This window comes from Polypterus senegalus, chromosome 10 (genome assembly GCF_016835505.1).
Source record: "Polypterus senegalus isolate Bchr_013 chromosome 10, ASM1683550v1, whole genome shotgun sequence".
Classification (NCBI taxonomy): domain Eukaryota; kingdom Metazoa; phylum Chordata; class Cladistia; order Polypteriformes; family Polypteridae; genus Polypterus; species Polypterus senegalus.
In genome coordinates this window covers 121,734,592-121,843,898 of record NC_053163.1, presented here as the reverse complement: position 1 = coordinate 121,843,898, position 109,307 = coordinate 121,734,592, and the positions used below count along the sequence as shown (strand labels likewise).

Here is a 109,307-nt window from a genome sequence, read left to right as displayed (position 1 = left end):
TGCTAATAGCACATGCAAAGCTAAGCTGGCGGATAGAGTGCAACGGACATGCATAGTCTACAAAATTCTTAACTGTAATCCAATTAAGGGTTTCCATGGCTAGCCACATAACCAGGTTAGTCATGGAGAAATCTAACTCTGTTAACCAGATTATCAGTGACTAGTAACCAAGTTTCCCTAAACAGAAACACAGCTTACACAGCATTTTAAAAAACATATTTCTGTGAGTAACTAAGTTATTAAAGCTCATGCAAATGCACGATAGACACACCACAATAACAAGAAAATACATTTAAAAAAATGCTTTTAAATTCCCATTATTATTTAGACAAACATATTAGCATATTCAGCAGGTAATTCTGAAAAAAGCAGTGTAATTTTTTTTATTTTTATATTTTTAAGCACTAGAACCATGCTCTATTTTTGGTGATGTTATTCAGTATGCTGAGAGATTCCTATGCACATAAGAGCCTTTGTCATAAATTTGTGTAATTAATACTTAAAAAGTTAAATGAGTGGCACACTGAATCATCCCAGTCTAACACCAAGTCAGTTAAGCTTCAGGGCTTTAGCTTTATCCAGTTAGGAAGCCTAAGCGATTGTGAATCAGCTTCACCTACAGTGGGATGCAAAAGTTTGGGCAACCTTGTTAATAGTCATTATTTTCCTGTATAAATCGTTGGTTGTTACGATAAAAAATGTCAGTTAAATATATCATATAGGAGACGCACACAGTGATATTTGAGAAGTGAAATGAAGTTTATTGGATTTACAGAAAGTGTGCAATAATTGTTCAAACAAAATCAGGCAGGTGCATAAATTTGAGCACCATTGTCATTTTATTGATTCCAAAACTTTTAGAACTAATTATTGGAACTCAAATTGGCTTGGTAAGCTTAGTGACCCCTGACCTACATACACAGGTGAATCCTAGAATGAGAAAGAGTATTTAAGGGGGTCAATTGTAAGTTTCCCTCCTCCTTTAATTTTCTCTGAAGAGTAGCAACATGGGGGTCACAAAACAACTCTCAAATGACCTGAAGACAAAGATTGTTCACCATCATGGTTTAGGGGAAGGATACAGAAAGCTGTCCCAGAGATTTAAGCTGTCTGTTTCTACAGTTAGGAACATATTGAGGAAATGGAAGACCACAGGCTCAGTTCAAGTTAAGGCTCGAAGTGGCAGACCAAGAAAGATTTCGGATAGACAGAAGCAACGAATGGTAAGAACAGTCAGAGTCAACCCACAGACCAGCACCAAAGACCTACAACATCATCTTGCAGCAGATGGAGTCACTGTGCATCATTCAACCATTCGGCGCACTTTACACAATGAGATGCTGTATGTGAGAGTGATGCAGAGGAAGCCTTTTCTCCGTCCACAGCACAAACAGAGTCGCTTGAGGTATGCTCAAGCACATTTGGACAAGCCAGCTTCATTTTGGAATAAGGTGCTGTGGACTGATGAAACTAAAATTGAGTTATTTGAGCATAACAAGAGGCGTTAAGCATGAAGGAAAAGGAACACAGCATTCCAAGAAAAACACCTGCTACCTACAGTAAAATATGGTGGTGGTTCCATCATGCTGTGGGTCTGTGTGGTCAGTGCAGGGACTGGGAATCTTGTCAAAGTTGAGGGACGCATGGATTCCACTCAGTATCATCAGATTCTGGAGACCAATGTCCAGGAATCAGTGACAAAGCTGAAGCTGCGCTGGGGCTGGATCTTTCAACAAGACAACAACCCGAAACACTGCTCAAAATCCACTAAGGCATTCATGCAGAGGAACAAGTACAACGTTCTGGAATGGCCATCTCAGTCCCCAGACCTGAATATAATTGAAAATCTGTGGTGTGAGTTAAGGAGAAGCCATCAAACCTGAATTAACTAGAGATGTTTTGTAAAGAGGAATGGTCCAAAATACCTTCAACCACAATCCAGACTCTCATTGGAACCTACAGGAAGCGTTTAGAGGCTGTAATTTCTGCAAAAGGCGGATCTACTAAATATTGATTTTATTTCTTTTTTGTGGTGCCCAAATTTATGCACCTGCCTGATTTTGTTTGAACAATTATTGCACACTTTCTGTAAATCCAATAAACTTCATTTCACTTCTCAAATATCACTGTGTGTGTCTCCTATATGATATATTTAACTGACATTTTTTATCGTAACAACCAACAATTTATACAGGAAAATAATGACTATTAACAAGGTTGCCCAAACTTTTGCATCCCACTGTACTTTGGTGCAAATGAAAGTGACAACAGGCGCACTGGAGAAGCAACAGCAAGACCGCCCCTTAAGAAGGGAATGGTTTTGCAGGTGGTGGCCACAGACAGTTGCTCTCTCCTTATCTTTCCTGACTGATTCTTCTCTAGTTTTCCATTTTGCTAGTGTCCTTGTCACTACTGATAGCATGATGTGATACCTGCAGTTAATTCAGGTTGTACAGGTGGTTTAACTCCTCCAGGATGGCACATTCAAATGTGTCGTGAAAAGAAGGCTTGCTGTGTCTCACAGCACAGTCTCAAGACATTGAAGGAGATACCAGGAGAGTCCGTTACACAAGGAGAGCTGGACAGGGCCATAGAAGAGCATCAACCCAGCAGCATGACTGGTATCTGCTCCTTTGAGTATGGAGGAACACTGCCAGAGCTCTATAAAATTACCTCAAGCTAGCTTCTGGTGTGCATGTTTCTGACCAAACTGCCATGAGGCATATCTTTGGAGGTTCACACAGACTTCCACGTGCTAGGCAGTGGTACCCTGACTGCTGTTAGGTACCAGGATGAACTCCTCAAAGCCATTGTCAGACCTTATGCTGGTGCAGGACAATGCCTAGCCTCACATGGCCAGAGTGTGTGGGCAGTTCCTGGATGATGAAGACATTGATGCCATTGACTGACCCACACATTCCCCAGACCTGAATCCAGTTGAGAACCTCTGGGACATTATGTATCAGTGCATTCGATGACACCAAGTAGCACCACATACTGGGCAGAGATCCTCAGGACACCATCCGCCATCTCATCAGAAGCATGCTCAGACACTGGCGGGAGTGCATACAGAGACATGGGAGCCATACACATTATTGAGTCATATTATGAGTTCTTGTGATGAAATTTACACAAGTTGGATCTGCCTGTGATTTCAATTTGTGACTTTGATTTTTGGTGTGATGTTGAATCCAGCTCTCCATGGATTGGTGATTTTGGTTTCCATTGACTATTTTTACATCATTCTGGTCCCAATGAACACAGTATTACTCAGTTTGAATAATTTCCATTTGAATATTTTGTTTATCGAGATCTGATGTGTGATTTAAGTATTCCCTTAATTTTCTGAACAGTATATATGTACACACACATATGCACAAACAGGTCAGTGTATATTTTACTTGGAAATAGAAACAGAACTAGCCAACAAAATGTTTCATGAATTAATTTGGTGACTTTTGGAGCTTATAGTTCATTTGGTTTAATTACAGTTTGAAATCTTCACAGTCATGTGAAAAAGTAAGTACACCCCATGACATGTTTTTTTCTTTTTTAACATATGTGGACATATCAATATTTTATCTTCATTCAGACAGTATATATAGAGAAAGCTAACTGAATATAATAGACTTCATGTCACATTTACATTTTGTAGTCCACTGAATAATTATAATAAACAAATACTACTTCCATATGAAACATTTGTAAGTACACCCTTACAATTATCACTACCTATAATATGCAAAATTGGAATCAGTTGCACCAGATGACAGGCACATGAAAAAAAACCTCATTAAAGAGGATCTTATCTAAATCACCATGCCTAGATCAAAAGAGCTTTCTAAGATGGCCACAAGTCTGGGATGGGATTTTAAAAGTCCTCCAAACAACTGTATACTCCGCTATTCCACTATCTGAAAGAAATCTACAAGTGGAGAAGATTTCAAACAAGTGCCCACTTGTCCAGGCCAGGCTGTGCCAGCAAGATCAACCCAAAAGCAGAACACAAAATGCTGAAAGAAGTGTCTAAGAATGCTAAAGTTTTATCACAGGACCTAGAAGTAACTATTCCCACTGCTGATGTTGAAGTGCAAGAGTCTGTCATTAGAAAGATGCTGCACAAAGTAGATTTCCATGGGAGGTGCACCAAGGGATACCCTTGCTGTCCAGAAAGAATATTGGAGCAAGACTAAAGTTTGCCTTTGAACACCTAGGGCTAGGCAAAACTGTTTAGATTCCATACTAAGATTTTGCCTATGTTCAAAAGGCATAAACAGAATATTATGAAAAAAAGTTCAGAAAAACCTTATGTACACCACGTGCCACACCAAGTCCCTTTATAAATCTCAAGCCAACCTAACGCAATCAGTGTGTGCATGCACTTTTAGTTGCTCCTTGTCAGTAACCATGTATGGTGTAAAATACATTTCTGAGTATTCACAAACTAATCACCACAGAATGGAGAAGGGTTTTAGAAGACAGAGGATTGAAATAAATAGGAAGAAGACAAAATATGAGGTTTAATGATGATCAGGATTCAGAAGTTTGCTTGCAGGGAGAGTTATTGAAAAGAGTTGATACATTTAGATAGATAGATACTTTATTAATCCCAAGGGGAAATTCAAAAAAGATTTAAATACCTTGGATCAGTGGTAGCACAAGATGGAAGACTAGATGCAGAGATAACCCACAGACTTCAGTGTGAATGGAACAATTGGAAGAAGGTATCATGAATACTGTGTGATCGAAGAATTAAGGGAATGGTTAAAGGTAAGGTATTTAAGACATAGGTAAGACCAGCAATGATCTATGGAGTTGAGAGATGCGCAGTAAAGGGATTGCAAGAGAAGACGTTATATATGGCAAAAATTAAAATGTTGAGATGGATGTGTGGAATTACAAAAAAGGACAACTCCCCAACTATCACACACAACATGACCATTAAGCTGACCCGTCCAATCAGACCTTCAGGTCCACCCATTAATTATGTTTTTAATGATGGGAAAAAGACTTCCTTCATACAAAATAAACATATGTACTTGAAGATTCACAGAACTGAATAGGGAATATTTGGCTGGTAGGCACCCACCCTGCGAGTATGGTAACATGTCATACGCAAACCAGTTAATCTAGATGGTTAGTATGACCAGAGATATACAGTAGTTAACGCTATGTGATGCGTGCGCTTGAGGACGCTGCTACTATGCAAGCAGTGTACTGTCTATACTTGTTTGCATACTTTAAGTAAATCTGGAGGATTCTACTAAGTGGCAGTGAGAGACATCACAGTGAGAAAACAAGGTCTAGTTTCGCTGTGGTGTGAGTTGAGGGAAGAAAAATGTTAAAGATAAAATATTTTTTAATACTGATGCTGTTGCGAAGGTCTATGGGATACCTTTAAATGTATCACGTCATTACAATGGTGAATATGCAACAATTGTATTGATGATGCGAGAAATGGATGAAGAAAAGCACCGTGAATACATTTGCATGTCATCATTTAAGTTTGATTATGTGCTTCACCACATCAAACCATTCATCAAACATCAAAGCACGCAGATTTATCCTGTTGGAGCTGCTTGGCAGTTTACTGTCACATGTTGATAGTGAACAATGATCCTGAAAACATGAACACACATACCGCCCCTATTTTTCCTGGTATTTTAACTTGCGCATGCATCACGTTAATTTCTGACAAAGTGCTCAGAAGACATGTCAGAAGAATGCTGGGAATGCGTGGCAGCCATGATGTGTGTGTATAAACATTCTGAGCATGAAGTACAAACTGGTCCTAACTCAGCATTACCTTCAGCAGCAGTGCGGTGCTTCAATTCCCCGCTGATTACTTTAACAATTTAAAACACAATGCATCAATTTAAAAAAAAAAAAAAAAGACAGATAATAGAAAATGCTGGACATTTCCCAGGCTTCGTAGTTACATGGCTACCTGATATTTCCCAAGAAGATTCTCATATTGGGAACGGAATTCAGTTATCAAGCAGTAGGAGCAAGGTGGACGTGACAAAAGCGCCAAACCGTAGACTCAGACTGAATAACATGGGCCAAGTTCAATCACTGTCGATGACCCGGGCACGGACAATCCTAACCAAGCTGTTGTGAATGAATACCAAGGGAGCTCCAAACGGGGAAAATTTTTTCTTCCACCCATAAATACCTGCACATCCTGACTGCAGTTGGACACAGAGGCCAATGGGATCATTTGGTAGGGTTCCCTGTTCAGCAAAATCTAGGGCTTGCTGATTGATTTTGAAAATAAATAAATTCAGCTTGCATTTTAAAATTCAATCAGTTTTAAGTGTTCTTAAAATTCAGTTTAAATGAAAAGTCTATAACCAGATCATACATTTACAGAATTACACTACTTGTTCATAATTTTACATAAAAGTGTGTACCTTATACAAAATGACCCAAGAATACAATGTTCACATAATAAAAATAAAAACAGTGGTAGGCATCACTGTAGAAATACCCGACATTCTAGATTATTTGGTTCATTATAATATTTCATCCCTTTATGACAGCGGGTTACAAACACATTTGATGACACTGCTGTTGACCAATTTATTGCAGGTGATTTTGCATGGCTAATTCACACCTATTCATTTGTGTAGAGGCTGCAGGCTCAGAGAAATTGTCTCATGAAAGTGATAGTTTTTTGTATTCTTTTCCCTTCCTTTCACTGTCAGTATATTCTTATAAGACAGATAGTCAAAACCAACACTGCTACCTTTCCCTTATAACAAAATAATTTGATTAAAATGACATTTAACAAAAAAAAGAGGTCTTTATCCCATCTTTTACTCTTATTTTTCTTCCACATGGCCTAGTGTAGGTCAGAGAAGTAGCACACGTGTAAGCCGGTACAGACCACAGTAAGTCCACTCTTCCTCCTACTGAATTCCCAGGTGCCCTTTCATCTAGCACATTCTGGGTTGGCCCTTGGGTCATATCAAAGTTGGCCATCCTTGCAATGCAGACATTTTCTTTGCAGTCCTGCGGAGGAGCCCATTTTGAGTACTTGCATCCAATGCTTGTATTTTATGGGTTACTGCATGATTGTGTCCAATAGTAGAAAGGGAGTGCAGGGCAAACATGAAATTCAGAAGTTCCTTGGAGAATATTTTGATTGACAGTTTCTGGTAAAACACAGACAGTTCTGCTCATTTTGCACAAATCTGAAGGTGAAAGAAACTTAAGCTCCTCCACTTTGTGCAGCTGCTCCCAAGTTATTCTCTTCCAGGACATAACCCTTCTCTCAGAGCTGAAGATGTTGATTTACATCACAACTGCTTCACACCATTCCATAGATTTTAGTCAGATCTGACCAAAAGGATATCCACAAAATCAGCAGACAGTGCAGGTTCCTAAATAGAACACTCTTAAGCCTCATTTGCTGCTTGCTATACTAGTCAAGGAAAATAAGAACAACAGGATAGCATGTGCCATGTTATAAACCTGTATTTTTGCACTGCTTTCCACATAATATCCTTAAGGAGCAGAGCATCCTCCAGGTTCACAAAATGAATAGAATACTACTCTAATAACTGTATAAAAGAAGACAGTATTTACAAGTCTGTTACAAGTTACGTGGTAACAAGTCCATCTATTAACTAGTATCTCTCTCCTTTCCATTCCAATAGGGACAGTCACTTTAAAAAGGCTGTGTTGAGTGCCATGTGTTAGCAGTTCTACTGGAAACGAATGATTTACCAGTAATACACACAGACAAATACATTACATATTTCCCTTAAACCAGTTCTAAATATATAGTAATTTAAATAAGAAAGCAAACAAAAACAAATAAAACGAAACCTTTGCTGTAAATAAGACTTTTATTGTGTTTAGCTACTTTTTACCAAGTTATAAGTTTCCCTTAGAGTGGATTGGTTTTACTTAGCAGTCTTATTCAAAAATTTCAAACACACTTCCTCCAAAACTACACATTTTCTCTGCAGTCCAAGTATTGGTGTTTCAATCCGTTAACATCCAGACCCCGCTCCCAAACCATCTGGACTTTACACTTGTCATAAAATGCTTTATCCTAAGAGGTTTTAAATAAAAAATGCAAAGATTGTTCATGCATACTTTAGTGTAAAAAGCATGTCAGAGTATAAATGATTATACTTAAGATACATATTAAAATGCTTTCATATGTATGGAATGTAACATGTCTGTGTGGAATGTGCACATTGCATTTTAGTAAAAGTGTACATTTTAAACAGCCAAACTGTTTGAATGATACTAAATGATATGATAATGTCAAAAAGAGAAGGCACTGAGTAACAGCTTTATAAAAATATTGTATTATGATCTTCCCCCTTTAAATAGACCTTGCTAAACACTCCAATTTTTGTACAACTGTTGTTCAAATAACCTTTGCTTGCAAACCAATATTGCTCAAGATAAGAAAACTGTACAAAGATATTTAAAGGTTTTTTTAATTATTAAAAAGAAGTACTTGGCAATTCTGTCTCATGATATGAATGCATTTCAATGTGTACCTAAGTAGAATAAACCATAGCCACCTGGGAGAATAATGATAATTATTTATACAGCTTCCTTCTCTCCAAGCACCCAATTATAATTCCAGTCTGTTATGAAATGTATAAAGGATAGCTATAGGAATTCCATTATCAAAGCCTTTTAACCAGCAAACGGCTTATTTGTGAGATGTTATTTTGCAAAAGGAGAGGCAGCATTTACACCTTCTTCATTCCTCTTCCCATCAAACACGCAAAGACTGTCATGACCATTTTGGGCTTCACTTCTACTAGATCATCTGGCAGAGCATAAACTCTAGCTCCAATCCTTCGAGCCATTGAGACTGCATATCTGGTGTAGGAGAAAGGAAGAAAGGAAATAAAAAATATTTAGTAAAACAGGCATCATTTAATTTTCTCCATGTTATTTATTCTGTATTTGGCAACCAAGCACAGTGCAAACCAACAATTTTTGGACGTTTTTATAGTTTACCTCATTCATTATATCCGTTTATGGAATAATTCAGCTAGGCACAAAAAAATGGAAAATTATGGCACAAACATTTCAAAAACATGTAGATTGATGGCAACAAAACACAGCAAAGCATACACGTGAAGTTTCTGAAGATGGCAAAATAAAGGCGAAGATATAAAAAAACTAAAAACACAGCCAACCTGGATAAAAAGTTTTGCTTTACCCACTTATGTCCTTGCAAGGATAACAACGACCTTAAAACATCTACACACTACAATTATCACTGCATTCAAAACTGTGCCTTTGAACTTAACAGCATATAACTCCATTTCCATAAAAGCTGGGATGCTGTGTAAGTTGTAAATAAAAGCAGAGAGCGGAGATTTGCAAAGCATTTAAGCCCATATTTAATTGAAAATAAAACAAAAAACATTTATTGTCTTATGAACAATTTTAGAATAACGTTCCTCGTTGTAAACTGCAAACAATTTGGTGATTTCATCATCAATGGTACATAATATCATTAGAAGATTCAAATAATGTGGGAAAATCTCAGTACAACACGGCCAAAAACCAAAATTGGATGGCCAATGGATGTGTGTTATGTATCATTTACGATAATATCTTAACTGTCGTTTTACAGATGTGCAAGCTGAAATTATCGAGTAAATCACTCAGGTTGCAAAAAAAAAAACAAACAATCAAAAACACACTCCGAGAGTCTTCAAATTCACTGTCTCATGTAACCCAACAGGATAGACTACTGTGTGTGCACTCTGAGTTAAGCTAGCATAGCTGCCTAAAACTGAGTGAGCAAACAGCACCAGGGAATAAACAGCACGTAATCTACGTTGTTAGATTTAATTGCAAGATGTGGATCATCCTCAAAATTATGCAATTCATTTGAACGGATTATTTCTATTTCTATAAGAAGAACATGACAATCAGGTGCTTTTTATTTCGCAAGAAGTCTTGGTTGAAGATCCTTGATTCCAAAGCACATTTTTTTTCTTTCTATATTTAAAACACTTGCACAGATCCCCATCTCCTTGTCCCGCTCCATCTGCCCCTATGGCTGCAGAAGTTGGAGTAGGTGATGACATAAGGGAGGGAGCAAAAAAAAAAACAAACAAAAACTGGAATTCAGAGAAGACAGAATTTTGGATTTTTACACTATATTACAGTATGTTAGACATTTGTTCTTGCTTGGAGGCTGCACAATTCATCTTACAGCAGAGCAGTTTATGTTTATCCAGACTATAATGATCATGTAGTTTATTACAATTATGATTAGTATTTTATTCCTTTTGGATTCATATCTTGTTTATATTAAAGGTAAGTGTATTTAAAATGCTCTCATAATAACAGTTTTGTTGGTCTTGGTACATTTTTCATGTAAATCCTGTAGGCCACTTTGAAATAGTTTATTCATACTTGCACTGTTTGACCTCAGTAATACTTTGACTGGTGATTTTGATGATTTTGTGTTAATTTACTTTGGTTGTAAGTAAATAAATAAGGCCCGTTTTCCTTAAGATTTGCTTCCATTAATCTCATTAGTCAGCTACAATTAATATCCTATTATAAAGGCCAAGCTAGATCAATAACACTTTTATAAACACGTTTTTAAAGGATGCAAAATTAAACAATTAAAATAACTAAATTATTGTTATCATTAGAGTCCCAGAAAATATCAAGATATAATTTTTTATATATATGCTATGGTTTATATATGATCCTCTGGCCCTGAGGCAGCAATGTATTAAAAACAAACATGATTCTATAATGGAAATCACTATATGGGCTCAGAACACCAATGTCTATGAATATTCACAAATGTAAGTTAAATCTCTACCATACAAAGAAGAAACCATATAGAAATATGATTTAAAAACACTGTCACCTTCTCTGGGCCTACGCTCATTTAAGATTGACTTAAGCAAAGTGGGAAAACTGCTGTGTGGTGTGACGAATCAAAATTTGAACATCCTATTGGAAAACATGGATGCCACATCCCCCAAGCTAAACAGACTATTCAGCTTATTACCACAGTTAAAAAAAAAAAAAAAAAAATCATCCATAATGGTACAGGGGTGCATTAATGCACTTGGCATTGGTAGCTTGCACATCTAGGAAGACATCCTTAATGCTGAATGATATATACAGGTTTGAGGGCAACATATGCTGCTATCAAAATGACGTCCTTTTCATGGAAGGCCTTGCATACTTCAGAAAGACAGTGCCAAACTGCATTCTGCACATATAACCACCAAATAGACAGGGTGCTAAACTGGCCTGCCTGTAGTCCTGACCTCTCACCAACTGAAAACATTTGGGGCATTATGAAACAAACAAGAAAAGAGACCCCAAACTGTTGAGCAGCTGAAATCCTATATCAGGCAAGAATGGAGCAACATTTCAGTTTCAAAACTACAGCAATTGATCTCCTTGGTTCCCAAATGTTTACAGAGTGTTGTTAAAAGAAGCGGTGATGCAACACTCTGGTAAACATGGCCTTCACCCACCTTTTTTGAAGTGTGTCACTGACATTAAATTCAAATTGAGTCTACATTAAAATAAATAAAAGTTCTCAATTTCAGCTTTTGATATGTTAAGATTTGCAAATCATCACATTCTGTTTGTATTTGCATTTTACACAGCATCCCGACTTATAAATTAACAACCATGAAAAAGTTTTAATGGTAAAATTCAATAAAACACCTGGTAAATATTATGTCAAATTGATTGACAACAGTTTTAAAACCACAGGTACACATTAGTAGTCCTTGCACTCAACATTTAAATAAATTAGATGGAGAACAAAGTGAACACTTTCAAAGGAAAGTGAAATATGCAAATTTCATTAGGTTAAATTCTGGTTTTGTGCATTCCAAATATGGAAAACGCTTAATAAAATTAATTTGCAGCAGCATATAAAACATACTATTGGCTTGCAGAAGATTACTACTGAATGAAAACTCTACGGGAACTCGTTTTCATTTCCAATTGGTGAACAGTTGTGAACTTATTTCAGCTAGGCAATATTTTGGCCCAGGCAAAAACAAAATCACATATACAGGACACAGCTGCTGATTAAAAATGTATGCAACTCAAGCCCTAAATATGTTAATTTAATCTGGTCAATTCAACAGCACTTCAAACTTAATGAAAAAGTGCCAAATGAATCTAAGTCTAGTAATAGTACTTGATTGTGTCCTGTGTTGTTTATAGATAATGGTTTTCATTCACACAAACACACACCAGCAGCAACAAAGCAGCAGTCCAAATCATCCAAATATTATAACCATACCCAGGGTGATGGGTGTTTGGTGGTCATTGAGCATTTTTTATGTTAATCAAACCTGTTCAATAAAGTACAGCTCAAACTGCTTTACTAATTGCTGAATCACAAGTTGCCTCAAAGTGCTTTTAATAAGAAATGTTTCAAATCATTTCTCAACTAATGTCATGAACTCCAAGAAAAAATGGCTTTAAACAGTTAATACAAGTTATATAATCAAAACTGGTTTAATTGCTTAAGTTACCTCAAATTTCTTTCTTTCAAAATGAATTTTTGTTAACATTATTACTCAAAAAAATGAAAATTTTTCACTCATATCTCATTATGTTGAATTTATATCCTAAACTATTTACAGGCTTTACCACACAGTAATAAAAAAAACAAACCATACACAAAAATAAGGCACTTACTTTGCATTTTCAAGTTTGTCCTCCGGTGTAAGATTGCCAGTTTTAACTAATTCATAATTGATACAGCCCGGCTGGATGACATCAATCAAGTCCACCACTGCCAAACTTGTGCTAATGTCTCTGTCCTGTGTTTCAGTCCACCAAAAGAAAACAATTCTCATAATGAAAAAAATTGTCCTTGTAATTCAAAAAAAGATATGCACATATACAGACAAGCAAACACATATATACCTGCCCATGTAAGGCTACCAAATTTAGAATATGAACTTCAAACTAAAAAAGAGTAGTGATTTTTATCTCCACAAAATTAACACTTAAAACTTCTCTTATACCTCCAGTTTCTACCATACATAACTACAGTGCCTTATTCCAATGCTACCAGGAGTTGTAGTTGAATTGAGATGTTATCTTCGTAACATGCAGTTGTACAACTCTGTTCTTACATACACATGTAAGAGAGAGTGGAAATGACTCACTTTCCATGTTTGTTAGTTACTTTCTTGTGTGTGTTTTGTAAACATTGAACTGTAAGGAAAAAGTTACAGATGGAAACAACTAGAAAGGCATTTTGAATGTGAGGTTTTATTTTAAAGCACTTCCAGATGGCCCTGTGGGAAAAAATGCAGATCACTTAACATATTTTAAATGGAGATGCAGTAATTTAAGGAGTCTGGTGTACAGTACTTATTTAAATGTTATCTTAATAGGCCACCTTAATGCTCAACTCATTGATAGGGGACAATTTTATGGTAGAACCACCTAAAGGCATTCCCTAGCTTAAGACAATTCATAACAAACATTTCACTGTCTCTTGGGGATTGACAAAAGTCAGTAATGAAAAAAAAAGCTTATCTCTTAAATGTCATTTTATGAGAGGTTCCAGGGACAAACTTACTATTAATATGAAAAAAATATGTTACACTCGCTGGTGACCTCTATTTAAATCTTATCTTCTCAAGGGAAGGAAGGTGATGTTGTCTTTTAGCTTTCCCCCACATATAAGACAGCCAGCCTGTATACAAAAGCTACATAGCTCTTCTGACTCAAGCAGGTACATTTTAGTTTGAATAAAAATCCACTTCTTGTAACAGAGATCTTGCCAGTTTGATCTATGGTGAAGCTATGACTGTTGTGGAAGAGGTGACATCTGATGTTCAACTAGGATATGGTAAAATGCAAGACTGAGCACTTTCTCATTTATGCTATGTTAAAAACAGGACTCTGTGTGTGATCCTGAATACACAGTGGTCACTGTCCAGCAGTATTACTCCATGTGTTTGCTAGTTCTGTGTGACAATGCTGGCAAGATAAATACACTAATAAAAAAGTTAAACAATATAACCTCAGAACAACTCTACATTTGTATGTGGGAATGTATATATACTTAGATTGATATTTTAAAATGATGATATTCTGTTAAACCTCAATAATTTTATCTACTAAAACAAATTAGCACAACTGTTGTTTTATTTTCATTATCTTCATATGTAAAAGAACAAGGACCAGGGCAAACAGCATGTGAGATTAACAAACAATGACAACATTCTGCAGCATAGAGCACTAGCTGATAAATGAAGCTGTACATTCCTCACAGGCACTTAAAGAAGAGTATTCCACAGAATTAAAAACATTGGACAATCTCCAAATTATCACATCATTATCAAAGAGATAATAGAGATAAGCGTAAACAACCTGCCTAAAAATGCAATTAATTAACTCAAATGGCAGGAAAAAACTGATCATCTAACTTTTCTAAAGAGAAAACTATGGAAATATGGCATATGCAACCTCCAGCAGATGTGACACACAGCAAGAGACGTTTTATGTTGATTTATTTGTGCTTTTCAGAAAACTGATTTTTTTGGAAAAAATATTCAGCCTTGGGCTAAAATGGCTAAAATGGGAAAAACTTAGCCCTCAAAGACTTAAAATAAAATGCAATGAAATACTTTATAATGTCTAATATTTAAAAAAATTTACACAAAAAAAAAAGAACACCAGAGGAAGAGATTAAACACACCACCCTCTCCTCTGTTATGCCGTTAACATGGAAGATTTTTTTCTCATTTGACACCTGATCAATGTGATATTTTCTTTAAATTGCTGTCTGAAGATGCTATATAAAAAAATAAAAATGACCTAAGACAGAGGTAGGAGGACCACCCTCTGCAGGTGCTTCTCAACACGCCAACATTTCTTGACCCAATCTTTAAAGGCAGTTTGTAGCTGGCCACATAGTTAGTGTTAAATGTCAGTTCTGAGTGCGTCTCGTTTCATTGTCCCGTTTGCTGTTTGTATGTGTAGCAGTAAATGCCGTCCCCGTAAAGGAGGACGGATGATGGAAGGAGGAAGGAAGGAGAAAGAAGACCATTTTGTTACAACCACGTTTCAACTTGCTTGCTGTTTTTTCACATCGCGCCTTTTCACCAGTTTGCTTTTCATTTTGCCGGACTGTCTTTCAACCTCCATCTGTTGAGACCCCGGGGTCGATTCACCATCCACCATACGCCAAGGAATCACGGTGAGGTTGCTCCAATCGCCGGGAAAATCAAACACAGCATTTACCACTAATTCAGTCATCCGTATTCAGGACATTTTTTATAATCGGACTCAAGTTCACAACCATTCAGTTTGCCACAGTTATTTTGTTATTCGTGTTGTGTGTTATATGTTACGGGGCAAGGGAGGGTTTTTGTTGTATTTATATTTGGTGGTGTCTTCTTGTTGCTGGGGTGGAGGGATATTTATATCTGTTTTTTGCATGTCTTGTTTCATTTAATACATTTAATCCGTTTAACTTTACATCCTGCTTTTGTGTATTTACATTTGCACCGTCGATTGTGGGTAAAAGTTTAATTGGTTAGAAGTACGGCTTGATAGTTAGATTATTTCTCAGAAAATTATCCAGGCCACAGGTCTTGGAGGTGTAGCTGCCGGCTGGGTAAAGGGGTCGACCGTTACAAGTTTTGCTGTCTTAAAAGAGGAAGTCAAGTAAATGCTAAATAAGTATTCATTTGCTGGGAAGTGGAAGCTCAAGTTCAGCAAACACTCTCTTCAAGCACCAAACAACCATCAAAGAAAAGCAAAAATAATCTGAAAGGACAGTTAACAAACATAGGAGGAAAAAGTAGAGCCAAAGTCAGCAGTCTCACCACACACTGCATCATCAGAAATTGGGCATCTCATCAAATAAGTTCACAGTTTATGAAAAGATGCCTGAAACTAGTGTAGAGGAAGATCCACTGGCAAAAAGGAGAAAAAGGAGAAAAGTTTATCTCATCTTGCTCAATTTGCAAGAAAGTATTTGTGCATTGCTGCTTCTACCTGTGCTAGAATGTATGTCTGGGCTCATTTGCAGCCCAAAAAGGGCACACCTCACAGATGAGCATGTTGACATGCTAGTCTCCCTTGCAAAACATTTGAAAGCATCAAAAAGGTCATTTGCACGGTTTACATCTGTAATGCATAGCATTAAAATGTGCTATTGGATTGTTGTTTTAGTATTTCACAAGAATTGCACTACTGTTAATTTAGTTATTTATTGTTTAAAATTATTTACTGTTCAATAGACCACTGTACATTACTGTTCATTTTATTTAAATATCTATTTAGTGTGGATTTGTATAGGTTTTCTACTTCAGCAAGTGTTACAAGAGGTTGTAAAGGTTTTACTTTGCAATAAAAATATTTGAGTTACATTATACTGCGTTAAGTATTGAAAATGGTATTGAAATCCAATACTTTTGTTGGTATGGTATCGAAGTTTGAAATTTTGGTATTGTGACAATATTAATCCCTAGTCTCAACTTGATTTTAGAACTCTACATGGCATATGTTGTTTTCTTTGTAAAATGAAAATACAGTGGAAAAAATTGTATAGCAGCTCAAACTGCACAGTGAAATTCAGTAAACTACTATGCAGCTATAAGGAATAAATAAAACTAAAAATAAAACTTTATTATTCCTACAGCCCTTCTCATCTATGTTTATTAGTAGCAGACATGTTCACATACATTTATTCCTGCTTTGAGCATACCTTATTGTCACTTAAGATTGTACTTCAGTATTTAATCTGTAACTATTAGCTACTTAATATATTTTGCATGTTCAATCAATATATACAACTGATCTCTACTAATGTGAAAATTTACGGACATACCTTAAAGTTTAGAATTTTTGTTTTCTTGCCAGCTGCAGACAGCGTTTTATTGACCCAGTTGACAATGATTTCATCATTAACTTTCTCTCCTTCACCAAGGTCCTCCAGTACATTTAAAGTATATCTATTAAAAAAAAAAAAAAGTCAAACAATATTTAATCACATAAACCTAAAATGTGCAAATACAAAATAAAAGATAGGTTTAAGCATTCTTATATTTATCTTTTCAAATATCTACTGTATATTCATTATCTTAGGTCTTCTTTATCTAAGAAATTACTTTCTACAAGGATGGTGTAGACGTTAATGTTTTTAAACCACTCTAAAGATTACTTTGGCATAAAATATTTTGATTATATTTTGCAAAAATTACCCTTAATATCTGATCAATATGAAACTGTTCAAAAACTAATTCATTTTAATTTACAAATGATACAATCTTTAAAAAGGCATATTTTTCACGGAAAACACTGACATCCCAAGCCACAGAAAAAAGTAAAATAGGACTCTTCAACCACTATGCTCTAATAAAACCAATAATTGTTTTGATCAGTTTTGGTAGTAGTTACAACAGTACGTATGTTTTTTGAATTCCTATGGGATAATTCAGTCTTGTGCAAAACCTATGCCATGGACACACTAGACTAGCTATAAAGTTGTTGATCCATTAAATGTTGCTTTAAAAGATGACCTTACTATTAATAGGTTTTACTTTGACATTAACATTATTGACAAACACAGTGTCACTCAGTTAATCAAAACAATACTTAACAAATGTGATGTTTTAGGTCAGACATTTCCACACAATACCTTAGTTATGGACTTAGGGTCTGAGGCAATACATTTTTGAATGCCTATCAGACAGCCTTGGTGTCACAATCACTCCTAACCCATTAACAGCCACGTTTGGTAGACTTCTGGATGGGCTTAGAAGGACAACCCGATTGTAATTGCTTATACAGGGTGAGGCAAAAAGGACGGACGTCTTTGAAATGGCTAGAACTCACCACTAGTTGGAGTCACAGATGTGCGGTAGGTGGCATTAGGTTCGCAAAGTCTTAGCATTTATTTATTTTCTTTTTAGTTGAAGCCACGGAGCCGTGGACGATAGAACACCGTGTTTTTGCGTACAACTGTTTTGCCAAGAACAGCCAATCTATTACCGCAGTTCAGCGTGAGTTTCGTTGCCATTTTAATATCCACAGGAATAAAGCCATTTTTCTCATAACACTATCCTACGTTGGGTTAAAGCACTTCATACACGAGGTACACTAATGAACAAAAGACCGCTGGGGGCTACATGAATGACACGTACCCCTGAAAATGTGGAAAGCATACGACTAGCCCTGCTGTGCAGTCCAAGTCGATCTACTCGGAAGCATTCTTCTGAACTTGGCCTCAGTATTCATTCGGTAAGGCGTATTTTGCATTTAGACCTGCATTTCCATCCCTACAAATTGTCAAATGCTATTTCAATATGAACTCAAATCTTTCAATAAATTTCTTTGTAAGAAAAAATTAACAATTTTGCGATTTTGTAAAAAACGTCCGTCCTTTCTGCCTCACCCTGTACAACACTGCTAGCACGTAGGCTTATCTTGCTCAACTGGAAGAATCCCAGTGCACCTATTATACATCAATGGGTAACTGATGTTCTGTACTATCTGAAATTGAAAAAAATAAATTCTCACTCAGAAGATCTGTCTAAAACGTTTTAAAAATATTGCAAGATTAATCAAAACTCAGAATATGCATTTATATCTGGGAAAAGGACATTGGTTTATTTTCCTGTGCCCTTGCTTTGCATATTTAAGAAAACTGAATTACGGTTATATACTCAGAGATTAATATGCAGCAGATTTTATATTTCATAAATGTCTGAATTATTAAGGTGCATATTAGGTATAATAAAACTTGTATAAAGCTGTTTCTAGCAAACCCTGTGACCTCTAGAGCTTTTATGGTATATATGTAAAAAACATTTGAGACAATTCAATGTCCCATAAAAGTTAACTATAAGTCAGTGGTATGAACACGTAGCTGCTTGTAATACCTGGAATTAAAAAAATCTAATTACAGATGATAAAAAGAGATGAAGCTGGGGAGCACTAAAAACAGTATGGGTTGACATTGTTGAAAATACAAGGCTGAGATGTTGATGCATAAAACAAAGAAATAATTACCGTCTCATTAGCTGCCACACTAAGGCCAAGGTCAATGTTGGATTACCATCATTCAGGTCTTGTCCACCAATACCCACAAGGGAAAATTTTGCTGGATGTTTACCCAAGTCAACTGCATAGTTACAATTTTCCAGCTAAACACAAAATTAAAAATACATACTACTTATGGCAGTAATAATAGAAGTATTTACTGTATGTAAAATAAAGATTAAGAGACTTCATTACAAAGGATGCAATTCATTTGTCATATCTGGGAATTCATAATTTATGTACTAAAATTTGTAATGTGATAACAATTAATTCCCTAAGTGAATGTTTGCCCAGATTTCATATTAAAAAGCATAGCCTAGTTCCAACTGAAAGGTTTCAGAATGTGTAGAAAACAGATACCTATTTCTGTGTAAAACAGCAGTTATCTTTTCTGAATTGAAATTTCCAGCCATATACAGTATACAGTATGTTCTAACCTAAAACTGGAAATGTTTATATTTAAAACTAGTGATAAAGACAGAAAATATATAAACTAATTGCACTACATACCTTTTTCATGTTTGCTCCAAGTTTTGGATATGGGGGTTTGTTAACCTTGTTCCAATCAACTGGAACTTTAATTTTTTCATAAAGCTGTAAGATAACCAAGGCATCTTGAAGGTCTCTAAAACAAATGAAAAATTAATTAACAAAATAAGCTGCATTGAACTTGGATCTCAGGCATCCAGATCCACCCATAAAATGTCAAAAAAAATGCTGTGGTGTCCAAGAAATTCCAAGCATTTGTATATTAAAATAAAATATTATTATAAAGTACGTTTACAACAATAACTGGTAATTTATTTAAAATAAATGACACTCTAATAAAAAACACTCACATACCCATACAAGTGATTGACGTGCGGATTTACACCTAAAGAATTCATCCAGTTACGGAAGGTTCTTTCTTCACGTGTCTCACCTGAACAAAAATAAGGAAAGGTAAAGATTGTTACCCATTTTTTGAATGCAGAAAAGCACCGAAAAGAGCAGGCTTTTTTAAAAAAAAAAAAAAAAAAACTAATTATTACTTACCATGCCATACTTAATATATAGTATATTGGAAGTTCTTAATACTTTAACAACATAAAGCACTGCCCTCTTTTAATTTTAGCAGACCCTTCAATCAAAATTAATGACTCTCATAAAATAAAGTACAGTGTATAGACAAATACATGACAAGTGATCCTTTGTGCATTATCATGTATGTCTGCCAATAAACCAAGCTCTGCGTGTAATAAAATAAATACTGTATTACATTACAATGATTCATCTTTATAAAAATTAAAGGCAAAAGGAAACTTTTACCAATCAGGTTCTCAGTGTATTACATTTTAAAAAAAGCACTGATGGTTATCTACCAACCATCTTGTAAATGTTTAATAAAACAAAACATTTCTCAAGCAGAACATTGTGTTACTTTACCTTGACACTTCTGAAAGTGATTTTTTAAAATTCAGATAGTTACATTATGTGAACTAAACAACAATCTTAAAACCAAACATGTCCTTGTCAAAGTCAATATATTTACAATAACAACAAGCAATTATTTTAGTAAACCAATCTTGATGAAAGGGGCAAAAGGTTTTAAACTGTTGATTAAATTATCACCCATGGCTTCAACATTTGAAATGCAATTAAATCTGTTAATGAAACTTTTCATTACTTGATAACTTTTGATTTGCTCTGGCCTTTGTAATTAAATGCTCCTTTAAAGTCAAAAATGCTGACAGCCATCACAGAATAACTTCTCGATTCACTGACATTCTGAGAAGCTCAAAAAGAAGTTTTGAGACTAATAATAAAAATCAAGAGAGAAATAGGAACATCTATTTTGTAAGATGCCCTAATCCTTTCAAAAGTTATTAATTTTTTATGTATTTAACCTTGATTTATTTATATAATAATTAATTATGTGATAAAATATTGATTATTCTCACAACTTCACATCATGTGCCCCATCATGAAAACATGCATTAACAAAACAAGTTCTGTGATTAAACTCCACTATTACTGGGTCGACATTGTGCAATTCTTCAGCCAGCTTTGTTCACACATGCCCTGTAAATTCAACAGATAAGACTTAACTTTTTGCAGAAGCTTCAACTTGGCCAGGGCAGAAACAAATTCACAAAGCAGAAATCAATTTCATTTTTAAAATACTAAAGTTTCGGTCAAATTAGTAGCCTGTACAAATACTTGTAGGCTGATGTGCTATACTACTGAATAGATTCTTCTGTAGATGTTAGATCTGTGTAGTTCAGAACTTTAACCAAAAGTCTAAACACTGCAGATTTATAGAAATATCACATGATCAGCGAAGTTGCAAAGTAATATTACCTTCAAGAAGTTTCCAGTCAATATCTTGATTTTCTGGTTTTGTTAATGCTGGGTATTTGTTAAATAGATTGGCAACAAATGCCAAATTAAGTTTGGGGTTTCCACTGATCACATCAGTTGGAGTAACAAACTGCCTACAGCCCAGTCGATCTGCTTGTTGCAGCATGAACTCTGCTCTCTTCAAATCATCTTTCTCCTGGTAAAATTAAATATATTAAATATAGACATATTACAATTAAGATTTTAGCTTTGCCTTCTAAAAAAAAATATATACTGTATATTCATCATGTATCAATTAATACTGTATTATGCATTGTGATAGGAAAAAACAACATTTTGAAACTTTCATGAAGAAACTAGCTAAGACATTACTTATCTATCATTGCTCTATCCAAAGATGAAACTCTGGCCCATAATGGAATTATTGTGTTAATTAAAATAGCCACATACTGAAAAATAACTATTTAGCAGGAAATATAACCATTCTGAAAAAGTTGGTGGGTAGGGTTTTTGGGCCTTTTCCATTTAAATAGATGTTATAATTGCTGTTTGTTCATTTACAGTATAGTTTATTGAATCTGTTTAAAGTATATTCATATCACTTGCAGTTTTGATGACTACCATTTTATAATTCCAGCTGCTTAGTTTAGTATTTAGAGTCTTTTGAATTTTGAACTTACATTAAAGCCAGACATGTTAATATCAATGCGTGTTTCATTTTCTTTTGTTCCTTTAGGTGAAATCTGATTTAGTAGGTGGAAATAAGCCCTTGAATCCTGAAAAAAAATAAAGGTACAATACTGTTAAAGTTATTTATATACTAAAGCATGTACCATTACCAGTGCTGGTAATCTATCCAACAACCATTATTGCTTATACTGGTACCACAAATGTTAAAAGAGCACAATGTATATTGTAGCTAATGAAATAAGTAATGTTTAAAACAAAATGCTGAATGTTAGATATTGGAATAGCAGCCACGTGCATAAAGAAACAATGTCTGTATTTAAATGCTATAAATCCTTGATACAAAAGTAGAATTCACAAACCAATCAAAGTACAAAAATTAAATTTACACATTCACATAATGGTTAGATAAAATAAAAGCCCTAGGACCATTTTACATATTCAAAAAAGCAATATGAAAATCTTAATGGGTTCATGATTGAATATTAATACAATTGAAAAAGGTATCAACTGAGCAAGATGACTTTGCTAAATATTCAAACAGGGCAGTAGCTGACTGTTCCAGACATAATATACATGTATTGTTTGTCGTTTCATAGCTATCCATATACCTCATGTGTAGTGGTTATTCAAGTACTAGGCTGACCCACCTTTTAAGGTGACCGACTTTTAAGTTAACCACTTCTTAAGGCAATTCAATATGTAGATCAATTTGATATCTTATACAAACTCATTAATTTGGTTATATTGCATTTGAGTGGTATTACTTTAATACTCATAGTTTGTTATTTTTGTGATTTAAACTTTTTTTCTATATTGAGGTCGCCCTTTTGAACCCCCCTGATATTTACTACGAGGTGAGTCATTTGTACTCCATCAATATTAATTATTTCCAGAGACATAATTTTGTCTATTTTTCCAGCGCATCACGCACAAAAGCAAGGGAAAGATGGGAGCACCAGAACTCTGCTCACATCATGTCGCTTGCAGCAAGCTGCAAGTAGTAAGTCTGTGATAAGCGGAATACCACTACGCTTTCCACTCACGGGACAGAAGGACAATCCCGACCGCTTTTATATAGTAAGAAAGAAGAAGATATCGCACAGTCTGGAGTAGAAAATCATCTTTTACCTGGAAAAACAAAACTACAAATCCCGTCGTGCGTTGCAAAATGGATGGGGCGTGTGTGAAACTCCGCGCCTGCGTAGCACTCACGGGACGGAAGGACAATCCCGACCGCTTTTATATAGAAGGATTGGCTACTCCTAAACCTTGACATTACATATTGTTTTTTGCTGTGGTTCCCTCAGTACAGTTAGGTGGGGCCTCAACAATGATTCAAGCCCAAAAGCCACTTACTCCCATGGATCCCACCAAGTTCTGATGATCATATCTATTAGAATCTGCATTCTGATTTTTCATAACATTTGGGCCTGCAGGTGGCAAAATTCTGTACATAAAAAATCGACTGAAATGGCATTTTAGATCATCATGGGTCGTTTTAAATACAACACTGAAAGTGGCAATTGTGAACACAATCATGGAACAGGAAATACTGTCTGTTGTAAAGAGCAAGGGCAAAAACTCCACGTACAGGGTCACCACAAACTGGCCTATGACCTGTTTCTGGGCAAAGAAAAAGAAAGGTCAAAAATCTCCAACATTCAGAGCACACATGCAAGTCCTCTTTCATACACTGCAAGGCAACAACTATTAGCCTCATGTTTACCAAGGGCAACAGCTTGGGGAACAAAGATAGTTGAACACCATTTTGCTCAACTTCAAATTTAATATACTATGTGCTGCACAAATTTTATGGTGGAAATGGAAATTGTGTAATGGAGAAAGAAGTACTCCCCTTGCTTACATTTTTGAGTATCATAAAATTGTTTATATTCAGTATGTTTTTGTTTCTGCTTATTTATAATGGGACATAACTACAAGTTTCTGCTAACATTAAAAAATTATTTACAAACCAAGAAGTCTACAGATCAGTCTCATTATCACAGAAAACTAAACTTCACAGAGAATGTTTTCACACCTCATTTTTTACTTCAGTGGGATGATTGGGATGGTGAAACAGATCATTTCTTAAAAATTAGTGTATTTCAATTTATGTCCAACATGAATGCCCACAGGTCGAATGCAACCTGTGGCCCTTAGTTTGGCCACCCCGGCCATACATTTAAAAGTCTGAAATTACAAAGAACCTGCACTGCTTAAAATTAATGTGGCTAATGCCTTGGTAGGCTGAGTCCCACAAACTGCAGAGACAAAACTTGTTTCATTAGTTACATGATTCAAGATTGATAGTGAATCCCTTGTTATTTATCATTTCTTCAATTATGCTTTCTCAAGAATCAATCACTGCTCCAGCCGGCAATAAAGATTGTTTGTTCACAGTATCTTAAGTGCTGTTTGTTACAGTATTTTTTATATATACAGAACTGTAACTTTGTTAGCTCTGTACAATACCTTGTGATTATATATGCTGTGAAAAGTGTTATGGAGGCAAACGACTGATCGAATGAAGAAAATAACAAAACTATATGCACCTTTATATCAGAGCTGAAGTTGTTAATCTTGTGCGAGCCTGCATTTTCTAAATGAAAGTTTGCCCATCTCAGGAGCAGCTCCTCAGGGGAAAGTTTCATCAAATCTTCAAGGCTCTCACCATCACGAAGCAAGGCAACCAAAGCTAATGAGGGAGAAAAACAGACACGGATTTAGCAAGGTTATAACATGTGCGCACAAACACACACACACACAACATTGTATTTTGTTATTTAGCCATACTTTATCAAATTTGCAATCCATGAAAGCTAAACTGTAGGTATATTAGTCACATAGGATGGTATTAGAGTCTATGGATGGCCTTGCAGTAAAAGCATTTTACCAACATTTTATTGCAATAAATAAACAATCAGAAGATATAGCTTTTAAATATGGATGTACATGCATATCAATAGTATGATTTTTATGGAAATACATTTTTAAACTGCACTATTAAAAAACTAATTAAAGTCTAATTACCTAAATATGTTTTTATAAAAATCCTTACACTGAATTAAACAGGAACTTTTTAAACATCTAAAATGCACATGTATTAACTAATGTGTGCTACAGTACAGTGTTTTAGGAGATCTCACTTTTCTGCATACCTTATAACTACTATATATTTTTTATAATATGGAAAATGCATTTTTCAAAGCCATAACAGTTTCTTTAGCCCAAATATCTTTTTGCCCTACAGCTAAATATTTTTAATCTCTAGGCCAATATAATGCCTTTAACTTATCAAGTGTAAAGCATGTTATTTTAGCATGTTATTTTGTTTCCCAGTATAACTTATCTAAAATATTTGCTGAAATTTAGCATATTGTAAAATTTCTTACAAACAATAGTTAAAACATAATCAAATTATTTTCTGTCATTTTTATTGAATTTGCACATTATGAAGTTTAACTAAACAGTTTCAGCATCAGATAACAAACACATGAATCAGTAGCAAGGACTATCTACTGACCTGAATCAGATGATTTTAATTTAATGTGCTATAAGGTGATTTATATGCTGCTCATATACCATTATTTACAAATGACTAGCACTGGAACGAAAATGGTGGCCCTTTTGGAACTACATTTGAGACCCCAAGTTAGCTGCTTTGCATGGTTCAGCTCTTATTACTGTTTGGCTGTTAATAGAAACGGTTAAGGGTTCTGAATCAATTAAAGGAAAAGGAGCATGTTCAATTAGTAGCAGTAACTGGGAATTAAGAAAGTGGCTGGAACAAAAACCTGCAAGCACTGTGACCCCCTAGGTTCCGAGTTTGATACCCCAATTTAGACATCTATTCATTCCAAGTAGTAAGCAATCCACACTTTTCTCTGCATGAATGTTACAGGTGGTGGACATGACCAAACATGGTTTCACAAAACAAATCTCTCTTCTTGATCTTAATAAAAAGTCAAGGAAAAGGAATTGGATTTAAAACTACAAATCTGGAAACCTTCAACAAAAATACATAAAATTACATAAACCTCTGAAACTGTTTGAAACATACATTACTAGCCACGCTTACATTACACACTTGCCACTCTTTCTCTTTAACTGACCGAGCAACAGTTATCACTTACAGCTTTTATACTATTAAAACTTGTTCTCCAGGATTTAGTTGCATTTATCTTCAACGGCCACATAATCTTACTGTACATTTGAAGCGTTTCGTTTTCTCAATAGGATATCAGGCAACAGTCTAATCGTTAATATCAATGACCAATACCACATACAACGATAAGGATTTTTTCACCTGTGCAACAGCTATAAAATAACATTCTGGCTTGCATCCCATTCAAATTCAGCTTGCAGATGTAACTATTTTTCTACAACATGCAGAAGAATATTGTAATATTTTAATCACAACACTGAAAGGTCTGAATATAAATAAATGTGTACCTTAACATTCACTAGCATTGCTATACCCCTGGTTAGACTGCTTCCTCATTCACATTCACAATTGCAGGTTATGTGCAATGGATGAGTGAATAGCAGGTTTTCAATTCTCTCCCTTTTTCCAGTGGAAATGTGTTTTTCCATAATAATGATTTACTTGATATTGCTTATAAATGACAATCTTTATAGCTGATCCAAGAACAGAATGCAGTTGGGTGAAAAGTACTTTCAATACAAATGCTGATAAAGGACAATTATCTGCATGCAATGATACCGGTTCCTACCATACAAAAACATTTACAGAGACCTTTTAAAAGATATTTTTCTTTTTGTTATTTTACAAATAAATGGGAACATACCTTCGTTTTTGCTAAGTTCAATATCAGCAAAAAGACCAATCTTAATAATCTGCCACAGCAAACCTAAAACCAAATGAGGCTTCCCTTCTCTCAAGTCGAAGGCACCAATGTTGACAACGTGGCAGCCAATAGCAGATGCAGAATTTAATGCCAAGTTGAGATTTTCCTAAATAAAAATGAAAAACATTCACCTAATCAATTTATTTTGATTAGAGCAATTCTCTTAGAAAGGGTCACTAAGTAGTGATATTTAATAAGCAAAGCTAACCAACATCCTTAACATTTTTCTTAATAATATTGAGCACTTAATAGCAGTTGATAACTATTAATCACTTTTTGGTGTCACCAATAAATACACTTCAAACACTGATCAAGATTACCATTTTCAAAAAAGACAGTCAACAATTAAACATCAAAAAAACACAAAGCCTATTGTTTTAATCCTATTAAGCATTTTGTTAGATAATGCACTACTTTTTCAGACAGATTAGAATCATTTTCTCTCTTAATATTTGACCCACCATCAAGCACATGAAGCTGATGTCATATTACATGACTTCTAGATGGAGGGGGTGTCCAACATGACAACTGCAGTCGCTGACCTCTTTGCTGGAGAATAATTTACTCCATGAGAAATTACTTGGCACGCGAAATTGCGAGACAGTGTGACAAGTTTCCATGACAGCTTTACCACTTCCAAAGAATTACAGTTGTGAGAAGGGTTAACAGGTATGGCAAGTTCAGCTGCAATCTTGCCCTTTTTCATTTTTCCATTCCGTCATGGGATGTAAAGTGTGGAAGTAACCCCGAGGAAGATAGGAATAGTTCAATCAATCAGTCTTTATTCAGTCACAGATCAGTACATGGACTCATGCTTTGCAAAGCAGAAGAGCAACATTTCCTGGTTTCAATCAGCTTTTAATATTCATTTTCATCATCCCCCTTTCTTATGAAACATCATCTAAGCATTTCATCAAATCGGCCAACCGTTTCTTTATTGTGTATGTGTCAAGAGGGGCCCCAAAGAAGGAAAGGTCATCTTTCCTGTGTCTAACAGACGTGTTCCTAAAAAAGGTTGAGTATGATATACAGAGAGAAAAAAAGCAAATGTCCAAATTACAAAAATTTTTGCTAAAAGTGGGAAAGGGAAAAAGAGAAAATATTTCAGAATTCTGTATTGGGATAAAAGCTTGTTCAGAAAAAGGATAGCTTAATACAAGGAATCAAAGCCAGTCAACAACAACAAGACAACATAAATCTATGCAAATTTACATATTGCATTTTGGACAGATTTTTATGCTTCATATCTTTATTCATTAAAATGCTGGATTTTAACAGCCCATATGATACTTGACTACAGAGTGCTCTGAAACCAGCGAACTGACTCAAAATTGACTCATTTACAGTAAACATAATCAGTTAATCAAATTCCAGTCATTGCACCCAGTTACTGGTAAACTGTTCAATCAGGTACAGTTTTGCACAGTACCATGAAAAGGTATTTGTCCACTTCCAGATTTCCTCCATCATTGCAAATTTCACAGTAAATATTTTCAGTACTTCAACCAAAATATAATATTATGCAGGCTGACTACTCTATGCATTTTTGGTTTCTATGTTACAAAAGGACAAAATATGAGGTTAAATCAAAAACTAAAGAAAATTTGAAGATTACATGATAGCCACAATGAACAGAAGCTGACGCAATACAAGTTTGCAATAGTTGATGGGTAGTTCAAATATGTACACCACAGCACTCTGCGATTAGTCTAGTTGAAATCAAGGTCAAATGAACATGGACGCTCCACTGAGGGAATGCACCATTGTTGAACAAACTGCCATAGTGAGATTTCTTTGGGGAGACAGAGTGAAACCCTCCCTTGTTTTAAACTTGAATCTTTCTAGTTTAAGCAAGCTGAGATTTTTTCTAAACAGTATCCAGCAAAACTTATAACAGAGGAATGTGTAGAGAAGCAATTTCACTGTCCTATGTACATATCACAATAAACGTTACTGAACATTAGTTGGGTGAAAGGCAGTATGCAAAAAAAACAAAAAAAAAACACTACAGACAAGGCTTATCTGTCATTTCTTTGAATATTACTGCTGGGCAAAATTTCAATTAAACTTTTATTTTCACTTACATATTACTGCCAACGATAAAATAAACTTATCACAGAATAATTTCAAAGTTGTCCAAATTAAGCTGGGAAGGAAATGAAAGCATGAAGGACGTTCATGTGGTTTTGGCTCATGTTCTCTAAAATTATGAACCCCTTAACATGTCATTCAATATGCTTATATCTTACAGTCATATGCATTCATAAAATGTTCAAGTTAACTATGAACACCACAGCTCTAGTATCTCTGGTTTGAACCTTTATACTGTACATCTGGACATTTAACAAAAGTAACCAAACACGGGGCCGGCTCTACGCTGGGGCAAGAGGGGGCAATGCCCCCTTAAACAAACATCCTGCACCCTTAAATCAAACTTTTAGAAGTTGAGAAAGAAAATAATAGATTATTACCCACAAACTGAATATGGACAAGATTTACTACAGTAGATGAAAAATCCACTGGAAAAGGCACAAATGAGATGATAGGTTTCACCTCTTGTTCGCTCTTTCCCTCCGTGCTCTGTTTGAGCGCTTGAGCGCAGGCTCACACAGCAGATCCCCCACTCACCCGCCCCCCACCTAAACATCCACTGTTAGTATGCAAATGACCTGGTGTCAGGTTTCTCAGTAGGCAGAGCAGAATAAAATGAGCTGCGCAACAGCGGGAGGCTTTCAGGAAGCAGCAAATCTCGGTCGTCAAAATCATAGCGACTCGTGAGATAATTAACAACAACTAAAAATACATCTATATTTGTACAGTCAATGGGGGACTAGTCCATTGTTCTTCTCACAGTTTCAGTCTGGTAGAGAAGTGTTTCTTTCTCGATCCCACAAGCACCATTGTGAGCCTATCTGATGCACAGAGCCGACTGGAGGACCTGTATCTGTCTGTCAGACCCCGACACAAAGCCCCGCCCCAGCTTTCAACTCTGCACTCAACAGTTTTCTCGTTTCATATACTGATGTAATCACAGCGATTTTCAGTAAAGCTTATTCACTTTCCACCCCAGCTTCCAGCAGCTCACAAAGGGAAAGTTAATGCTGTGAGATGCATCCTTTTTTCCAAGCATTTAAAAAGTGTGGCGCTGCTCCTGCCTGTACCAATAGCAGTAGCAATGATGCTGCTGCAGGTACATCAGAGACAGCAGCTGGCATGTCCGCTCCTGTGGCATCAACAGGCACTGCTTCTCCTGTACCTATGCCATCAGTTGCTGCCCCAAAGCAACCCGCTCAGCTACCCAGTGACTTAAATGGCAATGCACCATCCCAGCTAATACTGGGTAGTTACCTCAAACGTGTATTTGGTGGTACAACATTAAGATCATTCAATCCTGCCTGGTACCGCACACAACCATGGCTGGAGTACTCTGTTGTGTGGGACGCATGCTTCTGTTTCCCCTGTCGGAAATATGGCAGCACTGTTAATGAGAGGGATGTAGTTTTACCTTAACTGGTTTAAACAACTGGAAAGCAGCACTTGATCGAGACAAGGGGCTACAGAGGCATGTGTCCAGCCACAAACATGTGCATGCTTCAACAATCTGGACTGAGCACAAAAGCAGAGAGGCCACAGGGGGGGCTGTGGATTCAATGTTGGTTGGTAAAACACAACTTGAAAAAACCATTACTATGTCAAGAGTACTGGTAGTGCTCTAAGGTTTCTCTGTGTAAATGAGTTGGGGCTCCGTGGGACTGCAGAAACCTTGAGACATGATGCAGCGGGTAATGATGATGATGATGACATTGCTTCAGGTATTTTTCTAAAACTGATGGAAATATACCTTAGAGAAGGATGAGAAGCTAGCAAGCATTGCTAAGGCTGTCCCAAAAAATGCAAAATACACATCTAAGGATATCCAAAATGAAATTATCCAAACACTGGCTGACATGGTGCTTGGAGAGGTCAGGAAAAAAACATGAAAGTGCTGATTCTGTAGGGTTTTGCCTCAAAAGTGATGGGACCAGGGATAGGTGCAATGTGGAAAATGTGTCTGAAATTCCATGCCAGAGGAGCATCTTATTGGGTTGCTTGACTTGCAACAACTTGATGCAGAGTACATCACCTCTGAGATGCTATTACACCTTTCTGATGCTGGCTACAGTGCTGACAGTATACTTAGCCAGTGTTATGATAGGGCTTCTGTGATGAGTGGGGTTAGAGGTGGGATACAAGCTCTGTTCCAAAAGAGCTTGACAGATATGTCCCATACATCCACTGCTACAACCACCAACTGCACTTAGTGGTTGTGCATGCCATGCAGAGTGAGCCGTGTGCAAAAGATTTTTAGCCTATCTAGTTCACTCTACAACTTTTTTCACCACCACTATGTGCTCAATAAACATGATGCACCTTGTCTAAAAAGGCTGCTTGAGATCAGATGGACAAGTCACTATGAGGTGAGGTGACAAGGTGCACTGTGGACAATCAAGAACAAATCCTTAGTATCCTATCTGAGATGACAGAGGATGATGATGCTGCAGTTGACCTGTGCACGAGGCATCAGGCTTGCTATGCCAAATTAAGAGGCATCACTTCTTTGAGATTGGAAAGTTCCCAGTGCGGTGCTTGGTGTCTTGAAACCACGAAATGCTATTCTACAGTCTCAGTCAGTTGATCTTTGCACTGCTTCTGAGGCTGTTAGTGCAGCACTGGACTCTTTAAAAAAACATCTGTGAGGATGACTGTTGGGGAGTGTCATCTCCTGCTGAGGATGAGTCACATCCAACAAAGAGAAGGAGAACAATGAGCAAACACCTGGGTCAAAGTGTTGTGCTCTCAACTTTGGGCCATACAGACTCTGGTGACCCTACCATTTCCCCTCAGATCCCTGCTCAACATCCTTGACAGGGCCATTTCAGAAATGGAAACTAGATTTTCACACAAGAATATTGACCTGATGAGAGCCATATCTAGTCTTGCACCCAAATCTAGCATTTCTAGATCCCACCCTGTTGCCCTCTGGCTGTGATGGCTGGCACTGTAGCAGATGTTGTAAGTCTGAAAAATGAAGTTCTTGTGGCAAAACAGATTCTACTCATAAATGTTCAAAGGAAACAGACCTGTCCACTGTGTGTACACTCCTGCAGGAGTACAAGGAAGCCTTTCCTGTTTTGCATAAATTGTGTGTAACAGCCCTGGTAATTGGTGTGTCTTTAGCATCGTGTGAGAGTTCCTTCTCCACTTTGTCACGGGTCCTAACCCCCTATCGTCGCACCTTGTTACATAAAATAAAGAGGAATTTGGTGATCTTGGCCCATGAGAAGTCCATAACAAATAACTTAGATATGGATGAATTTGTAAGAGTTTTTACAAAGGGAAGCAGGAGACTGTTGTTGTAGAGTGGATTGAGGAGAAAGGAGAGTGGAGCTGTTTAGTTGCAAATGGAGAGTTCAGTTGCTTGCAAAACAAACAAGCGTAAAACAAGACAAATAAAGTTCAAATGTTCTGCTCTAAATCTGTTTTGTTCTACAAATTAGTTTGAGAATTGTAGGAAAAGACATGGTGAATTGTTTTTTTTTTTTTTTTAAATTACTATGCCAACTCTTTTTAGTTTTGTAAATATTGGCTATATTGAGTGGTCTTATTTTATTTTACTTTATTTTACAAATTTATTTGAGAATTAGGCCATCCAATTAAGATAAATTTTATGTTGGTGGTTGTAAAGATCTGGATGGATATTTTATTTTATTCTTGATTTTATTAGATTTTTTTTATTCTGTTTTTCAGTTTTATTTTTCAAGACTTGGCGAGTTGATTTTTTTTTATAACTTGGTCTACCCTTTTTAGTTTTGTTAATATTGGAAATAGTGAGACATTATTTTTGTTAGGTTTGAATATATTTGATATAGGCCATTCAATTAAGGTAAATGTCATGTTTTTAGTTGTTATAATCTGATGAGGAATATTTTATTTTATTTTTTGTTGTTTTATTTTTCAGTTTTCCTCCTGCAGGATTGCCACCTTATCGTGGTCAGGGGGTTTGCGTGCCTCAGTGACCCTAAGAGCTACACCAGCAGAAGCTTAGCCTTCAGTTGGGACACCCAAGTTGGACAGGTCTTAGGGTAGAGGCCTGACAAAGTGCAATCCAATTACATGACAAAAACAGTTATCCAGAGCACCACCACCCTTTTCCCGCCTCCGTCGCCACCATGTGCCCCCTTCACATTTCTGTCTGCCCCCTTAAATATACCTCTCTAGAACCAGACCAGACCAGACATGTAGATAGTAAATGTAATGAAATGTTATTACCTGTACGGTAAATGGTGTCAGTTTCTTCTTGTTTATTGCTCTCTCATCAATGGTATCAGGTACAGAAAGATTAATCATTTTACTATAAAAGACAGAGATTTAAGCAAAATTTCAAATAAATCAGAAAGATCTGCTATAAAACAGGCTTTAAAAATAATTTCAGCTGGTTTAATAATTGTATTTAAATTTAAAAATACAACTGTACTTTAAAACTGCTTGTGACTCAGGTTTGTCAAAGTTTCCCTGAGCCACTATAGTAAACTTGAGCCCATATTTGCTTGCAATCAAGAGGAAGACTGTCCTTCATTCAGGATATGAAATTTAGAGGAAGCAATGCAGTTACTGGTTAACTTGCCTATCGTATCCAGTCCACAACAGCTTTGCAAGTGGTACATTGCACAAACTGTGGGTTATTTTTTGTTATTCAGAAGTCATCTAATAAATTGCCTTTAAACATAGTGCTGTCTACAACCTGCTAATCTGGGTTCACTGGTTTTTAATTTAAAAGGCTTCAGGCTTTTGTCATAAAAATAAAATTCTCATTGTAAGAAAACATCATTGTCCTGAAGAAACAAAATGCATCAGTGCCATTCTTTAAGTTTAAAATTTTTACAGAAAGCACTATAAGCTCTGAAACAAGGATGTATTAATGTTTTATACTGAGACTATGCAGGTATTCATTTCTACCAACAAATACTGCTTTGCTTTACATTTCTAAAACCTGCCTTTTATTTTAATAATAAAACAATTATTAACATAGACGAGTCAATCACAGGCCCAACTTGCTTATTCTAAACTAATATCAATAAATTATTGCAATGTTTTAAAAAGGTTTTAGACCTATTATCTAAAAGAGAATTTGTTTTTTTCAAATTTGAGGTAATACAAAATGTCTCTTATTCACAGAGTTATGGAAGGTGGGATGCATCCATCACTTTGAATTAGTGCGTAAGTGAAGTATGCATGGGTCTTTCTATGCGAGTGTGTGTGTCTTTTAAGCTTAAGGTGCATGAGAGTAGGCCAACCAACAATGAATCTAGTTTACCTTACTCACCCCATGATAAAATTACTCTTTCATTCTGCTGATAAGAAAGCATATTCTAATTTGTGAATAAATAGGTACAAAACTAAAATTACCAGATCACAAACATGAGCAGAGAACAATAATCACATATGTAAAAACACCTGAATCACATCTCTTTTCGTATAATTGTGTACAATGATGATATGGACAGGCTTAAACTTTTTTCTGCAAAAGCAGGTTTAATCAGGTAAACAGTGTTAAGCAGCTAAAGGGCAACCTTTTTGCAAATGTGTTCTTTGGATTAACTTTTGCACTTTTTTTAAAGCGATTTTGAAATCTTTAAAATGTCCAGTCTACATGTCACATTATGATATATATTTTAAAAATGTACTTTAAATTTTATTGACAGCTTTAAATTATTCTATTTTTCTTTCTTACCATAGTACAATGCCATCACCAACAGCCTTAAACAATGAATCTGTATTTGGATTCATTGGAATGACGTGTTTACAGTCTGGGTCATTTTCCAAGGCTTTATTTACCCAGTTGACAAATGCATATCTCTCTTCCTCTGTGTATGAAAGTATAAAAAGGACAAGTTAATACATTTACTTTTTGCACAGATTTTTAAAGATCAAAAAATAGAATGCTGCATCTTATATTAAAGTGGTACTGTATACCTTCTTAATATAAATTGCTTGTGAGCAATCAGGCTGCATTTTTGCTTTCTTGAGCTAATTCAATTACAGAGAAAACACACTTTCAAACAGATACTGAAAGATACTTTAAAAGATGCAGGATTAGATGCAGCTGCACATACAGCTTTGAACAAGTTTCATATCTCATGGTAATGAAACCTTTAGAGCTGGTTAATTGCCAATACAAACAGTTCACTCCATGTGTGGTTTTTCTCTCTTACAGATGGTCTATGGCCCCACTCTGCAGCTCAACACTGCTGAATAAGACACCTTTGATTCCCCCCAGGAACTCGCAACTAAATTCAAATGAGTGAAAACGTTTCTTACATTTGCTGTGTGTCTTTAAATGACTCCTAAATTGTTCCTGTAAGTTCAAGAATAAACTATGTTTAAAATAACTTTTCTGAGTGTTATGTATGTTACCTAGAACCCAATATGTACACAAAAACTCCTACATACTGTAAGTGTCAAGGAACGAGGACAAGCATCCTGGCCAGGATGGATGAGGATTCCTTGCCCGGCCAGGATAGACAGCGGGAGTGGAGATATCCCATTCAGAATGCCTTGCGATCTTCATCTTGGAGTGAAGAAAAATGGATGGCCTAAGCAAGAGTGATTCTGGGAGCAGTTCATTTTACTGCACAACATGTGACAGTGTCCCTTCTAGGCTAATCCCAGTCAGCACAACCCCAGAATGCATTAGAATTTGAATACGGAAGTGGTTACCTGACGGGGTCCTTGGGGGGCCACCAGAAGGTGCTGCCAGGGTGGACCCGGAAGTAATCCCAACAACCACTGATGTGACACCAGAAGTATTCCCAGACCAGATTTAAAAGAAGCCCTGCTGCCTCACCTTGGGAAGTCAGATTCAGGAGGTAGAATAGAAAGATCATGTAATTTATGTATAGCTGTTATTTTGACTGCATTCATTATTGAAAGGTATTGGAGAAGATAAAAAATTTTAAGACTTGAGTCGTGTTGGGTGATAGTGTGTCTGGGGCTCAGTTGTGCCAACTACTGATTGTAATACATACATATCTATACACACACATAAATGTTGCTAAACAGCAAAAGGTAAAGATTTTGCAAAAACACTCGACAGCACCTGAGAATGAATGCTGGGTTCCCTCGCTGGATAACTCTGAAGTTCCCCCAATGGCTAAAATCCCTTCTTTTCGGTTGATGGCTTTACGGAATGTTTTAGCAATATCACTGCTCTTAAGCTCATGGAAAATCTAAAAGAAGAGAAAGACTTAAAATTAACTCCTTATTAGATATTTAAGGTTCTACAGATTGAAAACTGAGTAAAAAAGAAAATAGCCAATTTTGCCACTAATCTCTTGACCAAACTTTTAATATTATAGAGCTGTACCAACACTCTGAGGGCTGCCTCAAGAATTTAGCATACATTTGCAAAGAAGACATTAGAAGTTTAGAGTAGCCTACAATTTCAAAAAATGTTGAGTCTCATTCAGTTTCCTTTATTTTGTGTTCATTGTTTTTACAATGGAAACCGTATACAATTGATTTACATTTTAAATTGTTTGTCCGTTTGCCGAGTTTTCACAATTTTATATTATCAAGTGTCATTCATAAGGGATACACATGAAAATCAGAATTTACACTCAATTAAAGGACATACAAAACTTTAAAATAGTGTGAAATGTCAATACTTTACAATCGAAAATACAGGCAGACTGTTGGAAGTTATGTCAGTTAGATTAAAAAAATACTCAATGAAAAGTTAAAATCTATAGTATGTTGATGTCTTGAGTAAGAATGGTTTAGTTACAATAAGATCTGATAGACAGATGCCTTGCCAATAACTTGTAGATAATGCAGGCACAATATTGTTTTTTGATGCATGTAAATAAATTTTCTCACTGTATACATACTGTATTGGCTTACTCCTTTACTCTTCTTTAAAAGTTAGGTGACATTTTACTTTCAGTACTTTCTGCATTTTACTACTTTTACTTTACAGTTATGACAATCTTTTACTTACTGGAATGCCTTGAACTAGTAAGAGAAGTGAGTTGTTGGGGCTGAGGTTCACTAAGGCCACTAATGTAACAGAGTGTTCTCTGCGACTTTGGTGGATCTTCAATAACTTGTATTTAAGACTTATTTTGCCATCAGAAAAAGCTATTAAATGATTTTAAAAAAACAGCCAAATACAACCTCTCTTAAGGTAAATTTGAAATGGAAAGATAACCAGTAATGGAGGTAGCACAGAATGCTTCCCTTTAAGACTGTTTCCAAACATTCACTGGTGTTTTAAATAGGATATATTTTTTTTCAAATGTGAAAGGTTTCTACAGTGTGCTGTATTAAATATACCTCAAATAAAATTGACTTTCCCAACATATTTCCATTAAGAATGAGCGTACCAGATATTTTAATAAAATTGCTCCACCTGGTGAAAAGCTGTTTTATTTGGCCAGACAGGACAATGAAGGCAGGTGTTTTTCCCATTTTATGTAAACTCTACCAAAAAAAGAGTGACATTTGATACACAAATGGAGGCAAGAATATGTAGTTAAACTAGCAACATCAACTTAAAATATGTAGCTGTAGTACTTTGGCCAACCACAAGGTGCCAGCAAATCCATGTACAATTAAGAGCTTTGTAAGGGCATTTTAATGGGTTGTTTGAATTTTTTCTTTACCTAATGATTACAGAAGCAATAATTTGTTAATTCAAATTTACAGTCACAGGGAAACAGAGTTTATTCCAGCACTATCCAACATAAGGCAAGCACTAATCTTTATTTAAGGTCTTGTTACAGTGGCTTACTTTCTCTTTTTTTAATCTTTTCAAAATTCATTTAGAATTAATTACATTAAACCATTAATAATGTTATTAATCAGTAAAGTTAGGATTTGGCCTCTGGCTTTCTATCAAATGTTTTTGAATGAATTTTTAAACTAAACTGAAGAGATGCATGCTGCTGTCAATTCAGACCCAGACCCATTCACCAGCCTGCCTCAACTGCCTCTCAGACAGCTATAAACTTGAGAAATGCAACATGGTGAGAGTAAAAGATCCGATGGCTGCCTATATTTATAACACAGAATATAAAAGACTTTAAAAAAAATGTTGGATGTATTAAATATTCCTGTATTTGCTTGGTAGTACTGCGATCACTGCCGCCTTAGCATCCCTGTTGCACCCTGTCAGAAGAGCTGCTTGTCTGTAAATGAAATTGGGCCAAAGGGCAAATGTCCAGAGAAAGGACAGAAATTGCAAGCTCATCTGGAGACGGAATAGCCAAATGTCCAGAGAGAGGACTAAACTAGTTATGGCTAGCTCGGGTACTGTGATATTTGAGTTCTGTGAAGTACTGGCTTACACCTCTTATTTCAGAAGTTAATTTAATGCTGGACTGGTTTGATCACACTGAGTAGAAAAAGCAGGAGGAGGACTGGAGATTTTTTATAAATGTGTAATGATTAAAAATTGAGCACAGTATAATTAAAACTAACTGTGTGTTGTTATCTATTAGAACTATTTGGCTTTTAGGGTTGTTACAAAAGTAATTTTGTTGTGTTACAGAATGACAATAAAGTGCTTGAATTTCAACAGGGAAAGCAAGTTGCATCATCCTGGCTGACTTAGCAACCGAAATGATTCACTCTGTACAAGCGTCTTTTTGATGAATCATTCTTACTGTTGGTGACTTCAAACAAGGAATCAAGGTCTACTAGGCCTGTTCCTTTCACGGGCACTATTCAAATATTAACATTTTTAAAAACAAGCCTGTGGCACAATCTGAGCAGGTCTGACTTCATCCTACTGCCACCTACAAGCCTGAATTGACAGAAGACAGATGTGTGTTGGGTTGTAGTTTATCATATTTATTTATTTATTTGGAGCCTTTGTGAAATTAGATTTCCCCGTTGGAAAATCACTCCTCATACGCACTACATACAGCATGTCAATTTAGATCTGTGAATTACTAAAGCACACACACACACACACACAATTATGCATGAACTATTATTGAAGTAGTGATAACCATTCCTTTAAAAAAAGGAAGTTCATTATAGGAAGAAGGAAACTGGCTATGTTATTTCCTTGACTTGACTTCAAGGAGTCATGCATCCTACTCTCTAAAAGAAAGATGTTAAATAAATTGGACATAGCAACCACAATGGTAAAGAAAAACAAAACAATAAATGAAATGTTTGATAATGTGAATGGACTAAATTAAAAACTTCAGGTATTATACAACAGTAACTATTGTCAATTGAAAATATTGACAGATGATAATGTCTTACTCTAAGGATTTTGAAGTGCATGCACACAAAAATACTGTACACAAAGATGAACAGGTTTCAGTATCTTTCCATCTCAAATCCAAATTGCTCTGATGTACAGTGGAAAAGAAAAATGTTAATTTCACTCTACAGGTAACTATTCAAAGCCCACCAAAGGTACATTTCTATATGTTTTACATGGGTTGATGAAGCTTAAATCCTCACCCTGAAGAATTTTCAGTAACTTTAAATGACTAATAAAATTTAACATTGATCTCACAAGTGCTTACAGAAACAAACTCATCAAAGCTAATTTTGCCATCCTTGTCTTTGTCTCCCTCCGTCATCAGTCTTTGAATTATTTCTCTCACTTTATAACCAGGAAGTGGAAGATTTGCTTCTCTGAATAGTTCATGGAGTTCATAATCAGAAACGAAGCCATTACCATTGAGATCTATGAAAAGAAAAAAAAAAACAAAAAAGAAAACATTTAATCAATTTTAGTATTCCTAACAAGTAACTATTAGTTCAGATACTATTATCTGAACAAGACCTGCAGTGTTATAGATTCACTTATTGGTATGTTGAGGTCAACCCTATTCAGTATTTTTAATGGGAAATTAGATGGTAAAAATCCAATTTCCAATTGCAGATTACACCCCTTTCACAATCTGTTACATGTTGCATTCAGACAGAGCCCATAAGTATTAGGATTCTACTCTGTATACATTATAACCACAGAATTGTGCCTGCTTCCAAATAACTTATTTATGCGTAAAATTGCCACAGGATTATTATATATATCCTTCTGCTTTACAAAGCTAATCTATTTCTGAAACATTCTTTGCAAGGCAAATGGGGACCAGATTCAAATACACTACCCCACTCTGTCCCGTTCTGCAGGCTGTAGCGAGGTGTACTTGGTATGTCTGAAAACATGATCGGTATGATGGTGGTGGTTTTAAAGAACTTGGGGACAACTGTCTGCCTCAGGGAAATATTGAAAGTGTCTGTGTCAGCTCATTTGCACATTCCCCGAGCACGCAGCCAGGTATGTTGTTGTGTTCTGCAGCTTCGCGTGGGTTTACATTCAACAAAGCTCTTCTCACATCCGCACTGGACAAACACTGTACCTACTCTTCAAGTTTAAGGGGGTGTACTTCCTAGTAGGTATGTCATTTAGGGCATCAAACCATGCATATAAATTGTGTAGGACATCTGGAAGGTAGGCATCACCAGTGCAGACAAGTGGTGTGGTCTTGTAATCTGTGATGTCTTTAATTCCCTGCTACATTTTCCATGTGTCTCTTGTGTTCCCAAAGTGGATGTGGATTTTCTTGCCATACTCTCACTTAGCTGATTTGATGCCCAGAGATAGGCAGGTCTCACGGCTACCTCATCACCCGATTTAAAGGCAGCATTACGGTCTATTAGCAGTGAGCATACCTCTAATGTCACCCAAGGTTTCAGATTTGCTTGAGTTCTGATGGTCTCTGAGACAGTCGCATTATCTACAGGTATGCACTTATTAATACAGCCAGTGGCTGATGATGATCCTCTAAGTTGATCTGTTGGCTGTAAGTGGCAGATGCTTTAAATGTGGCACAGCCCGTGTTATCAAAATAGTCCTTCAAGGCTAAAACAGCTCACTCTTGCCTGATCTGTTTGAGTGTTGGTGTGGACAATTTAAGCAGTGTTCTATATACAGGCAGTAGCATTACTGAACTATGATCAGAAAAACTGAGATGTGGTACTAGTTTGGCTTTCTAGGCGTTCCAAGAGTTTGTAAAAACAAGGTACAGTTTGTTCTTTACCCTGGGTGGAAAGTTCACGTGTTGATGAAAGCTGTGGAGAACTATTTTCAAGTGTATGTGATTAAAACCTCCAGCCACAATAATAAAAGCATCAGGACACATGACTTGCAGCTCTGTAACAGTTCTGTAAAATACACTATGCTCATTTTTAGAATTGACTCTTGGATGGATGTAAACGGCCAGAATAAACATAACAGTAAACTCCGGTGGTAGGTAAAAAGGATTGCACTTTACCGTTAGGCATTCCAGCACTAGACAGCAGTGGCTTAACTCTTCTGCAGTGTTTCTGCACCATTCACTGTTCACATAACCACACAGACTGTCTCCAAACACCTTACTGGTTGCTATAGCAGCTCTGTCCACTCAGAAAGCATTCAGTCCATCCAGGTGAATGGCCACATCAGGGATGTTTTCATTTTTACTGAAGTGTGGCTACATAACGCCACAGTCCCTCTTCTCTCGCTGGGTTATCTGTTGAAGTCATAGGTCACCCAGTTTGTTGTTCAGTGAGCAAACACTTGAAAGCAGGATAGAAAGCAGCACTGGCCTGACTGGACTATTTTTTAGATCCTAATGTGGACATCCTAATGTGGAGTTTGTTTACCTTGCTTCTGTTTTCATTCACATTGTCTGCAGCTGAAACAGTCCTTGCTTTTGATAGGCAATCTGTGGTCTTGCGGGCTGATCAACTGCTCCCCTAATGATGTATGCTTAGCAGTGATCGTTGATGTTAAGCAGCGTATAGCGACAGTAGGTTTTCCACAGTTTACACAGTACAATCCACACAAGAAACAAACATTTAGCACATTTTGCACCGAATTCTTCAGTTCCAGAGCAGCTGCTACATCTTCATGCACTGCCATCTTACTGGAATCTACAGGTACAGTGTAAAAAAGTAATCGAGAATGCTCATAAGAGGTTAGGTTATATAGAATGGTTGTGTAGCATACAGATCATGTGAAGTTATACTTAATGCAACAGTGCAACCTCATCTGGATCACTGTCTTTAGCTTTAGTCTCCATATTACAAAAAAAGATATAGCAGCACTAGAAAAAGTTCAGAAAAGAGCAACTAGGTTTTATTCTGGGACTGATAGGAATGAGCTGTCATAAAAGGTTGAAGGAGTTGAACCTTTTCAGTTTAAATAAATGGAAATTAAGAAGTGACAAAACTTAAATGTTTAAAATTATGAAGGGAATTAGTAGAGTGGATCCATACAGTTGCTTTAAATTAAAGTCTTCTCTTTAAAGTGTAGGTTATGTCCATGTACACTGTGAAGGAGCATCAGCCATTATGTGTCTAGGTTATTCTTGACACCAGGCTTTAAGTCTAAGTTATATCTAGAGGTACCTGTGTGTTGTTCATGCCAAAGCTAGGGTGGAGAACAGAGAAGTGGTAGGTTGTGCAGGCATCATTTATAATAAGTGAGTGTGTGGATAAGGTGTGTGTGTGTCTTTCTGTATGTATGAAGTTTAGAGTGGCAGAGTAGACCAATCTAGTATGAACCTGGTGAGTTACACCCATCCCACAATAATGCATTGGATAAAGTCAACTTTTTTTATGCTTTAAATTTTGCATAGGAAAGCTCTTATAAGATTTTTTAGGACTAATACTGACCACCAATATCATGTTACAGAATCAATTAAATTTTTCTTTAAAAAAAAAAAAACACTTTTACTACACTTCAGAAGCAGATGCAGAGAAGCCTTATGTTCTACTTTGTACATTGAAGTGCTAGCTTTGGAATTTTTTTGAACTATAGACTTGTGTTACAAATTTTGTAGGTTTATTGTTCAGGGACCATAAAAGCGCTTAAATAAAAAAATGTCTTAAAATACATACTTTAACTAATAACATATGTAAAGAAAATGTGTCCATAGTACATATTTCATTAAAGAAAATAAAATGCTTCTCCTAGTTGCAACCTGTCATACTGCTTAATTTCTTCTGTAATGTACTTAACTTGAAACAAAGCCTAATTAAAAAAAAGCAGCTCTCATCATTTGTCTAACAAAACAAATACACATATTCTCGCACATTGATTTGATGAATTGCTATTGGCAGTTAAATACTGCTTTAATGTAAAAAAACACTTAATAGGTTTTAATAAATCTTAACCACTATTTGCACTACAGCTTGTTCTACTGTTAAACTATACATTTACTTATACGGGTTATTTTTGTTTGTGTAGTGTACCAGCTAGGCATTTCTAATTTTTGAAGTGTGATTATAAATATTTTCATTTTGCAGTACAGTACTTGTTTCTTATCTAAACATTTACTGTATGACGGATACAAACCATTAATGACATGAGTTCTGGGAAAATAAGTATAGCGTTATTAAAATAGTGGCATTGTTTGTTAGAATGTATATTTTTACGCTTGGGTAAAGTGACCAATGTTTGTCTTATAACATTATGTGAAATGGATGATTGGGACTTTAAAATGAACATGTTTGAAAATCAGCTTTATTAACAATCAGCCAGACCATGGGACCACATCAGCTGTCCCAGTTTTTTGACTGATACAGTATGTTGCATAAGGTAGCCAGCATGACACTATGTATAAGAAAGATTTTAAAAGAAGCAGAGAGAGTGAGAGTAAGCTAGAGAGAGATAGAGAGAACTGCCACCAACAGACCACCCTTCAGCATCCAAGCATCACACCTGGTTTAAGAAAACAAAGACTGCAACAACTAAAGCTTCAGGGTCATGCAACAAGCTTCGTAGGTGGCTGTATTAAATCATTTGGGTTGAATGTTTTCAAACCTAACATTTACACCTAGTTTCCCCTTCAAATAAACATAAGTAATGAGTGAAGGAGTTTGAGTATTGCTTTTAAGTTGTCCTGTTGTTTAATGATATTTACCACTGACCGATTCTTGTTAATGAAATGAACTGTGCCCATTTTAGTTACAAACTGTTTGTCAGGGGTAGCGATTAGACCTTTGCTTCCATTAGATTATGTAATACTTTGAAAGGTAGCTATTGGGATAGAAAAACCCAACAGGATAGCAATTTCTGGCTTTTTCTAGGATATTCTGAATTGGGGAAGCAGTCTGAAGAAGGAACTACACATCAATGAATCCCAGCAGGGATGCCTCATGAGCACTGGAGTTGCTTCTAGCCCCTGGTACGGTATTGAAGTTGGCATAGCTAGTCTCAAAAACAGTTGAGTTATTCTTGTTTTGTACTTGAGCTTATCTGTGCGGAGTCCAAATGTTGAGTAGTTAAATTTTGCAGGACGTATGTGCAAATCAAGGGTTTAGCTATTTTCAGTATTAACTTGTCCAACAATATAAAAATAACCCAAGTGCCTTTTGCAAACACTTTTACACCACAAAACATTTATATAGTATGGCTCATACTGTTGCTGCATGTGCAAAAGAGACACAGTTTATTTCTGTTTATTTTATTTTAATAGAAAACCAGTAATTTTGTTCATATATCTTAATTTCAGCTCTAAGGCTATAAATCTGCACTGGCAATCAAAAGGTTGCTGGGTCAAATCCTGTAAACATCAGAAGTGACTCTGCTCCATTGGGCCCTTGAGCACAGACTATAACCTGCATTTGCTTCATCCTAGGTATGATGTTAATCTGCATCCAGCCCTGCCACAAGGTCCTCCACCCTACAGGGAAAACTTGGGGGTTGGTGGCAGGATTGACGCTCCAGCCACAATAAAAAAACCTCACACTGTTCCAGTCTGTTGCTGAGGTGTAACCTGCTGCAATTGGGCCACCAATCCAGATGATTCATTGTGTGATGGGTGAGGCAACATTAATTCAACGCATGCTCCTAACCCCCCACTCTCTCTCTCAATAACTGAGGTCACCATATATAGTATAGTTACATGCACACATTTATAGTATACGTACATGCATATACATAAAGCACACACAAAGAAATGTGTTTTCCAGATTTGTGAACACTATTTTTACATACCAACTTTCTCAAAAGCTTCTCTAAGTTCTTGGAGCTCGTCTTTGGAAATCTTGCTTGCCATCTCAAGGTTCTTTCTGGCTACACCTTACAAATACTGGATCTGTAAAGAAGAATCATACCATTACAACAAATTAATGTTTCAAGTAAAATTAAACAACATATGCAAAAGCCCTGCCACCCTTACTTTTACACTTTGTATGAGGGACAACAAGAGATAACTGACCAGGAGATCTAAGTTCTCTGGACGGCTGGTGTAAAATGCGCAATTTGGATAAATAAATAGGAACATACTCATGTATTGATTTAAAAACCAGCAGCAAAGTTTTTAAATCAATTTTGAAACTAACAGGCAACCAGTGTAAAGAGGCTAAAATTGGAGATACAGAATCAAACTTTCTTGCCCCAACCAAAAAATGGCAGCACCATTCTGGCCCAACTGCATAATAATACAAGTTACAGTAATCAAGCTGAGAAAAGATGAAAGCATGAGCAACTTTCTCAAAATTGGATAAAAATGGTTTAACCATGGTTAAAAGACAAAGCTGGAAAAAAACAACTCAAACAATTAATCTGTTTCTCAAAAGGGAGGTTACCATTAAAAACAGCCCCAAGATTACAAACGTGAAGTTTGCAAAAATCCATGAAAGAGCCAAGAAGTTCAAAACCAATTTGAGTTTTGGCTGCAGAACCAGCTATCAGCACTTCTGTTTTATTTTGATTTAGTTTCCATTTTATTTTGATTATTTTGGTTACTATACGCTACATCACCAGTAAGTGATGTTAATAATAGATATATTATTTGGAATTGTGTTTTTGAGAGCAAGCTTTTTATTTCTTCACAGTAAATAACTTTGATTATTTAATTTTTGAGACTGTCTGTATCACTAGCATCGTATAAAAGGGATGATTCAAGATTCAATTGCTGATCTTTGAACAGTTACTTAAAAGTATGTCATGTTTTTGCATTTAAAGATTTAACAGGAAAACAGAAATAAATACAGAAATGAAAGAAAATGATCATATTCTAATATGCTTACTGTATATAAATAAATAAATGTCTGCTCTAAGTAAGAAATATACCCAATTCAATATTTCTATTCTCTGTGACAGGTGCAGAAATTGACATCAAATTCCATCAAGAACCGTACAAGCATGTGGAGCTGAAGGCAGTTAAAGCCATGTGCCATCCCAATGGCCAAATATGTGAAATAAAAGTCTCAAAAATTGCTTAAATGTGTAAGAGACAGAAGAGGTTGGAAGCATGCAACTTGATTTTAAATTTAGACATACACTTCTATAGCAGAAAGAATTTGAAATTGTCACTTTATGTATTATATAAGCACCTTTTTGGGACATAAACCACATTAGATAATAAAATTATATCACCACATTATTTCATTAAAATCTTTCATGCAAAGTTGCCATTTATTATCATTATCATCATTTATGCAAAATATAAGGCTTATTTGAGAGAATCACAGAAGACCTTTGAAATGTTATTAATTTTCCTTAGTTTCACTTCATAATTTAAATATTCTGTTGGCTATGACCTACTCTGCTATCACCCATGCAAACTGCAACTAATGACATTAATAAACACCAAACCATCAGTTTCTGCACCTTCCCTTGAAATATTACTCGTTTGTGTTCACAAAGTGAACAAAACATATGACTAGTTGACAATTAAGGAGAAAACACCAAAAACACCCAATTAATACCATCTTCCTTAGGACTAATCCATGCATTTAAAAGAGGCTACAGTGCCTGATCCAGTGAGACACAAGACAGATTTGCCTGCTTTAAATGCATTCAGGCCTGGACTGTCAGAACAAACACGACTAGTAGAATAAAATTCCAATCTAAACAAATACAATTCTTATTCAAGGACAAACACTGGCTTTTGACTGTATAAAAACCTTGTGCTAATTTTGGCTGTGTGTTACTCCATAGTCAATACTTGTTCATTTTGCTTGTGTTTTGCACATTACTTCCATGGATCAGCAAGTTTACAATTTTTAATTGTTAGCTGAGAAAGACTTTTCTACTGCACTTCTGCATTTTTTTTGTTAATGGTTATACTAACAACAGACTTTAAACATGCCTCCATCACCCTAAAAGTATTATTTTGCTCCTAATCCTGGTACATTTCACTCCTTCGATCTCTAATTTGCTGTTGTAAAACCATTATGCATTCATCATAGCAAGCAAAAGCTGGGTTCCTTTCTCATTATGCATAAAGTGAAATAACTTCAATATTTCTGATGTTCCTTTTATTATTATAATGGCTTGTCATTTTAGACAGCATTTTTAGTGTAAGGAAAGCATACTTAACTACCTCAATCAACACATGCCTTTTGGAGGTTGCTAGCTTGACATACAATTCCTAAAACAAAGGCAATGAAAATGAAAAATTAAGGATACAAGTGTTATATTTTGCTGAATCTGTAAATGGGTAGAATAATCCCATTTAGTTTAATCCTGTAATCCTTCTTTGACTAGAAATATATCGAACTGGGCTGTTCTGCACACTCGACTTATCCCACAAAAGGTTTTATTTTTAACCTTTTGTTTTAAAATTTTGCAATCTATATTTTTAACCTACTAGCAGATGTTTTAAGTTGCTGGTTTTACAATGGATTTTTTTTAACCTACTAGCAGATTTTCTTTAAGTTGGTGGTAATTCAACTGTAAGCAAAATAAAAAAAAGTTATGAGCTTCAAAATCATTGCAATACAACATTCAGTACTTTCAATTCCTCCTTTAATTTAATGAAAATAGACTCGCCACACCATGACTTGTTAAAAAAAAAAAAAAATAGATGGACTGTGACTTCAGTGTCTTCAGAACCAGCAGAAAAGTACACAGCAGAGCACAGAGCTGAAGGAGGAGGCAGGGTGCAGAGTAATTGTGAGAGATTTGGTATAGTTTCCATACTGTATATGCATTACAGGCATTTATGGTGTCTCTGTTTCCATCTTTCTCTTTGAAAATGTCACTTTCCATGCACAGAGAAATTTTTCTGAAGGCTATGTAAGTGCATGAAGTGCTGCATGCAATGCACCACGAGCAAAGAAAGTAAAATAATGAAGCATATAAATGTAAGTTAAATACATACTTACATGTAGTAGCACTTAGAATTTGTAATTTACCTTCAAATATATTTGAACATTTAGTTGTTTTTAATACGAGTACTCGGACCCAAAATTTGGTATAATTTAATAGCCTGAATTGAAGCCAAGGACAAGGAGTACTCTCCCCATGCCAATTCAGGGACCAGGTGCATTTTGGAAGGTGGTTTTGGGGTTTGTGGTCCCTCTAATATCACAAGAGGTACAGCAGTTTCATCAAGCCAAGAGAAGTTTAATCCCAGTTCATAAATTATTAAATATAGCACATGTATCTAAGGCAGTTTTACTACAGCATGCTTTCCTAAACAGTTCACTGATCTGTTTAAGATAATCACACTTGTATGAAGGCCACACTAGCAGCATTGTGTTTTGAAGACCCATTGGCATACTGTTGAAAATATTACAGCTGTAATGAAATATATTTTGTGAATTAAATTACTCTAGTAGCTATATTACTGAAGTTGTACTATCTTTGACTCTAACATTCTATGATAAAACAGTTTAGTTTTCCCTAGTTTTAGTCAAATGCTACTTACTAGTTAAGTTTACTTTAAAACTATACTTTCCTTACTCACTAATTGATGCATCAGTGACACATTTAAAAATATTTTTTTGTGAAGAAAGAATACAGTAGGCCAGATTCACTGAAGCCACAAGGAGGATACATGTGCAAAGGGAAAAAGAGAAAAACAACACCTCTACCAATAAAGTTAATAATAAACCAAAACAAACCCTGCTATAATAATGTGTAGTGTCACAGTAAATCATCAGAGACTTCAAGATATATAGGAGGGAGCACAAAAGGTGCTGAACTTCTTCGTGGTAGTGACAGCGGTTGCATAGTCATGAAGGGCGGTATGCGGTCGATCTCATATATATTAGAAAGGTGGTTTGGTCATGTGGAGTGGAAGGCAGAGGAGCACGAAGATGGAGTCCAAAGAATGAGGTGCTGTCAGAGGATATGAAAAGAACGGGTCTAATACCAAAAGATGCCCAGGACCATGGATACTGGACGGCAAATATCTAACACAGGCAAACTTGGAAAAGTACAGTTAAAACTTTGATGAACATCATCATTTTAAAGTTCATTTAGTGCTGTTATGTCAAGTTGAACATTATGGTTAAGTCAGATGCCTGTCCTACTTGAATATTTACAAATAGGTTTTCAACCTCACTACTGCACTGAGACAGCTCCTTGACTGTTGGTAGGCTTGACAGAATCACAAGAACGCAATACAATATGAAAATCACTAACGTTGAAAGCAGGTTGTAGACAACCTCAGAACTTTGGCAAGAAGTATTCAGCATCTCAAGGAACAGAAAGCATGTTTGGCTAGATAGAGGAGAAGCTTCCAGATTAGCCAGAGTTGACTCAGTAACATCATCAACTCCATACTATGCCGCTGGGACCCCAGGCTCTATCAGCTTTACTCCCATTCCAACTGATGAAGGCAAGGACGGAATCTGGGAGTTTTATCAGAACGAGGTAAAGACTCAAGCCAAGGTCACCTCAGTTTTCTCAGGCAAATCTCACCATTCGCAACAACTTTGAGCTTTTCCAATTCCCTGAAGTACCTACAGATTGTTGTGATGTCCTCATTATTGGAGATGAAGGTTTTGAATAAAAATGTGCTAAAGAAACAAACATTGTTATTGTAAAACAAACATTTTTCTTTACCACCAGTAATACATTTACCTTGGCAACCTATTTTTCCTATTCCGATTGCTGAACATCACCCTGTATTATAGGGCCTTATGAATTACACTGGCTTTGCTGGAACATGCCATTCTTGGATGTACTCCTATCTCTCAGACTTTTGAAGAAAGCTCACTGCAGCATTCCTCAAGGTTTAGCGCTTGTTTAGTGCTGGGACGACTTCTGTTGATGTTAATTCTGGATTATCTGATTCATCAGAATGACCCAATATTATGCCCATAATATTCACCTCTATATTGAGCGCCACTCGCTACAAAACTGATTTAGACCAACCCATTGCTTGCTCATCTAGAATCTCCATCTTAAAAAAAGCAACGCTGCAAACCTTCTCACTGTAGCTCATATCCTGTAAACAACTACTTTCACCCTTTGCCACCTGTTTAGACAACAAAAATAACACATCAGTCATTGGCACCATGTTCCTCAAAGAGTGACTTGCACCAAAAAGGTTGCCATATATACCATATGAGAGATCTCATTGCATAAATTTGTAATTTTTTTATTTACCCATTGTAATGGGTTTTCTGTCCAAAAATGTTTGCTCACCTGCAGTGTTGGATAGGAATAAGCCAAAGAAACAACTACTTGCACTCCACAACTAACATGCGCACTGACAAAGTAACATTTAATTTCCACAAAAACGCAGTATCAATCAACATGCAGTTTTTTGCCTTATCTCAATAAAATTTTGAAGAACCAAATTCATCTTAAAACCATGCTCATCACTCTAATCAATCAATAACACAGTTTATGGAGTTGGATGAAATTATGCAAAAGTAAATAGCAAATACCAGGATTTTTTAGTCAACTGGCAAAATGACAATTTAATTCTGAAACAAAATTAAATAAGGGAAAGTAGCAATAAGACTCCTGTACCTTTAGAAGCCTGCTCCTTGCCACCATATCACCTATTACCGCCTTTTGAAAGCAATAATTAGAACACCAAAAAAGATTTTAATCTACTACTTAAAAAATAAATATATTTTAATCTTATCTGGCCTTCTGTCCTATAGAGGACATTTTAAAATGATCACTTTGTCTCACAACTGGTAAGTGATATTAGCTTCAACGGTTATTTCCTTTCTAGGCTTTAATGCTACATTATCACATTTTGTTTAATAACCCAAAAAAGGTTTACTTAATAAAGTATGATAATTCATGCTGTTCTTTTAAAATAAAAAAGGATATATTTATTATTGATTTTATCCAATAACATGAGATCAGCAATAAAAACACATTTCTTGCATGTTTTGGGAGTCTAAGGATGTGTACAATCAACATTTGTCCTTCTAATGTATTCCAGTTAGCAAAAAGTAAAAAATGGGGGAATTAAAAATGACAGAGAGATGAATTATTGGCTTAAAAAATAAATAAAAAAAACTGCGCACAGCACTTTGCACTCATATTCACAATATAATGTGGCAGATAAAAATCAGAGAATGTCTTCTCTCTTGCTAGTCTCATCTTCAATGAAGTCTACAGTATATGCTATGTTTTAAGACTAAATAAAATCTGTAAGCAAAAGTGTTTGACAGCCATTAGCTATCAACAGATACCTGCATGGCTCAGCTCATGGTGCGGTTCTGAAAACCAAATGCAAGGCAGGCCACTCAAAGATAAAAGATGCATTACCAGCAGTGCTTTTTAGGATATTATTCATTCTTAAAAGTATATATGCAATATACTGAATGAGCCAAGTTGAGATGACCAGGAATGTATTATGCATGACATTTTTACCATTGACTATATAAAAGGTAAGCACCATACACTTCCCGACTGTCCAAGTTTTTGAATAAATCAAAACTAAATAAAACACTTGCTTTATTTTTTATTTAAAGATTTATCTCGTTACAAATTCTTTCCTGCTTTTTAAGTTTAACTTGCATCTTATGTTTTGTCTGTGAAATATTCTGGTTGCAGACTTTTGCTAAATTTCTTCATCTTTGATTTTCTCTCATGTCCTGGCCTTTGATTAATGAATTCCTGCACTCCTGTTTACAACCTTAGCTAGTCATATCATGTATATTCTGATTCCATCTTACTTTAAAATTGTTGCTACACTGTGTAGTCAATACACTTAAATTCAATATGAACTATATACATTTTAAACTATTGTGACTGCATATGCTTTAAAAGAATGAAGTATGCCCAAAGCAACACCTCTTGTTCTCAATGACATGTACTTCGTAGGGCTACTAAAACGAATTGGTAAAAAAAAAAATCCATAGCCCTAGTTGAATTTTTGAAGATAATGAATGGACTATCAGCAAAACAACTAAATATAATGGAACCACATATGGCACACACAAATAGTGTGGCAACAACTAAAATGCAGTCTGTCAGTTTTGAGTACATTGCTAGGTGGCTAATGTGGGCAGGTAAAAAAACAGACTTTTTACAGCTACTCAGAAATAACCGGGGAGGCAAGAAAATTTTCATTAAGAATTATTAATCAGTTAATATTAAATATTGTACAAAGGCAAAAGTAACTCTCACAACAGCAACTGTCAAATATTTAACAAAAGTGACTTGTGGGCAAACTTGATGTGAAAAGCGCGGTTACAAGATCAGTTTTAAAAAATACAGTTGCAAAGGAAAGCATTGTGAACAATTTTAGTGTCTATTGGTTCTTATGACAATATGGTTTTACTTTCAAGTATGACTGTATAGATAAAGCATGATTTGCAATTGAAGAAAACAAAATTTCAAGAATACATGCACATTATTTATAGGATAAATTATGTAATCTATGAGAATATATCATTCTTTCTAAATTGTATGCTGAAACCTTCCAGTCAATAAAATGTTACAATCAAAAATATAGTTCAGGTTATATAACAAAAACACAGCACCAGAGTTAATTGCTACACTGATTTGAGCAAATTATATGAGCAACTCTGCTTGTTCTGGGGTTTTTGCTATTCCTATGAGATTTTATTTTTCCTAGCTTCCTTTAATAAAATTTGTTTGCAAAAGCCAGCAAAACCTAAGGTATGTATTTTTATATTTTCTTTTATTGCATTGTAAAGCCTCTTTTACCCAGGAGATTAAGCAATATATAAAGGAGACTTATTTTAGGTGGCAAAGGAAGGCCAATTCAGGATATTAGTCAGAGTTTAAATATTTATGAAAGAGAATAAACAAGCAAGAGGAAAATCAAGAGAAAAACTCAGCAAAAACCAAGAGAAAAAACAGAACCTAGCCATTTGTATTTTTTGAAAAATGATATAGTCACAGACGATGTTCAAATAATAAAGTCCAGATTGAGGTCTGTCACCAGACTTTGCATTATCTAACTGGTGATTAACAGAAGCCCATCTATTACACACGCACACAATGGAAAAATGCAGAAATATGAAGCACGCACAAGCAATCAGGAGTTAAGATGTTTGCTTTTGTATATCAAATAACAACATGCCTTACATTAACTTACCATGTGAAAATTTAAATAGACTGTTACCAGATACAAATAAGCAGGATACAAAAATGCACAATGCAAAAAAACTGTTTACCCATTACCCCTTCACAGACTATGGACTTGAATATTGTTGTTTTCCTTTAAGAGCAGTTTATGGTAAAAGTTGTGCAGGAAAATGTGACAGATGTAAATGAATGTAGAGAGAGATGCTGTGGGCAGACAGAATTTAATAAAACACAGTCTGAGCCTTATAAAGAGATTCTGCCCTTAAACTGGAAAACACTGTCTGAAATAACCTTACAGATTAGCCTTTTTTTTTTAAGAAATAAGAGAAAAACAAGTCATTAAGTCTATTTAACAAAGGCAAAAGACAAGCAGAAATAAGAAAAAGTGTGCAGGATATACTGTGTAGTATACACCTTTTACAACAAAGACATCTTTATCATACCAGGGGACAAAAAATAAGCAGTTTGCTGAATAAGTAGTCTTTCTTTGTTGTAATAATGAATTTAAAATGTATGTGGTGAATTCTGGTTATTAGTGAAACAGTGCAACACTTTTACAGAGTTGCTTTTTAATTATTTCTAGACAAGTGAATTCAAACTTTTGGATTCAAATTTATAGCAATTCAAAAAACTGCTCTGGCATCAAAATGATCCATCATTACGTACACACTTTGGAGATTAACATAACCAATCTGTAAAACAAATTCAGAATATACTACATTTCACGAATGGCTCAAGGAGAAAAAAAAAAATTGAAAGAAATAAAAGGCAAAGTTCCCCTCTACATTTAAACAGATCTCTGCATTTTCAAGTATGCATTTTCTCCCACAAACCATATAGTTCATCCACATTTACTGCTTAAAGGATCTGCACATCTTCTGTTGCTAATAGAATCATTTACAATGGCAGAGTGCATATGTAATATAATCTGCAAATGCACTGTGCAGTCCTGACAGATTGTCTAGGAACAGCAATTGTAATGAAAAAAACAGTATTTTAACATGAATTTGAATTGTCTATAGTGCAAGACACATGGTTACAAAAAGTTCCTAACAGCAGCTACAATTTTCAAATATACTTTTTTATTTCCTTAACCTTTTAATCAATAACCTCATAACTTGCTTTGGAGCTAGTTATAGTCTTATAAATAGAAACAAGAAATATTAGTTTTGATAACATTGTCTTCATATGTAAACAAAAATCAGTAACTACCTGTATACAACTGCCCATCACCCAGTTACTGGATGTCTGAACACTTCCAAAACTATTATACTTCAGCTGGTGGAAGATTTGCAAATCCTCATAAAAATGATACAATTTGTGTAATCCATATTTCACATGCAACATTATAATACTTAGAGAAATTAAAGAAATTAGTAACTCTATGGCTTGAATGACTTGAAATTCAGAGTGGGATTGTGGGTGTCCTACACAAGTTAAGTAATTCCTGCAGATTGTAACTTTTAATATGTGAATTTCCCAGCACATATTTTTTTGGTAAGCAATCTTGTCACAAGAACATTTAATGTTTGTGCCTGATTGGTTACTTATGAGTTAAAATATTATTTTAATTGTAGATGTTTTGTTAAACTCGCATGTGTAAGATGTTAGTTACCTGTTGCAGTTCTTTGCTGGAGCGTGGAGCTGCAGAAAAAGCACAGCAGGACTCAAGAAAGTGGCACGCTATGCTCTTTGTTTAAATTGTGCTTTAGAAGAAACTTGACTCGACTTTCCTAAATTGAATGATAAAAACAGGCTGAAGTATGCTCTTGTGTGGAAAAAAATCAAAACAGAAATTGATTGGATTGTTTAGTGAAATTGTGTTCAGCTTCACTCCTTTTATTTGACGAATCAACTGCTAGGACTAGGAGGGCTAGGAGATATGCCTCAAAATTAATATATTTTTGAGCTAAATGTCGCCATACAATATGCATCGATATTTTTTCCATTTGAATTTTACTCAAAAAGATGTCTTGCAGTTATACTGCTCTTATATTTAATCATTTGGATCTAACTGCACAATAACAACTTTACATGTTTTACTTTAGAAAAGTATAAGCATAAACAAATACACATTATCACAAGAAAGGCATATAAGCAAGGCAAGAAAGCCAATTTTCTGACTGTACTTAAAGTAGTTAAAGCACCTACTCCTACACTACTTAATAGATTTGGCCAAAAAAAAAAAAATAGCATATTGATTTATTTTTTTTAAGCTATGTATTGTAAATAAATAAACCATGGCAAGAACAAGCATTCAAGTAACTTCACAAATTTTGAAGTCTATCAACTGCTTCTGGCTTTAAAGATGCCCTGTAGCAGTTCACAACGTTGCTCCCTGTGCTAAGCGTGCTAATCCAGGCAATAAGAATATCTCTCAGTATACAAAATCAACTTAACCTGCACTGTTTAAAAAATAAATAAATAAAAATCAATAAGAACTGAAAATCAAATGGTCATTGCAACAATGGAACATAAACAAGGGGCCCTCACACGTGCTGTTTACTCAGAACTAACAAATCCAAACCATAACCCATTAGAAAAGTCACAATCTAGTTCTAAAATTTTTAGAGAGCAATAGTTAATTCAAATAAATCTAGTGTGAAATCTGCTGTTGCTTCTTTGCAAGGAATACTTGATGACTGCAGCTACAGTGTTGCCTCCATACACAAAGTGCCCCCCTACATAGCTCCCTACACACTGCCACCTATACTTGTCGTCCCAGGCAGCGCTGCCCAGCTCCACTCTGCTACATGATCCAAGTGTATAAGCAGCGATAACTCCTTCACAGACTGACAAGAAATTTTTGCCATACTGGCGGTTGAAAAACACTGGTAGAGATCCAAAGCCAATCTATCAGAGTACAGGCAGGGTAGGCAAACAATGGAGCAGAAACACTGGAGTTTATCTGGGGAAACCAGGGAACAAAACAACAAGCAGGAGACGATACAGACGTACATGAAAATTAGTGAATTAAATCACTCAAATATGTTGCACAAACACTTCACAAACTGCACAGAAAGTTAGTTATAAAGTTATTACTTCTGCCTGGTTAAGAAGCATGTGGTTTAACCAGTCGCTGCTTGTGAAGGTGCTTCTGACTGCGGTGTGCTGTTTGCTATATGTAAGACTAGCAAAATACCTGCGCTTCACACCGGAGAAATAGTGTGTTAAAGAAGTTATGAAAAAGAAAAGGAAACATTTTTAAAATAACATAACCCGATTGTCAATGTAATTGTTTTGTCACTGTTATGAGTGTGGCTGTCATCAAGGATTTGATTATCATTATTTCTTTCAATCAGGTTCGTATTTGGAGGACGTGTTGTTATGAAGTTACATTCCATGTTTGTCAACCGTTGTAAAGATAACAGGCTTCATTCATCGAAGTGTTCACTATGCAAATCGTTACTCATGAATGTAAGATGTTTAACAGGCATTCCCGGTATTAACTTGTGCTAAATGTACCATGGTGTGATGTAAGGGGAGCTGATTGAAAAAAGGCAAGGAGGCGCGTATTTTGAACGAAAAGGGAGAAGACAGCGAAGGAGCAGAAAAGTGAGAAGGAAAGCTGTTTAAATAAAGAGCTAGGAAGATGAATGGAAAGAAGCAGCCAGCGGTAAAGCAAGGAAGACTTCGTAAAAAGGACAGTTCAGTGCACGAAGAAGGAGTTACAATAAGATTGTTAAGCCTTATGATAATGTTCTCGCATGGAGGATTTAGAGAGACGCAATGGGAGAAGTATAATCTGAACCTCTCTACAGTTTTGTTTATTTTCGGGTTGTAATGTTCATCAAATTTACGTATCATCTGGTCCAGTGGCGGACCGTGCATTTCACACCTAGGCCTTCAGTAGTGTTATATCTGAATCAACCCGCCCCTCAAAAACCAATTTATGGTTATAAAAACCATCTTAATATGCAGAAACACAGTATAAAGAGCCGCTGCATCGCAGATAGATAACTCCTGTAGCCACAATAAATGCCTTTATTGAATAGACAAACCAGGGGTGAACAAGTTCCTTTCTACTGCAGCCACAGCCACGACACACATTTTACTCACCAAAAATTCAGATTTTTTGTAAACAAAATCCATCCTCCTCTCTTTCCTCAAAAACAGTTCAATTACTCTGTCGTATGGATTAGCTGTGCGCTTCAGTTCCATCAAAAAGTCCCTTTCTATCACCATCGAAGCTAATGCTGAAAGTCGAACCTGCCCTGTCGTATTTCTGGCATAAGTTTTAATTCGCTTTAGGACTGAAAATGTCTGCTCGACAGAAGCAGTGTACACGGGAATGGTCACCGTCAAATATACCAATGTGAACAGCTGCCCCATGCTCTCATTCAGATTTTTCTGATGAAGGAAGTCAAGGAGATCAGTGGGAGATTTTCCTGCAAAATCATCAATGGCATACATTATAGTCAGTTCTGTTTTTAGCTGAGACCGATCAAAAACTGCTCCGTGGCTCTTGTGTTAAACTGAAGATGGCTGTATGCGGGAAATTTTTCTTATATTCCTGAAACTTCTGGGGCTGAAGGAGCGTGACAAACATCAGGTTTTCGTGGTCTTGAAATCTGGTCTGTGTCTGGCAAATAATATTGTCTAGAATCCTGCCATGGAGTTGGCCGTAGTGCGCACGAGGATCTTGCGCTCGGAGCGCTTGCGGTGCGTTCAGTGGCCTCGTAGAGTTCCTCTTATCGGCTTCTATCCAATCAATGGGTCTGAATATGGTGACGTTGCCGTAAGCCCGCTAGAGGGCCCTACTGACACCAACTCAAAATCTGATTGGTTGAAGCAACTGGTTAATCGACATTTATTCTGTGTTAGAGTGCCTGCACAACGGATTGTGAAGGCCTCTCTGCCTGGCAACAAATGATGGCTGAAATGCGATTGGTTAAATGCTTTAATACGAAATTACATGCCTGGAAGCAGCACAACCATCAGAAAAGCTATGAAAGGAAGCTGACAGACTATTTGGAATTATTTAATTTGTATTCATTGACAAAATATAATTAACATCAGTTTGTGATTCAGATATTTTTTTAGGCCAGCAGAGAAGACATGGCTTCGCCAGGTCTTTAGCATCGAGGCTTTATACCCTGTGTCTTCTCATTAAAGTTGTATCTTGCAAATATCTTGTGCAATCTTGCGATGTCCACAGCTTTATTTAATTTTAGCTCAGACCCGGCACTTAAAAGTTTCTCTCGCACTTTCGCTGAGGGAGGGTTTCCGCAGTAGCTGCACTTATGAATATGCTAAGCACAGTCCTTCACTCACGAATATTTACCTTATATGGGCAGGCACTCAATTATGTGGGAGGCGTGATCATGCAAGAAGCAACTCCGCCTCACACGGCCACCGAGCTGCAGTCTATTACAGTATATGGATGAAAGTAGGTTCCAGTTATGACCGTTACGCGTAGAATTTCGAAAATAAACCTGCCCAACTTTTGTAAGCAAGCTGTAAGGAATAAGCCTGTCAAATTTCAGCATCATACCTACACGGGAAGTTGGAGAATTAGTGATGAGTGAGTCAGTGAGTGAGTGAGTGAGTGAGTGAGTCAGTCAGTGAGGGCTTTGCCTTTTATTAGTATAGATTTGTTGTTTTTTATGTAACACTACATTTTTAAAGCGGCTTTGTGACAATACTTGTTTAAAGAACTATATAAAATGACATGTTAGCACCAAGTAAAGTCAAAACTAATTTCCTCACACACCACAGATCTACAGCAGTACTTTCAGTCTTGCTTATCTGAAGTTGCCTCACTAACTCTGCCTACTGCTGCCGACTTCATAGGTTTCTGTTGCCACCAGGTTTTTATTTGTCATTAAATTTTGTCATTAAAGGCCAGGTGAATAATGTATGGAAGCATAATACATAATATAAGTTTGTTGGACAACTTACTTACAAAAAAAAAAGCAAATGTCTGTGTCTGAGCCAGCAAAACAGTGAATACCAAGCTGCTGCTTCATTGTAAGAGTCTCAATTTGTTTCCTCAGCTGGAGGATCTTGAGTCTAACAGACATGTTTTCATCAAGCGCCAAGTCGACAACTGCTAGATCTGAAGCTGAAGTGTAGTCATGGTCCTTGAGGATTTTATCATCCTCCTTATCCAGTGTATTATACTCTGTTGGTCACTTTCTCCTCACCCAAACTCCAGGTCTTGAAAGTGAAACGGAGAAATTGTTCCACTCAAATCAAACAATGCAGGAGCTGCTCCCCTCTTCAACAGCTGCCGCTCTGTCTCAGATCCTGGCTTGAGAAAATACTATACTATACTATAAACGGCTACAAACTTGGGTACGGGGACTAACCATAAAGCTCTCTCTCTGGATAGCGATGATCCATTTAGATTGGGTTTCTGCATTGGAGGGAAATGTATGAAAGCTAAGTACTTAGTTGTAAGCGCGACATAAAAGGTACACAACAACATTCAGCTGTACGATGAAACTTAAAATTTCTTTTTTTTGAGCATTCTCGCCACTAAACAAAAAATCACAAAGTAAGTGACTAAGCAAGCTGAAACTTCACTAGAAGTACGTCAGCCTGTTAACATATTGTGATAGCTTTATTTTTAAACAATTTATTTATTTAAAGTAAAAATAGCAGACATAATCAATTACAGTAGAGTCTCGCTTATCCGACATAAACGGGCCGGCCGAACGTCGGATAAGCGAAAATGTTGGATAATGGCAGGTGTTAGGAAAAAAACTATTAAACATCAAACTGTGTTATAATTTTACACATTACGAACCTAATAATCATGTTTTACAACAAAACAGAATAAATTAACTGAAAAAATTAACTTAGTTACAGAATTGTCCGACGTTAAATACAGTAAGTACTGTACTTAAAAAGTTCAGTCCTGTGATGATTTAAAGATATTTTTGATCGTAGCTTTCCTGACAAGTGCCGTTTCTTCACTGTGAAGTCTCACTATCTTTGCAGCATCATTATGCCGATTCCTGTAGCTTCTTCTTGTTGCTCAATGTAATTAATTGCAGTTTCTAGCCTTAACTCCATCACTAATATAGTCAACATCCGTACAAGCGTATAGTGTTTACTACAGCATTGTGACAGCGTGTGTGTTTGTGCTGTGACGTGCAAGTACCCGTCTTGCACCTGAAAGCTCGAAGCGGAGTCTCAGTACTTTTAGCAACACCAGCTTTATTAAGCTTGAAACAGCAACAGCGAGTTTATTTAATGTAGCGGGATCTTTCATTCTCCTATACACAGACACAGCAGTCAGGCTGGGGGGAAGTAATACTGATCGCAGCGCATTTATAATGTCTCTTGTTCTTTGTATCACCCATCAACAGCAGGCGCTTATAGCATGTCCACGATCTTTTCAAATTGGCTTTTACATTGAACTGCTACAGCGCTAGAAGACGAGATTCCTTTGGGACGCTCTTCCACGTGTCGTCCCATTGGGTGGAATCCCACAAGAGTTCAGAAACTCACTCACACCAGCCATGATTCTTTTCAAAAGGTAAAGTGCAAGTTAATTTGCTTTATGTATTTTTACTTTATATTTTGTATTAATCATTTTTATATGAATAGTTTTGGGTTGTGGAACGAATCATCTGAGTTTCCATTATTTCTTATGGGGAAATTCGCATTGATATACTGTATGAGTGCTTTGGACTGCACGCATATTTCCAGAACGAATTATGCTCGCAAACCGAGGTTCCACTGTAATTAGCTGCGGCAGAGTCGGGAGCAACAAAAAATAGACTACGCTCGCAACTTGCAGTTCTTGTTGCCGATTGATGCGTATTTTTTTTTGTTTGTTTTTTTTGCGGTGGGACGTCGGATAATACGGAATGTTGGATAAGCGAAGGTAGGATAAGCGAGACTCTACTGTACTTGAATGACTGGATAAAAAACTTTACATTAGTTTATGAAAATTTAAGTAAGTAAACATCAGAAAGAATAATTTATGACATTAAAAAATTCTTGAAATATTAATATCAAAGTGATCTTAAAACTGTGGGGTTTTGACCCCATACCCCCTACCTTTTGTGTTAAATTTTGGGGTGAATTTTCCTTAAAATTTCATAAACTAATTTCAAGCCACATAATTTGGGTCATCTCCTAAAATGCTAAACAGCTTGACAGACTACTAGTTATCCATAAAATCTGCTTCTCTTTCCCCACAAAAGTTTTCTTTAGCCTACTCTTACCGAAATTAAATGATCTATCTCAAAAGACTGTTCTAAAATTAGTGCTGAAACAGCAAAAATGGCACTTCTGTTAAATCTCACTCTGAATGCACTACACACCCTTGCTACTAAACTAAAATGGGGGAAGGGTGGCAGGAAGCAGCATTCCTGTCTTGATCATTGAGGCCAAAATATTTGACAAGTCTTAATGTTCGCTGCCAACAAATTTTCTCTCTCTGTTTCTAATCCCAGATGAATATGACCCTACACATGCATTTTTTTGCACACATTAACCATACAATTTTAAACCTTCTGTTATTTTCATCAACATTCCTCCGGTTTTCATTCTCTGTGCTAAACCCATACAACTAAAAATAAACTGCATTCATTCCATATGCATAATAAATCTAAACTGTGGACTAAAATATTTCCTGAATCATTTTACTGTTAAAACCAGTACTTTAACAGGAGAGGAAAATGGTCATTTTAACTATGGAAACCTTCCTGTATTAAAAGTGAAAATAACAACATGGAAATCTGACAAACATTAAACGGAAATTTGGTGCATCATGCTCATTTGGTGAAAAGCAATGCTTTCCAGATCTAGACAAAAAAACCTATGTAGTGTCTCTACAATCACCCCCATTTTTATTTTTGAACACTTAAAGGTTCAGTTCAGTATTTTTCAAGTGAAAGTTATTCATAGCATTACTAGGCTGCCACATGAAACTGCATTCAAAAATGAAATATATTGTACTTTTTTAAATAAATAGCCCGCTATTGTGTTTTATAATAGAGCTTCTAGACACCAGGGTCCCATTATAAAGTAAAGCCTAAAAACGTAATGAATACATCCACCTCGAAACGACCATTTTTTTTTTTAAGAAAACATGCCTTCTCAGTTTGAGACATCCTTGTGATAAAGAAAGGAAACTAGAAATAATTTTTGCATCAAAGATTCATGATACTATTATCTCAAGGTAACAATATTTTTCTTGCTTTTTTTTATTTGCTTGTAGAGCAGTGTTGGATTGGTACAAAAACTTTTGACTTTGGTATAAACAGCACCTTTCAGACCGCAGTACCTGTACCAAAATGATTCCAAAGCAAATAATAGATAACTCCAAACCCATCCCTGCATCTTACTTCAGCCTCCCTGGTATGCCATACCACCACACTGCTTTCCCCTTGATAGCCAGGAAGCAATAATGGGCCTAGGGACCAGCACCCCGGTAAAGTACAGTTTGCATCAAAACTTGGGGTGTCCCACATGAAGTTCCGATCGAGTTGGAGCATGTAGTTTCTACAAGTCTGCAAAAGGGATGTTTTACCACAACTACAACAGTAAGGTTAAAAATCGATATTTACTTTTGGTATAGAAAATCCCAAAATGCTAGCACTGTATCATTTTAAAATTTGAGTTTTTCTGCACTTTTCCAGTACCATTATACCGCATAACCCTATTGCAGTGGCTATTGTGAGTAGAGTTACGACAACCCAATGCGTGCCCACAGCCCTTTACATTCTCCGTCCTTATTTTACATAACCTATAGAGCAAGATGTTTGGCGAGTGGCAACAGTGATAAAAAGACATACGAGTTTCATTGTACGTACTTTGTACACATAATACATTTCATATAATTAAAAAGGTACAGTGTACGATAGAGCTGTTAAAGTACCATAAACTTTTTTTTTTTTTAATTAATCACTCTTTCTGAATAAAAGAATTCACCACAATGTTTTTGTGTGCGTAAATTTACAGACACCAATACCAATCTAAAGGGAGAACTTGCAGAATCCATATAGAACTTGGCGCTATGAGGAAGGAATGACAGCTCTGTGCTTACCATTCTGCCAATTCTAAAACATCTGTACTAAACTTACTACACTTCAAGCCAGTTAAACATAGGTGAATTGGTGTTGCTAAATTGTCCCTAGTGTGTGTGTGTGTGTGCGTGTATTTGTGTGATTGCCCTGAGGTGGGCTGGTGCCCTGTCCAGGTGTTTTTCCTGCCTTGTGTCCAATGCTTTCTGTTATAGGCCCCTGTTGCCCCATGACCCTGCCCTGCATATGTGGGTTAGAAACATGGACGAATTCAATTACATACTAAATGACTTCTCAATAAGCACATATGCCCAATATAAGTCTAGTGGCAGTAGGAAGGATCTTTGTAAAATAAAAAGCTTCCATATAGTGAAAGAATATAAGCCACTGTATGACTTTTTTCAGTTATTATTGTCTAGTGATCTACAGAACTGAGACAGCAACATTCATTACCAAGCACCATTACTGATATTATTGACTTTCTGAGGCAAACTGACGCCTCTAGTGCCAAGTACTTCCTTTCTATTCTATAGGCTGCAGCAAGGACAGTGACCCAGGGGCTGAAATGGTGTAGCAGGGGAAGATGAACTTGGTGAAGTGGAGCACACGGCTGATCTCCTTTAAAAACGCCCGATTCTGACAACAATGATTTGCTTTTTAGCTTCTTAAAACAAAATTGATAAGCTGTTTTGCAATATGTGTGTAATGTCAAGATGCAGATCAATACTCTAACATTTTTGGCTTAAAAAAAATGGATGCATTAGGTAGTTTTTAAGGATTTTCTTTATAATGGGACCCCAATATCCATAAGCTCAATTATAAAATGCAAAAGTAGGCTAGTTCATTTTTAAAATATATAACATATGCTACACTTCTGAACACAATTTCATGTGGCAAAATAACGTATGCCATGATTGTGAAGAAATAACTGACTTGAAAAATACGTATCCTATAATCCAGTGTTAATTAAGACGTGTCTTCTAAAACAAATGCACAACCGTTTATTATATACATTGTTTAACTTATGTTATTTGTATGTGATGTTGTGAATATAAACAGCTCCAAAGCTACCAAGTTAAATTCCTGTACATTGACTTACTGGTGAATAAAAGTGAGTCTAATTCGGAGTAAATCTGGAGTGAAATTTCTCTACATAAACTTTAGAAAAACAATATAGCAGAAACCAGACTTTAAAAAAAAAAAAAAAATAGTACTGAATATATTAAGTATAGTTAGAATTTGAAATTAAATTCTGATGTCAAAACAATTACAAAGTGTGATTTCAAGAAATAGATTTGCTTTAGGACTTTCTCTCTCCGTATTGTAAGATAACCAAAATGTATTAATTTTCAATACTGTATTTCCATTTTGATTTTTTTTCCCCTCAGAGTACTGATTTAATAAAAAAGAATCAAAGAACTCTTAACATATGAATGAGTTTTGTGTTTGCAGTATTGCAAACACCCTGGAACAAATACATCCAACAAATACAATAGTATAAAATCAACAACACCCGGCACCTGAAAAATGTTCTTAGCCATTACTAACATGTAAACAGAAAAATACTTCGTTCTCAGTCTGTTTGAAAATAAGTAGTCACTCAAAAGTACTGTACAGTAATTAACTAGTTAAAAAAGGAAACCATGCCCAGCTGCTTTATAGCTCCTTAAACACTGGGTTAAGAGCTCAGCCCCATTTCTGTAAGGAATATGAACATAGAAAAAAATGTGTGACTCATACAGAAATAAAGATACAAATGTACTACAGCCTACTACTAGACTACTGCAGATTGTGTTTGTTGCAGAAATTTTATGTTTTATGTTGTACAGCCAATATTCTATCTATAGCCTCTATGCATCTAAGTACACAAGCATACAGTTTCAGGAAGATGGCAAATGATTTTTGCTTCATCAGCAACCCTTGGCAAAAATCACAGTGATGGCTGTATTGAGTGTTGCTAATTTGTTATTTTTCTACAATGCAATATTTTAAGATAATCTGTCAATAATTTTGTAATAAGACCAATGACCTCTAAAGTTTATGAATTCTTTGAAAATGGCAGAATGCCTGACCTCAAGATGTTTCTTAAAACTCAAGTTGCTGCACCAATTACTAAGGATTTTAAAACAATGATTCCGCACCAACTAGTTGGGGTCTTTCTTCCTTTGTCAAGGACTTCAAATATCTACTAATAGACATGGATTCCACTGTAACAAAACTCCTGTGACCATAAAAATATTGTTGTAACAGAAATTTTGTTATAATAAATATAGGGAAAATACAGATACTATACTCAGAATTTGGCTATGTGTATGATGTTGCGTCTAGACTCTCACCGAGCCTCGCCAAAACAGCCCAAGACCAGAAATTTTGCAACAGACCGTCTTTCTTGGCCACAGCGTGTGGCAGGGTTCCCAAGACTCAGCATAGAAAGTGTTGGCATGGCATTCAGTATCTTTTTCATAATATTATCATCTTCAGTGGCCATTTTTGGCGAAAAAAAAACATTCACTGCATTGAAATTTACATTTCTCTAAAATTAAATTCGTTTAATATGATGTTGTATAAACATTTGTTTGGGCCAACAAAAAGTATTTGTTATTCTAAAAATTTCATTACTTCGCTATTCGCTATAACAGGATTTGACCTGTACTTATTAAAACCTGTGCCAGCTTTTCTTCAGATACTCTAGTTTACCTCTCACATCCCAAAGATTTGCCAATCAGCCTAGCATGCATTCACAAACTACCCATGTATAAACAAGTGTGGTTGTGAGATCTGCAATGAACCAGGAAAATTTCTTATACAAAGTCTTAACTCTCCCTCTGTTTCTCTTTCTCTCTCTCAGCATATGGCACGCTATAAAGTGTACAGTTTACTAAAGAATGTTATTCACTGTCAAAAGACTGCTTCATACTCACGTCACATTTTAAGTGTAGGTCTAGTTTATTCCAGACATGAAATGCAAGAAAGAATGAAAAAAAAAAAAAAAAAACACAAAAACAACAAAAAATAAATAAATAAATGAAACACACTAAACTTTTTTCAGTTGCCCCACAATGTAGGAGATGATGTGTCAATAGCAGCACTAAAATTCCAATCTGTTGTACAAGATATAAGGTTTCTGTATCTAGTGGTAAACAGGAATTGCTTCATGGACTTGCATGAAAAATAATTTTTGAATGTAAAGGTTTGGATGAGTACATTATACATACATATGTTGCTATTTAGTATGTGTTGTATCTGTGTGTGCGAGCATATATATAAAACAGCAGTTTCAGTATGGAAGAAGCTACTGCAAACCCGTCTCTCTCCCGCTTTGAAACAACAGCAAAACTTTGTCTAAAACTCTGACACACATGCTTTACAGTATCTCCAAAGTTAACGGTTGTTCAATCCTACTGTTCTTTGATGTTACCACTGCTTTTGAACTGTTGTTCACAATATTCTGTGAAACATTTAAAGAATTATGCAGAACAGACAGAAACCTGCTTCTCTTGGGTGTCCCGTTAGCTTTCTAGCGGCATTAATGCAGTCCCCCTGCAGCTGTGCCCATGTTGGATTCATCAAGGTTCTATAATAGGGTTCCTACCCCACATCCCCTTGCCCACATTTAACTCTACATGCTACCTCGCCGCCACTTGATACACCTGATAAAGCTCATGCCTTACACTTATTTGTCTTCAGACTAATTACCTGAATATCTCTCCTAGATGCACATCTACCATGGAAATACTGACTGCCTGGAAGGATAACTTTAGTGTCTGGACACTTGCAAATTTCCTTAAATTCAACAAATACACAAAACTAAACTATTTCTTACAGAATCACATGGGGCCTCATGTATAAACAGTGTGTACGCCCACTGTACTGGAGTGTGGAATCATAGCTCTACAGCAGCTAATTGGAAAGCTCTACCACAGATTGTGTCAAGAGCGGACCGAATTATCGGGGTACAGCTTTTAGTACACGCAGCCTCAGCCATGTGTACAGTCTATTTGAACTTTCCCGTACAAACCTCGCGGTTCAGAAACAGTTTCATCCCAAGAGATATAAACGCACTCAATCAGTCCATCAAGTACTCCCAGTAGAACTGTTTGCACTTATAAGTACATTTACCTCACTGTCAATTTCAGATACAGTTGTAATACTGCACAACCTGAGCCACTTATGCTTTCATATTGTATATTTTCATTGTTTTTATTGTATTATTATTACTATTATTGTTGTTTTTGTTATTTTACCATTCTATAGGAAAATAAGTTTATGGAGGATTTGCATATTGAATCTCACTGTACCATACAATAACAAAAAGGAATTAAATTCAATTCAATACAATAGAAGAGAGCGCATATTTACAGATGATGACGACTGGCTTCTAAGTCGATTTAGATTTCCAGGCGCTATCTTCTTGGAGCTCTTAATATCATTTTTCAGATGAAATGCAGTAAAGAATATGCATTACATTATACAGACACATTTTTAATTTCATTTATATAATGTATACTGTTACTAAACGTGTGGACATCGTGGACAGCGGGAGCAACAAACTGGCAATTGTGTGCCGATTGGTTACTTGGAGAAAGAAAAGGAAGGAGAGAAATTGTGGGTTAGTACATTTCAAAGAGACAGTACTACTGCAATAAATTATTTCATTGAGGGTCACGTATGGTGCAGCATGAATCTTGCAGGAGGCAGGAGCAATCTCTGGACCGGGCGCCAGCTCATCACTACCCCTGCGCTACTGTGGCTCTATGTTTAATAACATGCTTAAATTCATTTCATCATGAAAATGATTTTAAGAATACATATTAGTATTTAAATTGTTCAGAGAGCTGTAATGTCATGAATGAAATATATTGTGTCCTGTCCACGTTAAGAGAAAGCCCATTTAAGAACAAGTAGTGATTCACACGCACGCACACACACACACACAGAGTATAGAAGAACATACAGAATACAAAGCATTTAACAAAGCATTTGAGAAACTCGTAAATTAAAAGATTTTAAGATTTAAGACTTTAATAACAAAATAAACTGTTATTAAAATAGAACTTTCAAGATTGAAGGTGACATTTCAAGCTTTTTTTCCCCCCCACTGTGTCCCTATTTTTCTTCTTTTCTCTGTACCCTAATAAGCTTCCATATGACACTCAGACAGTGGGCTACGACTTGCCTTTTCACAATGACTTTGATATCTGACAGCTTCTTTATTTTGGGCACTGTGCAACTTTCTCAACTTGAACTTTCAATCAACTTCCTTTTGTTGTTTATACAACTGCTTAAACCAACAAATAGTACTTTTTCCTTGCCTCCACTTGACATTCGCTGATATTCTTTTTTTCCTCTGTCCTTTTGCCATTGTCTTTTCACAGAACGCTGAACATAAGGAAATATTTATATTGATTTACATATTCAAAGAGGCGTAATTCTGGGAGGAGTCTGGGAAGGATGGGAGGCGCGTCAACAAGAATTACATTTCATGCAGACCGGGATTTATGTAGCAGAAGTGCGTAGAAGTTGGCTTACTCATGGTTTTCTGCATCTGAATTTTTTTGTGTGTATGCACATTTCGACTTTTGTCTGCATGCCATACTTTAGTGTGAATTCTACACACGGTGTTATACATGAAGACCCTGGTTACCTCAACAACCTTTATTCTTTCTCATTATATTTTGGCACTTTAAAAATAAATAATTGTTCCTGTGTGAAGAACATTGTAGTCATGCTTGACAGCTGTCTAGCTTTAGAATTGCATGCCTGCTGCAGCCAAAATGTTATTTTACCATCTATGAAAGAAGGCCAGGGTAACAGCTTAACCCTTGGATTAGTTGCTGAAGTACTGTCATGCTTTTATCACATCTTTGTTAGAGTCTTTAATTCTCTTTTTGACATTCTTCCTATGTGAAGTATGAATAAGTGCCAGCTAGAAAATAGTTCAACAAGAGTTTTAAGAAACTGATATGCTGATACTTTTTACAGGCAGTAAACTGACAAATGCAACAATAATTCCTCAAGGAAATAAAAGTGGTCTCTTTTATAGCAATGGGGGAGGGGAAAGCTCATGCAATAGAAGTCTATCAAAGTTTAAATTTCTAACACTGGCATTCTTACTGCTCTACACTATCATACCACTTTAAGCACTCAACACCTATTTCTCGGACAATCACTTCATCAGTCTATACGCCAGTCTCCGTTTGAGTCGGTCTGATATGGCATTGATGATAGGGTTTTAATTCCTCACATTCCTCTAATTGCGATGGACATGCCCTTTCAATTCAAGAGATTACATTTCCGGTGAAGTTTTGCATTGCAATTTCAATTCACAAGGCCCAGGGACAGACACTCAAGTTGGCAGGGGCTGATCTTAGCTCACCATCCTTCTCACATGGTCAGCTTTGTGTTATTTTGTCCCATGTTACTTTCCCAAGAAACCTATATGTCCTCGCCCCGATAGCAAAACCAAAAAGATTGTACGTCAAGAGGTCCTTGGATACGAAAGTTATCAATATAAATTCTTCTCAATATAAATGACATTTTTTAAAAAAAAAAAAAGTATTAATTTTTAAAGTTTGCCCTGTTTCATTACTACAGTTGTGCTTGAAAGTTTGTGAACCCTTTAAAATTTTCTATATTTCTGCATAAATATGACCTAAAACATCATCAGATTTTCACTCGAATCCTAAAAGTAGATAAAGAGAAACCAGTTAAACAAATGAGACAAAAATATTATACTTAGTCATTTATTTATTGAGGAAAATTATCGAATATTACATATTTGTGAGTGGCAAAAGCAGAACACTGAACAACAATGGTGTGCATGGCAGGGTTGCAAGGAGAAAGCCACTGCGAAACATGGTGGTGGTAGTAGTATCATGGTTTGGGCCCATTTTGCTGCATCTGGGCCAGGACGGCTTGCCTTCATTGACGGAACAATGAATTCTGAATTATAGCAGAGAATTCTAAGGGAAAATGTCAGGACATCTATCCATGAACTGAATCTCAAGAGAAGGTGGGTCATGCAGCAAGACAACGACCCTAAGCACACAAGTTGTTCTACCAAAGAATGGTTAAAGAAGAATAAAGGCAATGTTTTGGAATGGCCAAGTCAAAGTACTGACCTTAATCCAATCAAAATGTTGTGGAAGGACCTGAAGTGAGCAGTTAATGTAAGGAAAACCACCAACATCCCAGAGTTGAAGCTGTTCTGTACAGAGGAATGGGCTAAAACTCCTCCAAGCTAGTGTGCAGGAATGATCAAAAGTTACTGGAACCGTTTATTTGCAGTTAGTTCTGCAAAGGGGGGGTCACACCAGATACTGAAAGCAAAGGTTCACATACTTTTGCCACTCACAAATATGTAATACTAGCAAAATACCAGGCTTCAGATGAGAAGTAGTGTGTTAAAGAAGCAATGAAAAAGAAAAGGAAACATTTTGAAAATAACGTAACATGATTGTCAATGTAATTGTTTTGTCACTGTTGTGAGTGATGAGTGTTGCTGTCATATTATATATATATATATATACATATATATATATATATATATATATATATATATATATTACACACACAAACATATATATACATACATATACATACACACAAATATATATATATATATATATACATACATATATACATATATACATACATATATATATATACATACATATATATATACATATATATATACATACATATATATATATACATATATATATACATACATATATATATACATACATATATATATACATACATATATACATACATATATACATACATATATATATATATATATACATATACATACATATATACACACACAGCTATTTCAGTATCAGTGCAATACGCTGCTTGTTAAAACGGATAACTCCCGCTCTTACGTGCAAGTCTGCGTGGATATTATGAACTATCGTATTTGTTCAAGTTCTATTTAAATTTTAAATAGAAGGAATTTTTATTTAGTCGACAGAAATATCTTTGGTAGGAATGGTAAAAACAGACAGGAATATTATTCCTGAATAAATCAACTCAAACCTTAAACAACTTATAATATTTTGCTCTCCATAAAAATATATCCTGTCAAAATTATACAAATTCAAATATGAACATGCTGCATAACAAAACCTGGAAATATAAATAAAATGTGTTCCTTTCAGCAATAACAAATCAAATCATTCAGTTGTCTTTGCTCATATGTCATTTTAGAGCTGGACGCCTGGCATCTTTTTGGCCACAGGTTCGTTTCTGTTTGGTGTGAGGTTCTGTGTTGTGGAGATTCTCAGGATGGATTGCAGGTGCTCATCAGTGAGGCGACTCCTGTGTGCTGTTTTGTTAGTCTTTATCACTGAGAAGAGCTTCTCACACAGATATGTGCTACCAAACATGCACAAGGTTCGAGCCGCATGTAGACAGACTTTTTTTGTTCTTCAAAGTCACCAAAGCGCCGTGCAAACTCAGTGCGCTCAGTTTATCAGCAAAGTGCGTATTTGGGAACACCGTAGTGACGACTTGGTTTAACATTACTTGGTAACAGGGAAAGTGGGGCAAGTGGTTGTGTCTCCCATAAAAGCAGCCTCAATTGAAATCACTTTGTGATTGTGCACGGATAAAAACGTCCGCTGAAGTGTCAGATTCTTATTTAATTATTCTGCTTTCTGTATCTTCTGCATTGCATTCAGGTCTTTCAGGTTACCCTGATTTTTGTTTTATAGTGCCGTCTTAGATTAAATTCTGTAATTACAGCCACAATAGCTCCACAAATGAGACACACGGGTTCAGTAAACATATACTCAGCCTCCCATCGGTTTTTAAAGGCTCTATTTTCAGAATCAACTTTTCTCTTCAGCATCGTGTGAGCTAGCGTTGCATTATGGGATCTGTAGTTTATTGTGTTACCAGCGCTTCATATACCGGGCTTTAATAACAATAATACAGTATATAAAATGATCTCGTGGGCGGATATAATTACACGCCGGGCGGATGTGGCCCGCCCTTGAGTTTGACACATATGGACTAAATAGAACTTGAAAAGATATATTTTTTCAAATGTGATCGCGCAATTCAGATAGAGTTGACACGCACTACAGCCTGCATGCCTCAATTAGTCATCCTCCCCTCGCCCTTACTTTTTTACCGTTCATCTAATGAATACACTGAGTATGGCTTTACCAAAACAATCATTGATGGCTATTAAAGTATCCATTATTCGAGTATGTAGATCGGGTTATATATATATATATATATATATATATATATATATATATATATATATATATATATATATATATATACCTGTATCGCAGCGGAGAATTAGTGTGTTAAAAAAGCTAGAAAAAGAAAAGGGAACATTTTAAAAATAACGTAACATGACTGTCAATATACAGTATTTGTTTTGTGAGTGTTACTGAGTGTTGCGGTCATCAAAGATTTGATTATCATTATTTCTTTCAATCAGGTTCGTATTTGTAGGATGTGTTGTGTTCAAGTTACATTCCGTGTTTGTCAATCGTTGTAAAGATGACAGGTTTCTTTCATCGATTCGTTTCTTACTGCATCAATAAACAGCTCGTCTTCTTCTTTATCTGAGACCTGACACACTGCACGCACGGGTTTTTTTACACTGTCTTCCTTTAGCGGGACATTGACTTTTTCCAACGTGTGCTTTGTTTCTGCAGTAGTTGGATTTATGAATATGCTTGTATGTATGAGACGCTTCATATTTTTTGCTGCCTTTTCAATTGTGTAATTCGGTTTTTGTTCAGCGCTCTTTGGAACTGTTGCCTTTTATCTGTGCACTGCGTCAGTTCACGTGAGCCTCTCGGTGTACATGCATCGAAGGTTCCCAGCTGTGCTGGTGCCATCTCCTGCTATGTCCATGGCTGTATTTAATGTTACCTTAGTCCAGGCACTTAAAACTTTCTCTCGCAGTTTCGCTGAGTTTGTGTCAAACACCACCCTGACCATCTCATCTTCCGCTCCATAAGCACAGTCCTTCACCCGTGAATATTTACCCGTGGCAGTTTGCTATTGGATTGCCGCTGACGGACGGCCTTATATGGGCAGGCACTAAATTACAAATGCCAGCGGCAGCCTGTCTATGAACTTAATTTAAAGTGTAGGTTTACATTGTGCTTTGTTTCCGAAGTAGCAGAACTCATGAATATGGTTGTATATGTCACTTTCGCCGCTTCTTATTGTTTCGCTGCCTTCTCAATTATATAATGCATGTTTTCTTCAGCGCTTTTTTGAGGTCTTCCTGGTTTTCTATGTACTGCGTGATTACGTGGGAGGCGTGATGATGTCACACGAAACTCCGCCCCCACGGCGTTGAAGCTCATCTCCATTACAGTAAATGGAGAAACACTGCTTCCAGTTATGACCATTACGCGTAGAATTTCGATATAAAACCTGCCCAACTTTTGTAAGGAAGCTGTAAGGAATGAACCTGCCAAATTTCAGCCTTCCACCCACACGGGAAGTTGGAGAATTAGTGATGAGTCAGTGAGTGAGTGAGTGAGTGAGTGAGTCAGTGAGTGAGTGAGTGAGTGAGTGAGTGAGTGAGGGCTTTGCCTTTTATTAGTATAGATTCGATCATCTTCCTTAATAAATAAATGACCAAGTATAATATTTTTATCTCATTTGTTTAACTGGTTTCTCTTTATCTACTTTTAAGACTTGAGTGAAAATCTGATGATGTTTTAGGTCATATTTATGCAGAAATATACAAAATTCTAAAGGGTTCACAAACTTTCAAGCACAACTGTATATGGGGGCAGAGCTGTTGGGGGTAGCTAGTATAACAAACGAAAATAAAATGCTTGTCACTATCCATCCATCCATCCATCATCCAACCCGCTGTATCCTAACTACAGGGTCATGGGGTTCTGCTGAAGCCAATCCCAGCCAACACAGGGCGGGAGGCAGGAAACAAACCCCGGGCAGGGCGCCAGCCCACTGCAGCTTGTCACAATCTCAAGTCATAATTCTAATAAAATGTTCATGTTTATCAAGAACATACAAGCTACCACGCATAACAAGTTTACATGTTAAATAGACACATTTGGCTCTTAAGGTAACAAAGCTATTGGTTACAACGCAAAGAGGACAAAATCATCATCTATTGTTTATCTAAATAAAAATATGAACTACTCTTCAGAACGCTCACTCACTGTCCAAACCAACAAAAGGAAAGTTAGTTTTAATAGACAATATTTCAAATACTTTCTGATCCAAGTTCAAAATAAGTACTGTTCCTAAAAACTGTAAAATGAAAAGCACTTTTTGCTTCACTTTTTTAATGTATAAGCCAATATTCCAGTCTTCTCTCTCTTCCAAAGTCTGTCTGGATGCTTTTCACAGCAAGTTCCACTTTGAACAAACTGAAGCAGCACTTATCTATTATAAAGCGTCTTTCATATCAGTCTACATATTAAAGTGTCTTTCACTTTAATCTATTATATAGTCATATCTATCTAATCATTGCACATGCTCTCGTGGTCATGATAGTGTCGATGCATATCTTGGCCTGTCAAGTACCAGACCCATAAGACAAAGCGACACTAAAATGTATTATATCTTGTCAACCATGGTGCCCAATCTGATGCCAGCTTTCCCATTTCTACAGTGTTGCAAAACTTCCATGACATCCACAGTCCCCTTATTTTTCTCGTAACCTACCCTATAGATGTGGAAAGGAACTGGTGCACCTGCCACTCACATTTTATACTACAACTGTCTCTAAATTGCCCAAATCCTCTGCCAACTTCCCAAGTTCCCCATTCTGCCAAAACCCACACCAGAACGTTCACACTCCCACCGCCACAATCTTTGTATAATGTGCATTTCCGTCTGTCCTATAAGACATCCATAGCATAAATCCAATCCAAATCTTATTCTGCCTCAGATAATAGACTGCCCAGTCCTTGGCCCTGTTCTGATATATTCCATAAACTCACATCATACCATCACTAGTCCTCTGATATTTCTGAAGTCTTGCATCTCCGTTACCATGCCCACACAGTCATTCCCACTGTAATTTTTTTTTTACACTTGCTACCAGTCTGCCCAGTGCTATGCAGGTTTGCCAGGCTTACCTCATCTGGGCGCAAATTCTCACTGTAAGATTCACAGGCCCCCACATCTTAAAAGATAACTTACCCCCAATCCTATCTTATACTACACAAACAGGACAAATCCATTCTAAATCTTATTCTGCATTTAGGATCAGAATACCTATATTTCCTTGAATATACATTTGCCCTCCTTTCCTTCAGGCCTGAAATTTCCTCAATTACTGTCTGATTAAATGGAGCAATTTCACTAAGAGGAGAGGTTGGGAGCAGGCACTGATACAGTGTGTTGCAACACCCACTACACAACAAACCACCTTTTTTTTTTCTTCAAAAAAAAAAAAAAAATGGCTGAAGTGCCAATCCTGAAACCAACCCCAGGTTTTACCTGCAAGTTGGAGGACCTACTTGCAGGTTAACATCATACCTAGGATGGAGCAATTGCAGGTTAAGGGCCTTGCTCAAGGCCCCAACAGAGTGGGATCATTTCTGGCATTTACAGGATTCGAAATGGCAACTTTCCGATTGCCAGCATAGGTCCCTAGGCCTCAGAGCCACAACTCCAACAAAAAAATAACCCCATAGTATTGTCTAGATTAATGTTTCCCCAACCTTTCTTTTCCTGTAATGGCACACTTTTTTTAACCAAGATCATCCCAAGCCACACCACTATCTTACTAACCACAAACACATATGCAGTATATCTCATACACTTGCTCAACTGCCCTTGTTTAACCTACAGGAACACTGAATCAGACAGTACTTTGCAGTACAGGATGTAATTTAGTAATGCAGATGCAACTTAATGTGGTTTTTACGTAGTAGCAGGATTAAAAAAAAAAATCACTTTTTTTGATTCCTTGTGAGCTATGGGGGTACGGGATTCAGGAAACACCGGATTCAACTTACAAAATCAACCAATTAAAAAAAGCAGTTTAAGAACAGAGATCTACCAGTAGTTTTACCATTCAACTTCTCTAAACAAATTCTGATCTGCAAGTAGTTTCTAAATATACAAAACATTTTCATTAGGAAAACCACGTTTAGATGTGGAACACTGACAGCAAACAAATACATTCCCATTACTTCATTAAGCAAATAACTATTTAAAATACTGTGCACACCTTGGATATCCAGGGATTCCCCAGTCGTTACTATGCACCACTGGGCATGCAGGAAATATTTTTTCTGCAAAAGCTGCCCATGGAAATTACTTTATATCATTATGCCCAACCATAGTTGGAAAGCAACAAAAATGTAAACATCTGTACAGAGTCATATATCCTAATGACTAGGGACATCTGCTCTATTTCCTAATGGTAAAAATAAATAATCTTTAAATACCTAGTTTTGGTGTTGCTGCAATTAGAAGCTCATAATATCATATACAGTACTCAAAAACAGTCCCCAGGTAAATAGTAATTCTAGGGACACAAAGAGAATCTGACAAGTGGCAGTGGGACAGCTCCAATTCAATTCAAAAGGGTTTCTGCTACATTTATAAATTTCCTTATTTCGTTGCCTGTTAATGAGAAGTACGTTCTGAGAATTTTCATGTAAAGACAACAGCCCATTCTACTAAGCAGTTCAAGAAAATTATGAGCTGGAAACCTCAAGATCAGTCAAAGCTCCTAGAACTCTTGATTCGAGGAAATCAATAGTTCATATTATACACAGTTAAAATTAATTACTGTAACATGTTAACTTACACAGTAAAAGTAAAATACTTGTACCGTTCATATATACAGAACATATGGTGAACAGAACTACATTGACTGATATTCACAACTTAAATTTTATAAACGATTTTAAAGCAAAAAGGTTAACACTACATAGTGTAAATAGATGGCAAGATTGCTATTGAACAGATGTTCTTTTAATCTCACTTTAATATAAAATTGAGGTCAACACCATATGCAGGACCCAGTTTATACTAAAGAAATGTAACTGCAGCCATTGGATTTCCAAACAGCATTCGTAACCATACATTGAGAAAATATATGTTAGGTAACTAAATAATTATATAATGAAACATATTCTAAATATAGTTGATGCATACTGGCAAATGAGAATTTTTTTTTTAAGCGAAACATATTACATTCTAACTAAAATCACAATGTTGTTTCTAAGAACATGGGAGCCGTCACGTAAACCAATATTAAAGTAAACTATTTTCATTTTTTTTTATATAAATATGTGCCTGTTGGAATAAATTCCAATTAGAGTAAAGGGCTTAGTATGTGTGCTTATTCTTGAAGGGTGCAGGACACTAACAACAATATCAATACAGGGCATTTTTACAAAATGTATTAAACTTTCTTACAGTCACCACGCTACAGTATAGCACGGTCATTAAACAAGAAAATTTGTTTATGGGTCAGGTTTGCAACATCAATGGAAACTTGAATTTCTTTATGGGATTACAAGAATGACACATTTCAGTTATGTATCCCACTATAGTCAATATAAAGCAGGAAAATTTAAATGAAATGCTAATCTTATTGCTAAATTTTCCCAATTATGAGCTTACACATATGCAATACCAAACACCTGGGGCCTCATGTATAAACGAACTTTTCCACGTTCAAATCACGATGTATAAAACCTACACTTGGCGTAAAGCCACGCACTTTTACATGGTACCTCATACCTTGTCGTACGCAAGTTCTCTGCTCGATTTTGCAGACTGGCGGCACCCAGCGTCAAAGCAGTGCTACTGTTCCTGTGTGGTTACTCCTTAGTTTCCTGATGTGGCTTTATACTGTAAATACACTGAAACTAACCGCATATTGTTTATTAGTGTAATGCATCCGATTGTAATTAACTTGTAACAATATAATGATCTAGGGAATAGCCATAGTATTCCAAATACCATAACTGCTTTAGCGTTGTTACTCTCACTGCACCTTCTTTCAGCTGCTCCCTTTAAGGGTTGCCACAGCAGATCATCTTTTTCCATATTACTCTCACTGCACCACTCGGAGTATTTATATGATTGTATCCGAGTGGGGAATCACAGCAGTAGCTGATCGGAAACAGAAATATCGGTATTACAGCATCAAGCCCACGCTGCCAAGGCCACAGCAAAACGTTTCAAAGCCTTTCCTGTACGGACCTCGCGCTTCAGAAACAGTTTCATCCCAAGAACTATAAAACGCACTCAATCAATTGTTCCTTGTAGAACTGTTTGTACTTATAAGTACAATTACCTCACTGTAAACTTGCACTACAGTTATAATATTGCACAACCTGTGCCACTTTATAAAGCACGTATTTACATATGATGACGATATCATTTGTAAGATGAAATGCAGCAAAATGTTTATTATATTATACAGATAAAACTTTAAATTCATTTAAATAATCTGTATTGTTAATAATTAAACATGTGAGGACACGGTGCTGCAGCGCTAGCAAGTTCACGTATTGTTCCTGCCTTGCGCTGTATATTTGCGGAGACTGGCGCGACACTGGAAGGATAGATGGATAGAATAATTAAACACGTACTATGAAGATATTTCAATGTTCATTAAAAGTTTTGAAGAATCGTCGTTGTAAGCTAACATATGGCTTAACGTCTATTACAGAGCGGATTGTGTGGCGATTGGGTATTTGGGGAAAGAAAGTAAGAACAGGAATTGGAGGTTAGTAGGTTTGAAAGAGACAGGACTGCTACAATAAAGTATTTCATCGAAGGTCACGCATGGCGCAGCAACATCTTGTATGAGACATGAACAATCACTGCGCCATCATGTTCTTAATAACATGCTTTCATTCCACTCATCATGAAAATGATATCACATATACATCCCAGTATTTTAATTATTCAGAGAGCTGTAATATCACAAATGTAATAGATTCTGTGTCCTGTTGGAGAAAGAGAAAGCCCGTTTAAGAAGCACGTAGTGATTCACACACAGAAAATCAAATACAAAACAAAGCATTTAACGTGCTACTTTAGTTACGATGGGATTTGAGAATCTAGTAAATTAAATGAATTTAAGATAAAGTTTATGATGTTCTACTTTAATAACAAAATAAACTAAGTGATTAAAGTGGATATTTCGAGACTGAAGTTAACATTTCGTGCTTTTTTCACACTGTACCCTAATAAGCTTCCATACGACACTCAGACGGTGGGCTATGTCTCGCCTTTTCACGGCGACTTTGATATCTGACAACTTCTTTTATAATGTCGGGCACGATGCGACATTATGAACTTGAGCTTGTTTCTCCCGACACACTACGTCGCTTGATCAACTTCCTTTTCTTGTTTATTCCACTGTATAAACCAACAAATAGTACGTTTTTCTTTGCCTCCACTTGGTATTCGCTGAAATTCTTCTATTTTCCCATTGCCTTTTCACAGAAAATGGAGCTTAAGGTCTATTTATATTGATTTGCATATTCAAAGAGGCGTAATTCTGGAAGGAGACGGAGCGGGACAGAAGGTGCGTGCACGTGCGTTAGTTTTCATGCTGACCGGGATTTATGTAGCAGAAGAATGCATAAGTTGGAGTATGCACAGATTCCTGCATCTGGAATTTTCTGTGCGTAAGCACATTTCGGCTTTTGTGCTTACGTCATGTTATAGTGCAAATTCTACGCACAGCGTTATGCATGAGGCCCCGGTTTACTCATGCGAGATACCTTAAAAACAAAGCAACCCTATTTTACAGAATTTCTAAAATAACAAACTTTAAGAGACTTTTTCATTAAGTAGTATCTTATTCTTATAAGCATCATTCATCAACTTACTATAAATTCTGTACAACAAACAATTCTAAAAGAATTTATCTAAACATTAGAGAAGACGCTACAGAGATTTATTATTAGAATTAAGGAAGGTGTAAAACTCACTTAACATCACATAGTATTCAATGAATAGGAAATGGTCTTACAACCTGGCAGTCTGAAGTGACATCCTTTAACAGAAGTCATGACACACCTCCTACAAAAAAGACTAGGTCTAATGCCACAAGTATTATACCACATGCTTAAAACACACAATAAAAAATTTCAGGGTGGAAGATCCTATCCAGCAGCAAAGGCTGGAATACTGAAACTGATCATGGACTCTGTGCCAGTCTGTCCCAGGATCCATGCACACCATCACATGGTGTCAATTTAGCACCACCAATTGACTTAAAACTCAACTATTTAAGATACGGAAGAAAAATTCATACCAAGCTAATAAAAGTGTGTAAACAGACAGCAAACAGTGCACAAGATTTCAAACCTGAACATCAGGCATGAGAGGGAGCAATGTTAACAACTGAGCTACATCTTATATACGTGATTGACCTGCAAGGAAATAAGCCTTCTATTACTGAACAAGAAATAAAAGGCCAAGTTCACACAAATTTAACATTTGAGGGAGACTCAGTTTAGTAAAGCCAGGAAGCACTCATGTTACTATTTAGGCCTAGTTCTTTATTTGTTACTACCCATGAAGATTGTAACTTTATCTGTAACACCATATGCCATCTGTTCACTAATCCACAAATACATACTTAAATATAATAAGCAATAGAGGAAATTCTATTGTGTAAGGTCAGTGTTTCACTAGCCTATTAAAGATAATTTCAAAATGTATTATGCATTTAATATTTAAATTAGTCATAAATATTTTTAACTAATAAATTCAACTTTAACTGTTCTGGCCGATTTCACCAAAACAGTGTAGACTGATATGGATGCCACACTCATCCTATTTCCTCACCCCCTGCCCCAAGTAACCACCACCCCATTTCCCAATTTAAAGGACTACTTTGGGACACACAGTGCCAATGATAAACAGCAACTCAGGTACAAAGGTGTAGTTGCACAAGCAAGACAAACAATTTTGATTGTCAGAGAAATGATTTTATGAAATCATGTTGAAAAATAAAACTACTTTACTGGCATTTCTATTAATATGTCAGATCCCAAACTTTGTTATCATCCCCCCCCAAAAAAAGCGTAGAATAACTCGGTTTCTAAAAAGTGTTTTTCCACGTATCTATATAAGCTAAACTCTATAACTAATAAAGACTTTTGATACTTTCCTTCACTACAACTAAAGCTCAAGTTAGTCTTTAACAGGATTACCTGGTATAGTTAACAATATTTGCCAAAACAATGTGTCACATGATACATCTTAAAAAACATTACTTCAAAATAAAAAAAGTTTTGCTTTAACAATGTATACTTAGTAACATTCAAACAAATTACTAAAGTTCAAATTACAAATAAGGATGCTGTCTAGCAGTAAAGTTTAATTTAATTCCAAATATTTTCAGTAGAAATGAAAACTTTTCAACCTATATTTGCAAAACACTTTTTTCCTCCCCCGCAATCTCTTAAAAAGCAGCAACGAGCACCCGAGGGGGAAAGAAAAAAAAAAAATAAATACCCATAATTACTGCTAATTTGTTCTGTAGCCAAAATCATTAAATTAGACATAAAGGATGTTTTACATAACTTGATATATTCAATCAAGCTAGAAAACAAGTGCTCTACTTTAAAATGACCTTATGAAGAAACTTAAAACTATTTTCATTCTTTGTTGTCTGATAGACTAAGTCTCTGGAGACAGAAGCTTTTTTAAAAACAAACAGAAGAAAAGCAAATTCCTCAGCAAATAAAAATCATGCACTTCTGTGTCATTGAGTGTATACTTATTTGGCCTTTGAACTATGCATGTGTCAACAAAGTCAGTAGCAGACAGATGCCTAAAACCTGTTTACAAGATTGAAAAATTAAACAAAAAGAAACCTGCTGCCAATTTAGAACTTTAAAATGAATGATCACTTTGCAATAATTATGCCAACTACTAATCTGAATCACTTAAAAGCAGAACTGTGCTACCAACTTACAATACAGAGTAGTAATGGTATGAAGGAAATGTGAGTTTATGGAAATATATTTTGCTGCATAAAAATAAAAATACTAAACATGAAGGTGTCAGAACAGTACAATTTTTGAAGTGCAAAACATTTCAGTTCATAGCTCAGGTGTTGTATTGTATAAGTGATACTTTTTATGTCTGATATAATTTACATGTTTATATCTGACTGCACCGTTACAGCATCTTTCTAAACTTAAAAGCCTACCAACAAATATATTTAATTTGATTATGGGGAATAGCAACAATATATTGAAAATGCTCTCCTAGGACTGAGAGAAATATTTTATACTACACCTTTTAAGTATAGTTGTATGTATTGGCACCTGTTACACGGACAGCTGGTATCCAAGACTGACTGGGCTATGTATCACACATTAACCAGCAACAATGCATTTGATCAATGCTTCCATTTCACTGTGTCACCTTCAGCAAGCAATTAAACCTGCCTGTGCGCCAGTTATTAAACTTATATATCTAATCAACTATCAAGTATAACATGTAATCAATTGCAGTGTATCCTGATCTTGAAAGTCACATTGGGAAATGGTGACTAATATAATGTAGAATAATCTAAATGACATCAAAGCCAAGTTCTCTTCCATCATTAGGCTGACAACTCCGAATGTGCCCAGGCACATAACATTTCATTTCTGCCTCACGGCTAATGCAGCTGGGATAGTCTCTCAGACCCAAAACCTACCATCACCCCAAAGTTCTGACATGGAAATGAGATTTTGCGAAAAACCTTTAGCTAAAAGTAATCTCAGTGTTATATTCTATATGCTTTAATTGGTCTAAACTGTATGATTTTAAATTTAAAATAAAAAAAAAAAATCCAAATTAATTGTTGCTCAATTTCTAGGTTCAACTTCTGCATTATGTTCTCAAAGTTACCACTCACTCATTTTCTAAAATGGAAAGAGTTAAAACTGACTCCCATCCCCATTAGACCCCAGGCAGATCTACCATGTAACATGCATTAGTTCTCGTCTCTTTAGAATTTGGGAAATCTACGTAGCATTTAATATACAAACGTGTTTCTTTGTATCAGTATACTGTTGCTGGAGATTTAATGAGCACCTTAATGAACTCATACAACCGATTACTGTGTTGTACTGTAGAAAAGCGGCTGAGAAATGTTCTGATATAAAGCACCCCCTACTGACGGTTTTAGATAAAGATTTTGTGAAGATAACACTGTTGCAAAATTTGAAAAGACGTCGTAATAAATATAAATCCAAGACGTATTTTAATGGAAGTAGTATCTTCAAGTCTACGTTTTCTATAGTTTTCACATCAGAATTTAAACCCCGAGAAAATAAAAAAAAAAATTTTTTTAAACCGACATTTAAAAACTTAAAAAAAATCAAATTCTAAATAACTGCAGACCTTGTAGTGACGTTGTATGTGTGCTTTATAAACAACCTTGCGAGTGAGCTTCCTGTAAAGACGCTATATATAAAAGACTGACGAACTGGCTGGACAGATTTATGCACATGTACACACTAACTGACAACTGACTTTGTTTACATCATTATTCAAATAAATGAACGTTCAGATCGGGTCAGTTCATTAACAATCGACTTTGTAAAGAAGTGTTAAAAAAGAAACCAACAAAAGTACAAAATACCAGATTTTTCCAAGTACACGTTCCCCACCTAGAAACACACGCGTAAACTCACCAAGGCGTGTCACCTTTTTTGAATGTTCAGCATTTATTCCTAAACCTTGCTGCTAAACTTGCCCCATACTACGGGTTTTATCCGGCGGAATCTGTCTGCTGGGTAGCTGATACCACTTTACTACAGTATTTGGCAATGCATTCCGATATCAATTTTAATATTAATCTTAAAAGCTACAGAAAAATAATATGTAAATGTTATGGGAATGTACATGCAGGGAAGGACTTAAAATTTAAAATCGCTTTTCACAAATATAATAGTAGTAACAATAACCAGACGGAATAAATCATTTGGTTATTTACTAAAAGCCAGAAATCTGAAACGCAGGAACTTCCGATCATAACTAACCCACCCTTCCAGAGATGCAATAATCAAGCGCTACAATGTTAAACACGTTAACAATTTATGCCAAACAATTTAACAAAACTGTTTAGAGACTGATGTGCCATTTAACAAGTGTACCATAAGATAAAAAAAAGGATTGTGAAGTCCAACATTGCCATGTGTCTAACTTAACATTTTTGGCGCACAAGCTTGAAAAAAAATCTGAAACACAATGCAAACATTGGTGAAATCAAAGCATCATTTCAACTCGCACGTTGGAGTTTGCATTCATTCATGGAAAAAAGTCATAAGCAACAAAGAGCCAACACAGGAACAAGAGTTAAAGTGGTAAAAAAAAGCCAGACGCCAACAGCTCACGAATCCAGACAAGTAGAACTTACTCCACGTTTTCGAACACACAAGTGCGCGAGAGCCTCTTCGTCACTAATACGCCGGGCAACGATGTTTGTTTTCCAGCAACCAGGGGACTTCTTTTCATGCTTCCATGCACGAAACTCACCACTTTTCCTCGCCTCGCCTCCTCTCCTCTCTGTCTTTTACCAGGCAGGCTCCAGTTATCCACCCTAAAACTTCCCCCTTTCCTCTTCCAGCTTGAAAGCGCCACAAAAATAGGAAAAAGCCACAAACTTGAACTTCTCCCACCCACTTAGATTTCATTGGTCAGTAATGGAGTTTAAAGGCGTATACGATTTGGCAACTGCTTTGACAATCATTCATTTTCCAGCGTTTCCCTCGTGAAAGGAAATCAGCTTCCGAGACTTCCTTCTGGGATTGCATCACAATACATGTCTGCGTATTCCAGATGTAAAGTGTTATATTCCAGAAGTTTTAAGTTGCTCGGGGTCCCGCTTAAAATGTATTCTTTGCATTGCATGTAAACTCGTTATTGTGTTCTCAGCTTTTAAAGTATGCTGTTATATTAAGAAGTGAGCCTTTTACATACACGTTATAGGGCGACACACCCATTAATACCTGAACATTTGACGTATGGTGAGTGTTGACATTGCATTAAGAAAATTATTCTGTGAGGATTAACTTCCATAAAACAACATAAAAAGTATAGTAGTTACATTGATTTAAAAAGGCTGCCCCCATAAATCTCTAGGTAATATGGAAAGTAGCAGCGCTTTCTTGGTAGGCGTGTTCATAATAGCGTGTTCATAATAGCAATGTGAATAACGTCTTCGTCAATGAAGTGTATGCTGGCGGAATTTAGAAATTTTATTTTTAATTTTCTAGAATATTTTAGTAGATTACATAACTATTCAGAGGGACCTTAGTAAATATTATCATTTATTGCTTAATTTAAATCTTCGTGTCTATTGGCGAATCGTCTTGAGGCTGTATAATGCATAAAAATGTACTAGCAAACGGCAGCAGCAGTTTTATTAACAATTTCACACTCTCAAAATGTGCATTCTGTGACAAAATGAAAAAATCTCAGATCTATATTATCATACGTGAGATCGTTTTTTTTTAATCTGAAAATGGTAGACGCACTCTCATAAAAAGTAATACAGTTCATCCGAAATTTTATTTAAATGCAGATGCATGTTTTATTATACCTACTTAACTTTTATCGATATTTATCTAACTCTGTATTTATTGTTCTAGTATCAGAATGTACTTTAAGTTAATTTGTTTTGGTTTCAGCAGATTTTTTTGCATATTTTTTATTCTTGTTTTCTTTTTTTGACATCTTCGCGTCCCCCTTTTTGTTACTTCGCGCTCCACTAGAGGGGCCCGCCCCACAGGTTGCGAACCACTGGTTTAAAACATCTGTTTCTTACTTCATTATTGTTAAATGTAGCTGGAGCTGTCAGTTCCAGACAATAAGAGACTGTCCTCCACATAAAGCAGCAAAGAAAACTGACCACAATCTGTAATTTACAGTTCTAAGAGAACATTTATTTATTAATATATTTAACCAAAATAGCAATTTTACATTTGACCAGATGGTCATCATGCATTTATCCAATATAATGCATTCAGCTTATAATTAAAAAAGTCACGATTTTCTCTGCATAACAGTTCCAGAATATAGTCCAGCCTCCCACTTTCTAATTGTGCTATGTCCATTACTGGGTCACAAGGCATGAGGCAGGGTTCATATGTTTAGTATTTCATTGATATGTATAGCTAGTGAAAATGTGATGCATCTGTATTCTGAAGCTGCCAATTCTATGACAGTCTACCCCTCCAGAAGTCTATCCCAGCTGTATAAGACATATGAGCAGATCAAGGGTTTAACATTTTAACTGAAATGAACACAAATTTTAGAGCTGGCAAAAATAGTGTACATTGTTAGCTTTGTTTAAAAGTCTGACTAGGGGAACATATTTTATGGATTTCTTCAATATATTGCATCTTGCTCAAAATTGTAAAATATAATAGCTTTGATCATGCTTATCACAGGCCAGTAATTTAATCAACTTATCATGGAATGTAAACATTTGCTTAGTAACATTGAATGTTTTAGTTAATTTTCTCAAAAAAATTTTGTTACAGAAATATAGGTTAACAGAGTGTTTTGTGACAAAGCAGCATACAGTATTTGTAATCCATTGAGGAAAACTGCAATTTAAAACTTTACTTAAAAAAATTCCCTATTGCATTTTAATTGTAATATCTTTTTTCATATACTACACATATGTGGTTGACTTTACGTGATGTTGTTAAAAGTTGGTGGACGGATCCATGAGTATGGATTGTCATGACCACCAGGATTTTTAAATATAAGACCTTGAAAACCACTTTAATTTAATCAGAAGGTTGTGAGATTTTAGAATTATTACAAAAGTTTAATCAAACATAGCCATGGTCAAAACATGGTAAGTCAAGTGGTTAGTCGTCATATTTAAGGGATACTACTAAACTCAAAGTTAAAAACAGTCACAAATTTTCCTAGCAATAAGTAAAAATAAACACAGAAAATGGCAGTGCCCAAAAAGTTTTGACATGTATCTTCGGAGATACAGTATATTTGTTTCAATTAATATGTTGATTTGTGCAGAGATAAATTTAGTAAAATGTTCATTTGCTAAAAATAATGGATACATTATCAGTTAGTATTCCTTGATATTTTATGTTCCACAATAAAAGGAGCTGGTTAGAAATAAAAATGGCATCATGAGTGTGAGATTTGAAAAAAAAGTAGAAAACAGATAAAGACAGAATCATTTTGTAAGAGCCTTTGATTCACTTAAGAGAAACTGAGCATTGTCTTGAAAATATGTGGACAAAAAACATAAATCCAGCAGTTTTTAAACCTTTAATAATATAAATTGTTGAAACACTTGTACATAATATGGTTAAATATGAAGATGAGTGAACTACAGCAGGTTTTAATGCACAGATGATTGTCCCTACCATAATTAGCATGTAACTGCATATATTGGAAATAAATTAAAAGAACACCATCTATAAATTTCTTACCATTGTAGTTAGGTTAACATACAATATATTAGCCAGAATTAGTCTGCTTTTATTCAATTTCCTCAGTAATATATGTATGATCAAGGAAGTGGTGTAGAATGGTTGCTCTGAGGCTAAGGATCTGTGCTAGTATCTGGAAGGTAGCCAGTTCAAATCCTGTTACTGCCAGAAGGGATCCTTATCTGTTGAACCCTTGAGTAAGGACCTTAACCTGAAAGTTGCCCCAGGGGCACTGTACAATGGCTGACCCTGTGCTGTGACCGCCAAAGGTCATGCAAAAAGATGATTTCCCTTCAGGGATTAATAAATTATATATAAAAAACATTACCACAGAGGTGATAAAAGAGATTGCTATATACATCTATATTCATACTTGTCTTGTGTTATCAGAAAAACTGGAATGAAATGCCTACAGTGCTCACCCTTTCTTCAGTCTAGTTTGATCTTTAACATTTAAATCAGTCATCTGCAGAAAGCTATATCTGACTTCAATGAACTATAATATTCAGTTCACAACTGTGACCCGTAATATTGTAATTAATAAAGTTTAATGAATTGTCAGAACTTTAATCCTTAATTTTTACCCCTTGTGCGCTTTAATAACATTGATATTTGTTGTACTTTTAAGTTTTGGGTATTGTGTTTCCTTCAGAGAGCTGTATTTTATCATTTTACTTCTTAATATGTTAAACACTGTAACAATAATATCTCAAAAAAATAGGTGGAAAAGAGCAAAAAAAGTGAGAATAACTCTTCTGTGCTTGCCTTACCATCCTGTTCTCTATTGCCACACTGAGCGACAGTAAGATCACATTCCTCTGAAATGCCACATAGCAAGGCAAACCAGAAGCAAATAGGGCACCACCAATGATGTACTGATTAAAAATATTGTTAGAAAACAATGAGGTTATTGTTTCCTAATAAATAAAGAACATGATGCAATTAATAATGCTAAAATATGCTATAAGTTCAATATTACTAAAACTATACATATGTTTATTATCTCATGTACATACACTAGTGATATTTAAGTATTGGCATAGAACATGACTAAGAATAGTAAAAGCAAGGCCATTATAAAATACTATTAATATTATCAGGTAGGTTATAGGCACTAAGTTTACTACATTTCTGAACACTTATTAAAATTATACAATTTCCAAAAGAGAAAGAGGCTGTTTTAGAATAGTATTACTAATACTAGTAATCAAAAAGCTGTTAATAATATTATCAGTCAGAGTCAACATATAAAGCCAATAAAAGCAGTAGTAAAGTTTCTGATAAATATGGGGTTTGGAACAGTTAAGATGCTATAACTTTCTGACAATTTAATATTAAATGTGTTGTTAATTCTAGGAGTTGTAGACTCTTCATTTCCAAAATCCAGACAGTATATAGTACAGAAGCCATTAAGCAGGCCAAAAATATTAGGCTTTATAGCACAATGTGTAGAGTACAAGTTAAAGGGGGTTATGCTTGTGCTTTATAACTCATTGGTGAAGACTCACCTGGAGCCTCATGCATAACGGCGTGCATAGAACTCACACTATAACATGACGTAAGCACAAAAGCCAAAATGTGCTTACGCACAAAAAAATCCAGATGCAGGAATCTGTGCATTCGCCAGCTTCCACGTTCTTCCGCTACATAAATCCCGGTCAGAGTGAAAAGTAACGCTCGTGCACGCGCCTGCTGTTCCGCTCCAACTCCTCCCACAATTACGCCTCTTTGAATATGCAAATCAATATAACTAGCCCTTAAGCGCAGCGTTCTGTGAAAAGACAATGACAAAAGCAAGAGGGAAAATGGAAGAATTTCAGCGAATACCAAGTGGAGGCAAGGACAAATGTACTATTTGTTGGTTTAAACAGTGGTTTAAACAACAAAAGGAAGCTGACCGAGTGACATAGCGTGTCGGAGAAACTCGAAAGCTCAAGTTCACAAAGTCACACAGTGCCCGCAATAAAAAAGAAGTTGTCAGATATCAAAGTCACCGTGAAAAGGCGAGTCATAGCCCATTGTCTAAGTGCCATATGAAAGCTTATTAGGGTACAGAGAAAAAAAAAAGGCACACAGTGGGGAAAAAGCATGAAATGTCAACTTGGTTTATTTTGTCATTAAAGTAGAACATCATAAACTTCATCTTAAAATCGTTTATTTTACTAGTTTCTCAAATTCCATCGTAACTAAAGTAGCACGTTTAATGCTTTGTTTTGTATGTGTTCTTCTATGTGCTCTATGTGTGTGAATCACTACATGCTTCTTAAACCGGCTTTTTCTACCTCCAACAGGACACAGAATCCATTACATTCATGATATTACAGGTCTCTGAATAACTAAAATACTGAGATGTATACGTGATATCATTTTCATGATGATGGGAGTTAAAGCACGTTATTAAACATGGGAACACGGTGGCCCAGTGATTGTGCGCGACTTTCGATGAAATAATTTATTGCAGCAGTACTCAGGGCCGGCTCTAGGCTCGTGGCGGCCCTGGGCAGAGGAAGAATCGGTGGCTCCTTCGCATGCCAATGTCAATATGGTATCTTATGTACGGCAGATGGCCACGTCCATTGCGGACACTGCATAGCCGCCTCGTGCTCATGACACAAGTGTTTAACTTTTGCCGAAATTTGCAGCTGCGTTTTTAGCTGTGTCGTTATTTTCTCTTTCTGTTTTATATTCAATATATATTGGTGTGGCGGCCCCTGGGATTTGGCGGTCCTGTTTGCACATGACTAAGGCCGCCCCTGCAGCACTGTCTCTTTCAAACATACTAACCTCCAATTCCTGTCCTTACTTTTCTTTCTCCAAGTAACCGATCGCCACACAATCAGCTCTGTAATGGACGTTAAGCCATCTGTAAGCTTATAACAGCGATTCTTCAAAACTTTTAAGGAACATTGAAATATCTTCGTAGTACATATTTAATTCTTCTGTCCTTCATGCCAGTCCCAGTGATGCATACAGTGCGAGTCAGGAACAATCGTGAGTGGAGCGCCAGATCCTTGCTAGCGTAGCAACACTGTGTCCTTTAATTATTAACAATATAGATTATTTAAATGAAGTTAAAGTTTTGTCTGTATAATATAATAAACATATTTTGCTGCATTTCATCTTAAAAATGATATCGTCATCATATGTAAATACACTCTTTATATAGTGTCTCAGGTTGTGCAATATTATAACTGTACTGCAAGTTTACAGTGAGGTAACTGTACTAATAAGTACTAACAGTTCTACAAGAAGCAGTTGATGGACTGCTTGAGTGCGTTTAGAGTTCTTGGGATGAAACTATTTCTGAACCATGAGGTCCGTACAGGAAAGGTTTGAAGCGTTTGTCATATGAGAAGCAGTTCAAATAGGAAGCACGGCTGAGGCAGCGTGTGCTTGATGCTGTGTACCGCTAATTCTCTTTCCGATCAGCTTCTCTGAGTGGTGCAGTAAGAGTAATATGGAAAAAGATGATCCGCTGTGGCAACCCCTAACGGGAGCAGCTGAAAGAAGAAAAAGAGCGATAAAGTGCAGTGAGAGTAACAATGCTAAAGCAGCTATGGTATTTAGAATAGTTTGACCATTCCATGGACCATTATATTGTTACTGGATAATTACAATCAGATGCATTAGACTAATAAACAATATGCGGTTAGTTTCAGTATATTTATAAAGCCGCATCAGGAAAATAAGGTGTAACCACACAGGAACAGTAGCATTACTTTGACGCTGGGTGCCAATCTGCAAAACCGAGTGGAGAACTTGCAAACGACAGGGTATGAGGTACCGTGGAAATGTGCGTGGCTTTACGCCAAGTTTAGGTTTTATACATCACGATTTGAACGTGGAAACGTTCTTACACAACATTTCTGTACGTACGCAGCATTTATACATGAAGCCTTTGGAGTACTGTGTTCACTTTGTGTCCCTAGGCTACAAAAAAGACATAGCAGCACTAGAAAAAGTCCAGAGATGCTAGATTCGAGGAATGCAGAGTATGATTTATGAGGTAAGATTAAAGTTGAACCTTTTCAGTTTAAGCAAATGGAGATTAAGAGGTGACATAATTAAAGTTTTTAAAAATGGAAAGGAATTATTACAGTAGATCAAGACTGTCACTTTAAAATGAGTTCAACAGGAACATATAAAAAACTGTTGGAAACTTGCTAAGGGTAAATTTCGAACTAACATTAGAAAGTTTTTTTTTTGGTTTTTTTTTCACACAGAGACCCAAAGATACATGGAATTAATGACAAAGTAAGTTAGTAGAGAGATAAATTGCAACATTCAAAACTTGACTTGATTTTGTTATGAATAAATTAGGTGGATAGGAATGCTGAGTTCATTGAGCTAAATAACTTGTTCTTGTCAAAATATTTCTGACGTTCTAATATCCTTAGCAGTCAAATTACTATTTTTTCCATGTTCAAATTCTTGCAACATGAAAGTGTGCTGTCGGGATGAATAAGAGGGTTAACTAGCTCACAGTGATTGGCTTTCCTTTCAGATGCATGTGTCAGTTGCATCCTTAGCACATATAACCCAAAAAGAAGCTCCAGTTGTTTCTTCACTCTTCTGGGTGTATTCATGAGTGCACTTTGCAGTGGACTGGCATCTCATCTAGACTTAGTTATTTTCTTGCACAAAAAGCTGCTGATACAAGCTCTAGTTCCTCAAAATGTCTAATGTATTCATCTTACCTTAAATATAAATGCAAGAAAAAAGCATTTTGACATTAATTGGTAGATGAATTAAACACATTTAACCATTTTTTGTGATTAGGCTCCAAAGCTCTTGTCATTAATATCTCAGTCATTGTTTCTTTTCACAAAAATCCCTCAAAAGTGGAGTGTACCATCCATTTAATTAAGCTGTATTTAATATAACATGTTTTGCAGAGTAAAGTTTTCAAAACACACAGAAACAATATTTAGTCACAATAGGACTAGTAACATCTGTCTGTTTGGCTATTAAGTGCTGCCTAATCAAGGCTTGTTTACCTTGGCTTTGGCATTTTTGCAGTGTTTAGTATACTGAACAGTATAATGATGGATTGTACTTAAGCAGTCTTAATTAATCATTCATGTAATGTCACTCATGCTCAACATCATCCCAAAGCACTTGCTCCTGTGTTACAGAATGGCATGCATATTTTTATAATTTAGTCACAAGCAGGATGAGTGATGTACTGAGGGCCTGAAAATGAGCCAAGGGTGTAATCGGAACCTGTAATTGTGTGGTTTCATGCACATCTACTTACCCGCTAAACCACACTTCTTACCATATTTGGTACTAGCAGAACAAAATAATACATGCCGTACAAAGAATGAAGTTCCTCTAAGATGCTTCTTTGTCAAAACTAGACAAGCTGATTTTGCAATCTGGCCATATTTGTGTGTATTTATAAGTATGTGTGTATTTAGATTTGCATTTACGGTACCCTTGAATCAGGGTAAATTGTGAGGCTGAACTAACATTGTTTTGGCTGCATTCAGGGGTGTGGTAATGTGGTAATCCAAAAGGAAGAGTCAGGCAAGTAAACAGACCTCAGTAAACCTTGTCAGGAGTTCATCATTCTTTCATAAAGGTCACATGCAACACATGGTGTTGACATACAGCATGCAGTATACACCTCATCCTAAAACAAATTCATTGAGTTTAGCATTTTACAATAGTTTTTGGATTATCCTTGAAACCTTTGAACAGCCGACATTTTCCAGTATCACTCACAAGTCTCTTTTAAAGAAATAGGTTACACACATTTCAGAATGGTATACATTCTTTCTTTGAGAAATTCTTTGGAAAATTGTTTTTCAAAATTTTGCAGACTTGTTATGTTGCTTTTAGAACAGAAGTCAACAGTTCAGGATGTCATACAGATTGCTAAAACTGCAAAAACCGTATGTTAAATTAAATTTTAAAAATGTACATTTTGTTGTGAGCATTTATTCAAAAATTGAGTTGGTAAAAAAGATAATTTATAAAAACACAATCCTGTATTGGCACATTATATTACAGTATTTATCAGTTTGATTAAGATTATTCTGCCAATTTCTAAGTCAGTTTCTGAGACTTAAGTTATTGGCAAGACACTATTTTATTACAATTTCTGTCATGATGCAAGAATACTGTTGAATGCAATTGTCAGGGTACAGGTAGCAACAGTTATAATGTTACAGTTACAGAATTGCATGAGTTTACTGTTACATTCCTAAAAGAGCAAAGTGGAGAGAAAAATTAGTTAAAATATCAAATTATATTACATATCTTTTAAAAAGCATCTTTTTTGTATAGACGGGCCCAGAATATTGCACAGATTATTGACAATTAAATTAAAACTGAGTACACAAGTTACAAAAATAAAAAAAATGATTAATTTACATATATTTGCAGCACAGTTCCATTCACGCCTGAGTTAATTGTCCAAGGGAAGTGGAATAGTCTATTCTATCCCAGCAATATATATTTAGATTAGATTAGATTAGATTAAGTAAACTTTATTATTCCTATAGGAAGTAGTCAAACCTGAGTGGATGGTCGTCTATCATATTGCACATTCCCGATATGGAGTCACTAATTAACCTAACTTGTATGTCTTGTAATGTAGAAGGGAAAAACCTGCATTAACACAAATATTGCAGAGGCTGTGATTTGCTGTTATCTTCCTGGAAAACTGAGGCATCAGCACTAACCATCTGTATTACCTTTTTGTTTACCTACAAAAAAGAGAGAAAATAAATTATTAAAAGTATACATTTTTTCTTTTGTAAATGGTGAAACTAGTGAACTTGTGTAATTTAAGATGTTTCTTGCTGCTGATAAATTATATGTATTTAATCTGTGTTTAATTGAAATTGTCCCACTGACATGAGTTCTGAACCAAAGCTCTCCTGACTAACTGATTTACTGACCACAATAAATGTAACAACCTTGAGGGAAAATCTGGAATGCGCAACATTAGCAAATAGAAATTTAGCCTGTTCTGTCTTATTGTAACATGTGCTATCTGGAGTTTGAATTTACAACCTCATATGTCACAGAAAAATGAGTGACTTACAAAGTTCTAGAATTCTTAAATAGAAAATGTGTCTGTATTCTGCATGGAGCATGCAAATGCAATCACAACACAGGAGTTTTAGAGTGGATTGAACAAGATACAAATGAGTGGGCAGATCTGTGCACAATTTGCCACAAGTTGGAAACATGGTAATTGTTTTATGACATTCTAATCCATTAAGAATGAATTTTAAGAACCATTATATGGGGAGAAATTATTAAAATGAATTCTGCACAAGAATGTAAATTAGCAAACAACTCATGTAAGGTTAACTATGCATACACTATAAAAAATATGCAAAAAAAAAAAAAAATTGCTTTTATTTAGCAAAAAAAATTCTCAATGGGGTATGCAAAAATTACTTGACATGATTTCTTATAATATGCTAAATAATTGTAAATACAAGTTTTTTGATAAGTCAATAATTCTTACAATAAGGAAAACAAGAATTAACGTCATGATGTAAATATTTTTCACTTGCTTAGATTTAGTTTTTTGCAGTGTAAATCAGTGGGCCCTTTGTTAGAATCAGTTAGATATAGTACACCAGCCTAGCAGATTAACTGATTCTCTATTTGCCATGCAAACAGACTGAATTCATCTAGACATTAACACCTGCGAGACCAGTGCATTGAACTTAATACATTCCAGGAATTTACTGCTTTTGTGCCATGAAGAATGATTCTGCTGAGCAAGCCCACCCAACAATGAAACATTGCTACACATTTGATTAGCAACAATGGTCCATAATGGGATGTCCTGCATGAATATAAAATAACGCGTCTTGTTGGGCATTCTAGTCACCAAGATCCAGGCAGTTTAAAAATTTCTTTTCTTTTTTCGTTTATCTTCAACTGAGGTCATTCTTTAAGACATGTGGTATATTGTTTTTCTCCCCTTTTCCTTCTTATCCACTTTTTGCATTTGCACATTCTTTCTCATCTCACTAAAAAAAGTTGCCACTTTATTTGCAAGCACTGCACAAAGCCTCCCATAAGCCCTTACTCTAGCACTCTGTGTGGCAATGTGACCTCCCTTCCTCCTTGTCATGGAAAAAGAATATCACTGTCTCTTCCTGGAACACCGATCATCAGCAATTTTTCCCATTGCTTGTATCATACCCCACGCAAGTGGTTTGCTAACAGTTTATCAACTGACCCACTTTACCACTTCTTTTCCTTAACTATAGCAGGAACCTTCCACCACATGTTTTGGAACTGTCATACTGTTGCTTTCTTTTGGTTTGCTGTTTTGATCTCTCCCTCTTCAATGCTCTCTGTTTATATTCCTGTCTCACCTCAAATCTTTCTTTTTCGGGCCTTTTCTATACTCTCTCTCAGCCCAATCCAACTGAGGTTGTTCTCTCTGGGTACCATCACTACCAAACTTGCACTGGCCTCTCGTCTTGGAGATCTTCTTTCTATAATCTATCTCATCTTGAACTCTCAGCAATGAGGTTTAAATGAGCATCTGGTTCCAATTAACAGGTAGTGGCTTTCAGTCACCAAGTTAGTGGTGGCTAGTAATGTTGGGGACATACTGTATCCTCTGCGTTGCCTGTCTTTTTCAGCTGCCCTGATTCTGATGAGTCATATTGTCTCCACTTTAGTCAGTTCTCCATTTTGTTTTTGTTTATTTTGGGTTGGGGGTGTTTTATCTCATTACCTCATAATTTCATATATCTTGTTTCTTTCTATTTGTATGTATTCTTTTCAATAAAAATATATTCACAAAATGTGTCCTGTCAACACAATTAGAGCTCCTGACTCCTGGGTTTGATTCTGTACCTCCAGAGTTTTCATTTACTCCCAATTTCTGTGTGGGTTTTCCCCTTGTGCTCATTTTTATTTATCCCATATCCCTAAGACCTGTGTACTAAGTAAATTGGCATCCTTATAGTAGACCTGAAATTGTGAGTATGTGTATGTGTGTTTTCTGCAATACAGTGGCACCCTGCCCAGGGTTGGTTCATGTTTTATATCAAATGTTGCCAGGACCCTGGATCTTAAGTGAGTTTAGTGGTAGGCAGCTGGAAGTTTCTTTAAAATAATCTTTCCCAAACTCTAGTGCTTTGTTATCTTAAAAGATTTTTTATCTTTTCCTTTTCTGATATGGAGCAGGTTACTTTAATTGGATCATTCTCTTTTGTAATAAAAGTAAATCACTAAATCTTAGAAAAATAAAATAAATTTTGCACCAAAATACATGTTGCCCTGATTTTAAAAACATACATCAATCCTGTCAGTTTTCTTTTCAAAAGCCATTTGTAGTCACAGATAGAGTATGCAAAGATCACATGCACGTTTGTACCAATATGGTACCTTTACACCTCAGAAAGAAAATCACTCTTTTTACTTGTACAATACATGTTGTCAGTAGATTTAATATAGCACCATCCAGGCAGAAAGACAAATATAAATTTACTTTCAGTGCTGATTGTAATAATACATTTTATTTATATAGCACACTAAAATAACAACTCCAGGTACTTTACAAATCAAGATAAATAAAACAATAAACACAGATAATAATACTATTTAAAACTTAATATAAAAAATAAAATGCAAAAAGTTTAATAGTATAAAACAGTATAGATTTTCAAAAGTACATTGAAACAAGTCTTCAAATTCTTCTCAAAAACAGTCACTGTCGCAGAGCTTTGGACAAACTGCGGAAACTTGTTTCATAGTCAAGGCCCAAAAGAACAAAATGCTGTGCTTATTCACTGTGCTCAGCCTCATCGGTGGAACAGTCAGGACCATGGGGGTACTGGAGCTTATCCCACCTTGCATAAGAATGCAAGGTAGGAACAAACAAGGGACCAGTCTATTACAGGATGAACACACACACACACTTACACCCAGCCCAATTTAATAATGCCAATCCACCTAAGCTGCATGTCTTTGGACAGCGGGAGGAAACCAGAGGACCTGGAGGAATCTCCTACAGACATGGGGAGAACATGCAAACTGCACACAGGGAGGATCCAGGATGTAAATCCTGGCCTTCTTACTGTGAGGCAGCAGCACTACCACTGCACCACTGTGCTGCCACTAATAGATGTGTATGTGGCAATTAAATCTAGAAGATATACAAGACAATTGTCTTTATCTAGAGCAGTGTTTCCCAAACTCGGTCCTGGGGACCCCTGTGGCTGCAGGTTTTTGATCCAACCAGCTTCTTTTTTTAATTGAACTCCTGGGCTAATTAAGTGAATTGATATTTCCCAATTTCTGTGTTTAGGGAACTAATATAGAAATTAGAAAACTAAGTTTGCGAAAAAAAAATATTAAAATGTACCAAGTAGTTATATAGGAATGTTTTTTGTTTTCTTTTTAACAGTATTTTCATCTTGATTTTCATTCTACTTTTCTAGGTGTTCTAATTGTTTAATTAATCCATTATTTACTAATTAGTGGGTCTGACTCTAAAGTAGTTGTAGCCTTTGATTATTCAGTGTTGTTTTCCTGGGTGTCTGATCTGCTTGTTTTAAATTGTCATTATTAAGATACAACGAATGGGGAAAAACTGCACAGAGAAAGGGCAAAGTATAATGAAATCAACAAAAGAGAGTTAAGCATTTAAATCTATAGCAAAAGCACAAATATTTATAAATGTCTTATAAATGTAAAAATCATGCTGCTGTGCTTTTCTCAATGTCGAATTAAAGAAAAAAAAATACCAGCTAATTAAATGAAATCAGTGTTATCAGGTGTTGTCACTGATTAAGAATCCGGTTGGAACAAAAACCTGCAGCCACAGGGGGTCCCCAGGACCGAGTTTGGGAAACACTGATCTAGAGGCACTTGCTTCCTGGGATTGGGTTTATTATTGGATGCAGGACATACCTGAACCTTATATATACCCCTTCTGCAACCATGGCAGAAATAAGCAGATGAGAGAAATATGGTAGAAAAAAAAAATATATATATATATATATATATATATATATATATATATATATATATATATATATATATATATATATATATATATATATATATATATATAATGGTAGATAGGGGGTGCTCTTGCTCCCTTGAACCCCTGTCCATGACTCCAGACACCAGGTAAAAGTCCAAATACTGACTTTATTCAATCTCCACAGTGCACAAAGCACACTCTTCTCCACAATACTCATATAAATCACAAAATACTACACAATAAATCAATCCTCCACTCCCAGACGCGTTGCCACCCTTCCACCCAGCTCAGTTCTCCGTCTGGGAGTTCCCACAGTCCTTTTATATCTCCTGACCTGGAAGTGTTCCCAATCCCCAGTCCATGTGATTCTCAATCACTTCCGGGTCAGGTAAAAGTTCTTTTCTTCAACCCGGAAGCCCGTCGCTCTTCCTATGACAAACTTCCGGGTCATATGGTACGAAGAAATCCCTCTTGTGGCCCCCATGGCATCCAGCAGGGCTGTGCATAAAAACTCCATTGTCCATGATGCCCTGCTGGTCTTCTGGGGACCTCCATGCTGCTTGGGGGTATTGGCCGGGATAAACGGCCGGCCATCCTCCACAATATATATATATATACACTTGCTTTAACTTGCTTTAAAATGTAGCTTTCAGAACATACAATGTAGTAAAATCATTTATATTTACATATCCAAGCCGAAGAGAAGCCATTGGAACAAAAGTTCTTCAGTGGAGAATGCTGATGAATGTACACCTGGTTTGATGGAGTGCAAGGCAGCATTTTGCATATTCAGTGAGATTTTTATGAAACTTTCCAGGTATGGGTACCTACCATTTGAGCTGTGGTATTTATAGAATGTGCTTTTCTAGGACCCAAATGGCACCTTGTCCCTATCTGTGCAGTGTGCACCTACTCTAATCACTCATAACCTCTACCTGAAAGTGATGAGTCAGGCCTGAGGTAACACACCATGCCTGCTTTAATCAACCAAATTCCCTGCCTGAAAGAACTATCTCATGAAATTTGTTCACATGGAAGTCTCTAAATAGCAGACAGTGGCCCATGGTCATATATTGACTATCACCAAACAGGTCAATCAACTCTTTTAAATAGCCTGCCTGCGTCATCTTCTGCTTATTTCTGTCCATTCCTCTGTCAGGTTCTTTCTGTTGGCTGATATGTATGGTTTCAGGTGTATTTATTTATGGCCCTTATTAACCAAAAAATAATGTTTTTGGAGTAAACCTCACAGATCACAGTGGCACACTTCAAACCTTTGGTTACAACAATACATTTGTAACTAAGAATAAGATGTTAAATTGGACCCTCTCTTTCATAGGTAGACAGTGCAAGGATGATAAAACTGGAGCTATATGAGTATGTTTATAAGTTTTTGTTAAAATGTGCAGCACTGTTTTGGATATACGTTCAGTCCAACATTTTTCAGAGCTCATGTCTGTACAAGTTTAGGCCGTGTGCAGAAGACGAGCTTTCTTTTAGGTATGTGTGGTATTTCACTGGGGTCATTGCTCAAGACTCCACTTTTTCTATTCTGTTTCCTCTTGTTTCTAAGGTTCACTGGCATGGACTTTGAGATTCACTGCAATGTAGATTGTATGCAAATCACTTATGGATGAACCTCGACAGTGTCCAATTTCTGTTCTTGCCCAGAGGATGGAAAGTTGCTTACATTTTCCAGGTATTGTTTAAGTCAAAACTTTGATGAGGGTGTCAGCTAAATCTTGTATGATTCTTCCCAACTCTTACAAACCATGTGCTTCACTATAGAAAGAAGACTAGAATACAAGGGCAAATGGCATGCAATTTAGATTAACTGGTGCCAGTAAACTAACTCAGTGTGAGTAATTGTGAGTATTTGAGTGATTGTGCCTGTCAGTGTACTGATGCTCTGGGCAGAGCTGGTTCCCGGGTTTTGCTTAATACTGCCAGCGTTGGCATTGGCTCCCCACAACCCTGAAATAATGGAAGTAGTTATAAAACATAGATGGATGAATGCTTTGCATATTTAACCTTCTATTGCTTCAGTATTTCCTTATAAATTTAATTCCTAAAACACTAAATCTGAGAATACAATGTAACATAATGTATGCATAATAAAGGGAATAAAGGTAAAGTAATAAAATAACTTTATTACCATCTAATAATGGTCTTAACATAATGTTCTCAAACCCACATAATCCAGCTCAAGGTTGTGGGAGCCAAAGGTCAACCAGCTCACTGTTGTGCATGCAAGGGGCATAAAAAGCTCAGGCAGACACAAGCAAATGTGCAGACATCACAAAGATGATGACTGGGTTCAGGATTCATCCTCTGGAATTGTGAGGCAGCAGTGCTAACCACTACATCAGCACTTTGAGCTACTTTGTACATCATTTGTATGAAAATGTTCTATATAAATAAATGTTGTTGTTGTTGTACATCACCATGCCACCCCCAGTAATGGCAATATTGATTTAAAATATTGTAAAATAGGCTTTTGGGATTTTTATCATTGCTTGTTAATTGCTGTTTTGGCATTTGTATGTCAAAGTATTTCTCATGTCATAAACTACTGTAGAAGGTAACTGCATGCATTTAAACAGTAGGATGCCACTCATTGAAATAAAGGCTGAACTTGCATTTTGGATGTTGTCATTCATGAGAGGCAGTTTTTTCACAGATTTTCAGTAGAGGATTATTGTTGCATTTGGCCATCTCTTCATTTGCCTAGTTTTTGCCATTGATACACATTGGTAAGTACATGAGGGTACTGTTAAGCTTGTAATTCTTGCGGTAATCTTTTTTATAGTAAGCAGAAGCTTTGCATCTGACCCACAAACTAAATAGTTATCATTCTATTTAACTGAATGCAGGATTTCCTGCTTATTGATAGATTTGTCTCATGTATGTGGATTTATGGCAATAAAACAAATATTAAATGTGCCACGCCAGCTGTCAGAACACTTTGGTAATAAAATGAAGGTTTAGGCCAAATCCGATTGCAATTCGAGATTGCATTTGTTCATATTTTGCATTTGGCCCTGTGGAATGGTGGGAGACATTGTGAGGTTTAGACTACATCATCAAAAAAATTAAAAATATTTGTTGGTCTGATTTCTGGACCTTGTCAATCAGTTATAGGTTTAAAGGGGACTGGTGCCTATCTCTTGGAACATCAGGCATAAGGTAGCAACCAACCAGTACTATGGCACAATCACTTGAGCCAAACCAATTTAGAAATTCGTGTTAAGCTAAAACATATTTTGTTTGAATGTTGGATCAAAGCTAGGGCACCTGAAGAGAAACCCCACCTGGGCAAGAGGAGACTACACAAATTCAACATAGACTATTTTCATAAATAACACTATTGCTTGTCTCAATAGACCACCAACAATATGGGACACTATTCCCCAACATAATGAATTGTGCCCCAGAATTAATTAGCCTTCGGTAATAGATAAAGGGCAGGGAGGGATGTTTAAACTCATAGTCCCCTAGTCTGAATAGTGACATCAAGGAGACAAATTAGCCACCTTGTGGCTCTCTGATTCTACTTTTAACTAATTTAGAGGTGACATAAGGAGACCTGGGCTACTAGGAGTTTAGTATTTAAAGGACACCTAGAGCTTCTAAGGGATGTTCTAGCACTGCTGCATAAAGATTTTTCCTTTGACCCTGGAATGATCTCCAGGTCCTGTCTAGAAGATGTTTCTGGAAAGGATTAAAAAGCCTGTTCTGATCATCAGACCAATGAGCTTGGGGTCAGAACTATAGTGAGTGGCAAGGACATAATTAGTGTGAGGAGGAAAGGCCAGTGTAAGGAGAGAAGGCTGAAGAAGTGAGTATCAGTAGGCTATTCAAAGCATCATTGTCTTAAGCTAGAAGGCCAGGCACAATATAGATAGGGACCAAACCTTGTCCCAGGCTCAGAGGGACTGTATTTTTATTGTTTTTGCTATATTATTTTGTAACTGCTGTTTTCAGAATCCTGTATTTAGAGGTAAGGATTAAGAAATGAAAGGTTAAATGGAGAAGGAAGACTAGTAGTTAAAATGAAAAGCAGGGGTTTGTTAACTTTTAAACTAGAGAGATATTTAACACGTCAAAACACTGGACTGAATAAAAAGTCAAATAAATGAGGCAAGGTCAAGAGCTACATTTACAAAGCAAATTCCCTAATAAAGGGAAAAATTTGTTTGCTTTATATCCATCCATCTGCCATCTTAAGGACTCTTCAGGAAGGTGACATTATGCATCATGTTAAAAGAATCATATTAGCAACCGGTGTAGAGATCATGCTAAACATGGCTTCAACACTTAAGAAAAGCTCACTGCAATAATGCATAAAAATAAACAAATACTTAAAAAACAAATTATTGATATTAAAAAATAGGCATAAATAATAGAGAACTGAAATATATGTTACTTTGTAACATGCCCTTCTTGGCCTTAATGAGTCCTTGGGGCAGCTGTATAGAGTTCATGATGACTAGAATTGTAGACAAAAATCATTTACCAATGAATAACCAAGTTACAAATACAGTCTTCAGTAGATATGTCATTTAGTCCAATGATGCGTCAGAAATTCTACCTTTCATGCCATGCAAATATAAAATGTACAGTTAAAATGTCATGTGGTGATTGTTCTTAATCGCATAAAGCCTTTTAAAAGTTCTACCATTTCACTTTTACTGATGGCTGCAGAAATTCTATGTATTTTGGAAACCTATCCAAAGCTCATGACCAACGTAGCACACAGTATTCAAACACTCTTAAACAATCCTGTCTGAACTTGTAGAACCTGCTGTGTTTAAGCTGCCACCTGTTTTTTATCAGACTAGAAGACAACTGGTTCCAGTGTTAATTTCTCGCCGGATTTTTTCCTCTCACATCACCCTGGGGGTATTTTGTTTAAAATATGCCACATTTTGAAGCATTTTAATGGTTTTCTTGTCCGAGGTATAATTTTTCAAAATACATGAGACAACGCAGAAACAGAAATACATAGATGATTGTCCACTCCCTTTGAAATATATGCTTTTGTCATATTTATCTTTTCTTTTTTTCAAATATACAAATACATATAAAAACTATTACAGAAATCACTAGTTTTGTTGAATTGGAATGATTTAGCAGGCATCTCTCCTTAGAAGTGATATTTGGAGAGGTGCACCCATGATGGGGCCAGAGAGAAGGATCCAGTAGAGATTCATTGAAGGTTGTTTAGAGTTTATTGTAAGTATTGATGTTTTATTTGGATTTACTTTTATTTGTGATTTTATTGCTTTGTCTGCATATTCCGCTTCTGGATTACATACTGGGCCTTTTTGCCTTTTTCCTTTTTTCTGCATTTTTGTGCTTCTTTTGTTGTGGGGCTTTTGTTGCTATTTGTGGGACATGTCTCCATCAAGTCAGAGATTTTATTGTACCACATATCAGAAATTAAACTGAATCAGTCATATATTTGACATTATGAATGACTGTTGAGTACTCTTATGAACTGAGGATAAATACTGTCATTGAATCAATTGGTGCATAAGCTAATGGTCCTTAATCTTCTGCTATAATGGAGATGGGTGGAAATGATAGGTCTTTTATAATTCTTTTTGACTTTCCTATATCCTATGTCCTAAGAACTAGAGTTTACTGTTGTACCATTATGTACCATTCCTATTTATGATGTTTTCACAACCTTCTTCAGTGCTTTGTGGTCCTGAGCCAAACAGGTGTATAATAGGATGTTATACACCCAGTGAAACATTAACACAGTCCACAATGAACCTATAGAAGTTGGTGTCCATGGAGAGAGCCATCCAGGCTTTTCTCAGACATTTAAAGAAGTAAATGCACTTGTGAGCCCTGTTGGTAAGACCTTACAGTATGTGTGCACTTTAACTAATTCATCCACTACATATCATTCCCTCTGATGAAGATACAGTATGAGCGTGGTCTGCCTTCCCCTTCCTGAATTCCATCAACAATTCCTTAGTTTTGTTGACATTAAAAGTTAGATTGTTATCATGGGGCTACTGTATCATGATGTACTACGAGCCTGAGTATGCTCTGCAATGGACTGAAATCCTGTTCAGGCCTGGTGCCTGACATGAACTTAACGCTTTTACCTCTCCTAAAACTGGGATTAGTAACATTTTTATATTTGGTTGTGTTGCTTTTATATATTTTCAATATTATATGCAGTCCAGTTTTATTTATTTGTATTTTTTATTGAGTTCTTAAAAAAGTTCCCACACTTTTTGTTTTCAAACCATTTCTGTGAAGTAGTCTGCTGAGACTTTGTGTCTTTATAACTGTTACTCTATGGCTGTTGACTTTCAGTGTGTGAGTTGCTATTGAATGAACATAGAAAAATGTTAAAAGTGTTCTGTGATTGTTATGGGTAAAAGATTTAAAGTAACCTAAAATTCACATCCGTATTCAAATTGCTTTCTACAGGTACCCTAGTTTTTCAAAGACATACCCCCAAAAAATGCAGTTTGGGTTGACTGGCAAGTCTAAACTGACTAAGTATGTGTGAGTGCAGTAGATTGACCTGTTTCCCAGGAATGGTTTCTGCTTTATGTCCAAAACTTCCTGGATAGGCTATGACTCTGTGTTAGAGTATAAGGTTTTAGAATATAAAAGAATGAATCACCTGCAATCACCCAAGTAACTTGACAATGTCCCAGGGAATAGTTGGGGAGCCAATCAGGTGACCCCATTTAATGTGTGAAATTTAATTTTAAAAAGTGCACAATGACACGTGCATAGACTTAAACAAAAAATGCTGATGCTCAGCTCTTTCATAAGGCAATCTTTACAGCTCTTCTCTAGAGTGGTTCGGTATTTGGAAACTCCATCCTAGTAGGCTCAAGTCCAAGAAATGATAACATCTTCCTGCGTTGGCAGTTTTTTGTAAGGCTGTAACTGGAAGGGATGAGGCCTTCTTTGTATGCATCATATTCCCTTGCTGAGCATCTTCTTGGAGCAGCAGGAGGAAGAGACAGAACAGTTAGTGACAGCGCTCCCTTGTGTCCCGGAGTGGTATTACCTGCTTGGTTGGAGCTCTGAAGGTGATCCTCAAGCACTCATGCGTGACACAGCATACAGAATTTGCTAATACAAGGTAGAATAGAGTTCAAGAAATGAAAAAAAAAAATCATGACTTAATTTCTAGAGCAAATAAACTTGATCCATGTAGAAATGAAAATGATGGTATCTTAGTTATTGCCAGCACAATGTAATATAATTAAACAACTGTCCAAACATCTTTTCAAAGATGAAGTAGTTGGGTCAGAAGTGAATTAGAACAGCGAGACCTGCAATGGCTTGTTAACTATTATTGACAAACCTAAAAGCATGCACCACTGGTTCAGGTTCATTGTGTTTAATTTGATATTCACCAAATTACCATCATAAAGTGAATCTTCCTTTTTGTTCTTCTTCATCATCCTCCTCGTCATTGCTGTCTTTGTTTTCATCACTAGAGTAACTGAACTCATCTAAAAAAGCCATTAATTCTTGACAACCCAAAATGAATGGAGGCTGTTTTTGTCAGATCTTAGAATTTTTAAAATTACGTTTCATTTACCAGAAGGATATTTTTAAGAAGTGGAGGTGACTTGTCAGTGCAGGCATTGCAACAGCAAAATTCAAGTGGACTGAAACATAGATGCTGAGTTAAAAAAAGTAATGTGGAGTATAGTTCTTATAAGTAATGTATCTAAAGTGTGACTGTTGGAATGATACAAAGTCATGTCTCTGGTTTATCTCCACTATACTCATCAATTTCTGTCCACCAGGCAGTCCTGGAGCCAAATGTATGCTAGCCACATTTAGTAACTAGCTGGAGGACACCGGCCTTGAATAAAGCAAATGTAAAATGTAAATGTTTAATGGTTAATACTGAACTACAGTTAAACTCAGAAGGAACAGAAACAATTATGGATAGGTTTGATTTAAGAGCTCAGATGCTGGCCAGCACTTGCTGATCTGTCATCAATAATGTCAGCAAGAGTATGAATTAAGTGAAAGTAAATGAGGCCAGAGAGTTTTGGTTTTGGTAATAGGGACCATGTTGACTATTGACTAGCTATGTTAATACTACACCACTGTCCAAACTCTTGACAAATGAGATATCTGATGGGATATCAGAAAGTAGTAGACAGACCTAGGAAAGGATATCCAATTGCTCTGAAAGTACATTTTTAGTTAGAATTTCAATAACTCAAATCAACCTACATTTAATCAATTTGGGTGTACCCGAACTGGTAATCCACAACTGTCTCCTGTGGGTAAGCAACAAAGCTGCCTTTCATAAATAAACTTTCCTATCTCCTCCAGTGTAATGACCTTTTCAGGCATGTGAACACCTCTTTACTAGGGTGTTGCTGCTCTAAAAAGTCCCAATTCCGAGCCCTTGGACTGTAATAACCCAAGATGGAAAACATTTGAGGTTCCTTGCTGCCTCAACAAGTGAACTGTTTTTATAGGTTTGCGTTTGAAACCAATAACTCTAAAGAGGAAAATGATTGGAAATAAGGGCTGGGAGATATGGAAAAAAATGTTATCACAAAAAACATTATCATATTGATATATATCACAGTTTCTTTCAAGCTTAAAGGTTCCTTTTTACTTCTTAGAGAGATATGAAGATATCATAATTTTGGTTTATATATTATTTTTTCTCTCAGAAGTTGAACATGACAAATGTACTGTAGAACATTTTACAACTGTATTTCAAATAAATAGGTATAATATAATATAGGTATCATGTCATAGTGAGCTGAATGACTTCCGGCCTGTTGCTCTGACGTCACATGTGATGAAGACCATGGAGCGGCTGCTGCTTCACCACTTGAGGCCACAGGTCCGTCACGCCCTCAACCCTCTGCAGTTTGCATACCAGGAGAAGGTGGGAGCGGAGAATGCCATCATCTATATGCTCCACCAATCCCTCTCCTATTTGAACAGAGGCAGTGATGCTGTAAGAATTATGTTTCTGGACTTCTCTAGCACCTTCAACACCATCCAACCTCTGCTACTTTGGGGCAAGCTAACAGATATGGGAGTAGATTCATAGCTGGTGGCATGGATCATGGACTATCTTACAGACAAACCTCAGTATGTGCGTCTCGGGAACTGCAGGTCTGACATTGTGGTCAGTAACACAGGAGCACCGCAGGAGACTATACTCTCTCCGGTCCTGCTCAGCCTATATACATCAGACTTCCAATACAACTCGGAGTCCTGCCACATGCAAAAGTTCGCTGACAACACTGCTATTGTGGGCTGCATCAGGAGTGGGCAGGAGAAGGAGTATAGGAACCTAATCAAGGACTTTGTTAAATGGTGTGACTCGAACCACCTACACCTGAACACCAGCAAAACCAAGCAGCTGGTGGTGGATTTTAGGAGGACCAGGCCCCTCATGAACCATGTGATCATCAGAGGTGACTCTGTGCAGAGGGTGCAGACCTATAAATATCTGGGAGTGCAGCTGGATGATAAATTGGACTGGACTGCTAATACTTATGCTCTGTGCAAGAGAGGACAGAGCAGACTATTTTTCCTTAGAAGGCTGACGTCTTTCAACATCTTTAAATAGCCAAAATATCTCCACACTACCAAATTCCTCAAGACCCTTCTCTTCAACAAAGTCTATATCTTTTGAGTCTTTTGCTTTGTCCATTGGGGTGTCTTCTTCAGTAATGCTGATTTTGTTTGAGTTTTGTTAACATTTTTTGCTGTCATTTTCTCTTTTATTTCACTCCCACTCCTGAAGTGCTAGTAGGCATGGCTGCTATATGTGTGCTGCTGCCAGCTGTGCTGTGTGCACCAACCTAACCTTACGTGAATGTAACTCTTTTTCAGCAGCATGATTGGTTTGGCACAGTGCTATTCTCATTATCATTGGCTTTTCATATTGTGTGTCAAAACATGGATGGAATGAATTATATTGACTTTCTATCGACCATGTCTTGTGTTTCTATTGAGTAAAAAGTAATTTCTTGATAATTATCTTTATCGCTTTATCACCCAGCCCTGATTGGAAACTTAGGGAAAACAAATCTTCTTTTGCTTTTTAGGACTAAAACATCTAAAAGAGGGTGGCATGTTTATTATCGCTGCTAGATCACATCTCAAAGAAACTAGGTTCCAACTGTAGCCTGCCTGTATGGAGTTGGCACCTTCACTTTAGATCGGTGTGGATTTTCCTCAGGTATTCTTTTTCACTTCCCGTACATCAGATATCTACATGTTTGACTAAGTGTCATCTCTAAACTCACCCCATATGATATAGTGAGTGTACTTGCCTTGCAAGAAATTAACATTTTGTCCAAGGTTCGTCCCTTCTTTATGTCCAGTAATGCTGAGATTAGGTTAAGGTAGTTCAGTAAATGAATGAATTGGATGACCAAAACATCAAGAAGACATCATCCACCTGTAATTTACTACTCCATGAATTCTCCATGATTTTAAAATTTGATTTTTTCGTAACAAATATATTTTATCTATGTAATTTTCCATATTGTTTTCTTTATGAATAAAAGTTAAAAAAACTTATTCATTTCTGAAATGAGTGGCTTATATCTTAATGCTGATGGAAATATTTTGTACGCACTTGCTGAACTGCATTATTTTAAG

At 36.2% G+C, this 109,307-nt stretch overlaps 1 protein-coding gene across 2 annotated transcripts; it reads right to left on the bottom strand.

Moving 5' to 3' along the window:
• Positions 1 to 7,834: 7,834 nt before the first annotated feature.
• Positions 7,835 to 84,897, bottom strand: LOC120537507 (plastin-3). 2 transcript variants are annotated; one of them, XM_039766499.1, is made up of 16 exons: positions 84,631 to 84,897; positions 45,007 to 45,106; positions 39,539 to 39,702; positions 36,094 to 36,223; positions 34,729 to 34,861; positions 33,267 to 33,348; positions 26,898 to 27,063; positions 24,642 to 24,784; positions 22,080 to 22,175; positions 21,400 to 21,595; positions 19,903 to 19,981; positions 19,570 to 19,684; positions 19,030 to 19,163; positions 16,847 to 16,970; positions 12,688 to 12,812; positions 7,835 to 8,853 (listed from the first exon to the last, which is right to left on the bottom strand). In XM_039766499.1, exons 2-16 carry the CDS (start codon positions 45,065 to 45,067, stop codon positions 8,721 to 8,723), a joined length of 1,881 nt encoding a protein of 626 aa, XP_039622433.1. In that variant the 5' UTR covers positions 45,068 to 45,106; positions 84,631 to 84,897; the 3' UTR covers positions 7,835 to 8,720. The 2 variants fall into 2 exon arrangements, with proteins under 2 accessions (XP_039622433.1, XP_039622434.1); XM_039766500.1 differs by having other exon boundaries at positions 84,750 to 84,897.
• Between the last annotated feature and the right edge of the window lie 24,410 nt (positions 84,898 to 109,307).

What these genes read in the sequence shown, in the direction of transcription:
- LOC120537507 (XM_039766499.1), bottom strand. Translation starts at nt 45,067, where the DNA reads ATGGCAAGCAAGATTTCCAAAGACGAGCTCCAAGAACTTAGAGAAGCT. An exon ending in AACCCAGCATTCATTCTCAG is followed by an intron (nt 34,862 to 36,093) that starts GTGCTGTCGAGT and finishes TTTCATACACAG; the next exon opens with AGGAAGAGAGATATGCATTT. An exon ending in TGAACTTAGCAAAAACGAAG is followed by an intron (nt 24,785 to 26,897) that starts GTATGTTCCCAT and finishes CTCCCTCATTAG; the next exon opens with CTTTGGTTGCCTTGCTTCGT.